We start from the raw sequence: 144,179 nt of genomic DNA, 5'->3' as shown, positions 1-144,179 counted from the left end.
TCGTAAATCTGTTATTTGATCTGCCTTTTTTTTTCTTCAAAGATTTTATTTATTTATTTGACAGACAGAGATCACAAGTAGGCAGAGAGGCAGGCACAGAAAGAGGGAGGAAGCAGGCTCTCCGCTGAGCAGAGAGCCCAATGCGGGGCTTGATCCCAGGACCCCGGGATCATGACCTGAGCCGAAGGCAGAGGCTTAACCCACTGAGCCACTCAGGCGCACCTGATCTGCCTCTTACACAAAGTTTTCTTTCTGTATATTCTCAAGTTCTCAATATTCTTATGAGCTGCTGTGAGGTATAATGTCATAAAAAATCACTTTTATAAACCATTGAGAAGAATAATTACATATATGAAGTTGATTCCCTCTGTCAGAGAATTCACTTAAAATGCTACGTGGGCTTTAAGTCAACCAACACTTAATATAGGATCTGTTTTCTCCTGCCTTCTACCCTGTGCTTGGGATTGTGCTGAACATAAAGAAAATCTAAGAAAATATTCAACAGGTTCTTATTCTTTAAGGCCTTTTAAAATTCATAGAGTAGATGTTATTTCAACCATTAATGAAATACTTCATCCTGGTATATGGCCTTTTCTGATGCAATTATATGTATATATATAATTAAGTAAATAATTATAAATATTTTATATAAGTATAGAATATATAAAATTATTTATGGCTATGTATATGTATAAAACAAGGTTCTTAAGAAATCCCAAGCTTTCTTTACAAATCTGTAAAAACTATTAATTTAAAGGGCATGGAGCTATAGAATTCCAGACTCACTATACAAAATTGCTGTCCCTACAAGAATTTCTGGAACAAACATGGCTTTTATAGCAGGACACTCTATATGGTGCATATTACTTCGAGTTAAAAAATGATAAATTGGTGGATTAGAATCTCTCTCCTCTGATCTGGAATCCACGTACGGGAACCACTTCTCTTGATCACCTTTGGCCTTGACGGTCATTTTGCTTCTATCAAAGTTCAAACTCTCCAAAGGTAAATAAGAGAACAAAAGAACAGCAATAAACAAAACACCCCCAGAGGGAAGGGCAGGGGTGCCTGAGAGCAAAGCAGCAATAGGGCCTACTCATTTGCAAAGGACCTGTTGCCACTGGCATTATCATCAACTGGGATCCCCTTGATGTCAATCTTGTTCCTCTGTTTTATCTCGGGCTCGTAATGAACACTGTCAGGGAAATTCATGTATGATCAAAAGCTTTTTTCTGTGTGCTGTGCATGAGTGCATTAAGACCCCAGTACAAGGATGAGAAAGGGTTGAAAGAGTCAGCAAAGCCTTCATGAGAACATGGAATTTTGAGCTGGACCACAATATAAAGATAAAGAGGTGAAATGTTCTGTGAAATATGTAGCTGGGATGAACAGTATCTCAGCAGGAAACAGTACTTATGAGAAGAGTTTTAAAAAAAAGAAATGAACCTGGAACGGGTGCGGTACCAAACTCATGCAGCCAATGTGGCCATTTATAAATGAAAACTTTACAGAAGATATCTGTAGCCACCGGTAGGTAAGGGCAATTAGATGGAGGCCTTAGGGAGCCTCTGGCCCCTCACTACCACTTTCCAGAAAGGTAACTCTCAACTGAATTTGTCTGCACCTACAGACAAATTATTAGCAAACAGACAAATAAATAGAAACCTGTTATTTTTTAAGATCTTAATTATTTTTTGAGAGACAGAGAGCTTGAGTGGGGGAGGGGAAGCAGAGGGGAAGGGACAAGCAGACTCCCCATTGAGCACAGAGCCCAATACGAGCTTGATCTCAAGACCCTGAGATCTCAACCTGAACCAAAATCAAGAGTGAGCTGCAGCACCTGGGTGGGTCAGTTGGTTAAGCGTCTGCCTTCAGCTAAGGTCATGATCTCAGGGTGCTGGGATCTCTGCTCAATGGGGAGTCCTCTCCCTTTTATTCTCTCTCTGTACTCTCTCTCAAATAAATAAATAAATAAATCTTTTTTTAAAAAAAGAGAGAGAGAGAGAGAGATATGCTTAATTGAAGGGGCCCCAAAACCCGTTTTTTGAGGTCAAGTCCCAGCTGTCTCTTTAGGTGCTCTAAACATAACTGACATGAAAGGGTCAATAGAGAAGAAACTAATAATTTTTCAAATGCGGGATCAACAAAACTTCTGTTCAGCCCAAGACAACCAAACTTTTCTGAATAGGAAGGTGCCCTCAGGCAACATTTGGGAATCAAGTCATAGGCACCAAGCCTTGAGCACCATACCAAAGGGTGGAGACTATTGAGCTTACAGTCTATCCATATAACTGGCCAACCCACACCTCTAGCACACTTTGCTAGCAAAAACTCATTCCAAATATTCATATTGCTAATCAACAAAAATGCCTTGTGTTGATTAGAGCTAAAAATAGTTGAAGAGCCACTAGGAGCTCTCACTTCTGAAAGTGCTCTTTTGATTAAATGCCACCTCACCATCCCTGAAGTGTGTATCCCTCTTTGGGCAACTACGCGCCATCCATGTGGATTAAAGATAATTAAAACTCTTCTACATACCACATGATCTCTAGTGAAGGATTTTGGAAAGTAAATCATCCCTGACACAGCAGGCAGGAGACAGCAATAAATCCTTTAGTGAAACAGGCTGTTTGAGGCAGAGAGAATGTTGGCATATGCAGCAGAGGACAGGGCGAAGCCAGAGGATGGGAAGTGCCCAATGGCAAGGGAAATACATTTCACAGGCTGCAGGGAACCTTTGCACAGGAGACTCAAATAGTCTTCTCCTGCGAAGGTAGTATTGGAGAGCATGGGCTCTAGAGGAGGACTGCGGGTGGGGATGCGGACTCTTGTCACTTATTAGCTGTGCGCACTTGGGGAAAATGTCTCTATGCCTCCATAAAGAGGGGATCATTAAAATATCAAATCCATCATATTGCTGAGTAGAGTTAATTATAATATCTTTATAACATAAAATGCTTATAACATTGTCCGACACCAGTAGGTGAACGGATGTCAGCTATTCCAAGAAGGATGCAAGGGTGCAAAGAGATGGAGGAATGCAAACTAAGACATCACTCAATTGCACCCAAGTGGTAATGTACACAGGGCCTGAGTCCCTGCCATCCAGGCAAGAATGATGGTTTATTATTTGACTCCTTCCCTCCTTTTTCCCCTAATAATCTTGATTAGATGTGAAATTTAATTTGCAGGATTGAATTTGCCCTTGCACCTGGTGGCAACAATGCAGTCCCAGAAGTGGAACCCTCCTCATGGGAGGTGATATGGGACCTGCCGGAACCAGCTGACTACTGTTCTATGGAGTCGACAAAGCACAGAGCATAAAAATCTCCTCTTGGACACAGAAATGTGGGATGACATGTTCAGATTGTGAACATAATGTGTGGTAAGATCGGGGACTGCTGCCACAGCATGGAAGAGTCATGAACCTTGCACGTGACAATACTTTTTCTTCTTAGCCAAAACGAGTGACAATTTATACAGGAAAGTAAAAAGAGATTTGGCTTCACTTATTTTGCTGTTTGAATGCCTTTCCTGAAAATATATACTCAGGTTTTCAAAATAGAATATACATTTAGGGTTTCTTGCGTCAAATTGTTCAATTGTTCATTTAAATAGAATTAAATCAAATTGTTCTTCAGTAACATGGCAGATTATTCATCTACGTGACCATTAAAACATACTGAGTGCCCACTGTATTTACTTAAGCTGCTTCAGTTAATAAAGCAGACGTAAATCCCTACCTGAATGGACCTTCTATTCTAGTGGGAAGAGACAGACATGAACCGTAACTGTGATAAATAACTCACATAACATATTGGCAGATGGTAGGTACAGTGGAAACTAACTAGAGAGCAGTAAAGGGGATTAAGCATGTGCGGGTGGGAGGGATGTGCAGTTTTAAATGGAATGATCCATCTTCCAGAAGACGGCTTGAGGAATGTGCTAAAGAAGGTGATGAAAGCCACCAGAGACATTCAAAATTAAGAAAGAACACCTCAAAAAACAAGACAGAAGAAAGAGAAATTAAGGAGTCAATCCCATTTACAATTGCACCCAAAACTATAAGATACCTAGGAATAAACCTAACCAAAGAGGCTAAGAATCTATACTCAGAAAACTATAAAGTACTCATGAAAGAAAATGAAGAAGACACAAAGAAATGGAAAAATGTTCCATGCTCCTGGATTGGAAGAACAAATATACAGTGGAAAAAAGACAGTCTCTTCAATAAATGGTGCTGGGAAAACTGGACAGCTATATGTAGAAGAATGAAACTCGACCATTCTCTTACACTGTACACAAAGATAAACTCAAAATGGATAAGAGACCTCAATGTGAGACACGAATCCATCAGAATCCTAGAGGAGAACATAGGCAGTAATCTCTTCAATATCAGCCACAGCAACTTCTTTCAAGATATGTCTCCAAAGGCAAAGGAAACAAAAGCGAAAATAAACTTTTGGGACTTCATCAAGATCAAAAGCTTCTGCACAGCAAAGGAAACAGTCAATGAACTCCTCAAACTCAACACACACAAAACAGACAATCAAATCAAAAAATGGACAGAAGATATGGACAGACACTTCTCCAATAAAGACATACAAATGGCTATCAGACACATGAAAAAATGTTCATCATCACTAGCCATCAGGGAGATTCAAATTAAAACTACATTGAGATATCACCTTACACCAGTTAGAATGGCCAAAATTAGCAAGACAGAAAACAACATGTGTTGGAGAGGATGTGGAGAAAGGGGAACCCTCTTCCACTGTTGGTGGGAATGCAAGTTGGTGCAGCCTCTTTGGAGAACAGTGTGGAGATTCCTCAAGAAATTAAAAATAGAACTTCCCTATGACCCTGCCATTGCACTCCTGGGTATTTACCCCAAAGATACAGATGTCGTGAAAAGAAGGGCCATCTGTACCCCAACGTTTATAGCAGCAATGGCCACGGTTGCCAAACTGTGGAAAGAAACAAGATGCCCTTCAACGGACGAATGGATAAGGAAGATGTGGTCCATATACACTATGGAGTATTATGCCTCCATCAGAAAGGATGAATACCCAACTTTTGTAGCAACATGGATGGGACTGGAAGAGATTATGCTGAGTGAAATAAGTCAAGCAGAGAGAGTCAATTATCATATGGTTTCACTTATTTGTGGAGCATAACAAATAGCATGGAAGACATGGGGAGTTAGAGAAGAGAAGGGAGTTGGAGGAAATTGGAAGGGGAGGTGAACCATGAGAGACTATGGACTCTGAAAAACAACCTGAGGGGTCTGAAGTGGCGGGGGGGTGGGAAGTTGGGGGAACCAGGTGGTGGGTATTAGAGAGGGCATGGATTGCATGGAGCATTGGGTGTGGTGCAAAAATAATGAATACTATTATGCTGAAAATAAATAAAAAGCAAAATTTTTTTAAAAAGAACAAATATTGTGAAAATGTCTATGCTACCTAAAGCAGTCTACACATTTAATGCAATTCCTATCAAAATACCATCCATCTTTTTCAAAGAAATGGAACAAATAATCCTAAAATTTATATGGAACCAGAAAAGACCTTGAATAGCCAAAGGAATATTGAAAAAGAAAGCCAAAGTTGGTGGCATCACAATGCCAGACTTCAAGCTTTATTACAAAGCTGTCATCATCAAAACAGCATGGTACTGGCACAAAAACAGACACACAGATCAATGGAACAGAATAGAGCGCCCAGAAATAGACCCTCAACTCTATGGTCAACTAATCTTCGACAAAGCAGGAAAGAATGTCCAAGTTGGACAGCCACATGCAGAAAAATGAAATTGGACCATTTCCTTACACCACACATGAAAATAGACTCAAAATGGATGAAGGACCTCAATGTGAGAAAGGAATCCTTCAAAATCCTTGAGTAGAACACAGGCAGCAACCTCTTCGACCTCAGCCGCAGCAACATCTTCCTAGGAACATCGCCAAAGGCAGGGGAAGCAAGGGCAAAAATGAACTATTGGGATTTTATCAAGATCAAAAGCTTTTGCACAGCAAAGGAAACAGTTAACAAAACCAAAAGACAACTGACAGAATGGGAGAAGATATTTGCAAATGACATATCAGGTAAAGGGCTAGTGTCCAAAATCTATAAAGAACTTAGCAAACTCAACACCCAAAGAACAAATAATCCAATCAAGAAATGGGCAGAAGACATGAGCAGACATTTCTGCAAAGAAGACATCCAGATGGCCAACAGACACATGAAATGCTCCACATCACTCAGCATCAGGGAAATACAAATCCAAACCACAATGAGATATCACCTCATACCAGTCAGAATGGCTGAAATTAACAAGTCAGGAAATGACAGATGCTGGCGAGGTTGCAGAGAAAGGGTAACCCTCCTACACTGTTGATGGGAATGCAAGCTGGTGCAACCACTCTGGAAAACAGCATGGAGGTTCCTCAAAATGTTGAAGATAGAACTACCCTATGATAAAGAAGATGGATAAAGAAGATGAATGGATAAAGAAGATATACACGATGGGGGGGGACAAGATGGCGGGGTACTAGGAAGAGGCGTCTTTTCAGCTGGTACCCCAAAGTGAGCTGATTACCTACCAAAGAACTCTGATCACCCATGAAATCAGCCTGAGATCAGAATCATACACGTCTGGATCTCTACAGGGGCAGAAGGCGCCAGTGAGCAGGTAAAGCGGAATGGGAACAGCGGACTGATATCGGAAGATAAACAAAAGGGGGAGGGAGCCACCAGAGGCGACCGGTGCGAAAGTAATACCCCGATACAAGCGAGAGTGCGCTGCATCTGGGGACCAGCATTAACTTGGAGACTGGTTGAAAGCATTCCAAAAGAGCAAAGGATCGCGGGGGCAAATTGTGGGAATCGGGGCGGCTAGGGACAGGGGCTTAAGTCCCCGGTCCCAGACGGCCTCCCCGGCGCGGAGGCAGAGAGAGTGCGGCGGAGAAACCGGCTCCTGGTCCCTAAGCCGCCAGCGCGCCCCAGAGCGCGGGGTTCCGGCTCCTGTGAGGGGACGGGAGCCGCGCCGGTCTGCAGAACGCGCACTCGCCCTACCACAAAGCTTGAGATGCGCGCGCACGTCGCTCCAGCTCTCCTGGGTTTCTAAGGCCCTGGGGCGCTTCTTGATCCGGGCCATTGTTTCAAAGTCTAAGCCGTACGCGCGCGCGAAACTCTTCCCCGGACAGAGGCGCGCAAAAGCCCAGCCTGCGGTTTCCGGACCAGCGCCCCGTTCTCAGTGCCCCAGACGCGCGCCCGACCCACAGCCGCCTCTGAAAAGAGGTGCGCGCAAGCCGGGCACTCCCAGCCCGGGCCGGCGGCAAAATCTCAGTGTGCAATCGCTGCTTGGAACCTCTCTGGCGGTCAGGAGCTCCCAGACAGCCGCCACTGCCTTGGCTTTGGGGACGAGCAAAAGATCCTGCGCCCCCAGGGTCTTTAACTTGGAACCTGCACTGCCAGCGTCCAAGGGGGAATTTATTCAGCTTCTGCACCCAGACTGAGGCTTCTCTCTGAGACAGATCAGAAAGTGTTCCAGGGTGCACCTTGACTGCACCAGAGTGGATACATCCAGCTACATCTGTTCAGTCTTCTCCCACCAAAATGACTAGGAGGAGGAATGCCCAACAGAAGAAAAATACAGAGGATGGACCTTCCACAATAGAGCTAACGGCTATCAACATAGACAATATGTCGGAAAGAGAATTCAGGCTAACAATTATCCAGGCAATAGCTAGGTTGGAGAAAGCCATGGATGACCAAACAGAATTGATTAGGGCCGAACTGAAAGCGACCAGACAGGATGTTCACAATGTTAGGGCGGAGCTTAAAGCTACCAGGGAGGAGGTCCACAATGCTCTCAATGAGTTCCAATCCAATCTAAACTCTCTCAAAGCTAGGGTAACTGAGATAGAAGATAGAATTAGTGATCTGGAAGACAAACAGATAGAGAGAAAGGATCAGGAGGAAGCCTGGAACAAACAGCTTCGATCCCACGAAAGCAGAATTAGGGAAATAAGTGATGCCATGAAGCGTTCCAACGTCAGAATTATTGGAATTCCTGAAGGGGAGGAGAAAGAAAGAAGTCTAGAAGATGTCGTGGAACAAGTCCTTCATGAAAACTTTCCGAATCTCGCGAATGAAACCAGCGTTCATGTACTAGAGGCTGAACGGTCTCCACCCAAGATTATACACTCCAAAAAAACATCACGACACCTGATAGTCAAATTGAGAAATTATAATTGTAGGTATAATCTCTTGAAAGCTGCCAGGGCAAAGAGGCTCCTTACTTACAGAGGGAAGCCCATCAGAATAACGTCAGACCTGTCCACAGAGACCTGGCAAGCCAGAAGAGGCTGGCAAGATATATTCAGGGCACTAAATGAGAAGAACATGCAACCAAGAATACTTTATCCAGCAAGACTGACATTCAAAATGGATGGAGAGATAAAGAGTTTCCAAGACCGGCAAGACTTAAAAGCCTATGCAACCACCAAGCCGATACTGCAGGAAATATTAAGGGGGGTTCTATAAAAGAGGAAAAATCCCAAGAATAGCATTGAACAGAAATATAGAGACAGTCTACAGAAAGAAAGACTTCAAAGGTAACTCGATGTCAATAAAAACGTATCTATCAATAATCACTCTCAATGTGAATGGCCTAAATGCACCCATAAAACGGCACAGGGTTGCAGATTGGATAAAACGACAGGACCCATCCATATGCTGTCTACAAGAGACCCATTTTGAACCTAAAGATACACGCAGACTGAAAGTGAAGGGGTGGAGAAGCATCTTTCATGCCAATGGGACTCAAAAGAAGGCTGGGGTAGCGATTCTCATATCAGATAAATTAGACTTCAAACTAAAGACTGTAGTCAGAGATACAGAAGGACACTACATAATCCTTAAAGGGACTATCCACCAAGATGATCTAACAATTGTAAATATCTATGCTCCCAATATGGGAGCAGCCAGTTACTTAAGAAAACTGTTAATCAAGATAAAGAGTCATATTGATATGAATACACTAATAGTAGGTGATCTTAACACGCCTCTTTCAGAATTAGACAGATCATCGAAGCAGAAAATCAATAAAGAAACAAGAGCATTGAATGACACATTGGACCAGATGGACCTCATAGATATATACAGAACATTCCACCCTAAAACAGCAGAATACTCATTCTTCTCAAGTGCACACGGAACCTTCTCCAGAATAGACCACATACTGGGACACAAATCAGGACTCAGCCGATACCAAAAGACTGAGATTATTCCCTGCATATTATCAGATCACAATGCTTTGAAACTGGAGCTCAATCACAAGGAAAAGTTCCGAAGGAACTCAAACACCTGGAAGCTAAAGACCACCTTGCTTAAGAATGCTTGGATCAACCAGGAGATCAAAGAAGAACTGAAACAATTCATGGAAACCAATGAGAATGAAGACACTTCGGTCCAAAACCTATGGGATACAGCAAAGGCGGTCCTAAGGGGAAAATATATAGCCATCCAAGCCTTGCTCAAAAAAATTGAAAAATCCAGAACACACCAGCTGTCTCTACACCTTAAAGAACTGGAGGATCAACAACAAATCAAACCAACTCCACACATAAGAAGGGAAATCATCAAGATTAGAGCTGAGATCAATGAGGGAGAAACCAGAGATACAGTAGAACGTATCAATGAAACTAGAAGCTGGTTTTTTGAAAGAATCAATAAGATCGATAAGCCACTGGCTACACTAATCCAAAAGAAAAGAGAGAAATCCCAAATTCATAAAATTATGAATGAAAAGGGAGAGATCACAACTAACACCAAGGAAGTAGAAACAATCATCAGAAGTTATTACGAACAGTTATATGCCAATAAGCTTAGCAACCTAGATGAAATGGATGCATTCCTGGAAAAATATAAACTACCAAAATTGAACCAGGAAGAAATCGACAAACTGAATAGACCGATATCTAATAACGAGATTGAAGCAGTGATCAAAAATCTCCCAAAAAACAAGAGCCCAGGACCTGACGGATTCCCTGGGGAATTCTACCAAACCTTCCAAGAAGAAATAACACCTATTCTCCTGAAGCTGTTTCAAAAAATTGAAGCAGAAGGAAAACTTCCAGACTCTTTCTATGAAGCCAGCATTACCCTGATCCCCAAACCAGGCAAGGACCCTACCAAAAAGGAGAATTTCAGACCAATATCACTGATGAATATGGATGCTAAGATTCTCAACAAGATCCTAGCCAACAGGATCCAACAACACATTAAAAAGATTATCCACCATGATCAGGTGGGATTCATCCCTGGGCTACAAGGATGGTTCAACATTCGTAAATCAATCAATGTGATACAACAAATTAATATGAGAAGAGAGAAGAACCACATGGTCCTCTCAATTGATGCAGAAAAAGCATTTGACAAAATCCAACATCCGTTCCTGATTAAAACGCTTCAAAGTATAGGGATAGAGGGAACATTCCTGAACCTCATCAAATCTATCTATGAAAGACCCACAGCAAATATCATCCTCAATGGGAAAAAGCTTGCAGCCTTCCCGTTGAGATCAGGAACAAGACAAGGATGCCCACTTTCACCACTCTTGTTCAACATAGTATTAGAAGTCCTAGCAACAGCAATCAGACAACAGAGAGAAATAAAAGGTATCCAAATTGGTAATGAAGAAGTCAAACTCTCTCTCTTCGCAGATGACATGATTCTTTATATGGAAAACCCAAAAGACTCCACCCCCAAACTACTAGAACTCATACAGCAATTCAGCAGCGTGGCAGGATACAAAGTCAATGTGCAGAAATCAGTAGCTTTCTTATACACTAACAATGAAAATACAGAAAGGGAAATTAGAGAATCGATTCCATTTACTATAGCACCAAGAACCATAAGATACCTGGGAATAAACCTAACTAAAGAGGTAAAGGATCTATACTTGAGGAACTATAGAACACTCATGAAAGAAATTGAAGAAGACACAAAAAGATGGAAGACCATTCCATGCTCTTGGATCGGAAGAATAAACATTGTTAAAATGTCTATACTGCCTAGAGCAATCTATACTTTTAATGCCATTCCGATCAAAATTCCACCGGCATTCTTCAAAGAGCTGGAGCAAATAATCCTAAAATTTGTATGGAATCAGAAGAGACCCCGAATCGCTAAGGAAATGTTGAAAAACAAAAATAAAGCTGGCGGCATCACCTTACCTGATTTCAAGCTTTATTACAAAGCTGTGATCACCAAGACAGCATGGTACTGGCATAAAAACAGACACATAGACCAGTGGAACAGAGTAGAGAGCCCTGATATGGACCCTCAACTCTATGGTCAATTAATCTTCGACAAAACAGGAAAAAATATACAGTGGAAAAAAGACAGTCTCTTCAATAAATGGTGCTGGGAAAACTGGACAGCCATATGTAGAAGAATGAAACTCGACCATTCTCTTACACCGTACACAAAGATCAACTCAAAATGGATAAAAGACCTCAACGTGAGACAGGAATCTATCAGAATCTTAGAGGAAAACATAGGCAGTAATCTCTTCGATATCAGCCACAGCAACTTCTTTCAAGATACGTCTCCAAAGGCAAAGGAAACAAAAGCGAAAATAAACTTCTGGGACTTCATCAAAATCAAAAGCTTCTGCACAGCAAAGGAAACAGTCAAAAAAACAAAGAGGCAACCCACGGAATGGGAGAAGATATTTGCAAATGACAGTACAGACAAAAGGTTGATATCCAGGATCTATAATGAACTCCTCAAACTCAACCCACACGAAACAGACAAACACATCAAAAAATGGGCAGAAGATATGAACAGACACTTCTCCAATCAAGAAATACAAATGGCTATCAGGCACATGAAAAAATGCTCATCATCATTAGCCCTCAGGGAGATTCAAATTAAAACCACATTGAGATATCACCTTACACCAGTTAGAATGGCCAAAATTAACAAAACAGGAAACAACATGTGTTGGAGAGGATGTGGAGAAAGGGGAACCCTCTTCCACTGTTGGTGGGAATGCAAGTTGGTGCAGCCTCTTTGGAGAACAGTGTGGAGATTCCTCAAGAAATTAAAAATAGAGCTTCCCTACGACCCTGCAATTGCACTCCTGGGTATTTACCCCAAAGATACAGATGTCGTGAAAAGAAGGGCCATCTGTACCCCAATGTTTATAGCAGCAATGGCCACAGTCGCCAAACTATGGAAAGAACCAAGATGCCCTTCAACGGATGAATGGATAAGGAAGATGTGGTCCATATACACTATGGAGTATTATGCCTCCATCAGAAAGGACGAATATCCAACTTTTGTAGCAACATGGACGGGACTGGAAGAGATTATGCTGAGTGAAATCAGTCAAGCAGAGAGAGCCAATTATCATATGGTTTCACTCATTTGTGGAGCATAACCAATAGCATGGAGGACAAGGGGCGTTAGAGAGGAGTAGGGAATTTGGGTAAATTGGAAGGGGAGGTGAACCATGAGAGACTATGGACTCTGAAAAACAGTCTGAGGGGTTTGAAGTGGCGGGGGGGTGGGAGGTTGGGGTACCAGGTGGTGGGTATTATAGAGGGCACAGCTTGCATGGAGCACTGGGTGTGGTGAAAAAATAATGAATACTGTTTTTCTGAAAATAAATAAATTGGAAAAAAAAAAAAAAAAAAAAAAAAAAGAAGATATACACGATGGAATACTATGCAGCCATCAAAAGAAATGAAATCTTGCCATTTGCGACGACGTGGATGGAACTAGAGGGTATCATGCTTAGCGAAATAAGTTAATCGGAGAAAGACAACTATCATATGATCTCCCTGATATGAGGAGGTGGAGAAGCAACATGGGGGGTTAAGGGGGTAGGAGAAGATAAAATGAAACAAGATGGGATTGGGAGGGAGACAAAGCATAAGAGACTCTTAATCTCACAAAACAAACTGAGGGTTGCTGGGAGGGGGTGGCTTGGGAGAGGGGGGTAGGGTTATGGACATTGGGGAGGGTATGTGCTATGGTGAGTGCTGTGAAGTGTGTGAACCTGGTGATTCACAGACCTGTATCCCTTGGGATAAAAATATATTATATGTTTATAAAAAATTAAAAATTATAAAAAAAGAAAGAACACCTCAGGAATACTAAAATAAATTATGGAAGACATCATAATGTATAAGATTCTGACCTACAAACTAATTTCAGAATTATCTATTGCAATAAAAAGATGTAATGATGCCAAAGACTGCATTATGGCTGGAAAAAATAGAATCCAACATATAGCAGTGTGAAAAATGAACCACTTCTTTTTTTTATCTTATTTTATTTAAATTCAATTAACATATAGTATATTATTAGTTTCAGATGTAGAGTTCAGTTGTTCATCAATTGCATATAACACTCAGTGCTCATTATATCACCTGTCCTTCTTAATGCCCATCACCCAGTTATTCCATCCCCCCATCTCTTTCCCTCCAGCAATCCTCAGTTTGTTTCCTATGGTTAAGAATCTCTTGTATCCCTCTCTGATTTCATCTTATTTTATTTTTCCCTCCCTTCCCCTATGATTCTCTGTTTTGTTTCTTAAATGAGTGAAACCATATGGTAATTGTCTTTCTCTGATTGTCTTATTTCACTTAGCATGATACCCTCCAGTTCCATCCATGTCATTGCCTATGGTAAGATCTCATCCTTTTTGATGGTGAGTAATAGAAAAATCAGTCACTTCTTAATGGCTCAAAGAATGGCTTCAGTCAGAACTTCAAACTTCAGGCCAAAATTAACATCTTTATCCAAAATTAAAGAAGAGGGCTCTTCTTCTTTTCATTAAGTTTCTTTCTTTAAATTCCTTTGAAACACCACAGTATTTGGTCTACTTACATCATTTCTAATCAATCAAAGACTATTTATTGAGCTCTACAATGTTCTCGGGCTTGTTTGTAAAGATACTCTATGAAAAACAATCCACATTGTCTGAGTTAACTACCTATTGGGATGGGAATACAAGCTTTAGAGTAAGTCATATAAAATCTAGGACCATGGAAAAACTTCATGCTATGAGGCTTTGGATTTGTTCATTTTAAAATGATCTCAAGAACTAAAAAGTTATTGCTGAATTCCTTGGGTGGTAAACTAACTACAAAAATAATTTCAAATTGCATCCATTGTATTTTCAATGGTTATAATTTTGATATGATAGATCAAAGACTCCAATCTCAAATTGTTTAAATAAGACAGATTATTATTATCCACCAAACTATAGTCTAGCTATTCTAGACTGACAAGATCTCTCTTCTCACATGAGCATTCTAAGATCCATGTGTCTGCCCCCCATGCTTGATCATTCACAAAGACATTGTCCTTCAAAGTCATAGGTCTCTGACACATCTGTGTTCCATTTCCTACTCTGGGGGAAAAGATCCATTGTCTGGGAAAAGTAACTAGTCCTTAAGTTGGAGAAGAGATGTAAGTTGAAATTGTCACATTCTTCCCAGATATCCTTGGTCCAATGTTAGTCACATGGTCATACTTCTCTGCAAGAAAGACTGAGAAATGTGACTTCTATATAAATTACCACATATCCAGGAAGAAAGAGACAACTTGCATTCTGCTGTGGTCTGCCCTTCTGTCCACCCAAATATCCTACACACCATTCTACCCACACAAGCCACACACTACACTTTCTCTGAAATACTCAAAGTCCCATCCAGTTACTGTGGCCAGATCAACAAAACTTTAGGATCCCTAAGTGATGAGCAACTTTTCCATCTGGTCCAAAGTGGCTTGTCATGGTCCAGAAGGTATACACAAGAAAGCAGCCTATGACAGATGAATGAATAAAGAAGATATGGTCCATATATACAATGGAATATTATGCCTCCATCAGAAAGGATGAATACCCAACTTTTGTATCAACATGGACAGGACTGGAGGAGATTAGGCTGAGTGAAGTAAGTCAAGAAAAGAAAATCAATTATAAAGTTTCACTTACTTGTGGCACATAAGGAATAACATGGAAGAGAGTAGGTGAAGGAGAGGAGAAGTGAGTTGGAGGAAATCGGAGGGGGAGATGAACCATGAGAGACTGTGGACTCTGAGAAACAAACTGAGGGTTTTGGAGGGGAGAGAGGTGGGAGGTTAGCGAAGAGCCTGGTGGTGGATATTAAGGAGGGCATATATTGCATGGAACACTGGGTGTGGTGCATAAAAAATGGATCTTGGAACACTGAAAAAATTTAATTTAAAAAAAAGAAAACAGCTTATATATGTTATATATGTTATCTATTGGAAGCTTCCCAATATACACTCAATCTACAATGGGGACCAAATTCTTGCCTGAGCGTATCCCTTTCTTATAATGCTTTGTTGACAGCATCAGAGGATCATAGGAATGCATGTCTTCAAATTATGCAGATCTCTGGCACTTGAGATCGTTGATATTGGCTTCCTGAAAAGTTGGGTCTGAGGGAGTGGTTAATGGCTTCTTGGAGCGGGATTCCTGTGATTTTTACCTGCCTACTGGTAAGCTCTCCAGCAGTGCTGGGTTAGATAGCAATGACAACTTTCCAGCTCTTTACTTCCCTACTCCTCCCAATGGTAGGGGAAGCCTCTACTTCTCTATACTTAAATATTTCATTCTTGGATTACTAATTGACTTTTGTTTTCCTGATCAGACCCAAACTGTTGCACCATATTTCATCAAATCTATGTCATTGTCAAATGTAAGATCCACCATTAATATATTCAAAACAAAAAAAGAAAGACTATATAAGCTAACTAAACTATGATATGGCATTGATTGTGAAAACATCCTGGTTTCAGAGAAAGAGATATTTGAATGTTTAAAATGTGTCTCTTAGACTCAAGAAAATATGGGATAGTAATCCCCCTTGGAATTGTTTTTTAAGTGTGGGATGAAGTAGGATCTAGTTTCATGTTTTTCCACATGGATACTAGATTGTCTCAGCATTGTGGATGATAAACTATGTGCTTTCATCCCTGATCTGTAATGCTGCTTCTGTCAAATACCAAATACCCTTATGTGTGTAGATATGATTCTGGGCTTTCTTGTCCATTCCACTGATTTGTCTATCTCCATACCAATACCATGCTGCCTAGGTTGCTATGTTGTCAATACCATGCTGCCTAGGTTGCTATGTTGTCAAAAAAAAAAAAAAAAGAAGAAGAAGAAGAAGTTTTGATGGCTGTAAACAAATCTTACAAACTTGTTCTTTTTTACAGCAATCTTGGCCTTTTGTGTATTATATAAATTTTAGATTTAGCTTGTCAGGTTACACACAAAGCCTTCTGCCATTGGTCATTCAGATGGCAATGACCCTCTAAATTAATCGACCTGTCCATATAGTACTGCTTCTTCCAGTTTATGAGCATAGTACATAACTCTCCATTTTTATATTATTCTTTTAATAAACTCTTTTAAGTTTATTTGTAGAAGATTGGGACAGAGTTAGTTGGATTTATTCCGAAGTGCTCCATACTTTTGATGTTTTCGTGTATGGCATCTATACTGTTCAATTCATATCTGTTGGCTTTGCAAACTCTCACCAGACTCTGAATAATGCCAGTTTTGTTTCTTCCTTCTAATCCTTGTACCTTTTATTTCTTTTCTAGTTTTACTGAACTCTCTGGAATCTCGAGAGGAGTGTCAGATGTATAGGGTGAGAGCAGACATGTTTGTCTTCTTGATCACAAAGGGAAAGAATTCAACATTTCATCATCAAGTGTGATGTTAGTTAGTTATTTTGGAGAATAAGAATGCTACATTCTCTTTTTTTCCTAGCTTTTTACTAGATATTATTTAAAATAGATAGTTTTATCACATATTTCATTATGTGGTAAAAAATGGCCAGCAGTATTCCAGATTACAATACCTATTTCTTCGTCCCCTGTCCCTCATCTACTAAAATGCAACATATCATCAATTTTGTGTTATGACAGTACACCATTCCCAAGTACCTATCTCTAAATTTGTTAAGGTAAAGTCTAAACTAGTCCAACAAAGTTAACTCATTCCCACAGCAGTTCAAATGACATGTCTTCTTGCGTACGTAGCAGCCTGATCATCTACTCTCACAGGGATCCTCTCTTCAAAGTTGTCATGAACTTGAGATTCTTTTGAGTACAGTAAAGCCTTACTCCCTAAAGAAAAGAAATCAGTATTGAACTGGGTTGAGGAATTTCAATACAAAAATCATTGATGCTGCTTAAAATGGTCATGCTAGCCATATTCCTCCAAAGTCTGTTCTTCCCACGTCCTTGGCTGCCCAGCCAAAGATTGCAATTCTAAGTCTCCCTTGCAGCCAGGTGTTGCCATGTGACAGCTGAGCCAATGAAAGGAAAGGGAGCTTTCAAGGAGATGTCAGCTCCTTTTTCTAGAGAAGCTGCCTTTCCAAGACTCTGGCTCTTTTTCTTTTCCTGCAAACCTGAGAGCAGAGATGCCAGCAATCCATTTTGAATAAGCAGATAAAGATAAGGGCTAAGGGAGGAGCAGAGTAACTGGCAGAAACTTTACCTTTTCTTAAATTGCCACCTCCACTCCATTAGCATAAACATCTTTTGGAAAAGATGGAAAAGGCATTTTATCATCAGTCAATAAGATCTGATTTTAAAAAATTAATTGCAAAGTTTCTTATTTCATTATCTCCATGAGAAGACAATAAAGTGTTCAATTATCTAGGAAAAGATGGATGGAAATAGATTTTTTAAAACCAAGTTAACTGCTCATGCACTTTTTTATTTGACATTCTCAATCACTAACTTCAAGCCTAAGAAATATCTATTGACTATCTAAACTTTGTTCTAGTGTAGTCGGAGGTACTGGGAAACAATAATCAATAAGACAACCACTGACTGCATGGCAGTAACAAATAAAAAGACACTGACATACGTTTTTCCCTTTATGTCTGTCTTCACTTTCCCCTTTGCCTCTGAAATTTGCCTAAAGGATGCAGGTACTCATGAAAGAGTGCATTTTACACTATTTGGTGGATATGGGACAGAACTCAACATCAAACTAAATCAAACCTTTGAGCTGTTTTCAAACAGATCTCACAGAATCGTTGCTGCAATACAAAGGAAAATTATCACTGTGGTGGGTTGCCCTGGTTCTATTATTCTGAAGAAATTCGAAAATGAGAGAAGAACAGCCTACACTGTAAGAAGTCGATTTTGCTGATCATTATTTTAAGGAGTTGCTAAAACTAAATCTTATTTGATGCTTACAGTCTAAAGAATAATATGACCTAATATTAGTTAGTACCTTATGTATTAAGTGATTCTATCCTCACACAAAAACTCCCTGAGGAAGCTATTACTAATGTCCTCATTTTACCGATAAGAAAAACAGGGCTGGCAGCCATTGAGTAACTTGCTCACCTGACACTGTATTCAAAGGCACAAGGCTTGGATCATTATTATATTCTCTTTGTTTGAAGTCACTATCCTGGTCTCATTCAGTTTCCCTCTGGCCTTTTCTCCCTTGGCCTCACTTTCTCATCTATTTAGCATGTATTTCATAGGGTGCATTGTATGAATCAATGACTGTCTTAAACTTCTTAAGAATTAAGAAGGATGTAGAAAAATAATCACTCAAGTTCTATACCTCTTTCTGTAATTTAAAGTTTTATTTTTAATTTTTGGGTGATGTTTCATTTATGCATAATTTACCCTAGTTATTTTATTTAAATGGCTTTAGTTACAATAAAAATATAGTAATAATTCTTAACTTGCTAGAGGACACTGACCAAGTCAAAAAAGAAGTTCTCAGACACTTCTCCAAAGAAGACATACAAACGGGTACCAGACACATGAAAAAATGTTCATCATCATTAGCCATCAGGGAGATTCAAATCAAAACCACATTGAGATACCACCTTACACCAGTTAGAATGGCCAAAATCAACAAGACAGTAAGCAACATGTGTGAAGAAAGGGGAACTTTCTTACATTGTTGGTGGAAATGCAAGTTGGTGCAGCCACTTTGGAAAACAGTGTGGAGATTCCTTAAGAAATTAAAAATAGAGCTTCCCTATGACCCTGCAATTGCACTACTGGGTATTTACCCCAAAGATACAGATTAGTGAAAAGAAGGGCCATCTGTATCCCAGTGTTCATAGCAGCAATGGCCACAGTCACCAAACTGTGGAAAGAACCAAGATGCCCTTCAACGGATGAATGGATAAAGAAGATGTGGTCCATATACACTATGGAGTATTATGCCTCCATCAGAAAGGATGAATACCCAACATTTGTATCAACATGGATGGGTCTGGAGGAGATTATCCTGAGGGAAATAAGTCAAGCAGAGAGGGTCAATTATCATATGGTTTCACTTACTTGTGGGGCATAAAGAATAACATGGAAGACACTGGGAGATGGAGAGGATCTCCCAAGTGAATTGGGAGAAATCAGAGGGGGATACAAACCATGAGAGAGTGTGGCCTCTGAGAAACAAACTGAGGGTTTTGGAGGGGAGGAGGGTGGGAGGTGGGGTGAGGCTGGTGGTGGGTGTTACGGAGGGCACGTATTGAACAGAGCATGGGGTGTGATGCATAAACAATGAATTCTGGAACACTGAAAAGAAATTAAAAAATTAAAATTAAAAAAGAGAAGTTCTCCCTTGTCAGTTATATATTCTATAATCCAGTGTATGCAAATATCAATGAGTTACAAATGTTCTTCCATATATTAAGAATGAGGCAAAATGGGATTTGTCATCATTTTTGGGTTTTAAGGGTACAATCCTGTAGCAATCTGCAAACCACAAATGCCATTGTGTGTAAGGTCACATATTTTATGCATCCCAAGGATCAGTCATAAAATCAATAATCAACCAGACTAAAAATAAGATTGAATTATCTTTCTCATATCTCTATAATATTATATTACTTTGTTGTTATATAAATAGGCAATCAAAGATTACACTGCCAGAAACAGGGAGATGTCCTACAGATATGTATCAGGTAGTTCATTAATAAAACTGCAGTTATCTTTCTAGCTTTGGAGATGATTACAGTATTTATCATTTTTTTAAGTTTTAATTTGTTGTGACTTTTTTCCTCATTCCAAATAAATGTTTTCTTACATAATTTGGTTCCTTTTCTTACTGAGTACCCCCAAATTATATAAGCTTTAGTCTCCATCAGAACAGTTAGATGCAGTTTTCCTCCTCTGCCTCCATACTTCTTGCACATATTACATGATTGTCATGAGGATAAAAATGAAATAATGCATTTTAAAGATCTTGGAAAAACAAAAAGTACTATTTTATAAAAACTGTTAGTATTATATTGCTTTGGCTATGACTCATTTTCACCTAAATCTTTCACACATGGTATAGAGACGTCCATAAATGGGTTTTCCTTTCTAGCTCAAAACAGAATGTGGTTTCCTATGTATAATATTCAGGTGTGAGGCATAACTGTTAAATTATGGGGTATCTCAGAAATCTAAGATATATTCTCTGCATTGAAGAGGTTTATAAATTCCTGAGGAATCTCTTCATTTGTTTGTTGATGCATACCATAAGTCGGACAATATATTATACAGTAAGATGAGTCAGAAACAGACCCTCCTTTGAAGACAGTCTCAGAGATGGTGTTATCCATTGAGAATGGGTGTGGTTTTTGAAAAAATCCAAAAGTCATTTGGAGGTAATGGGTTGGATGAGTTGAACAAACTTGAATAATCATGTTTGAGTCTATGAATAAGAAATGAGTGAAATAAAGAGGCTACTTTTTCTTATATGGTCCATACACTGGATTTGAATACAACTTGTGAATTTATTTTTTTATAGAGGCACCTAGGTGGCTCAATTGGTTGGGTGTTCAACTCTTGATTTCAGCTCAGGTCATGATGTTAGGGTCCTGAGATCAAGCCCTTTGTCGGGACTCCACACTGAGTGGAGAGTCTGCTTGAGGATTCTCTCTCCCTCTCCATTGTGCCACTCTCTTCCCTCATATGGACACATGCTCTCTCTCAAATAAACAAATAAATCTTTACAAAATAAAATGAAATAGTTGTTTTTAATAATCATTCATGACTTTATTGCCACATTTTGCACACACTGTGACTTGGAGGCCTGCTTGTACACATGCCTTCAGTAAAGAGAAACCAGTGCATCTATATGTTTATAAGTTAAACTTCTTCAAGTGTGATATATTCACTAAAGCAAATTGTACTTAAAAAAAAACATAAAATTGTGAATATATGTATGCACACACATAGGCCTTCAAAAGCACTACTTTCCCTGAGACAAAGCATCTATTTGTATTGACATAATTATTAATTGCTATGAAATAAGGTTTCATTCATGTCTATGAAAAATAGCTATTGTCTTGAAATTTCAGATCAACCATCAGGATTTCTTCTGCTTTTTGAAGAAACAAATTTAACTTATAAAGGCATATAAAAGAAACACATGTTAACCAAATGTCAAATCAATGAATTTTTTTTAATCTGCCTACTGGAGTCCAATAACATCACTAAATTTATATGCAAACCTGAACCTCCTTAAGTACCTATTCCTTTTGCATAGAATGAATTTAATTTTACTTATTATGGAAATCAGGCAAGCTTAATTCCTGCATTGCTCATCTGTAATGGATTTGTGAATTTCTAGCCCACTCATAGCTGTAAGAAGCACAATGCTCAGGGTGACATACTCAGAACCTTGGCCAGCAAAAACACGGAAGCAGTATCATACACCATGCTGATAGAATAATCCTTACAGTTTACCCAACTTTGTTACCTATACGGCAGGCCTCCCTTTGCTTCTAAAGACTTCTGAAGACACATTCTGAACACTAAGAGTCTATTCCTCAGCTGGGAGAATCTAAAACCAATCATCTTCCTTTATAATTGCTCCCTTTCACAGAGCTCCATATTTAATAGAGAAGTTGTGCATATTCATCCTCTATTTTAAGAAGTTACCTTTAAAAAATTATGTATACCCTGCCTCATTCCACGAAAGTTGAGAAAACTTACTAAAATCAATGTATTACAACTGGACAAGATAAACATAAAACTAAAACATCAAGGCTGGGAGGGAAAGGCAATCATGAGGGTACTAATAATGGACCTTGCAAAACGTGTTAGCAAAGACTCTGCTAAGCTCACTGGGAAAGACCAGGACTTTTAGTCTGTTCACAAGTACCCTTTGACACCAATTTTTTAGCCAGGGATTTGGGTCACTTTTCAATTAAATAAATATATCTTTCTTGAGCCCTTTCTGGGTGTTAGGGAATGGGCTCAGCAATGAAAGATGGAAAATTTTATGATTCCCGCTTTCAATTTAGTGAAGACAGACATGTTGACAGCTGGTTCCACATCAAGGATGAAAGGGAAGTATTAGGATAGGTGTGCACACAATGAATTGAGGAGGGATAGCAATTCCCAGCTTGGAACCAGGAAGGACTTTTGCAGAAGTAATAACTGAGGTGAGCTTTAAAAGACAGAATTTTGACAAGAAGTTAAGTGCCACTTCCAGTCGGTGAACAGGGGAAGAATGAGACACAAACAAGTCAGCTGCAAGAGAAAGGGAGAAGGGGACAACAGTCGAAAAGAAGCTGCAAGTGGCGCCCAAACAGGGACCAGAAACAAAACAGGAGAAGCCCCAACGTGAGTTTTTGCACGGCTGTGCCTTTTTCCTGCCGGTGTTTTGTGGGTACTTATCGCAGGGTATGGGTCATCTAGAGAGCACAAAGGATTATCGCCCTTACATTTGCTTACTGAGACAGCTCCTAAAGGCAGGAGGAGCAAAAGTCAGCAAGCACCAACTTATGGAGCTTTTAAAGATAATTAAAGGAGGTGAACCATGAGAGATTATGGACTCTGAAAAACAGTCTGAGGGGTTTGAAGTGGCGGGGGGGGGGGTGGGAGGTTGGGGTACCAGGTGGTGGGTATTATAGAGGGCACGGCTTGCATGGAGCACTGGGTGTGGTGAAAAAATAATGAATACTGTTTTTCTGAAAATAAATAAATTGGGAAAAAAATTTAAAAAAAATAAATAAAGATAATTAAAGAACATTGCTCCTGGTTCCCTATATTCGGGACTTGAGATTTACAAACATGGGAAAAAGTAGGTCATGAGTTAAAAGTTTTGCATACTAAAGGAAAACCAATTCCAATTACTATGTGGCCTACTTGGACCCTCATTCGCTCTGTTTTGGAGCCTTTACAAACCCCTGATTCAGAGAGCAATAATGAATGTTCAGGAGAAACTAAAAAAAAGGAACCTGAACACGCCATGCAGGAGGAGAAAGAAATTACTAAGGCCATCATAAAGGAATATATAAAGGAGGAATCTCCTCCTCCTTCTCCAATAACAGAACAAAAGGTGCAAATGACACTGCCGCCCTCGGCTTCATCATTCTGTAAAAAGGCACCATTTAATGAAAAAGATGAAAAATACATGATACCAGCCATTCAAAAAGGCCTCCTTGAAACACAACGAGCAGGAGACCTAGATGTCTTACATTTTAATTTCCCAGTTATTATTAAAGAACATGTCTCTCTGGGACATGATCCTAACAACCTTAATGGTATCTATGAGGCCAAGCATGAGCCATTTCCCTTCAAATTATTGAAGGAACTAAAATAAGCAGTACAAAACTATGGAGCTAATTCTCCATTTACAACAGAAATCATTCAAGGCATCACAGAAGTCAATCGACTTATTCCGATTGATTGGTCATTGTTAGCAAAAACAGTTCTAGCTTCAAGTGAGTTCTTACAATTTAAAACATGGTGGCAAGATCACGCAGAAACAGCAGCTGCCCATAATAGAGCTAGTAATGTCCCTATTTCCATGGAACAGTTCATGGGTATTGGGCCGTGGGCTTGAGTGCAAAACCAGGTACTAATGAATGATCAAGCTATTGAGCAGCTCTGGAGTTACTGTTTGAGAGCCTGGGAGAGAATAGAATCCCAAGGAGAGAAGTGCTCTTCTTTTCAAAAGGTGATACAAGAAAAGGAATTTTCAGGTTTAATTGACACTGGAGCTGATGTCTCTATCATAAGATCATTACATTGGCCAAAAAAATGGCCATATAATTCCTCTTCTGTTACTATTACAGGATTAGGACTGGCTGGTAATGTGTGTCAAAGCTCCAATATTCTTTTCTATGAAGGACCTGAGGGTCAAAAGGGTTATCTACAGCCATAGACTTACCCATTAACCTTTGGGGGCGAGATTTACTAAGTCAATGGGAAGCCTCTTTGGTTATACCTTTTCCTAAGGAGGATTCCCAGATTTTTCACTGAAGGCCACTGCTCTTGAACCCATTAAATTGAATTTGAAAAATAAAACCTATTTGGGTGGAGCAGTGGCCCTTAACACAAAAGAAATTACTTACTTTACAAGCCCTAGTAGAGAAACTGATTTTTTTTAAAAAGGACATATTGAAGAATCTCACAGTCCTTGGAATTCACCAGTTCTTGTTACCAAGAAAAAATCAGGAAAATGGAGACTTTTAACAGACCTGAGTGCGGTTAATTCTGCTATCCAACCCATGGGGTCTCTCCAACCTGGATTGCCTTCGCCTAATCTAGTCCCACGCGAATGGCCAATAATTATCATAGATTTACAGGATTGCTTTTATACTATACCACTTGCTAAGGAAGACTGTCCCCATTTTGCTTTCACTATTCCCAGTGTAAATTTGAAAGAACCAACCAAACGATATCAATGGAAAGTTCTTCCACAAGGAATGTTGAATAACCCCACTATCTGTCAGGAGAATGTGGCAAAAGTTATACAGCCAGAAATCAATTTCCACAAGTTTATCTTATCCATTATATGGATGACATGTTATGTGCAGCCTCAGATAACATGCAATTGCAAGATGCATTCAGAATGTTTCAATTACAATTTGAAAAATACAAACTAATTATAGCTCCAGAAAAAATACAAGTCACCACACCTTTCTCATATTTGGGGTTCATTATGGACAGGACCTCAGTTAAACCCCAAAAAGTTCAAATCCGTAGAGATAAAATTACAACCTTGAATGATTTGCAAAAATTACTGGGAGACATTAATTGGATAAGACCTAAAGTTGAAATTCCCACTTATGCTTTACAGCATCTATTTGCCTCTTTAAAGGGAGATCCTAATTTAAACAGCCCTCGGACCCTATCAAAAGAGGCCTTAAAAGAATTACAATTTGTTGAAAGCCAGATTCATTCAATGCAAACGGATAGAGTCCAACCTGAGATACCATTAGATCTTCTTATTTTTCATACCCCACATACACCCACTGGGTTAATTATTCAGGAAAAATTAACTATAGAATGGATTTTTCTCCCAAATAATACTGTTAAAGCACTCACTACCTATATAGACCATATTTGCAGTATTATTCAATTAAGAAGAAAAAGAATTGGCCAAATACAAGGGTATGAGCCACAGGTTATTGTTCTGCCTTTAAATAAGACACAAATTGAAATGACATTCCAAAATAACTTAAACTGGCAAATTGCTCTTAGTGGCTTTACTGGAAACACTTCTTCTCTAACCTAACTCAACCCTAACCCTGTTGTTTCCTTTTTAAAACATACTGCTTTTGTCCTTCCTAAAATTACTTCTAAAAATCCAATAACAGATGCTCCTACTTATTTTTCTGATGGCTCTGTCAAAGATAAATCTTGTTATTATGGTCCTACTTCAAAGATCATATCTACTACCAGTCTCTCAACACAAAAATCAGAATTAATGGCGGTTATAGCATTGTTTCAAGACGTTTCTTGTGCATTTAATCTGTTATCTGATTCTTTATATACAGTATACGTTTTACAGCATATCAAAACTACTACTATTTCTACATCTGATGTAATATGATGGCTCTCATCATGGTAGCCGTAAGTCTTTTTGGATGTTATGCAAAAATAAATAACTTTGCTTACTGGGCTTATATACCCAATCCTCCCCTGCTCCATCCAGGAGAATGGGTAGAAGATATAATACCAATTTATTTAAATGCCTCAAAATGGGTACCTGGAATTTTAGATCCTAGATTGCCACTATTGCCCTTAGAGGAGGGCACAAATATTAATCTCACTTTAGGATATCAAAATAGACCAATATGTATTGGCAATCATTCCAGTTGTCTTATGCCTGATGATCAAAAATGGTTGGTGGACTTTCCTACTGATAATTATCTGAGTAAAGTTCAGTTACATTTACTCTCTACTAAAGGATTCTTAGCCAATGAATATCGGGGTCCTAGCCATAACACAGCAGCACCCCCTACTCCCAAATGCAAACTAACACAAATGTGGTCTGATGAGGGAATTCACCCTTTATGGGAGGATTGTCGAGCTTCTCACCCGGGTATTGTTATTAATGATTCCTATGGAATTGTATGGGACTGGTCCCCTAAGGGGATGGCAGTCACCAATTGCACTGGGAGACCCTGCTTCTCTCATCAAAATTTAAAATGGCAAGTTTTTTAATATCTCATTTCACTACAAACCTTAACCTCAGGAGATGCACCTCTGGTCTGGCTTGGGCAAGGACTTTCTATGCCATCCCCTTTTGTTAATTATCATAAAAGACAAAAGAATTTATGGAAGGTCACCACCACTTTAAATCACATAAGAGTTTGGAAGGGCTCTCACACTCATCAGTCTAATGACTATGCATTCTCTTTTTTCCTAATGGATGAAGAATGGGTGAAAGCTGGTGTTAGAGATCCCTATGTTTTTGTTGTTGGAAAAATGACTTTTGATCATAACAATAGAGAAATAAACTCAGATGTAAAATGTTCACCTGTGTAGATAAGAATGTTTATAGGGATAATTCTATCATTCTCATAGCTAGAAGAAAAATAGACATTTGGTTTCCAGTGAAAAACCACCATGTTTGGGAAAGCTCTCCAGATATACATGTACTTTTAACAATTTTAAAGAACTGGGTCCATGCCATAGAAAAAAAGATTTCTTGGGTTACTTATAACAACTATTTTAGAAATTATAGCCATTACTGCTACAGCTACCACTACAGGAATAGCCTTGCATCAAACAGTACAAACCACACAATTTGTACAAAAGTGGCACGAGAATACTAGCAAAGCTTGGAATCAACAAATGATCATAGATCAAAAATTAAATAAAAGTATCTCTGATTTAGAAGCAGCCATGATGTATATAGGAGATGATCTTCAAAATATAAAGTTTAAACTTCATATTTTATGTGACTAGAATGTTTCTTCTTTCTGTGTTACTCCCCATGCCTATAATGAATCAGAAATATCTTGGAGCAAAATTCGCCGGCATATTACTAATCATTATGGTGATAATCTAACTTTAGATATTAGACAACTTCAAGATACTATTCAAAGTATTACTCACTGATCATTACGATCAGTTCCAGGAGTGAGTTTTCCTCAAAGAATTAGCGATATTCTGTCTAATCTAAACCCTTTTACTTGGATCAAACAAACTGGTCTTGGCATTATAGGTGGAATGATTATTCTTTTTATTGCTATAATCTTTTTATGCTTATTCCTCAGATGCACGTGAAAATCCCTCCAAGGACTAGAGAATCAAGAAGCGGCAAAATCGACTTTTCTACTTCTTCACAAACGAAAAGGGGAAATGCAACTGCCCCTCAGAACAATGTATTACTTAAAATAGAACCCATAGGAAATTTTACTAGTTACCCAGCACATTTAGGTATAGCCTTAAGAAAAACAGATACTGCAACAGGCCTCTGGGGGAGAGGCCTTGAAGCTGAGCAGCTGGGAACAGGCCGGCCTGCTCAAGGCTGAACGCCGCCAGCATCATTTTTCCGTCAACTCCCCTTTCTCCTCCCAAAAGCGCCTGTGGCTAGTTAGATAAGTCCTTTGAATGTGCTTGGTAACTAGTAAAATTTCCCATGGGTTATATTTTAAGTAATACATTGTTCTGAGGGGCAGTTGCAGTTAAGGAAGGCCAAGAGCACTCCGGGCTCTGAAAGTAGCCTGACCCTCTTCTTGCCCACGGTGCTGTGTAATAACAACCCCTGCCCCACAAACTACAAACGTGTCCTGATGAGCCTTCCTTCTCCCCACATTCATCCCCAAAACCAAGGCTGGAACCTTGCACTGTACCCGCCTCACCTTGCATCTTCCAACTCTTCCAGCTCTTCTTTTAATCTACACAACCTCCAGGTCATTATGCCTGTTATCGTTTTGTTTTATTAGCTAAAAACAGAGGCCTGGGCTGAGTTTTAACAATGGCTTCACTGGGCCCCAGAGCCTCCCTCTCATGGAGGGCGGGGATCTTGTCTACCATTTTGACAAGCCTCAGCCACAATGACTTAACATGTGCTTTCTAGTAAAAAGCTATTTAATTAATAAATGTTAGCAATTTTTGTACTTATAAAAATATGAATTGTTATCTACTAAAAACCTACAGCATTGATATATATGTATTTATAATTTTAAATGTTTATTTACTTACATATTTGTTTACTTTAGCAACTATGAACTAATTGTTAACTTAGATAAGTTAACATTAAATAAGATAATAAATAAAAGTTACCTAATAAAACAATCTGAGGGGTTTGAAGTGGCGGAGGGGGTGGGAGGTTGGGGTACCAGGTGGTGGGTATTATAGAGGGCACGGCTTGCATGGAGCACTGGGTGTGATGAAAAAATAATAATGTTTTTCTGAAAATAAATAAATTGAAAAAAAAAAAGTTACCTAATAATATCTTTTCAAATTGTTCTCCAGACTATAGTAAGGAATAATTTGGTGATGTTGCAACCCAAACAGAGCCCTCTTTTGTGTCCCCCCCTTCCCGACCCTTGGGTGATACCCCAAATTTAGCCTGGTTCAGAAAGTTCTTCCTCATCTCCCTGTGCTCAGCAGTCACGCCCTGGAACCAGTCGTCTTACAGTCATGCTCTACAAAGCAGCTCTCAAGTGCCACAAACCACATCTTTAACTTCCAGGTCTCTTGTGCTTTTAGAGACTGTTCACATCGTCTGAAATCTCCTACCAAATGACCTTCCAGGTTAAAGCCCCTTACAATCCTCTTACTGAAAAAATACAGAAAAAGAGGTGGTAAGAGGTTCATTTTTAAGATAATTATTAGAAGGCAACCCTCTCTAGGAAGAGGAGGCAACCGAACATAATTTTGATGACAATCATTTGATGCTCAGGTCTGCATTCCTCCCAGGGCATCTGCTTAGAGGGATCCACAGAGAAAGCAACCTTAAAGAGACACCTGAAAGACAAGCCCAAAGCAGGAGTATACTGTTTTCTGCCACACTGGAATAAAGCAAGGTTGGGATTGCCAGAGTTAGAAAGCCCTGAGAAGTTCAAAGGCCATGCCTTGGTGAGCAGGAGTTTGATGAGCTGAGTCTCTGAGGGGCAGAGCGAGGTTTGCAATTATAGTTGAGCAGTGACCTAAACAGCAATGATGCTCAGCCCTGCAGCCCAGGAAAAGATTCCTTATACTGCCCTGTCCCTGATTCCATGCACCCTACAACTTCCTTTACTTGGCTACCCTGCCACTCTTTCTTCATATTTCAGCTTACCCCCCACTCTCCAGTATCTAGAGGCCACCCAGTAGCAAGTTCACAACATTTTCTGTGTTCCTCACCAAGGTGTTAAATCTTGTATCACCAAGGAATGCCCCCAAACCAATATACCCTCCACCTGAGTCAAGCATCTCAGAACCCAGGCTCATTCATACACTCCTGACTCCTGCCAATGTGTGTTGTGTCGCATCACATTTGAGGTATTCTCTTTCCTCCTTTATCAGGCCCAGAACATCCTGCTGGGTGGTGTTGAGACTTAATTCTGGGTGCAGGCCCTGTGGCCAGGAGGAGAGACAAGATCCCAAGGGGACCTCTGCATCACCTTCAACAAAGGGTGAATGTTGCTATTAATAGGGGAGAGCATGGTTCAGGCTCAGAGAGTTCAGAGGAATCTGGGAACTCAAGATTTGGGCATCAGGCAAATGGGGTTTATTCCCAGGATGCATGGGTAGCTCAATATTCACAAATCAATCAGTGTGATATATCACACCAATAAGAAAAAGGATAAAAACCATAATTTCATTTCAATAGATGCAGAAAAATCATTTGACAAAGTACAACACCCATTCATGACCAAAACCTCAGCAAAGTAGGTTTGGATAAAATATACTTTCAACAAAACAAAGGCCATACATGAAAAACCTACAGCTAACGTCATACTCAATAATGAAAAACTGAGAGCTTTTACCCTAAAGTTAGGAACAACACAAAAGTGTTCACTCTCACCACTTTTATTCAAATAGTAGTAGAAGTCCTAGCCACAGCAGTCAGATAAGAAAAAGGAATAAAAGTCATGCAGTTTGGTAAGGAAGAAATAAATTTCAGTATTTACAGATGACATGACAATAGTATATATAGAAGACCCGACCATAAAACTACTAAAACTGATAAATGAATTCGGTAAAGTTGCAGGATAAAAAACCAATGTAGAGAAATCCATAATATTTCTGTACATTAATAATGAAGATGCATAAAGGGAAATTGTACCCTTTGACCACCTTTCTCCAGTTTCTAGAAGTTTATTTTTCTTTGCTTGTTTTGAGATTCCAAATGTAAGCAAGCACATACAGTATTTGTCTTTCTCTGACTTATGTCACATAGCACAATGCCTTCAAGGTCCAACATTTTGTTGCAAATGGTAGGATTTCCTTACTTTTTAAGGCTGAATAATATTTCATTGTGTATACATGTCATAACTTATTTATTCCTTTATCCCTTGGTACATACCTACGTTGTTTTTGGTGTCTTGACTATTGCAGATAGTGCTGCTATGAACATAGAGATGGGGGCATCTTTTTGGGTTAGTGGGATTTTTTTACCCCCTTTGGATATATACCCAAAAGTAGAATTGCTGGATCATATGGTAGTTCTGGGGTTTTTTAAAAGATTTTATTTGTTGTTTTGTTTATTTATTTGAGGGAAAGAGAGTGTGAGAGAGAGCATGAGAGGGGAGAAGTTCAGAAGGAGAAGCAGATTCCCCGGGGAGCTGGGAACACAATGCAGGACTGGATCCCGGGAGTCTGGGTTCACAACCCAAGCCAAAGGCAGTCACCCAACCAACTAAGCCACCCAGACAACCATTAGTTCTATTTTTAATTTTTTGAGCCTCCGCGGTACTGTTTTCTTTAGTAATTATACCAATTTACAGTTCTACCCACAGTGCTCAAGTGTTCTCTTTCCTCCAGATCTGTATCAGGCAAATGGAAAAGCAGGTATAGGTCAGACAATGACGATGGCGTTTAGACCAGAGTTGGCCATGGAAGCTTTGGGGCAAGACTGATAAAATCAGAGCTGAGAGTTGAGAAGATGATTACAGCGCTGTTCATCACTTCAACATTCATCCAACTAATAGTTATTAAGAAACACCAATGTGTTGTTCCAGATATTATCTATACTTGGGTCCTTGTCCCAAGGAAATAGGCAATAAACAGGTACAGGTGCTGACAATATGTAGTTATAAACTTTGCCTGTGGGAGGAAGTCATCAATACAGAGCTCAGGCTGAAGGCTACTGTAATGGTTCAGGCAACACACACACACACACACACACACACACACACCAAAAAAAAAAACTTACATAAGACTCTAAGGAAGATCAATGGCAGGTAAACAGGATAGAAATAAAGGACGAGGGGTGCCTGGGAGGCTCAGTGGGTTAAAGCCTCTGCCTTCGGCTCAGGTCATGGGATTGAGTTCTCTGCTCAGCCAGGAAGGAGCCTGCTTCCCTCTCTTTCTCTCTCTGTCTCTGCCTGCCTCTCTGCCTTTTTGTGATCTCTGTCTGTCAAATAAATAAATAAAATATTTTAAAAAATAAATAAATAAAGGATGACACATCTGGAAGCCAAAGAGGAAGACTGCGTGACTGATGGGAATAAGATAGTATTTTAGGAAATAAGAGACACGGTTAGTTGGATTACAGATACATCAAACTTTAGATGTCCATGGGATATCTAGAGGGACAGTATGAAGAGAAAGAAAAATCTAAATAAAAATAAAGCATGTGGTAACACTCTTATATTTGGGAAGGAAGAGAAGAGCCTAATCAGGTCACTTCATCTCACTGTAGCTCTACTTCCCTGCTAACATCACAGGGTTTGAAGGAGGATTAAAAAAAATAGTATGTGTGAGGGGTGCCTAGGTGGTTCAGTCAGTTGAGCATCTGCCTTCAACTCAGGTCATGATCTCAGGGTCCTGGGATCAAACCCCTCATCATCAGGCTCCACTTGAGCCTGCTTCTCCCTCTGCCCCTGCACTCACTTGCTCTCTCTCTCTCTTTCTGTCTTGTAGGTGCTCTCTCTCTCTCTAATAAATAAAATCTTAAAAAATATAATATATGTTAAGACACTTTGTAAATCACATTAGAAGAAAGCTTTCTAAGAAACGGCCTTGAGGTGCCTGGGTGGCTCAGTCAGTAAAGCCTCAGACTCTTGATTTTGGCTGCGGTTGTATTCTCAGGGTCTGGATCAAGCCCCTCCACAGGCTCCACGCTCAGGACGGGGTCTGCCCTCTGCTCCTCTGCCCACTTGCATGCTTTCCCCCTCTCTCCCCCTCATTAAAATTAATTAATATTTAAAAGAAAAAATAAAAAAAGAAATGGCTTCAAATACTACAGGAAATTCAAAGCAAGTGAGGATCTGGCAAAGGCCTCTCCGAATGATGCCATTTGGTGGTCAAAAACCAGGTGCAGTACAAAGAGTAAAAGTGACCTCTCCTTTAGAGGCCCAAAGATAAAGTGAGAAGACAATGATGTGCCCCATCGATGTCTCTGAAAAACAAACATTTTAAACATCAGATTGAAAGAAATCTTTAAAATGCTTTATTGCCAAACATTAATCTTTTTTCTTTAAACTCAAGTTCACAAACCCTGTTTTTTTCCCTTTTGTATCCCCAGCACACAGCACAGTGCCTCAAAGAGGCAGTCAGGTAAGTTTCAACTGATGAAATGCACAAGGAATGGTGATGCCTCTGTCCCTCCCTCCTGGCAGCTCTTTCCAGCTCTTGGAAAGCAAACAAATTACAGCAGGTAGTCATTTATGCTTTTAGATTATGTGGGCCCTCCAAGCACTGGGAGTACAATGAACATTACACATGTGGTCAGCGGAGATTGACTTAAGAGAACACACATTCTTTCAGTCTTTTTTATTTAAAAAAAAAAAAAATATATATATATATACACACACACACACACACACACACACACACATACACACATACATAAGAGTATAATTACTCTTATACATAAGAGTATAATTACCCTTCATCCAAGGAATATAGACTAGGAATCAAGCAAGCGCATTTGCAACTTTCTCCTTCCAAAACGCTCTTGGAATCCTCACCAAGCCAGAGGGCGGACGCCGCCCGGTTGCGGGCTCTGTCCTCATACACTGGAGGATGTTGCCCCCTGCAGGAGACGTTAGGTAAAGAAAACTGTTCTCGAAAGATCACATCCGGAAAGGGTCATAACTTTTGCTGGGGAGGAATCACCGGCCTGACAAGGGCTTCTGAGAAAAGGCAACTCGGAAACAGGGGCCTCTGAAGTGCAGTATTTGGGGGAATTTTCGGCAAATCTAGGTAAAGGGGAAAGGCTCGTTGTTTTCTCCTTGCCCCGCGCCTCCAACAAAAAGCAACGTGAAGCAGGCAATGTCCCCTCTCTGCGTCGGCATGAGCACAGGCCTGGTTCTCTGTTACAGAGCAGGAGTATCTAAGGAGGTGGCTGAGAAGGGAGGGGAGCTGGGTCCGTTCCTGCGGTGCTCCGACCTCCTGAGGCTCGTTTTATGCCTGGGACCCTTCGGCCCTCTCGCAGTGTACATGCGTTCAACTTGAACATTTTATTCCTTCATCCATCGGGGGTTTTTGTTTTGATGGTTCAGGCAAGGTAAGTTTACAACGGTATTTCTTTTCCAAATTCCTGAGTATTTCTCCTAGACGTGTTTGACTTTTCAGCTTCACTGAACTACACAGCCTTCACTCTCGCCGCTCGCGTGAGCACCCAGGCTTTGGAACTGCAGACTCGGGGAGTGATGAAGGTCGCCGGCGACAAGGCTGGATGGACGGCGGGCCAGTCCGGAAGACGGGAGGCACGGACTCCCCACCCCTTCGGTGCAGGGGACAGAAGCCATTCGAGATAACTCCGCGGGAAGGGGTTTCACACGGGAAACCGAGTGCTTACACGATTTGCTAGACAGAGGTCGAAGTCAGGAGCCACCTCCCGACCGTTGGGATTTCCGAATCACTCCCCTGAGCCGCCCTCAGCCACGGGGCAGGTGCGGGTGCTGCTCTGAGCACAGCCACCGCCTCACCCCTGCAAAGCGGATGGAGAGAGCGGCCTCTGCCGCTAGAAACACCCACCTCTCCCCCAGTGTTTCGAACGGTAGGAGGACAGCCTCCACGTCACTCCCACACCCCAAAGCTCCTGTGGGTACAGCTCCGTAGCAGAATCAAGTCCGGAACTTTGCAGGAGAGCCTGGAAAATGCAGTTTCGACCTTCCACCCCTTAGGACACCGGCGAGAATACAGCAGCACCCAAAAGAAGCTAATTGCCAGGCCACCGTACCCAGCAGGCCACCTCATCTCACCAGAGAGAAAAGCTTCCTCTGGGTTCTTCCCTCTTCCCCAAATGGTACCTCCAGTCATTTCCAGGTGTCTTCTGGGTACGCCTTCCGCAACCCCCCACCCCCAACCCTGTCACATATAGATAGCCCTGCTGTTGTCATCTCTCACCTGGGTTCCTGGAATGGCTTCCTAACCCAGCTCTCCTCCTCAAGACCTTAACCAATCTCCAGTCTGTCCTTCTGGAATGCGAATGATCATTCTTTTCTTTGGTACCTGGTTTCTCAGGTGCCACAGGATAAAGCAGGAGCGCCTCAACATGGCGTACAAGGCCTTTCGTGCCCTGACACCCACCTTCCTCTCCAGGCTTACAGCTGGGCTCCCTCCTCATTCTCATCCCTCTGCCCACCCTGCGATGTGTGCTCCCAAGGACTCCAGACTGCTTCCCTCAGCATGCTATGGTGCCTTGCAATGCCATCTTTCATGTATCATTTTTCTAACTGGAAACTCCCCTTCTCTGCTTAGAGAATGATTTTTCCTAATTCACACGCCGTATTTTCCTGATGTGGTGCCTAAGATTTCAGTGGTTCTATTGAGGTATTCAAAAGGCCTGGGAGTAGATACTCAAGTGGGATTGGCCTAAGAGACCCTAGGCAGCCAATTCAAGGGTCAAAGATCCTTCAGTGGATGACAATTTGCTTTGCTTTTCTCTCTCCAGGGTTCTCTGAAGGTTGCCTTTTAAGAATTACCTATTGTTGGAGAACATTCTACAGAGCCCTTTTGTAATGAGTACATAATTGCCTAATCAGAGCTGAGGTATTTCACCTTAACATTCGTGCTATATAGAATTTTGTGCAATCCTGATGATCACCTTATTTATTGAGGACTGGATATTGGTGTGGAGACTAATGGTTCTCAGTCATATCTCTGTTATCAAACAATCTAGAAGCTTCCACCCAGAGAGAGTTTTACATATCAGCTCCAAAAGAAGACAAAGTTTGCTCATCTGACACTAATTACAACAGGAATAAGTAGGCATAAAATATATATCTGCTGAATGAGTGAATATAAGGAGTCTACATGTTGAATACACGAGATCATCAACGATGAACTCTTTTAAATTAGGGGTGAGAGAGGATACCATTTCTACTTGATAGAAACAGCAGTGCTACTGTTCCTGTCTTTCTGAGAGTGGCTTCTGTTGCTGATTTTGGGATGTCTGTATCATGGTATTAAAGGTCACTGTGTTTAAATGTGGAGAGACAGTTGGGTTATATAAACACCTTTTTAAACTTTATGTTGGCCTGAATTAACTTATGACATATTAAACAAAAGAACCCTCCTGTCCCCGGAAACTTTGCTTTTCCAAGGCTGCTTGTACATACCAGAATTTTATTTTATTGTATTCTTTTTTTTTTTTTTTTTTTTTTTTAGTATTTTCACTGTTGGGATGGGCTTCCTTGTTGGCTCACCCTTTGAACCTCTACTCTTTTTTTTTTCTTATTTGGTTTTCCAGACCCCAACATACCTCTGCTCTCTACAAAGTGTTGAATCAAGAGCTCAAAAAATAACTGTCCTGGAACTCATTTCCATACTTATTTTTTACTTACAGCTATTTTGCAAATTGTGTAGTGTTCTCTCGTTATGCTGAAGGTGTGGATCATAGGTGGTCTTATTTGCTTTTGTTATTGTTCTGCATAGTTTCTAGAAAATGGGTAAAGAGATTTGGATTTTGGTGACTTCCATTATCCTTAGAGTACTAGGTTCCCATTTTTTTCCCCTTGGCCAACCAATTTTAGAAACAGAGAGTAAGGATCGGCAGCATAGCAAGAATACTTCAGACTGTCATACACCATTTCTGCTAGACAGTAGTGCTACTGAACATGTTCAGCTTTATGAACTTGGTGATCAAGTAACAACCCAGTTCAAAATAGTCTCTAACAGCAGTTTCTCAGAAAGGCAAATTATTTGTTTCAGAGAACCCGGCTTTGTTCCCTGAGGAGTCTTCTTCAGTATGTTCTTCCTACCAGAGATTATAAACGTGATATATTTCATAGTGACATATTTGAAGTACACTGGACCCATTGAGTCAAAAGTAGTGAAGTACACAGCTGCTTGCATTGTTGCATCGCATTGCATTTACCATCTATTTTACCGTGGATCCCTACTCAAAACCCAACTTCTGGTCAATCAGTCATCAATGATCAGTGTAGCTTTTCCTACTGTCCTTGTGTTCAGACCATGGTTCCTTAGGGATCTTTTGTTTCTGAAAACATATGTATTTTTACTTAAAAAAGAGAGTTGATAGATTAGACAGAGACATAGATAGGTAAGATAGATAGTCACACTGTGTCTGGAGTAAAGGGAACTTTTAAAGTGTAATCTTACCTGCTTTCTCATAATCACTTAATTTTTTGTATAGTCTTCCATTGGCTGGTATGCAAATATAAGCACAAATGTCTTCTTCCTTATTCCAAAATACAGCATACTGCACACATACTTCTGAACCTTGCTCTTTTTCACTTAACATTATCTCTTTCTATATTAGGAATAAAGAGTGTCTCTTTTTTTATTTCTTAATATGCACCAATAAATGTATCATTTTAATCGGTCCCTTGATGATAGGTATTGAATGGGCTATAAAAAAATGTTTCAATTGGGACGCCTGGGTGGCGCAGTTGGTTAAACGACTGCCTCCGGCTCAGGGCGTGATCCTGGAGTCCCGGGATCGAGTCCCACATCAGGCTCCCAGCTCCATGGGGAGTCTGCTTCTCCCTCTGACCTTCTCCTCGCTCATGCTCTCTCTCACTGTCTCTCTCTCTCAAATAAATAAAATAAAATCTTAAAAAAAAAAAAAATTAAAAAAAAAAAAAAGTTTCAATTAATCACCAAAATATTAGGATTGCAGGTCAAATGATTGAAGTATTTGTAATTTTTGACAACTGCTGCCAAATTGTTCTTTATATGAATTATACCAATTTATAATCTCAGCAGTAAAATGAGAATACTTCTTTAAAATCTTACCAAAACTTTATCAAACCTTTGAATTTCTCAGATTTCTTTGAAAATCTGAACTTTCTTTGCACTTCTGAGATAAAGCATCTTTTTACACATTTAAGGGCCATTTGTTATCTGCCTATTTTATCCATTTTTCTCGAGTGGATGGTACTTCTTTAAAAGAGTTTTGAGGGAGAGAGCGCAAGTGAAGAGAGAGGGACAAGCAGACCCTGGGCGTGCAGCCCAACATGGGGGCTAGACCCCACAACCTTGAGCTCATGACCTGAGCAGAAATCAAGTCAGATGCTTAACCAACTGAGCCGCCTAGGCACCCATTGAGTGGATGGTCTTTTATTGGTATTTTAAAATTTTAGAATTTAGCCTTTTGGAAAAATAACTTGCGATTCTTATTCATCTTTGTCCTTTGACATATGTACTTTCTTGCCGTGCATGTTCTTTTTAAATTGCTCAACAACCTTTTCTATAATGGCTACAAGATGTTAAGTCATAGAGAACTCTTTCCCTCAGTAACACTATAAAAGATTTAAACTAGAGAAATATGGTTAAGCTTTCTTCATAGTCTTCTGATTTGTTTAGAAGGGATTTTCTGCAAAATAGATCATCGCTCCATAATAGGACTATTCCACATCTCAGCCATGGTCCCTTGCACAAAGTTGCACAGAGAATCTGATAAAGGACTGTCTTAAGAATTGTTTCCCTGACCCATGAGCTGTATCAAATAGCTAAGAGGCTTTCATCCATAATAGTTTGTGATGAACTAACTAGGGAAGCCCTTATTTGAATCAAAGGCTTTATACAGTCTATAAGAATTAAAGCAACAAGTAATTAGCATCTATGTTCACAAACCAAATGAAATTTCATGTGCAGCATGAACAAAATTAATTGCTCATCTATAATATATAAATGGACAGTGTTTGACATGAATGTACTGATGTTCCAGATTTCTGCCTGAAGGGAGAGATGAAAGACTTGTACAAATAGTATATGACTTATATAATTATATTCAAATAATATCAACTACCATTTGAGTGCCTTCTACTTGACAGGTGTTTTTAACATTAGAAGGTGTGTATCACCATTTTACAAATGTTAAAGTATGGCCCAGACAGATCAAAAAACCTGTCTCCAAGTTCAAAGAACTGGAATTGGAAGGGGAGGTGAACCATGAGAGACTATGGACTCTGAAAAACAATCTGAGGGTTTTAAAGGCGCGGGGGGGTGGGAGGGTGGGGGAACCAGGTGGTAGGTATTAGAGAGCGCACGGATTGCATGGAGCACTGGGTGTGGTGCAAAAACAATGAATACTGTTATGCTGAAAAAAATAAATAATTTTTTAAAAAAAAGAACTGTTACCTGGCAGAAGTGGTAATCTAATATGATAACCAATGCTTACATATTTTCCATCATATTAGTGTGGATCTCCAAATACACTGTGTGGCTGGTAAGCTCTCTCAATGTGGGTTTGTTTGTTTGTTTAATGAAAATGCTTGGGAACTTGTAAATGTGATTATTTGGGCCATTACAAACACTCCTATGAAAAACTATATTAATATGTTTTCTTTTGGTTTGGAAACAGAGTCACCTCCATATCCCCAGGTTATTAGCACAGTAGCTGACTAAATAAACACTCTATGTGTTTGCCAAAAGAGTGATATGAACCTGTAAGTCATGGTATTTAAACTGCAAAAGCTATACAATCTATGTCAGGAAAAAAAATTAATTTTGGTTTAGTATAATATCTATGCTCATTTAAATTAGAAAATCTAAGGCTGTAACCTGGAAAATTAAATACTGCATATGGTTATATGGAATGAGCATTCCATAGAGGGTGAAAAAAAATGAGACTACAGTTGACCCTTAAACAACAAACATGGGGCTCAGGGGCACCAACTGCCCCATCTCAATCCCCATGTAGGCAAAAATCCACATTTAACCTTAGACTCCCCCAAAACTTAACTACTCAGAGTCTGTTGATCTGAAACCTTACCAGTGACATAAACATTCTATTAACACATATTTTGTATGTTATATGTATTATATACTGTATTCTTACACTAAAGCTAGGGAAAAGAACACATTATTAAGAAAATCATAAGGAAATATATTACAGTACTGTACGGTATAAAAAAATCCTTGTATAAGTGAATCCACCCAGTTGTTCAAGGGTCAACTGTAATTTACTCTCCATTTAACTTCTGCTAGAAACTTAAGCTAGAAGAAATATTTGCAACCATTTCATATTCTATGTATGGAAATCCCATGTTCTATGCTCCTACATAATGAGTTAATCAACAAAGTTAATGTCTGGTATCTAAGGCTGGAAAAATTTTTGTCCCTGATTATTATGTAAACCATCATTAGAAAACTCATTATAAATGCACATTACCAAACCATTAAACAGCCAAAATGAAAAGATTCACTAAGTATTCATAAGTAAAAGAAGAAAACTTCACCGGGTTCACCAATAAATTATTTCTATTGGCTCCTGAAAAGGATTTTGGTTACTATGTTTCACAAAACAAATGCTTTTTTTGGTCTGCAATATCCTTTGCTTTGGTCCCATAAAGTCACTTAGCCCATGAAAAGGTCAAGATGATTGTGAGAGCTAACTTTTTTGTGTATACTAATAAACAAAAATAAAACACATACATATTAGAAGCATCACATATTTAATGTCAAAGAATTTGAATTCACGTACAAAAATTAAACAACACATGATTTCAACATTAAAAAACCATAACACTTATTAGTCAAACAACTATACAGTGAATATCAAAAACACAAAAGAAGTATAACTATAAAAACCTGAAATACATTAACAGCAAAATTAAAATTTATTTCTATAACAGGTAATTAACTAAAATATTTATAGTTATTTTCAAGGACCACATTGGTAGACTGCTTTTCCTTTAGTACTGCAAAAGATTTGTATCTTAATTTTTGCCCTTCATTTCTTTCTACATAATAGTTAGCTGCTTCTGGTTATATAACTGTTACAATCTCTAATACAGATAGTGATCCTTGGTAATCAAATGTAGTGTTACCATTGTCTGCAAGTGCTTAAATATTTGTGAAATGCTACTTGGCAAAGCTATTATGCAAAAATTTAACATAAACTATTGGGTTCTACTGCCCACTCAGGAATTAGAAGTATTTAAAATCCCAAAAGTTTAAAAAGAAGAGTAGTTTGCTATACCTTTATCAAGAGAAACCACTGAATAACTTTTTAAACTTAGCATTTTTACAAGTTCTGCAATTGTAGGTTATTCCAAATTATGGTTGATGTTTACTATGTTGAAATAAATATATATTTATCATTTTAAAACCAAATGTGCAAACCCGATTCTAAAATAAAACAGTATTTTAATTTGCATGCTTTACAAAGAAACTTTCGTACTCATGTTTACAGTATCTTCTTCAGAAGAATGAGGCCTGATTGGAGATATACAGTCGCTGTCCAACATGGCTGCCATTAGCAAGTGATATTGTTGGTGACAAGGGATAGCTTGGATAAGAATAAGGCCTTGAAGTATAAGGAAGCACGCTGGGAGTCCCAGAAGAGAAAGTAGCACTAACAGGGGAAAGACTATTTATTGAGCTGCGACGAAAATTGTAGTCTGTAAATAAATACATGAACAATTATGCTGCACATCTTTATGGATGCAAATTTAATTCAAAGAGACAAAGCATTAAAACTATAATCACAGTTTGACATAATGTTGTAACATTCAAAATCCTGCTAATACTATTTTGCTGGTAAAGACTGTTTCAACATTCAGAGCATTGCAAATTCTAATGGTTTTTTACTAGAAGTTTCTTTCACTGACACAAGTTTCTTTCACTGGCACAAAACTTCAGAGATCTTACTAGAATGCATTCTTGGATATCTTTTACTTGTATATCTATTCATTGTTTTGTGGGTTTGATCAGAGAAAAAAGAGAACCTCTGATTTCCCTTGTTCTACAATGCAGCTCCTTTTAAATTTGGTTCTGATGCTAAAGGGTAGTCCATGAAGAAAAGATTAAAAACCAGCGAATTCATATTTGCTTATTTTTTTTGAAACTGTATTTGGCATCAAGCCAGCAGAAACATTCTCCCCTGGGCTGCAAAAACATTTGGTGTAAGCTAACTGTCCAATATTTCATTATTTAAATACTAATATAAACTTCTGTATAACTCAATATACCAATTTAACATTAGCGTTCCTACTTGTACCATAAAACAGTAAAATGAATCATGTTTATAAAATAAACTTCAAGAAACCATTATCAACTTATAGTATAGAAAAATCCAAAAATTAAAACCAAATTATTTTTTAAAAACCAGTTATATTTGAAGTATTACTATTCCACAATAAACATTCATCTTATGCGCCAATAATTTCCTGCTTCATTGTTATGTTTTTGTGTGTGTATGAATATTAAAGACCAAATTTGTAAATCCTGTACTTTCCAAAAACTCAACTATGTTCTTTAGGGTAGAATAAGCCAAGGGCCTAACAATGACTATAAAATGATTATTTATAAAAGTTATGGTGTTTCTAGGAATGAAAAAAAAGGAATAAGGTAATCTAATGCACAAGTCAAGTTTTTTCTGTATTTTCCTGGTCTTATAGATGAGGCCTAAAACATATAAGCATTAACTTAATGTTGTCATGGGACTTAATATTAGCCAACAGGAATGTGATCAACTGCAGGAGAATAAGGTCAAGCAACATCAGTAAGGACCTAGTTAAGAAAAAAAAAATGGAAAAAATAAAAATCAGTTAAATATGTTTAATTTCTAACACTATAAAACTCTAACTTGATTAATTTTATAATATTTTTCTTTTTATTAGTGGTACCATAAAAGCAATAAAAGCAGTCTGTCTGTTCCAAGAAGACAAATACATTTAAAATATCCAGTTCAAAATATTTTCAGTATTTTGAAGTTGGATAAGGAATTACTTTGATACCATTTGCTTTCCTAATATCCAAAGTAGGGTAAATAGGTATCACAGAATTGTTTTTCTTAAAGGAGGCACTGTGCCTAAATGGTATGGTATTTAGTATTAACAAAAATCTTAGTGCTTCCATAATTCAAATTAATTGTTTAAAAGAATTTCTGATTCTCTCCCCCTAAAAAATATTACACAAATATAGACAATTACTTATTAGACAGGCATCTATGATACAACTATCTCTTTTAATTTTTAACTATGTGGCCATAGACAATTTGATTTAGAAGAGCAGATCTTTAACTAGTTATACTTCTTAGGTGGGGAAAATGTAGTTTTCAGAGAAATCACTTTCACTTTGGGTTTACACCCATGCAACAGTTAATGCAGGCTGTTCATTGAAATGTAGATAAAAGAGACATCTTCAGAGAATGATTTCACAAAGAAAATAGCCAGGCAACTGGCTACTGGCTTAGTACTTAGGTCTGAAAATGGGCATTTTATATAGTCTCCTACTGTAAACCTTTAATTTAAAAATACACTAATTAACTGTTGTCTTCTCACATTTCTAAAGAAACTAAATTGAAATACAAAATTTGACCTCATTCATACAGGATAAATCAAGAGAAAAAAATTTCCCCCGAATACTATGAAAATTAGGAAATGAAAAGCTTCAATGTTCATAAGATTTTATAAGCATTTCAAAAGTAAATTTTATTACAAGAATCTAAATATATTCAGAAAAAATCTGGGTAATCAGAAAATACAATACATATCAAACTTAATATAGTAACTACTGACATAAACCTAGATGAATCATGTTTTCCTTAGATCTAACATATAATATATATCACAGAAAATAAAAATCAGGAAGCATCACTGATTTTTATGAAATAAATTAAGTCAGTCAGAATTCCTAGCATATACTTACTTGCCCACCCCTAGTTTTTCTTCCCAATGAGTATTCTTAGTTCCTCAATCCCACTGTTTCTGTCTCAAGACTTGGATCTGTCCAAGCCTTTTCCCTTCTTAAGGGAATGATAGAGCCAATTTCAGAATTTAAGTTTTACACTAAGAATTATTTAATTATTATTATTAAATTGAGGTACAATTTATATACAGTGAAATGCATATATCCTATGTGCCCATTTCAGTGAGTTCTGATAACTATAAACCTATGCAACAAGATATAAAACATATCCATCAATCCAGAAGTTCCTTGTGTTCCTTTCCAGTTAATAGACCTTCTGCAGGAGGCAACCACTTTCTGATTTCTCACTATAGATTAGATTTGTCTGTTCTTAGACTTCATACAAAATGTATTTTTTAAAAAATCTTAAGCCTAGCTTCTTTCTCTCAATTTAATTTCTAAGATTCACTATGCTGTGTATGTCACTTTACTCCTTTTTATTATTCAGCAGTATTCTATTGTATGTATACACTATAACATTTTTATCCATTTATCTGCTGATAAATATTTGTTTCTAAATTTCAACTATTATGAATAAAGCTGTTATGAATATTCTCATATGAGTCTTTTTGTGGATATATGTTTTCATTTCTTTTGGGTAAATAACTAGGAGTGGAACTGCTGGGTCATTGGACAGACAGATACTGCTCAGCAGTTCTCCAATGACCATTTTACATTCATACCAGTAAAATACAAGAGCTCTGTTCTATATCCTCACCAACATTTAGTATTGCCATTGTTTTGAATCATAACTATCCCAGTATGTGAAATGGAATCTCATTTTGGTTTTAATTTGGATTTCCCTCATGACTAATCCCTCATAACTAATTATGTGTTTAGCTGCCCATCTGAACATGTTCTTTAGTAAAGGATGTATTCAAGCCTTTTGATCTATTGTTATTGGTTTGACTTTTTATTGTTTATAATAAAAATTTTTAACTAATCAAATTCTCTAATTCAAAATCATAAACCAGGAATAGGTTGGTCCTCAGAAGTCTCTGAAATTCTAACCACCTTTCACTGAAGAGTGACACAGACCAAAGATGGTTGATTAAGTGACTGTTGGCTGCTCCCACAGTTAAATGAAGAAAAACGAGTTAAAAATTAGGTCTCCTAATTCCTAGGAAAGTATTATTTCTACTTGACCAGCTTTTTCACTCTGTATATCTTCTCAAAACTGGGCTGGGGAAAGTGGTTGTTAGAGGTTGTCTGATAAGAGGTTGGTAGAGGGTAGAAATACAGTAAATAGTGCTCTCAGTTATCTGGCTGCTGCTTCCACCCACTCACCCCCACATTTCCCATTCAAACCACGCAGCTCTGCACTCCCGTTTTATATGCTAAATGTTATCTAAGAATCTCATTTGAAGAAAAGGCCCTTTGCAAAAATAAATAAATAAACAGACTTTGCTCTAATGTAATGATTAGAGATAGCATTTTGAGCAAATTGCCTACAATTTCATATTTATATCTGGAAAGAATACACTTCCATAGAGTAACTTTGATCTATACTGCAAACAGGCTTAACCTTAAGTGCCTATTCTAATCAAGCAGTAATGGCTACAAGGACCCCCAGTTCCCAACCATTTGGAAGCTGTGGCTAGACTGAGCAAGAAAGTGAATAGGCAGTAACTGCTGTGCCACTGACCTGGGAGCAAGTGCAGAGACTGGCAGCACTTTCACCACCTTTCTGCCAGTCCCACTTTTGTGTTAATTCAGTCTACTACCTTTCTCTGACCAACACAAGAGATAAACCACCACCAAGATGCTTCTCAGTGAAAATTTAAGCAATGGATGTACATGCTGCTTTACTCCATTTGTCTCATTTGTTTGTTTCTAATTCTCTTACACATCTTGACCAAACACCATGGATTCTCAAACTGCTTCTCTGCTTCATATAAAAGAGGGAGGAAACCCTTAATGGAGACCTTACACTGAGTTTGCTCCAAGTGTCTTCCTACACTTTAGCTATCTGTTTCTTCTGATTTGTTTCTGGCCATACTCTTTAACTTTCCATTAGTAAGTACATTCCTCATAATTCTTCTCCTTGTTAACTATTTTTCTTCTTCTCCTTAACTATTTAAGTTCTACCTTCAAATCCACTCCCTTTTTGATGTACCTTTTTTAAGTATAATTCAGTTGGTTTTTAATATATTCACAAAGTTGTGTAACTAGAAACACGACACAGAATATTTTCATCACCCTAAACAGAAACTCTGAACCTTTTAGCAGTCACTCCTTTCTTTCCTCTCCCCCAGCTCCAGCAACCACTAATTTTTCTGTTTCTATTGATTTGCCTGTTCTACATTTTTAATAAAAATGGGTGGCTCAGTGGGTTAAAGTCTCTGCTTTCGGCTCAGGTCATGATCTCAGGGTCCTGGGATCAAGCCCCGCATTGGGCTCTCTGCTCAGCGGGGAGCCTGCTTCCCCCTCTCTCTGCCTGCCTCTCTGCCTACTTGTGATTCATTCTCTCTCTCTCTCTCTCTCTCTGTCAAATAAATAAATAAAATCTTTAAAAAACAAATGGAATCATACAATTTATGTTGTCTTTTTAAACTAGCTCCTTAGCATTTCTTTCCAAGGTTCACCCATGTTGTAGTATATATCAGAACTTCATTCCTCGTTGGATTCCTTGCATGAATATACCACATTTTGTTTATCTACTCATCAGTCAATGGATATTTAGGTTGTTTCTCTCTGTTGGCTATTAAGAATAATGCTGCTAAGGAATAATGTGTACAAAATTTCATGTGGACATATGCTTTCGATTCTCTGAAGTAAATAACTAGAAATCAACTTGCTGGATCATAAGGTAATTTTATGTTTAACTTTAGAGGCAACTATACTGTTTTCTAAGACAGCTATACTGTTTTACCCTCCTAAAAGCAGTGCATGAGAATGAAGCACCTGATATTTTGATCTATGAAACACATTTCCCATACCCTTAATACATATCCCATAACTTTAATACATACTTTGAGTACTTCTTTAGATTTCTATAGGAAATTTACTAAATTTTTTGAAAAAATTTTTATTTCACCATTTTATTATTTCAATTTCTAAAATTCAAAAAGGCCATAACTGAAACAACTCAGTAACTTTCTTTCACTAAACTTCACCTGCCTATTAACAAGTTAACATGTTAACACAGCACTGTATATATGCAGAACACAAAACATGGCTGGATTCAAAGAGAGATTTAAAAAAATCTCTATTACAGTGTAAATGACATTTATCATTTATTTTGTCCTTTCCATCCTAGGAAAGAATTATCAAGAACTAACTGTAAAACAGAAGAGGAAATTTTCAAAATTACTACTTATTAAATAACTTATAACTTATGACATATTTAAAAATTATTAACAAGAATTTTTAAGTAATATTTTTGGTTAGAACACTTTAGTTATTATCAAATTTACTGGCATTTTTACTAGTTTACTTTCCCTATTACAATTAAATATTGACCAAAACAAGGTATTTTTACCCTTTACTTAATTTTTGCTATAGGCAATTGACAGAAAAGAGCAAGAAGTAGACATGACCAATGTTTTTTTCTAAGACTAAGCTCATATAATAGCTTAGGTAAGTTTTTCTGTTTTAGATGATTTTTAGGAGGCTTTCAGTATGATAATCCTAGTAATGGTGGCTGTATAAGAATGAAAGTTATTATCTCTAACTTCTTTATCTTATAAAGTTCTAGTTGGTTAGTTCTCTGTTTTTCAAATTCAGTTTTGGGGAAAAAATCATCTGCTTTTGTTTTTAATTGTTTTTTAAATTTATTTCTTATATAATTTTGAGTGATTTGTTTCAAATTCTTGCTGTGAAACTTTGACAGTATATATCAATTTTTATAAACATAATTGTCAGATACCTGAACTTGTATTTTTAAGAAATTACTACTATTTCATCCTAAATTACCTAAAGATTGTTATGTAAGCTTTCAAAAAACAAAGGTTTGAAATTCTAGGAAAAGCAAACTAATCTATAGTAACAGCAATCAGATCAGTGGTTGCCTGGAAAAGAAGACAAAGGAACAGGTTACTGTAGGAGTGGCAAAATGTTTTCCTGACTGTGATATCATTTCACAGATATATATATATCGTTTCACAGATATATACATAAATCAAAACTGACCAAAGTGTACTACCCTTTAAATGTGCACTTTATTGTATTTCAGTTATACTTTGATAAGGTTATAAACAAAACCCAAGTGTTTCTTTGAGTTAGTTTCAGTGTTTCCCAACGTATATCCCTGTACAATTGAAGTACTCAAAACAAGAATCCCTAAGCCAAATAAAATACTGAAAAAATTTTAGTAAAACTGGATTTAACATTTACACAGTTTGCTACTGCAGTGATTTTTAATACACTAATAAGCATTATGATTTTTCCTAAGGCAGTATGTAGTACACAGCATTCCCCAAACTTGTTTGACCTTAGAAACAGTTATTTAACTGAACAAATGTTGCAGACCCTTTGGGAAGAAATTTTAATAGAGCTAGTATGTAATGGCAAACATTAAAAACAAAACAGAAATATTCTTGAACTATGTTAAATACAGTGATTACAAATTCAAATACCCTCATAGGCTCAGCTGTAACAAAAAAAATGAAAAAAGAACTCAAAGAAGACAAAATGTAAAACAGGTGTCGAGCTATTTGTACTGAAATTAAATCAAATTGCTTTCCTTTCAAAAAACCAAAGAGACCAAACAAGCCACACCTAGAGTTTCCAGTCTGCTACCTTTGTTTAATAGATTATGTCAAATTCCTTTTCAAGATAGTTTCTAAACCATTTGGAAGAGATTAATAGAAAAGCAACCTATGTGAGAAAATTATTATCTGAGTGCTACAGTTATCTAGGTTTCAGTATGGCTCAAAAATTACAGCTCACTAGAAAAACTATCTGGGCAAAAGTTAAGAGAGAATAAAAGCCTTAGGAAAGATGGCAACTCTTGGCAAGTCTCATTTCTATCAGTAAAATTAGTCCTCATAATTCAAAATTTGAACTACAGAATCTTGTAAAAGGTATTTCTGCGAATAGCATCCATATTTGAATTTTTATGTTAAGATTAAGATATACAAAAATAAAGTCATATGCCTCAAGCATAATAAATACATTTCCTTGTATCTAATGCATGAGTTCTATTAATGAGTTAATTATTGAGTACTTAATAAGTGCCAAAGCTACCTATACACAACATCAGCACTACTTAAACCTTATAAAAGCCTCGCAAAACAAATACTATTATTTTCCTCTTCAACAAGGAAATTGAGGCACAGAAAGATGAAAGTTAACTTACTTAAGAACACAGAACTAGTACATGGATTCTACCCAGGGAACCACAACATTCTTTTTGCCTCAACATGTGAAAAGGAAGCTGAATGAAAGTAATCTTTATTTAAACTATAAACTATCTTTAACATCCTACTAAAACCTATCCTTTCAGCACCATGTTGGAAAAACTAAAGCGTGAATCCTAGTAAATAACTTTTATTCTAAATTGCATCAACAATAACTGTAGTTTTATTAGTTAAAAAAATAGATAAAAATTTTTCAGATAAACTTGAGAAATACTGGAAATCTACATATAATACACTCACTCCAACAACATCTACATTAAAATACTGTTTACCACATGTAGTGGTTCAAAACATACACTAGGTATGTTATAAGCTTTGAGAAGAACCTGAAATATGGAAACCAGTTAACTTTTTAAAACTTTTCTTAACAAATCTATAATTAATAAAACTATTATAACCAAATATTTCACAAGCTTCTTTAGACAATTTAAATTCTCTTCTTATAACCATAAGAATAATTTATAACGGGCTTTCTGAAAATTAATATATATCACTTAATATTCCTAAAAGACTTTTTCTTACCTGTTTATTTTCTCCAAATTCTTCTACATAGGTCCAGGCTGAAGAGATTGTGTTCCCTGTCTGTAATCAGTGAAGACAGAAAAGAATTGAGTCTTTAGATTGATGTTATCCCTAATCTTGGAAGTGCATGGAATCCTTGATAACTTGTTAAAAACTCAATCAGTAAATAGGAAAATAAACTTAAAGAACAAACAAACAAGGGACAAATAATTATCATTTCTGAATATCTGCAAAGATGAAAAAAGAAAACAGTATTCTGATATATAAATGAAAAGTATGAGTTAATACATAATCCAAAAGAGTCTCTCTATATAAATTAAGTCTTTATTAGTTGGTTTTTCCAAGAAGTACTAATAAAATAAAGGACTTTAAAAACAAATAAGATTGCCCAATTTCTGATAAGAAGATAGCCCAAAGAATCTTAAAGGAATTTGAAAAATATCAGTATCTTTTCTTTCTGTTATAAAAAGAGATAGATGGCCAAAATAATACTAAGCTTAAAAAAAGTTTTTCTTATTAACAGCTAAACTTTATATACTTGAAACCTAATATAACCATATACAGTACAACTTTGGATATCCATACATTTTAGTGGTTATCTCTTTATATCCCTTAAAGCATTCTGGTCAGGATGTACATCCAACAATATGCTAAGATATTGTGCAAAAAAAAAAAATATGAACACAAATGAAAATGTTTGATGATCCACATAGAACTACAGATTTTTAAATAGCCATCTTAAAGATTATAACTCAGTAGAAAAAAAAAGTCAAAATATTTTATTATTTACATGATGAAATTAGGTAACTTCCATCAACCCTTCTAGTAAGAGTTTAAAAAATGCAGGTAATTATTAAAAAGCAAAAGGATTTATCAAAAAGCACTGAGAAGGACCAAGGAAGACAGTGAAGAATTATGGGACCGTGATCTTGGATAAGAAGGAAACCCAACATAGTTTGCACACCTTTTGGAGATGTGTTTTCCCCTAGAAGGACTGGTCATCTCTGAAGAGGGATCTGATAGCCAATGGAAGATAACAAGAGACAAACAAATTTCTGAGGATAAAAGGACAAAATTAGAGCTGTGGAGCTAGTGATAGCTGGGAGCCTGAATAAAACTGAACTTTTTAAGAGAAGACCAACTTTAAGAGAGAGTAAACTCAACTTCAACTTTTCCTGATCCCTGCCTGGATTAATAAGGCAATCTGGGATTGCCAGTCCCTTGGTCATCTTTCTGAAGCAATATATATCTTCCCTAAATAAACATAAGCGCATGCTAGCTTTCAAACTATCCCTATACTTTTCATAGACAATATATGACGTTCAATCAAAAATAGTCAGTCACAGAAAGATAAAACAATGTGACCTAAAACCAACAGAACGTAACAGAACCAACAGAACGTAACTTATCTACAGGGAATTTAGATAAAGTTTTCAGAACTGGATATTAAAATAACTATGCCTAATATGCTCAAGGAAATAAAAGACTAAAAATTTTGAAGGAAAAATGTAAATCATAAGTCAAATGAAATCCTAGAACTGAGAAATAAATCCAAATAAATGGTTTTATCAGCATGTTACACACATATTTTTAAAAAAATTAATGAACCAAACAAAAGGTCCGAGGCAAATACACAGACAAAACATACAAAAAAGTGCAAAACACAGAAAGAACATAATAGATAAATGGGATACAGTAAAGAGGTCTAACATAGGTGTAACTGGAGTACCATATAAAAATGAAGGAAAAAAAACGAGACCAAACCAGTATTTGAAACTAACTTAGAACTTTCTGCAACAAGTGAATAACATTGATCCGCAGATTTTAGACATGGTGAAAAGTCTCAATTAAGATAAAAGCCAAGAAAACAGTATGTAAGCACATCACAGTGACACTTTCAGAAATCACAGATATTGAGAAAATATTAAAACTCCCCGCAGGGGTGAGGTGATTGTTCAAAGGAACAGTAAGTAAATTACAGCTGACTTCTCAACAGAAACAGTGGAAACCAGAAAACAGAGAATGGAATTATAACTTCAAAGGGCTAGAGGAAAATAACAACTGATCTTATATATAAGATCAGCAGTTATTTTATTTATATATATGTATATGTATATAAATATGTGTATATATATACACATATATATATCCTTTCAAATGTGGGTGAATCAAAAACATAGTCAGGTAAACAAAACTGAAGTAAAGGAAATACAAATGAATGTTCTTTGGGCAGAATATAAAGGAACAACTATAGAGGAAACTTGGAGATATAAAATAGGAAATGAAGAATAAAGAAAAAGCTAAAAATGTAAATGTAAATGAATACAAATGTATATTTAGAAAGAATTATTATAATTAGGTATGTGGGGGCTAAAATATACAAGTTTAAAACATTTGGAAATACTAGGGTGCCTCTGACTCTTGATCTCTGCTCAGGTCTCAGTCGTAGGGTGATGAGTTCGAGCCTCGCATTGGGCTCTATGCTGGGTGTGGAGACTACTTATTAAAAAAAAAAAAAAGATAAAACATATGGTAATACCATGGCACTGTAGAAATTGGAAGAAGAAATAAGTTGAAGTGTATAAAGGTTCTTGCACTGTCTGGAATGTGATAAAAGCATTAATATTAGACTTTAATAGGTTAATAATCCAAGTTGGAATCAACAGGGTAATCACTACAAGAACAGTAAAGACTCTACAGCCAATACAGCTGAAAAAAGAGAAAAGGGCAAAGTAATTATCTATCTAAAGAAGGTAAGAAAAAGAGAATAGGGCAATAGAACAAAGAATAAAAAGCAAATGGCAAGATGAAAGATTCTTAGCAAATCAATGAGAAAATTAAATGCAAGTTAACCAAACTCTCAAAGAACAGACTTTCAACAAAAACAACAACAGAACCTAACTATATACTGCTCTCATCTTATGGCTAAGATACAGTAAAAGTAGAAATTACACAATGGAAAAATATATAATATGCAAACTATCCAAAAGACAGCTTATAAGTAAGTTTAAGTTAACATCAGAAAAGTACAGTACAGCTTAAGGCAGGAAAGCATGATAGAGCTGGAATGACAGTATAATGATAAAAGGTACACTTACCAGAGAAATATAACAAATTCTGGATTTCTATACACCTAATATATAACCTCAAAATATAAAACGCAAAACCTGAACCAAAGGAGGAATAAAAATAGACCCATAATCACAGTGGGTGGTTTTTATAACCCTCTCTCAATAAAAGAATGAGCAGACCAAAAAAAAAAGAAACATAAATTTAAATATGATTAACAAACTTGCCCTAACTGACTTGTAGGCCTCAAAAAGATATGCTGAAGTCCAACTACTCATGCCTCTGAATGTGACCTTATTCAGAAATAGAGCCATTGCAAATATAATTAGTTAAGCTGAGGTCACAGCATAGTATGATAGAGCCTTAATCTAATATGATTGGCTTCCAGGAGTAGAGAAAACAGAAGATTGCCTTGTGAAGACACAGACACACAGGGAGAAGACAATTATTACAATAGAGGCAGTGACTAGAATTATCCATCTATAACCCAACAACTCGAGGACTGCTGACTACAGAAGTTAACACAATAAAAATAAATCAATACATAATAAAAATAAAAATAAAATACAACAAAATGTGTCGCAGTTATCACCATACCTTAGGAGGGGAAATTTGTAGCCTGAATATGTATATATTACAGTAAAAAAAAAAAAAGGCTGAAAACTCTAAACTAGTATGGCTTCCTAGATGATATTTCACATATTCAAAAAATATATCATACCAATTATATACAAACTCTTCCACAGAACAAAGAGAAAAAACTTCCTGCTTTTAGGAAGAAAGACATGGGCCAATCTCACTAATGAACACAGGTCTAAAAATCCAAAAGAAAATATCAAAAGTCTCTTCAATAAACAGTGCTGGGAAAATTGGACAGCTATGTATAGAAAAATGAAACTCAATCATTCTCTTACACCATACATAAAGATAAACTCAAAATGGATAAAAGACATCAATGTGAGGCAGGAATCCATCAGAATCCTAGAAGAGAACATAGGCAGTAACTAGAAAGCAACTTCTTTCAAGACATGTATCCAAAGGCAAAGGAAACAAAAGGGAAAATGAACTTTTGGGACTTCATCAAGATAAAAAAACTTCTGCACAGCAAAGGAAACAGTCAACAGAACAAAGAGGCAACCCACAGAATGGGAGAAGATACTCACAAATGACACTACAGATAAAGGGCTGACATTCAAGACCTATAAAGAACTCCTCAAACTCAACATCCAAAAAACAGATAATCATATCCAAAAATGGGCAGAAGACATGAACAGACACTTCTCCAAAGAAGATATACAAATGGCTAACAGACACAAGAAAAAATGGCTAAAAGACACAAGAAAAAGAAAAAATGGCTAAGAAAATCATTAGCCATCAGGGAAATTAAAATCAAACCCACATTGAGATACCAACCTAACACCAGTTAGAATGGCCAAAATTAACAAGACAGTAAACAACAAGTGTTAGAGAGGATGTGGAGAAAGGGGAACCCTCTTACAATATTGGTGGGAATGCAAGTTGATGCAGCCACTTTGGAAAATAGTGTGGAGATTCCTTAAGAAATTAAAAATAGAGCTACCCTATGATCCTGCAATTGCACTACTATTCACCCCAAAGATATAGATGTAGTGAAAAGATGGGCCATATGTACCCCAATGTTCATAGCAGCAATGGCTACAATTGCCGAACTGTGGAAAAAGCCAAGATGCCCTTCAACAGACGAATGGATAAGGAAGATGTGTTTCATATATACAATGGAATATTATGCCTTCATCAGAAAGGAGAATACCCAACTTTTGTATCAACATGGATGGGTCTGGAATAGATTATGCTGAATGAAATAAGTCCAGCAGAAAGAGTCAATTATCATATGGTTTCACTTACTTGTGGAGCATAAGGAGTAACACAAAAGGCACTGGAAGATGGAGAGGAGAAGTAAGTTGGGGAAAATCAGGAGGGGGAGATGAACCATGAGAGACTGTGGACTCTGAGAAACAAACTGAGGGTTTTGGAGGGGAGGGAGGTGGGAGGATAGGTGAGCCTGATGGTAGGTATTAAGGAGGGCACATATTGCAAGGAGCAATGGGTGTGGTCCATAAACAATGAATCTTGGAACATTGGAAAAATTAAATCAAATTTTAAAAAAAATAAGGAAAACCAAATTTAGCAATACACAAAAAAGATAATGCACAATGACCAAATTGTATCTATTACAGAAATACAGGACTGATGTCACACTGAAACACCAATGCAAATCACCACATTAAAAGAATAAAAAACAAAAATGATATAATTATCTAACTATATACAAAAAAGCATTTGATAAAATTCATCACCCAAGTCATTCTTGATAAAAACTCTTAGCAAACTAGGAATAGAAGAAAATGCCCCTTAATGTGACAAAGTGCTTCTATAATAAAAGCTATGACAAACATCATACCTTAATGGAGAAATAGTGAAAGTTTAAAAGGATGCCTTCTATCATCATTTGTATTCAATGCCGGACAAGCGGTTCTAGCCAGTGCAACAAGGCAAGAGAAAAAAGAAAAGTATAAGGATAGAAAAGAAGGAAAAAGCTCATTATTTGCAGCGGACATGACTGTGTAGGTAGAAAATTTAAAATAATGGAGGATCAAACCATTAGAATCAGATTTTATTCAAAACATAAAAAATAAATTGTAATTATATAAGCAATCAGAAATCAAAATTAAAAGTCACCTTTTACATTAGCACTGAGCAACATTAAATACCTACAAATAAATCTAATAAAAGATGTAGGAGAAATTTATATAGCAGACTACTGAATATTTAGAAAAATTAAAGAAAGCCTAAATAAATGGAGAGATCTATAATATACATGGATCAGAAGTTCCAATAGTATAAAATGTCATTCCTTTGCAAATCAATCTGCATATACAATTCAATTTTAATCAAAGTCCCAGTAAAACTTCTTTTTGGTATAAATTAACAATCTTATTGTAAAATTCATATGGAAATATAAGGGCTGAGAAGAGCCAAGATAATCAAGAAAAAAAATGTAAAGATGTTCTCTATCAAATTAAGACTTTTCAAAGTTATGTAATTAAGAAAATGTGGTAAATTAAATTAGATCAATGGAATAATGAACCCAGAATAAGGCAGGTATGTGCACACAGGTATGCATGTGTGTACATACACATACATACTTGATCTATGCTGAAGGTGGCACTTCAGAGTCATGAGAAAAGGGTAGTCTTTTCAATAAATAGTGCTATGTAAATGATTATACATACTGAAGGTAAAATAAAATGAACATGTACTTCAAACCCTCACTAAAAGTAAAAGAAAAAAATAATTCTCAATTTCTAGGAGAATTATTTCATGACTTTGAGATAAGCAAATATTTCTTAAGCAGGATACAACCAGGACTAACTTTAAAAAAAACTGATAAATTAAACCATACCAAAATCAAGAACTTCTCTGTTTTTCGAAGTGTACCTTGAATAAAAGTAGAAAGGTAAGCCACACAGAAAAAGGTATTTATAGAAAATATATATCCAACAAGGGGCTTGTATCTTAAGTAAAAAAAAAAAAAAAAAACAAGCAACCCACTACAATAAAGAGACAAGAAACTTAGAGCAAGACATTTCATCAATCTTAATGCCCCATAATCCTTTTAAAAGATGTTTGATATCATTAGTAAACAGTGATATAAAAGTTACAATCTCAAGGAGACAGCAATATATACTAACCAGAATGTTCCAAATTTTCAAAGATTAATAATACCCATGTGTTGGCAGGAATTTGGAATAACCAAAACCCACATGCTGCTTATGAAGTGTAAATTTATATAATCATTTTGAAAAACTGGCATTATTTACTCAAGTTTTAAAAATATGACCCACTTTTACTCCCATGTATTCAACGGGAATGCATGCAAGAATCTTCACAGCATCATTATTCGAACAGCACAAACTGAAAGCACCTCAAATTTCTATCAACAACAGAAACAGCAAATAAATTCTAACATTCTGATGGAATATTACTATCAATGAGAGTGAATGAACCGTACTGCCACATGCAACAACATGGACCAATCTTTATTCATAAACATAATGTTAAAAGAAGCCAGACAAAAGTATATAAAATGCTGTATAAAAACCAAAAACACAGAAGTCAGAAGGATGGTTTGGGAAGAGAGAAGATAATATGTGCATCGGGGTACAAACAAAGGAACTTTCTGAGGTGTTCATATTTTGTTTTCACTGGTAGCTAAACAGATATGGTCCTCCGTAGTAATTCTCAAAGCTTATAGTTATGATTTGTGGACTTTTCTGTCTGTATGTAATGTAATAACTAAGTTAAAAAAAGAATTACAACAGCTACCGTATTGATATCCATAAATGAGAAACCCATCATTATGATTAAAAAATAAAACTATATTCACAATACAGTTAGCAAAATAAAGTAAAAATGATTCAGAGCAATTCAGAAACTATAATGGTCATTTTCAGTAAAGAATCTAATTGAAACTACTATTAAATACGGAACCAGTTGTCCCTCCATAAGGCCTTCACATACTGCCTGGAGTTTTACAATTAATTATTTGTTAATCTTTAGTAAAGTTTAAGAGGGAAAATGCTGGGATTTAAATTATCAGTCTAAGACAATTACATTTCTGTTAATGTACAGAAGAGATGATGATAATCCTCAAAGGAAAAGTAAAAACCATCAGCAGAATCTCAAGTAAATGTCAAACACAAGGTTACTACTGGTGCTTTGTCATTTGTTAGTTTTGTCATTCGTTATTCCTTTTAAAAAGTATTGACTATTAATAAATTTATTCAGTGAAACTATTTCAAAAGAATTTTTTTTTTTTTAGTTTCAGGTATACAACGTAATGATTATTCAGTAAGGGATTATTCAATAATCCAGACACAAGGGAAAAGAAAAGGCATGCCAAAAAGTCAAGAATAGGGGCGCCTGGGTGGCTCAGTGGGTTAAGCCGCTGCCTTCGGCTCAGGTCATGATCTCAGGGTCTTGGGATCGAGCCCCGCATCGGGCTCTCTGCTCAGCAGGGAGCCTGCTTCCCTCTCTCTCTCTGCTTGCCTCTATGCCTACTTGTGATCTTTCTATGTCAAATAAATAAATAAAATCTTAAAAAAAAAAGTCAAGAATAATAATAGGATACATCAAATTTCAAGATCAGAAACAGGATCTCATTTTCTATAAAACTGAAATCATTAGATATATTATTTTTAGTCTTCTGTTATGTTGAAAAGCCAAAAAAAGATAAACTAGGTAAAATTCCTACTAATTAAGGTATTTATTTTCATTATATCCACTAAGACCTATCATTGTAGATATTAACTGTTCTATAAACATGTGATGAAATGTTTTAAAAATCACTTAAAACTAACTGTACAAACATACTGTGTATTTTTTTTTCAATTTATTTATTTTCAGAAAAACAGTATTCATTATTTTTTCACCACACCCAGCATACTGTGTATTTTTGAAGATTTCACTGGTTTTCAGTTTGAAGAAGAATTCCATACAAATTTTTAAATAATTAGTATAAAAAATGAAGAACTGTGTTTCAGACTTTCAGGTATGGCATACTGCTCTTTCTTCTTTTCAAAACAGAAAATAACTGAATGCACAGGATTCCAGTATATTCCAAATGAAAATTCTGTATTAGCAACCTGAATTTTCAGGGTTTTTCCTGTCTTTAGAAAACTAAACTGAAAGAACTCCATCTTCTTATTCTACATCTGTTTAGAAGAATGAAGAAATGCAAGCCCGTATAATAAGTTTAGAAAGAACATACAGCAAATAAGCTATTGCCAATTATTTTCCATTTGTAATGTCTTAACAAATGTTATAGATGGCACTATATGTAACTATGGCTTATGTTATGAACTTAAGCTATAATGGTCAATAAATATTAAAAAATTAAATAATATTAAATTATTTTTAAATAAAATTACAAAACATTTGGTCAATAAATGGTCAAAAAAATTATAAAATTGTACATATGATCCAATATATTCTATACTACTACAACCAAAATCTCCTATTCTTCCACTATCCAAATTTCATTTATATATATACACACATATATAATATATAATCTTTAATATAAAATAATCCATGACCCAAGTCTATATTTTAAGGATTTCATTATTTTTAAATACTCATTTCATCAGCATTTTAAAAACTATACACTAATCATTTCTACTTTATTGAAATAAAATTATATAACGTCCTGTTAACCACCATTCATAATGTAATTGTTCTGTATCTGTGCCAACTCCATATCTCAGATATTTCTTTTCCAATCCTTTTCCAGTTCCTGCTCAAAGTACAGTCTTTATCTTTCAAAAAAATTTTAGCTTTAATCTTAGAGCGTGAAGATAATTTTCAATTATTTGAAAAGCACTACATGCTAAGTATTAAAGGAGGAGACAGTACTAGATTATAGAAATGCAGTAAATAATAACAATTTTTTTAAAAGTATGAAGTCCCTAGGCTTTACAATCCTGAGGGGTCAAAAATTTTACAATAAAAAATAAAGAGTAATATAAAAATTACTAAACTGTTGAGTAATATAAAGAACAAGTCATCCTCAGCAGTTATTATGTCTAAGAAAAGCTTGATATAAGAGGTTAAGTAAATGACAGCAAGTAGAAGAATATTCCAAGCAGAGGGAACACCACTTGGAAAAGCCTGGAAGAGCCCATGAGCATGACAATTTCAGATTATCAAAACTAAGAGGTATTTGTCTATGGTTAGGTAAGATAGGGAAAACCAGGAGAGCATTCTGAACAAGAGAATGTGGAGTTCAGAGAAATTTATCATACCACAATAGCAAGCCACTCTTGGTTCCTGAACAAGAAAATAACAATGAAAAAACAGATATAATCAGACTGAAAAATCATATGGCTGAATTATGTGTTTGAGATGTTTTGAGTATAATCAGAGAGCAAAATGAAAGTACCAAACAAGGGACCATGAAATAAAAAAACTCTACCTGTTTGAGATTCTGTCTAGCATCCGATAGAGGAAAAGAAAACATCATCTGCCACCTTGACACATACAGTACTGGTTGTCAGTGTCCATCTTAAATTTTAAAATCCCAAATTTACCTTGTAAATAAAATATGTTCACCTATCTCTGTAATTTAGAATCAAATGATTCATTTAGGTCTGAGATAGATCTCCTAAGTCCACACTACACTGAAGTGGTCTGATACATGAGCTTGTAGGACTGGTAAAGATAAAACTATCTCTGAAAAGGATGTAAAAGCATGGAACAAAGACCCATCTCCTTCCATTTTAATTTTTAGAAGAATAACTGGCCAACAATATCCTGCAAGCTCACAGTCTGTTATCAAATATTTAACAGTAGACTCAGGTCAGTTATCATTTCAATCACGTGATGTTACAAAGAACAGCAGCTAAAAGCATACAGCCTCTTAGCTAACTGGGGGATCCTGGGAAAACTATTTAATTTCCTAGAGCCTCAGTTTCTTCATTTGTTACCAAAAAAAAGCCCGTATAGGCATTAAAGTAATATTTACCTAAGAAAGTTTCAGAATAATGTATTATATGTCAAGGCATTTAGCATAGTACCTATATAAATATCAAAAGTATCTTAACTATTACTAATATTTATAATTATAAATGACTGGAAACTGTTGTCTTAGATTTGTTTTCTGAATGTTATTTTTCAATATTTGTATGACACACTTAAATACACAAATGGCATTACTGTGTGCTGTTTAACATTTTAACTCATTTATTACAAACAATTACCCTATGGGATAAATACTGTTAATATTCCCATTTTTAAGAAACTAAAGAACAGGGGCGCCTGGGTGGCTCAGTGGGTTGAGCCGCTGCCTTCGGCTCAGGTCATGATCTCAGGGTCCTGGGATCACGTCCCGCATCGGGCTCTCTTCTCAGCGGGGAGCCTGCTTCCTCCTCTCTCTCTGCCTGCCTCTCTGCCTACTTGTGACCTCTCTCTGTCAAATAAATAAAATCTTACAAAAAAAAAAAAAAAAAGAAACTAAAGAACAAAGAGGTAAAAATAACTTTTCCAAATAAGTGATGAAGCTGGGATTTGAATTCAGGAAATCTGGCTCCAAATGCCATGCTCTTTTAGTCTATGGAGCCTAAATGTTATACTAAATATAAAGTGCTGAATTTCATTTTGCTGAAATTCTCTTCAAGTGCAATGTACAACCCTAACCCTCTCACCTCAGGTTAGGTCAGGTCATCCAGTTATGTATCCTCATATACCCTGCACCTCTTCAGTGTTTATCAGAACTGTAACTTAGCACCTTCTTCATAGAAGGTAAACCCTATGAAGGCAACAACTGGGTCTGATTCACTACAGATTCTCAGAACTTTATAAACAAAGTACAGTGTTCAGTAAGTATTTATTGAATCAACGCATGTATTAACAAGGATTAACAGTCAGCCAGCTGTCCATTAATAAACCAAAAAGGAGAACAGAAAGCCTAAAAGAGTGAATAATAAAAAACAAAAAGGTTGTTCATATGAGAATAAGAATGCCAAAGCCAAACCTGCTTACACTGAAGTTTTGAAAAGCACATTTTTCAGAGGGATTCAAAACAGCAAGGCTCTAAGTGATGTTAAGGAAAATAATTCAGAGTTCTAATAGTCTAGTAAAGAATCTTTCCTTTCCCCATACGTTTGTTTAATAAACAGATTTAAAACAAAGATTTTTTTTTCTTTTTTAACTGGGTGAAACAGAGCTTTTAGTACTTTAAACACTTACTTGGTTCTGGGTTATATTAAATCATAATCTGCCCCCCTGAAACTTTCCTCTATTAGACTTAATTCTAACCCCTGGACTTCATATTACAGTCTTTTTACCATGTGCCAGCTCTTCCAACACTTGAAGACAGCAATCATATTTCCCCTTTAAATACAGAATATACAAACTAAAAAGCCCCAGTTCTTCAATTGTTCACTGTCCTACTTTGCATTAGATTTTCCAAGTCCTCCCTGGTTGTCAAGGATTAATTAAACCACAGGTCCCAAAAGAAAACAAAACATTTCCCATAGAGTCTGAGCAGAATAAAAATATTTGGTCTGGAAACAACACAACTTTCCTATATCCCTGAATTACATGAATTTGAGAATCTCTAGAATACAACTGACTCATTCTAATTTTGATAAAATAATTCAAGCTCAACGCTTGGTGGTTGGGAAACTTTCATTCTTTGCCAGCTTATTTACTTAACTGTAAAAGTTATGTTATATAAAAAGAATATATAAAATATAAATGTACAGTTACATTATTTATAGAATAAAAACAAGTACTCACCCCCCCAGCTTAGAAACAGAAAATTATCAATAACTTAGAAGTCTCTCTCGCATCCTTTCCAGTTTCTCTTTCTGACCCTTAAAGTAATCATGATCCTAATTTTTAAGTGTTATTCATTTCTTTGCATTTCTCAATGATTTTGCCACATATTCATATAACCCTAAACAATAAATTGTTTGGTTTTGCTTGGCTTTATTTTCCTACTCATAATTCCCCACTGCTTCAATTCTTTCAATTTAAAATTTGAATCCTGGGGTGCCTGGGTGGTTCAGTCGGTTTAGCGTCTGACTCTTGATTTCGCCTCAGGTCAAGATCTCAGATTCTCAGATTCTCAGGATCTTAGGATCTCAGGATCTCAGGGTAATGGAATCAAGCCCCAGGTCAAACTCCTTGCTCAGCAGAGAGCCCACTTGAGCTATCTGCCTTCCGCCCAGCTCGTGTGTGGTCTCTCTTCAACAAGAAAGTCTTTAATCCACTTCACAGTTTTCATAGATAATTAATTAAGGATTAAAGTGAACAACCCCATCCATTACCAGAAAAAAGGAGGAAAAAATAGAGGGAAGATGAATATTCTACTTAAGTCCATGCACTCCACCAATATGAGATAATGCCATCCTCCCCACTAGAAAACTGAGCAGAGGAGAAGTTTCCAAATTTTCCTAAGTTGGGTTTTATAACAGGGCTTTAGAATGTGTGTAAATTTCCTGAATTGATGAACCATACACGTAAACAAATCCTGGGATAAACAAATTTAATTAAATAAATAAGCCAATTATACATGGATTATTTAGTTTTGGTTTATTCATATCTCATATCTAAGTATAAATATTTGGGAGTTGACTACAGAATTTTTCTTGTCATAGAAAAATTCTCAATACAGCACATCAAACTGAAGGAAATGAAAATAGAAATTACCTGAAAATTCATTTAGTAAGGCAATGGAATCATTCCCTTAGTTACCAATTCAAATGAAAGAGTGCCTGACATCACCAATCTACTTTCTCAAGCCTTAGAGGACTGATGAAAAAGTTTGTTTATCTCCCTCCCCAAGTCATATACACTAGTGTAGCAACTCCTTGTTTCATATGAACTACAATAAATAAGAATAAATAAATAAGTAAAAATAAAGTACAGAAGTTTTTAAAAACCAAAAGTGAAGTTTGTTTTTTTTTAAGATTTTTTTTATTTATTTATTTGACACAGAGAGAGATCACAAGTAGGCAGAGAGTCAGGCAGAGAGAGAGGAAGGGAAGCAGGCTCCCCGCTGAGCAGAGAGCCTGATGTGGGACTCAATCCCAGGACCCTGAGATCATGACCTGAGCCGAAGGCAGCGGCTTAACCCACTGAGCCACCCAGGCGCCCCAAAAGTGAAGTTTTTAATAAACATTGGTACCTAAATCAAAGTAGATGACTGCAAAAAGAACAGAAAATTCACACATATCCTAGATGCACTGTAATAAAAGAAGTTAAAGAATCTTAAGTCTACTGCTAAGTAAACCATAGGAAAAAAAATTTAAGAAATGAAAAAGGAAAAACAATTACGAGTATTTCATCATGTGTGTAAATCCCCCTCAGAAGCTAGGAGAGTGCTTTCATGGGACAAATAATCCTATTTTTGCTTAGTATCTCCTTTCCCCCTCTAGTTCTTAAGAGAAAAGGAATAGCTTTCCAATGCTCTAGTATCATCACTATTTCCATACTTGATAAAACAAATTTCAGACTGAGGAATCCCTAAGGGATTCTTGATCACTTAAGGAAACTTAATTTGTGAAATCTCAAGGAAACATGGAGACATAATACACACAGGTAAGAATCATTTAAATTAATAAACATGTCCTTGCTTGGATTATTTTTTTTACTTTTGGTAAAAAGTATTAAATTTATAGTGCAGAATGTAACTTTAAACATTTTTTCCAAAGATTCATAATGGCTCATTTGGAATCTTATACATTCTGTGCCCAAAATAATCTTTAATCTTCATAGATTCATAAATACTGATTTGGTCATTCTTGAACCAAAAATTAACACAGCAGTGGTAGGGGGAAAAAAAAAAGCCATATACATATATGGCACATAAGCTGCAAACTGATTTGTTTATCCCATAACCTGGCCAGTAAACAAGCAGACTGGAACGTGTATTGCTGAAACAAAGGCAACAAGAAAAAATATTAATGGGCTTGCCCTGCAGTCATACAAAAATCCACATACAAAACAGAATTATGAAAAAAAAGTTGAAAAAATAAAGTATTTCTAGTAATAATATCCTTTTTAGAAAACATAATGAAAGAAAATCAAAAGGTACAAGAGAAAAAGTGAAGGTCAACATAGTGTATAAGGAAGCTGGAATTGTATATCCTAGTTTACATTTTTTTATCTATTTAAGTTTCTCAAATGTAAATCCCTTGAGCTAATCTGCTTATAAAAAACAAGCTATGTTGTTTAAACACAAAATAAAGAGACATTTCTGAGTACACTCACCAAATTACCAGGCAATACAATTACAACAGATTGTTTTCTAATGACTGCATTTCTATATGCCTTTTAACCTAAAGTTACAGATACAATTATAGCAGAATTATCAGTGTGGTATACAGATGATATTTACTGAATCAAAACAATGCACGAAGGTATATAAACAAATCACTTTCTTAAAATTTGAACTACATTATGTATATAAAAACCCACAAACAGGTCATTTTTGTAGTCCAAATGTCATTTACTAGGAGATAAATAATGGCTCACACATAACTAGCGTATCTTTAGGCAAATACTACAAATTTAAGGAACAAAGAACTCTGAGCACTTATTAATATTCTCATGACTTAAAACTTCTATTTAGAATCCCCAGAAGTAAGAGCATCATTTTTGGAGGTAGTGCCTACCATGTCTTACATAGAGTATGTTTACTCTAGAACAGAGAATCAATTGCTCTAGAGTAGATGATATATCTGAAATTAACTAATAAAAGTAGATACTTTATTTAATCTAACCAAAAGACCTGGAAGCAACTGTCACTGAATAATTTTAAACTAGTTTATAGCACAGATGATTACTTGAATAAAATCATCATAGTAAAACCATTTTTCAAAAACATTCTGTCTCCATTCACTACTATCACTAGATTATATTGCCAAAGCATAAGTAACTATTGTCTACCAAACATTCAATAGGAAACAGAAATAAGGGCATAGCAGGCAGAAGACTAATGCAGCTTTTCACACTGATTTTGCTGAATCTACCTCCCCCCAAAAATAAGCCAGAAAGAAGAGAAATCTCAGTATAACACTGAAATTCCTTTCAAAGCCATGCCAAAAAATATATTTAGGGGACATCATGTGGCAAAATAATAAACTGCTGCTGACATCTAAGAATGGAATATACATGCAAAATTTATTGTGGAATTTGATACAAGGGAGGAAAATTTACAAACCATTATTTTTTAAACATTAAATGACAAAATCAGATATTAAATTTAAAAATAAAGCAGTAGCTACTGTTAAAATGTATATTAGAGCAAGTATTTCAGGAAGGTATTACCAAAGAAACAAAAGAAAAAGTGATCAAACATGATTAAATAAATATATAAAACAAATGAAATCACAGATCACATTAGTCAGTTAATAACATAACTATGGAAATGCTGGTCACATGATATGTTTTAATACACATCATTATTTTCCTAGATTCTCTGTTACAAAAGAAGGCAAATTTCCAAACTTTTAAGTAATTAGGTTGTTTTATAAAATCTCAGTTTTGATTATATTTAACTGAAAAAATTCAGGGATAGAAATAACCAAAAAGAAATTACTTGTCATAATGCAAATAAAATAGGTGGCACGTTACTTTTTTTTTTAACCCATTTTTCTGCTGTGAAGGAGAGAGATAAAGCTTTCAATTATATAAAGGAAGGGATATTAAACTGATAGTTAATTCCTAGAAAAGCAGCCCTTGGTTTTAAACTATTTAAATTCAAATATATATATATGTGTGTGTGTGTTTATATAAAAATTCAAGTTATTATTTCTGGTCCTTCATAGGATTTTTTACTATGTTTTAAACAAAACCATAAATTGGGGGGATAAAGGAATCCTTAAAGCTCATCAAGTAAAAACCCTAACATTTTAGAGGTGAAGGCACTGAGGTACACAAAGAGTGAATGATTCATTTGCCATGAAAGGTCTCGGTTTGTTGGTGATTGAGGCTACAGGTTCTTAAATTTTTATTCAATACTTTGTGTTAAATAAGCTGCTTCTCTTACATTATTAACTCCATGATAATTATGGCTCATTAATATAAAAGTATTAATAAGATAAGAATTATGAGTAATACCAGATGATGATATTGCAGGAGAAAATAGTATGTTTCAAGAGGAACAAAAATACATTTTCATGAGCACTGGGCCCTCTAGAGGGTCAAAGACACATAGTTGAGTTAATGGAATTTTCATCTCACCATTTGGTCATACAAAAACAAATTATTGTACAAATGTTGTTATCCCTCCTTCTTTTTAACTAGATGAATTTTAAAGCAAATTTAGATTATTTTTCTTTAAGATTATCAATTTGGAATAGTATCATCAAAGTTAGGACTGTAATTAAAACTGGAAAAAATAACTTTCTAAAGGCATTATTTTTCTTTTATTTATAATAAATTTCATTTAAATACGATACAAACATTACATATATTGAGCTTGTCTCCCAAAATTATTTCCTAAATTAAAAAAAAAGTTTCTCTGTTTCAAAGCAATTTGTTAGCAAATTTTTTTAATTAAAATTTTATTTTTGCATTTCTGCCCATCAATCTGGAAATAATGATAGCTCATAAGAAAAAAAAGCACCAATTATTTTTCAGACTAAAACTTCTCAGAAGTTTTACTTTCATTGTACTGTGTCTTCTATTTTATAACTTTCAACCAAATTATAAGTGGTAGCAAAAATCAAAACCTAATTTTAATGACATTAAAGGTTTAGCAAAAATAACAGCTATCATGCTTGGAATATATATCTAAATATTTTACCACTCTATGACAATAAAATATTAAAAATTCTAAAGAGTATGTCATTACAAAGTCAATTATGAGAAATAATATGCAAATCAGCCACAAAATGAATACTGAAAATAGAAAATATAGGAGATATTAAAAAGATGACCGTAAGAGGACACATAAAATAGTCCACACAACTTAGGATGGATTCATCCAGAAAAAAATTACTTGCTCAAAAGAAAAGCAACTTAAGTCAACAGAGTCATACTAATAAAAAATTTAAAAAAAAAAAAACCTTGCACAGTTTTATAAAAATCAAGACTGATGAAATTTCAATTAACTAATGTCCACAACTTTTCAATTTCTAATCCTTAAAATCTGACTGAAATCACCAAAGCAAATACCAGACACAATTGTTTGCCATTAGCCACCCCAAACCATACTGTTTTTCTAGCAGGTATTTGCTCATGTTGTGCCCCTCTACCCATAAACTCTCTCAAGATTTACAACTCAAATCAGGTGGGAACACCCTTCCTTTGTAGTCTCAAAACTTCTGCAGTTTGTCTCTGCCTTCTTTAGTAGATCATGACTCCCTAAGACCAAAAACAAAGTTTTATTTATATTTAACTCCTGACTGCTACAAAAGTACACTTAGTACATGAGAAGCATTCAAGAAAAGTTGTTCTTTAATAAACTTCATTAGTCACAGCCAAAAGATGATGAAATTACATCAAAGGCACAAGCTGATTTGTGACAGAGGTTCTTTATTGCTGTTTGAAAGTAAAAAACTTGCCACTTGTGTCAGTATTATACAAACACAGAAATAAGAAAAAAAAAAATGCCTTGCCTTCAATTAGTTACTAATAAATTATATAACAAGGTGAACTGCCATGACACACTTGAGGCTACTCCCTCCTTCCAGTAAGTATTCTCCAGGACTTTCTTTAAAACTGTAACTTTCCAGGACCTCCCTTTATTTCCTTGATTTTGCTTATCCTACTCCTAACATGGTTAAGAATCCTCCAGGGGAAAGCAGTGGCAACTATGGAAGGCCAATATTCAAAATAGAGGCAAAGACTATCACACTCATAGTCTGGATCCATTATTAAACAGATACAAAATTATTAACTAGAAAATGATTATTTAAAAAGATATGATACTCAGGGCGCCTGGGTGGCTCACTGGGTTAAAGCCTCTGCCTTCAGCTCAGGTCATGATCCCAGGGTCCTGGGACCTGAGCCCCGCAACAGTTCTCTGCTCAGCAGGGTACCTACCTCCTCCTCTCTCTCTTTGCCTGCCTCTCTGCCTATTTGTGATCTCTACCTGTCAAATAAATAAATAAAATCTTAAAAAAAGAGATATGACACTCAATGACCCATGATATCTCCATACGTCAAATAATTAGCATAGAAAACTATTTCTGAGCCCACAGGTATCTAGTCTATGTATTAAATCCACTGAGTATCTCACATATTACAGGTTCCTAAATATAAACAGGTGACAATTTCTCATCCCATTGGTTGTGTAATCAGTTTCCAGTGAGGTTAGGGAGATCATTCTCTGACATTATGAAGAGGAAGATAGTCTCCAACTTCAAAGTTTAAAAAAAAAAAAAAAAAAGAGGGTTCAATTTTGGCATTAAATCCCAGCTTTTAGCTTCTTCTATTAGGGGTATTTTACTTAAAATGAAATTCACTTTAAATGGGACCAAATAACCCAAATTTTTTTTTAATTGACTTTAAAGAACTACCCACCAAGAACTTTTAAGGTTCCACTAAAAGCATTAAATGGTCACTAGAAGTAAACTCTCAGACCTCTAGTACTACTCATTTAGGTACCTATTATCCCTTTAAGAAAACTATTTTCCTCATAACACCAATGATAATCATTAAACTAAAGTCTAATTTTTTGTTTTATTTTTCAAACCTGAAAAATGGGCATGATAACACCAAAACAATGTGGGTATTAAAAGTACATTCTTAAAGGACTCTGAAATAAAAAGGTAAATGACTATATCACATATAATAATCAAAGACCATCAAGGTAAGACTAGGTAATAATGCTCAGAATAACATCAAACTGAAAGGGTTAACAGAAGGGTATGAAAACAAACTTAAAAAAAGAAAAAAAAAAATTACCACACCCAAAGAAAACATTTTAAAATAGAAGTCAAATTCATCTGTACCATCTGGAGAGGTACATTCAAATTCTTTAAGAAAACAGAGTCAAAAGATGATTTAATATTTAATTAACTCTATTTGGGAGACTCTAGGAACCAATAACAACCTCTCAAGGTCCCAGAAAAATCCAATACTTGAAACATGTATATATTTAGTAGGATAGGAAGAACATACCACCCTTTACCCTCTAAGAACACACTACTACCAACTGATCTCAACCCTTAAACACCCAATGAAACCTTGCAAACTTTAGATCTGTACCTAAAAAGGCATCAACTCTTTAAAGCCCAATATTAACAGAGTCCAATATTAATAGAAGTAAAAAGCAAACCAGAATACTGCCACAACAATATTCAGTCTATATATATACCTTAATCTCCCATTTAGCAACATGTAACCTCCTGGCTGTCTTTAATTCCTGCCCTACTTTAATAACCTCCAAAGGTCAGGCACTTGTTTTCTGATCAAAGATTTCTAGACCCCTGATTTCGGTTTCTTACACTTCCCTAAATTCTATCCCTTCTTCTCAGCTGCCTCAACCTTCACTCACATATCTGGTCAACTGCAATAAGGATTTTTGCGTCACTTTGTAGATAAGGCCTCAAAAGCCTTGTGTAGTGCATCCAAACAAGTCCTAGTGTTTAATTAAAATTTTTGGCTTATATTTAGATCTTGGGTCTTCTCTCTGATGGTAATTGTCGATTTTTAAATTTTAAGTAGCTTTTATATAAGGCTGATAAAATCTGAAATAGAGGACTAAAGCAAACTGTGTCCTCTAAGTATTTCATTTAATGAAGCTAACTTCATCCATAAAAAAACAAATCAAGTTGGGAAAACTATACCTGAACAGGGATTCTCTTTAGGAACTGTAAGGTCAATAAAACTAACTATGGTCCTAGAACTCAAGTCAAAATCATCTCAATAATGGAGTTAAAAGCTGATGAAAAACCTCTGGTTCAATTAGCATCTGATCTTTATGGAATAAGTAGATGGGCAAATCATGTCGAACTGGAAAATCTGCTATGAACTAAGACTATTTTAAGAATCTTGGAAATTTAAGCTAAGTTAAATTTGTAAGGGAATGAGTAGGGATAGAAGTATGTTTTAGCAGTACCATGTTAGATCAGATATAAGTATCCTGAGAAAATCTTGCTCAGCAACTAATTACCTATATTCCACTCCAAAAAAATAATTTGATCCATTTTTTCTAAGAACCCTAATTTGAATTATTTGCTGTCCATGTAATTTTAATCTTTAACTTAAACTGTCTTTATTAAAAGAAAAAATGGAAGGCTTCTATTTTGTGCATTAATGAAAATCATACTTAAGAATTTATTAATTTCAATGACTGTAAAATTCCCTAATGTTTCCAATAATTGAGGACATGACCAAAAAGTTTCTTTTGAAAGAAACCCTACCTTCAGCCCTGAAATTCTGATGATCAGATTCTCCTAAAAACATGCATACTATGGTGGTTATGCATGAATAAGCACTATATAAAATTCCCTCCCCACTTCGCAATGGTTTTCCTTTTAGACTGCCTTCTCTTTAATAAACTTGAGAGTATCAATTTTAAATTGACAAAAGCTTCAGTAGTATGGTTCTGCAACCATATAACAAATCAATTTTAAGTTAAGAGTTTGACAATTATAATCCCTCTTGGGGACTCATTACTGTTATCTTCAAGAAACCACTATTCTTCTAATAAATATTATTTGAGGCACAAAATAATCACCAAACACAATCTATAACTCTGTCAAAAAACTGAGAAAAAGTGGTGTTGGGGGGGAGTCTAACAATAAAAAAAAAAAAAAAAAAAAAAAACAGAAGAAAATACCAGAGTGATATTGCATCTCTTCCTTCACAATGCAAAATGTTTTGTTACCAAAGCCTTTTTAACTATCCCTCAAAGGTATTAAGTAAACTTAATCTTTTAAAAGCATGAAATTAAGAAAAGAATGGTCATAAACACCTCTTGGTGATGCTTTTCGTCTTTCATGAGTACTAATGACAAATTTCCAGATTGGTGAGCATAAGGCTGTGTCTACACATAACCCATCTGAAATACCTCTGATTTTACCAACTCTCTGCTACTGCCCCCGAAAATGATTACTATGTAGACTTCACCAAAGACGCAGGGACACTCTTACAAGTTGGTTTAAGTAACATCCTGTAAGTTATATAGAAATTATCAAATGAAGATCAGTCATTACAAAAACAATAAATTAATGAAATAAGGTCATGATCTCTGTAAATCAAAACCAAATTTTCCCCTAAGTAATGTTTAAAAAGCTAAAAGCTAAATATAGGAAGATTATACAAGAGAAAAGTCTCAACAAAATTTAATGAATTCATAAAACTGAGGTAAAATTTATATAAAATACTATCAATTCAAAATAATTTTTAATAATAGTATTTCCTGGTTTCATATTCTACAATAATTATGTAAAGTATTTTTAAACTTACCCAAATGAAGTAATGTAAACTGGGCTGCCAGTTCCTTTGCATCTTCTAACGTAGTACAGAGTTTGTCTGGCATAAAGTAACTCTGGGATCCATTTGCAATAGCAGGAATAACAATTTTATATACCAAGAGTACCTTCCCATCTTGACTTGTTGTTGAATATAAATAATATTCTGGTGGTGCCCAATTATTTTTGTTGCAGTAATAATCCAAATGCATTACTGCAGAATTGAAATGATTAGATTTTAAAGAATACATACTAATTGGAGTAAGCTTTGTTCCCGGAAAAAATGGATAAGTGCATCTTTCAATTTCAGGGGGGCTTGGGCTATGTTGACCATTGAGACGAGCTGGAAGAGTTGGTGGTTTGCCTAGAGTTTTTGGATGGCTCTCTTCCTTGTTAGCAAACACAATCAGATTTTCAGAATTAGGGCTAATCTGACCATTAAGATGCTGTCTCCAAGTGTTTTCTTTATTTACTGGTTTTGCCAATGTTACCTCAATACTTGCTCCATCAATGCATTTTCCATTCATAACTGACATAGCAGCCACTGCATCTTCTCGGTTGAAAAAGTGAACAAAAGCATAATCTCTAAGTTTCTTTACTCGTTCAACTGCACCAGGTTTGAATTTGTTGAATTCTGCTTTAATAGTTTCCTCTGTAGTTGAGATCATTAAATTTCTTACATAGAGAACTTTAACTCTCTGCATGGTTTCCTCATCAACCTCTTTCTCTGGGTCAGCCCAATCTACCTGAATGGTATGGCCCCATAGTTGGAATGTACCTGTAAAAAAATAAATTAACCTGAAGACAATTAAAACAACTAAAAGTCAAAAACTATTAAATAAAACTTTCTCGAAGGAAGCAGGAACTCCAATATCAGTATATTTGGTTAAACACAGTTTCTCACATGATACCTTCCATGAAAGTTTTTACTAAGGCAAACCCAGCCAGAACTTACAGTGGAATCCAAGAGTCAACAGTACAAATACATTTCAAAAATAGACCTTTATTGGGGCAGCTGGGTGGCTCAGTCAGTTAAGCATCTGCCTTTGGCTCAGATCATGATTTCAGGGCTCTGGGATGGAGCCCTATATTGGTGGGAAGCCTGTTTCTCTTTCTCCCTCTGCCCTTCCCCATCCCTCTCCCCCTGCACATGCTGTCTTTGTCTCTGAAATGGGTTAGATCTTAAAAAAATTTTTAAAAGACCTTTAACAAAAGAATTAGGTACCGTCCTTTGGATTTTTACCAAACAACAATTAACACCACAATAAAAGTGTATATGTGTATATATTCAGTAAATTCATATATTATTACAGATAATGACTCATTTTAAGGGACAACTTCTTCTTGTCTTTTTAGAACCATTTATTTTACTTCCTTACTCAAAAAATCTCTTTATCTCTTTAAGGGCATTACATATTATCAAAATATCAATCCATAAGGTGCTGTCATTTTTCTGTATTTACAATTAGGTTAATATGAAAAAATAAACTTTAAAAGGCAAGTTTACCTGGGATTAGTTTTCTCCTAGCCATGGCAGCAGCTCTGTGAGATTCATATTCAACAAATGCAAAACCACGATTTTTGGTCTTATCTGTTGCACTTGGATAAACAATGACATCTACAACTCCTTCTGTAACTTTCTTCATTTCATCCAAAATTTCTTCTTTCTTCTTTTCCTTAGGAATAGCTCCAATAAATAATCTGCAATTATCCAAGCTTACACACACACCAATAAACTTTCCCGGTCGAATTTCATAATTATTAAGAATTCTGATGGCTAATTGGGCCTCTTCTTTTGTAGTGTACATCACAAAAGCATACCCTCGATTTTCACCACTAAATTCCATCATAAGTCGAAATTCATATATCTTCCCAGCTCTTTCAAATACAGGAACTAACTCATCTTCATACATATCACGAGGTATTTTTCCTACAAAAACTTCACAGCCTCTAGGTGGAGGGGGACCTTCCCAACCTGAAAGACAAAAATAAACAAATTCTAATAAGATATTTATATGCACTATTCAATGATTCACTCATTCCACAAATTTACTGTGCCTGCTATGTGCTGTGCACTATTCTAGATATTAATGGTACAACAGTGAAAAAATAGAAGACCCTTCCTCATAAGGCTTATATTCAACAGAGAAAAGAGATAATGACAAGTGCTATGAAGAAAAATAAAGCCACCGAAGAGCTGATATTCTCAGTAGTCAGGTAAACGTTCTCTGAGCATATGAGGTTTAAGAGGAGATGAGAAAAAAATGAGGGAACGAACCTTCCAGATATATTAGGAAAGAGCAAGTGTTTTGTATGTTAGAACACCATAGAGCACACAGGCCTATACAGCTAACACATACTGAGGTAGTACTAAAGTTGTAGTGCTGCCATCCAGGTGCCTAGAGGCAAGATTTTATCTTAAGTCTAATAAAAAGCTAACTGGAGGTTTCTGAGCAAATAAAGTACACTGGCTACTAGTAGAAAGGCAAAACATCGTATTTATGTAGCTGTCTCCATCTGGTTTGCCTCTAGTATAAAAACCACTCCTCTATTCACTGCTCTTTCAAAATCCTCCCCAAAATAACCTCTCCTTTAACAGTACTCTTTTTCCCAGTGACCCAATCCTGACTCTTTATAAATCCAAGTAGTAAGCCCAATAGACTTCACCAAAAATTGTTAGAATACACAAATTCTGCAAAGTTGCAAGATATAAAATAATGTACAGAAATATGTTGCATTTCTATACACCGATACTGAAAAAGAAAAAAAAAATCAAGGAATTGACTCCATTTACAACTGCACCAAAAACCGTAAGATAACTAGGACGAAACCTAATCAAAGAGGTAGAAGATCTATACATTGAAAACTACAGAATGCTCATGAAAGAAAATGAAGAGGATACAAAGAAATGGAAAAAAATCCCATGCTCATGGACTGGAAGAACAGATAATGTTAAAATGTCTATACTACCTGAAGCAGTCTACTCCTTTATTGCAACCCATATCAAAATACCACCAACATTTTCCTTCTTTTTTTTTTTTTAAGATTTTATTTATTTATTTGAGAGAGCAAGCAAGCATGAGATGGAGAAGGGTCAGAGAGAGAAGCAGACTCCCCATTGAGCAGGAAGCCTGATGTGGGGCTCAATCCTGGTACTCCAGGATCACAACCTGAGCTGAAGGAAGATATTTAACTGAGTCACTAAGGCACCCCATCCACTAGCATTTTTCAATGAACAAACAATCCTCAAATTTTTATGGAGCCACACAAGACCCCAAATAGCTAAAGCAATCTTGAAAAAGAAAAATAAAGTTGGAGGCATCATAATTCTAAACTTTAAGCTATATTACAAAGCTGTAATCATGAAGACAGTATGGTATGGGCACAAAAATAGACACATATAATAGATCACAATAGACACAAAATAGACACAAATAGACACAAAAATAGATCAATGGAACAGAACAGAAAACCTAGCAATGGACCCACAACTATATGGTCAATAAACCTTTGACAAAGCAGGAAAGCATATCCAGTGGAAAAAAAGATAAGTTTCTTCAACAAATTGTGCTGGGAAAACTGGACAACAACATTCAGAAGAATGAAACTGGATCACTTTCTTATACTACACGCAAAAATAAATTCAAAGTGTATGAAAGACCTAACTGTGAGAAAGGAAAAAAACATCAAAATTCTAGAAGTGAACAAGGGCAGCAACCTCTTTGACCCCAACTATAGCAATTTTTTTTTAAGATTTTATTTATTTATTTAAAGGGAGAGGGAGAACCTCAAGCAGACTCCACACTGAGCACAGAGTCCAATGTGGGTCTCAATCTCACAACCCTGAGATCATGACCTGAGCTGAAATCAAGAGTCAGATGACTGACCAACTGAGCCACCCAAAAACCCCAGCCATAGCAACTTCTTACCAGATACATCTCCAGAGGCAAAGAAAACAAGAGCAAAAATTATTAGGACTTCACCAAGATAAAAAGCTTCTGCACAGCAAAGGAAACAATCAACAAAACTAAGTCAGCCTACAGAATGGGAGAAGATATTTAAATGACTTATCTAATAAAGGGTTAGTATCCAAAATCTATAAAGAACTTATTAAACTCAACACCCCCCCCAAAAAAACAAATAATCCAGTTAAGAAATAGGCAGAGGACATGAATAGACCTTTTTCCAAAGAAGACATCCAGATGGCCAACAGACATGAAAAGATGCTCAATATCACTAATCATCAGGAAATCTGGGTGGCTCAGTGGGTTAGGCCTCTGCCTTCGGCTCAGGTCATGATCTCGGGGTCCTGGGATCGAGTCCCGCATCGGGCTCTCTGCTCTGCAGGGAGCCTGCTTCCTCCTCTCTCTCTGCCTGCCTCTCTGCCTACTTGTGACCTCTCTCTGTCGAATGGATAAATAAAATCTTAAAAAAAAAAAAAATCAAAACTATAATGAGATATCACCTCACACCTGTAAGAAGGGCTGAAATTAATAAAACAAGCAACAACAAATGTTGGTGAGGATTCCAAGAAAGTAAATAAATTTCCTCTATACCATTGGTGGGAATGCAAACTGGTGCACTCTGGAAAACAATTAGGAGGTTTCTCAAAAAGTTAAAAACAGGGCTACCATATGACTGAGCAATTGCACTAATAGGTGTTTACCTAAAGGATACAAAAATACTGATTTGAAGGGGCATATACACCCCAATGTTTATAGAAGCATTATCAACAATAGCCAAATTATGGAAAGAGCCCAAATGCCCATCAACTGATGAATGGTTAAAGAAGTATACTTTGGAATATTACTCAGCCATCAAAAAGAATGAAATCCTGCCATTTGCAACAACATGCATAAAGTACTATGCTAAGCAAAATAAGTCAGTCAGAAAATGACAAATACCATATAATTTTACTCATATGTGGAATTTAAGGAACAAAACAGATGAACATAGGGAAGGGGAAAATAAAGAGTAGGAAGCCAACCATAAGAGACTATTAACTATAGAGAATAAATGGGAGGCTCCTGGAGGGAAGGTTGGCCAGGGGAGAGCTAAAGAAGGGATAGGTATTAAGCAGGGCACTTGCTGCATTGAGCACTGGGTATTATATGTAAGCAATGAATCACTAAATTCTACTCCTGAAACCATTATTAACTATATGTTAACTAACTAGAATTTAATAAAAAATTGGAAAAAAGAAAACCCAACCAACCCAACTTTCTTCTCAAATATTTCCTAAGCCAAGAGCAGAGTTGAAAAAAAAATGTAAGAGTCAAACATGCATAACATACATAATCTACCAATTTTCCCTCACAATGGTAAAAATAACTGCTAAGGTATTTCAGCAGTTATAAGGAAAGAACTATTATTTGGAATATTTGTGGATATATATGCCTAATATATATTGAAGACTCAATATTTTTGAACATAAATAAATCCACACCTGGAGGAGGACCACCAAATTTCCTTTGCCCATTTTCCTGTACCATGTTGTAACCAGTCTTTTCCATCAAAGCAAGTAATGCCGCTTCATTCTGAGTACCAGTTCTGACTTTACTGCATCCATTTGTTCCATCTATGTTTTCTTCATTCATGGTTGCAATTCCTAAAACAAAATTCAAAATCAGTGTTTATGACATGAAGCATCAGCGACCTATGAAGGATTTCTTTGGGGTTCAAGAAACCAAAAACAGTTGTGGCTGCTACAACTGGAGACCACTGTGGTCCTGCCCACAAAGTTATGTTACATAATGGAAGCTGGAAACTTCACTTAGTGTGACTGATCAATTAACCAGTACATTTAAAAAGCATTAAGCTATAAAAAAAAAAAGGCAAAAGTAAAAAAGAGAAAAGAACAACAACAAAAATAGAAAACACAAATACATGAAGAGGAGTTAGAGAAGAAAAAAGCAGAAATAACAAAATAAATATACTGCCATCAATGAATATACGATCACTGCTGATCTACGGAGCCCAAAGTTTAAATTATTTTATCATATAGGCCAACTGGATTTTATAATTTTTTTTAAAGATTTCATTTGTTTATTCAACAGAGAGAGAGATTACAAGTAGACAGAGAGGCAGAGAGAGAGGGAGAAGCAGGCTCCCCGCTGAGCAAAGAGCCCAATGCAGGGCTCGATCCCAGGACCCCAAGATCATGACCTAAGCCAAAGGCAGTGGGCCACTGCCTGAGCCACCCAGGTGCCCCTGGATTTTATTATGCCTTATACTTTTCAGATAATTGTAGCCTAATGCCAATATGGTTCATGTTGTCAGCAGTCTTTAAGGACCCCACCAGTTATCAGAAATTGAACAGATCCTTGGAGTAAGTAAACAAAACTTCAAACCACCCTGTTCCAAGAAGAAGCTACTAGAGAAAGTAGGGATCAAAACCACTTCCTGTGAGCAGAAACAGGAACTACTGTGATTTTCAACTAGCAGCAGATTAAGAAAATTACATTAGGGGCTCATCAGTGGCACAGTCAGTTAAGCATCCAACTTAGTTTTGGCTCCAGTCATGATCTCAGGGTTCTGAGACTGAGCCCCATGTCCAGCTCCCTGCTAGTGCAAAGTCTGCTTAAGGTTCTCTCTCCCTCTTCTTCTGCCCCTCCTGCTCATGCTCTCTCTCTCTCAAATAAATAAAACTTTAAAAAAAAAAAAAAAGAAAAAGAAAAAGAAAATTACATCAACGGGTAAGCAGGACCTAGAGAGAACCTGAGATCTATGTTGAGCACTATATATAAAGATGTGTTTTTAATTTTTTTAAATGAACTTAATTACCATATCCTTAGGTTGCCAGAAAAATCACTTTGATCCAAAAGATTAATACTCTGATTTACTCTATTTCTTAATTTTATGTCTCTCTTATTTGGTGTTATCATTAACAAATACAAAAATTAAAATCCACAGAGGTGCCTGGGTGGCTCAGTTAATTAAGTATTGCCTTCAGCTCAGGTCATGATCCCAGGGTCCTGGGGTAAAGCACTGCATCAGGCTCCCTGCTCAGCAGCAAGTCTGGTTCTCCCTCTCCCTGTGCCTGCTGCTTGCCTAGCTTGTGCTCTCACTCTCTCTCTGTCAAATAAATAAATAATTCTTAAAAAGTTAAAATCAAAATTAAAACACCTAGGCGACTCAGGTTGTTAATCATCTGCCTTCAGCTCAGGTCATGATCCCAGGGTCCTGAGATGGGAGTCCTGCATCAGGCTCCTTGCTCAGCTGGGAACCTGCTTCTCCTTCTGCCTGCCGCTCCCCCTGCTTATACCCTCTCTCTCTCTTTCCCTCTCTGACAAATAAAAAAAATCTTAAAAATAAAAAAAAAAGGTTCTCTTAAAAAAAACTAAAATCTTGCACTGAGCAAGCCATTTTTTACTTTCAACAGAACTTTTCCTATTATAAATGGAAACCAAACCACAGCACAGCATTTAAAAAAGTACAAAATTTTTAGCCAGAGCACCTCAATTTGACTTAGCTCTGCCACTTTATAGCTGTGCAAATTGGCCAGCTTATTTTCTCTCTACTCACTATAAAATGAAAATACCAATACAAGTTATTGCAAAGCTGCTGTTAGGATTAAATGGGGCAATGAAGTAAAAGTCTTGTTAGAATCACCTGAGGCTTAATTAAACGTTAGTTTTGATAAATATAGAGGGCAGCTCATCTTATTTTTTCACATACCCACAGTGCTTTTGTTTTTGCTGTTTTCAGAAACATCTTGCATTTTCTCAAAGATTGGGGCAGAGGAGTTGTGCTGTGGCAGACACAAACCTAGGGAAGAGCATTAGCATCTCTACAGTGGACAGAGGGTGGGAATGGAGAAGACATTACCAAAGAATTACTGCTCTAGAGTAAGTGAAAACTGTCACTGCAGTTTTACTCGCTAATACTTAGTAGACTGTGGCTCTGAAGCCAGACTGCCTAGATTCAAATCCTTTTGCACTCAACTAGCTATAATTTTAACTTACTTAGCCCTTCTGTAACCTAATTTTCTCACCTTTAAAGTGCAGAAAATACACTGCCTATCTCATAGCTTTCATGGACATTAAGTTAGCTAACTGTTGTTAAAAACCTCTAAACTCATTTTTTGGACATAAACATGAATACTAATTTTTATGCATATATTGGAACCTTTAGAACCATTAAACATCTGCAAATAACTCTAGCTTAGAATCCAGATACTTATCTTTACAGTAACTGATTTCAGAACAAAAGTATGACACTGGATAGAAACAGGTTGAAAACAAAAATCAGAAGAGGTTCCGTTTATTTAGTAGTCTATTATAAACACAACAAACATGTATACATTATCTCTAGCTTCTAAAACTACTAAAAGGGAGTCTCAACCTTGCTAAAAGAAAATTATTTCCACAGATGAAAAAACTAAGGCTAAGAAAGATAAATTATCCAAGATCACGGGGCCAGAAAGTGGCACAGAAAGAATTCAGTACCAGGTCTTCCTGATCTCAATATCCCCTCCTGCCAAGAAAATGCCCTTTTGCCACAATTTTACCTTAAAAGCCCCTCAAAAAACAAAGTATCCAAACTGACTTTTATGCAAGTGGAATATTCAGAAATTATGAATTCATATACCTAAGTCAGGTGGCTTCTAGAATCCCTCCTAATTGTAAAATAGCTGAAGTTTTCTGCGTGATGAATATAGCTACAAACACATTAATATCACACACATAACAGACATACAAACTTTTCACAGTCTTTAAAGCTCTTTGCGAGCTGTTATATTTTATTCACCGAAGTAATTCTGAAGAAAACAAGGCAGGAAAGTAGCTCATAGACCCATATATTTTCTACCTGCCATCTACCTTATTCCTTAAACTTAGTGGCCCAGTTTTCTTTAGGAAGCTAAGATTCATTTACCAAACTACCTAATGAACATATTGAAAATGAGATACTCAGGCTCCATTGGCTAAGGGTCTGACTCTTGATTTCGCCTCATGGTCATGATCTCAGGGTCCTAAGATAGAGCCCCTCATCAGGTTCCATGCTCAGCAAGGAGTCTGCTTGGGATTCTCTCTCTCCCTCTGACCCTCCCCCACCCCGACTAGTGTTCTCTCTCTAAAAAAAGGGAAAGAAAATTAGGTATTCAGTAGGCATCCTGAATTCAACATATCCAAAAGTGAGTATCACTTTATCTTCCAAACCTGTTTATATTCCTTCCTGTTTTATATCTCCCATCAATTCATCCATTCAACCAATAAACAGCATCACAACAAACATACTCCCTCTCCTCCAAACTTAAAACCAGCAACTTGTAAGCTAATGCAGTCTTCCTTTGATTCACAGCTAATCAGTCACAAAGACCTGCATATTTTACCTATGAATATATCTTGAAATCAATCTCTTCCTGTCCATCCCCACAGTCCGTTCTCAATTATTTCTTACTGGAGTTAGTACTAGGTTCCTAACTGTTGTTCCAGGTTTTAGTCTTATGCCCTTCAAACAAAATCTCCATAATGCCATCAAGGTGATATAAAATGTGTATCTGATCATCTTAAGCTTTGACTACAAATCAAAACTAAGGGGAATCTTAGAAACAAAAAGGACCTTCAAAAAAATAAACAAGCCTCAAAGGAAAATATTACTCTATTATTTTTACTACATAAATATTAAACTATTTAGGAGGGCAAAAAGCAAAATCAAGACAGAAAATTTTAAACAGGGAAAAATTATCTGCAACACATACATTTAAGGTTTATTTAAAATAAAGATGAGCAGAATGGTGTGATAATTAAGAACAAATTCAAGTACCTAAATAATTGCTTAAATGTAAATCCTGGCTTTTCCCTTACTAGCTCTGACTTTGGTCTTCAGTTTACTTGTCCTTAAAAAATGGATAATAGGGGCACTGGGTGGCTCAGTGGGTTAAAGCCTCTGCTTTCGGCTCAGGTCATGATCCCAGAGTCTTGGGATCGAGCCCCACATAGGGCTCTCTGCTCAGCAGGGAGCCTGCTTCCCCCTCTCTCTCTGCCTGCCTCTCTGCCTACTTGTGCTCTCTCTCTGTCAAATAAATAAATAAAATCTTTTTTTAAAAATGGATAATAATAGGGCACCTGGGTGGCTCAGTGGTTTAAAGCCTCAGCCTTCTGCTCAGGTCATGATCCCAGGGTCCTGGGATCGAGACCTGTATCGGGCTCTCTGCTTAGCAGGGAGCCTGCTTCCTCCTCTCTCTCTCTCTCTCTCTGTCTGCCTCTCTGCCTACTTGTGATCTGTCTGTCAAATAAATAAATATTTTTTTTAAAAAGTGGATAATAATAGTTTCTACCTCACAGCGTTCTTACCAGGATTAAGTATTAAGGGCTAAAAAATATTTTCATATAAACACTATAAATGTATTTACTATCTAATTAATATGCAACAATAAATAAAACTAACTTCTAATAAAGTATTATTGTCTAATAAATTGACTAATAAAATAATAAGAAAAGCACGAACTGCAGACCAGGGATTGCAAACTCAGGATTCATTCACTTGTCCAACAAATGTTTGTTGAGCACCAGTTGTATGTGGATACTATTCCTTATGTCTGGGATACATCAGTAAAAAAAGACCAAAATTCTGATAATGAAAGTAATAAGGAAGGAATATATGTGAAAGGTAGTAGTGTTGCAGGGGACAGACAGGGATAGGACTCATGGAAGGAACTGACAGAAGAGAGGGTATAATTTTAAATAGGATAACTACTACTGACCTCAATGAGAATATTTGAGCAAAAAGTTAAGAAACCTATCCAAGCAGGTATTTGGGAAAAGCACTGCACACAAATAGAAAAACAAAGGTACAAGGTACAAGTGTGCATGGCACACAAAAGGTACGGCAAGGGAACTGGTATGGTAAGACAGTGGGAGGTGTGATAAGAATAGTAGGGGAGGAGGTCAAAGAGATAACAAGCTGCCACGTGACACACAGACCTTGTAAGTCTGGTCACAAAGGACTTTAGCTTTTATTCTGAATTAAATGAGGAGCCACCATAGGTTCTTGAACACAGGAGTAATAGGATCTTTCCTTTCAAAAGGGTCTTTTGGCTATCATTTTGGAAAGTAAAAAGAGGTGGTATGCCTGGTTGGCTCAGTTGGTAGAGCATGCAACTCTTGATCTCAGGTTCTGAGTTCAAGCCCCACACTAGGGCTTAGAGCCCTAAGAGTTTACTTAAAAATCAAACCTTTAACAACAACAAAAATGGAAAGCAAAAGTGGAAACAGGGAAACTAATGAGAAGACTACAACTAAAATTCAGGTGACAGAAAATGGCAGAATGGACCAGAGAGGCTGGTGAAGGGAAAAAGAAGAAAAGAAGGAGTCTCTGATATGAGATATATTTTTAAAACATATCCAACAGAATTCACTTACAGACTGGATATGGGTTGTGAGATAAACAGAGAAGTCAAGGATAACACCCAAGTATTAGCCTGGGCCATGAGAAGCAGAAAGATGAGGAAGACGAACATACTTTAGGGGTAGAAACAGAGTTCAGTTTTGCACATGTTAAGGTTTTGTATCCACTAAATGACCAACTCAAATGCCTACAAGTCCCTGGGAAGAAATGTTAGATAAGCAGAAAGGCCAAGGATAAGACTCTAAGAAGTGTTAAGCACCATCTGAAAAGGGCATTGAATACAAAATTCTAGCAAATTATTATCATGATCAAATCCAGTCTCCCAGTTATGCCAAATTTTCCAGTTTTTCAGGAGGGGAGCCAGAAATCTGCAGATTTTTATGTGACTCAAAATTTTTTTAATTTGAGAACCAAAGAGCTACTTTTACCTACTAAACTGCAGAACTGTTGGGAATGCCATTTGGTACAGCCACCATGGGAAACACTATGGAGGTTCCTCAAAAAATTAAAAATAGAATTACCATATTATCCAGTAATTCCACTACTGGGTATTTACCCAAAGAATAAGAGAACACTAATTTAAAAAGATGTATGTGCCCCTATGTTCACTGCAGCATTATTTATAAAGACCAAGAAATGGAAGCAACCTAAGTGTCCACTGATAAACGAATGGATAAAGAAGAAGTGGCATATTCCATATAGTGCAATATATTCAGCCATAAAAAAAGAATGAAATTTGTGACAACATGGATGAACCTAGAGGGTATTGCGCTAAGCCAAGTCAGTCAGAGAAATACAAATAACCATAAGATTTCACTCATATGTGGAATTTAAGAAATAAAACCAAATGGACAGACAACAAAAGAGACAAAACAGAGACCCCCAAAAATCCTCAAAACAAACTCTTACAGAGAAACCTAGTGGCTGCCAGAAGGGATATGGGTGGGTGGTAGGTGAAACAGATGAGGAAGATTAAGAGTACACTGAGATAAGCACTGAAAATGCACAGAACTGTGTAGTCACTATACTGTACACCTGAAACTAACATAATACTATATGTTATACTTCAATAAAAAATAAAGTAAAATATTGCTAAGCTACATAAACGTCACTGCATTTACATGTGCGATACTCAACAGACATAAAAATGGCATGACTAAAAAGTAATCTGGTAGAAAATCATGTTCAAACAGTCCTGGCTATATATTAGTTCTAAATTCCAGTTCAAAACTTAATGAGTCAAATTCTCAAAATTCAGTTCAATTCTCTATACCGTTATTAAATGTTTTCTATGTCCAAGTTACTTTACTGGACTTTCAGTCATAATGATGATGACCCTAAGGGGCAGAATTACAATCATGAATGTCTGGTGCTGGGGACAGAGAGTAATATAACTTTCTACTTAGCAGACAGAACTGTGCTAAGTTAGAAAGGACTGCCACAGAAGGTAACTTCCTGCCAAGTGGAAGTATTCAAACATGGTTCCTTGAAAACAGAGTATTGCATACTCAAAAAAAAACAAAATAAACCAAACAAAAAACTGAAAATTATATCAAATATATAAACAGTAACAAACACTGTACAGACCAAACACCACCTATGGACTTCCTATGGTTTTAACTCTGGGCTGCGTCTAAGGGCAGAGACTCCATATGCCTTGAACAATTAGCCTGCTATCCACTAAAGTGTTTGGTACACAGTAGGTGCTCAAGAATTATTTGTTGGATGAAGAAGCTACAGAAAATTCAAAAAAATCCTCATAGGACTTCATATACTGTTAAGAGGCATGTATTTAATAGGAATTATCTTTTTAGATGGAAATTTGCTAATATTTATCAAAATCTAAAGTGTTTATTGGGGCGCCTGGGTGGCTCAGTGGGTTAAGCCGCTGCCTTCAGCTCAGGTCATGATCTCAGGGTCCTGGGATCGAGTCCCGCATCGGGCTCTCTGCTCAGCAGGGAGCCTGCTTCCTCCTCCTTCTCTCTCTACCTGCCTCTCCATCTACTTGTGATCTCTCTCTGTCAAATAAATAAATAAAATCTTTTAAAAAAAAATCTAAAGTGTTTATTAACTTAGTAATCACTAAAAATTAACCTACAGATATAGTTTCACAAGTACACAAAAATGTGGGCTGAAACAAGGTATGTAAAAGCAAAAATCTGGAGAGGCCCCTGAGTGACTCAGTTGGTTAAGCATCTCTCTCTCTCAATAAATAAAATCTTTAAAAAAAAAAAAGACCAAAAATCTAAAAAAATAGCTAGTTGTCTACGAATAAAATATTTAAAAATTATGGTATAACTACATAATGGAATATTATGTAACTGTTAGAGAATGTCAGATTTGTATGTACTGATATGGAAAAATACTAAGAAATATGGGGGGGGCGCCTGGGTGGCTCAGTGGGTTAAAGCCTCTGCCTTCGGCTCAGGTCATGATCCCAGGGTTCTGGGATGGAGCCCTGTATTGGGTTCTCTGCTCAGCTGGGAGCCTGCTTCCCTTCCTCTCTCTGCCTGCCTTCTCTGCCTACTTGTGATCTCTGTCTGACAAATAAATAAATAAAAATCTTTAAAAAATTACATTGGAAAACAAGATGTTTACTGGTTTACCAACTGAAATGTTTTGTATAAAGATATTCACATATACATTCACACGTTTGTAGAAGCATAAAAAAATTTTAGAAATATTTACAAGACATTTAAACAGTAATTATCATTGGTAAGTAGGAATGAGGAGTCAGAGTACTCTAATTTTCACTTTTCTGTGATTGCCAAAAACATGTACTACTTGTATTAAAAGCAAGAAGCCTTTTTGAGGGTTTCCACTCTTCCTTAACTATAAAATCTAAACTCTTTAAAAAGCCATAGTGTTGCCTAGGTGTCACAGTCAATTAAGCATTCAACTTTGGTTTCAGCTCAGGTCTGATCTCAGAGTCCTGAGATCAAGCACAGCATCTGGGGGCTCTGCGCTCAGGGAAGAGTCTTGCTTGAATCTCTCCCTTTTCCTCTCCTCCTTCCCCTCACTGCAATAAATAAATAAATCTTTAAAAAAGAAAGAAAGAAAAAGAAAAGGTCACTTTTAAAAGTCCTTTCATAATCTGGCCCAGTCTACTTCTCCAATTTCATTTCTTAATATATGTGAACAACAATACTTACCTTTTCGCAATTTGTCAAATGTGCCAAGTTCTCACATACCAGCCTTTGTATAGCCTGTTCCCACAGTCCTTTCTCACTCTCTCTGCCTTTCCCATTCCTAATATCCTTCAGGAAAACCACCCCGTGACCCTCCCGTCTCAATTCTAAGTAAGTATTCCTCAATTTGTACTATCATCACAGAACCCATCTGAGAGTGCTGGTCTGTCAATCCCTTCTACCCCCCTCTCCCCTAAATTTTGCCAAATAGCCAGAGTCTAGTCTTTCATTTCCAAATCTCTACCACCAGGTACACTCCCTGGTATGTGATTACCATTCAGTGAATAAGACAGAAAGGATGGGATACTGCAATTTAATTAGAAATAATAGACTTGGGTGAGAGAAGACCTGAATTCTGTGCTTGGTCAGGAGATCTTTCACGGGTTACTTTACAACATTTACCTTTACATTCCTAATCTAGGAAATTCCATTTTATGTTTATTTCTGCATTCATTTATTTAGCACCTTATATACCCTGCATGACAGACACTTTATAAACATCATTTCATTACTCTGTGAGGTATTATTCTATTTTATTTCAAAAATAAACTGAGACTAAGATAAAGTTATAGTACCCGCAAATTGGTAGGGAAGATACTCAAACCAGAGACCTGTCTGCCTAAATGTTGGGCTCCAAGCCCTACTTTAGACTACCTCCATTTTAGATATTTAATAATCTGAGATCTCTGAAAAGTGATGTGATTCGCCTGAAATCATATAAATTGCAAAACCAGTATCTAAATCCAAATTTTTTTCACATCAATCTTTTTTTTTAAAATACAACTGTAACAACTATTCAGTTACTCATGCCTCTTGAAAAACTATACCATTAAAAAAAAAAAACCGTATTAACTTAGAGGGGGGAAAAGTCAACAAAAAAAACCTTTTGGAAAAACTCTAATAAATAATGTCAGATTTTTTAGAGATCCTAAAAATCATCTCATTCTATCACCCACCTGATGTTTGCATCTCTTTACAAAGTTAGGGCAAAGCAGTCACCTATTTTATTCTTGAATTCTTATAGAAAACTCACTGTTCTTTAAAACAATTTAACTTTGGTTAACTCTTGAAGAAAATTTCCTCCTTATAATAGATCAGAATTTCTTCCTTGTAACTTTCACATATAGATCTTCACATATAGATCTTCATATTACCCTTCTGGCCAAATTGAACATGCCTCTTTCATGGAACTGCATTTGAAAAATGATTTTCCTTTTCTTCAAGCTAAATATTATCAGTTTCCAAGGGGGAAGGCTCCATAGCTCAGGGGTTAGAGCACTGGTCTTGTAAATATTATCAGTTCCTTAAACCCAACATTTCCTAAAATGGTATCCCTTAGAATACTATTCCAGGAGCAATTAACAGGCCTCAAAAATGTGTTCCATACCTAAATACATCTGAGAATCACTATACCACTCTTTTAAGAGTATCACAATGAAAATCAGCGTATTTAAGGCCATGAAAACTTTCAGTTAAAACAAATCTTTCAGCTATAACTCCTATTTCAATACAATACCCTACTTCCTTCCACCCTACACGACCTTACTACTTCTATTAACTTTCTATAAAATTATTTAGAAAATGCTGCCTTAACTACTCTTTATACAAACAGTTTCATGTTCCCACACTATCCTGACTCTTTTTTCTTTAAAAGCATAGTGGCCAAAATTACAGAGAAAGATGTGTTAGTGTTCTATATAGCTGCATGGCATTGATTTTCAAATCAAGCATACTGTCAACAAAATACCCAAATCTTTCTTGGCCTATGTCAAAGTAATTGGATTTTAAAGCCATACTGAATTCCATCATATTAGATTCAACCCACAATTTCTTCTTAACTTCCCCTCTGACCTTTTACCCACTTGTGTCCCATCTACGATATGGCCTAACTTAACCTCCTTTTCCAAGACATAACTTTTTTATAAAGAGAGAGTGAGAGGCAGGAGAGAAGAGAGGGAGAAGGAGACAGAGAATCCTAAGCAGGTGCCACAACCAGCATGGCCCCAAAATCATGACCTGAAATCCAGAGTCAGACACTTAACCGACTAAGCCATCCAGGCACCCCCAAGACTAACTTTCTTATTTTCATGCTTAATTAAAAACAATCTTTCCAAATATAATCAGAAAATATTTAAAAACTGTACTGGTTGGGCCAGTGAAAAATGATTCTACACTTTTTTTTTATGTTATTTATTTACTTGACACAGAGAGAGAGAAAGAGATCACAAGTAGGCAGAGAGGCAGGCAAAGGGGTGGGGGGGAGGGGGACTGACTCCCTGCTGAGCAGAGCGCTGATGCGGGCCTCTATCCCAGAACCCTGAGATCATGACCTGAGCCAAAGGCAGAGGCTTAACACACTGAGCCACTCAGGCACCTTCTACACTGTCTTTTTAAATAGTCGACATTCTGTCATCCTTGTAATGAGACTGATTATTCAAGTAACAGTTCAAATCAAGCCTTTAGCTTGATCCATTTTAAAAATGTGTTTACATTTGAAGAACAAGTATATGTAATATTCTGAAGAAACATTTTTTAAAAAATAATAAAGCTACCTTTCTCCATTTAAGATTGTTTTTACCAGGTTTTGACATTATACCATCCTTGAAGATTTTCTACTAAGAGAATATTAGACTTGCTTAAGGTCACAAAACTAGTAACGGAAAAGACCTGTGGCTCAAACCTTCAGAAATTTATAAACTTAAGATGGCCCACCCCGGGGCACCTGGGTGGCTCAGTGGGTTAAAGCCTCTGCCTTCAGCTCAGGTCATGATCCCAGTGTCCTGGGATCGAGCCCCGCATCGGGCTCTCTGCTCCACGGGGAGCCTGCTTCCTCCTCTCTCTGCCTGCCTCTCTGCCTACTTGTGATCTTTGTCTAACAAATAAACAAAGTCTTTAAAAAAAAAAAAAAAAAAAGATGGCCCACCCCGTGGGACACTACGCTGGTCCATTACACTAAAGACATTACACTGATACAATGTGGAGAAGAGGCAAATATGAGATTTATATATTTTTAAAAATGCCACTAGTTTAATATGCTACCTTACATATCTATTTACTGCTATAAAAACAACTGGTAAATATACCTTCTGCTTCCATTCTACCCAAGATGGAGAATTTAATTAATACACAGTTTTGTTTTGTTTTTCTGTAACTCATAGCTTACTCTAAATGGCTGATGTGTGCAATAAAACCCACCCCAGCAATTACTTACAGATATATATTTTGGGTCAATTCATGTCTCTAAAGTTGTATTTTTAAAGATATCTAGGGTGTCATGTTGAAATTGCTCAGTCTACACATTAAAGACTCTTTTAAATAGATAACAACTAGAAAACTATGCTGGACTTCATACATTTAAAGAAATCTCAACCAAAATATCTTAAAAACTTAAAATTACATAAGTATAAGACATACAGGAAAGTCACTAATCTCACCTTTTTTTTTTTTTTTTTGGTCTCACCCTCTCTTTAGAAAGGGGCACCTGGGTGGCTCAGTTAATGTCTGCCTTTGGCTCAGGTCATGATCCCTGGGTTCTGGGACTGAGTTTTGAGCTCGGTGGGGTGTCTGCTTCTCCTTCTCCTCCCCTCAACTTTGGTGTGTGTGCACTCTCTCTCTCTCTCTCACTCTGCTCTCCCTCTCTCCCAAATAATTTTTTTTAAAAAAGAAAGGAATATATGCTTTATCCTAAAGCCTCCACAACACAAGTAATATATACACATAGCTAAAGCAAAAATCTAAAAATATCTAACTTTAATACCATACTTAATTTAACAAAATACATTTCTAAAAAAAGCCAGAATTTAAGAACAAGAGAATTAAAAATCAAATCTAAAACAGGCATACCATGTCTTTATATTTATTGTAAAATATTCCAGAATCAATCTGAGAATTACCAAAATTCCAAGAAAGCATAGCAGTCCTATATATCATAACCAAACTGACATACCAATTGAAGCTTCTAGGCTCAATTAGTCTTGCTGAACCAAGGAATCTGAGTAAAGGAAGGAGGTTCTTGACATAAACAGCAAAAAAAAAAAAAAAAAAAAAGTGGGGACAGCAGATTAAAAGTTGTTATAAAAGTTATTATATCACATATAAACTCTAGTTTTCATGGATAAATTTTTTTCCTGAATTTTGAACTTTTAAAGATTCCTCCCCAGCTCAGTTTCAAAAGTAAAATTAGAAGAAAAGTTAAAGAAAAAAATCCTCTGAGCTATAAAGTAGACAGCCAAATGGCATAACCAATCACAGGATAGGTATTCAACTAACGGTTCAAATCAAGCCTTTAGCTTTAACTGCTAACTTTATCCTCATTAATTTTAAGCATCCTTAATAAGTTGACAAAAATATAAATTTTCAAATTCATACTGCCTTTCAAAATAGATATTAACCAAAAAAAAAAAAACCTAGCACTATTTTAGCAAAATATACATGAAAATTAATCATTTATCTAAAGAAATCTGTGTCAGCCGCATTTAAACTACTTAAGTTGAAACTTCATTTTATGAATTACGGTAAAAATTTATCAAGTGAAAGTGAACATTTTATAAATTTTACTATGATTTTTAAAATGTGAATACAATAGTGAAGAAAACATTAATTTTTAAGGTATCAAAATGCTTTTATAGAAATCACATTAGATCTTTATGGCATTCCTTAAATTACGTGGTATTAAATTCCTGATTTGTTAGTTCAATTGAGTATGGTATGCTTAGACCACGGAGGCCAAGTCAATGAAAGTTTTTTACTGGCATCTCATTTTATTAACAGACTGCACTATTTTCCACATGGTTGGAAACTGAGAAGGATTACTCAAAAGTGTATGGATTTAGAAGTCTAACAGTATTTCAGAGTAAAAAGGTATAGATGGATCAATTCAATTCCATTTTAAGTTATTTTTATTAAAATATGAGGACACATTTTTATTTCTAGAAGTTAAATATATAATGTATAAAAAGCGTTGGCACTGGGTGTTTCACAACTTTTAGTAATACTGTGGAGGGCAGTACAGTTTTTAATTTATAATTAACAATAAATTTTTTAAATACTGTGTTGAACACAAAATTCTCGGAATTTAGGATAAAGATATCCACAATACAACCAAAATCCTTGTATGCCACTACCTAATACACTGCTATTCCTTACATAAGTTTTTCTAAAAGCTTTCATCCAAAATGTGACAGTTTGAACATAGAGATCACATTTTCTTTCTTTTTTTTTTTTTTTTTTGCTTTACCAATGATAAGATAGTAAAATAAAATAAGACACAACGCAGCATTAATATACAAATCCGGACAGATTTTACAATTATTTCATTTATAGTTACAAACCCTCCTTAAAACATGTCTGTTTCCTAAAAACAAAAATGACAGCATTAAAAATATGAGGCTTAATTTCAGTCCATAAATTCAGCATATTCTTATAATTGTTAACTCATAATACATCCAATATTACACATGTATATTCCAGACGTTGATATGGATTATAATCTTTGGTAATAATGCTCAAGTCCAATACTCCACCCTCTAAAGTGAAAATTAGCAAATAAGCAGCGCCTTAAACAGAAATTAAGGCGCTGCTAATTGCAGCACTAACAGATCTTTATGTCTATTATGGCATATAGGTGCAAAAAAAAAAAAAAATTTTTAAGAAGAAACCTTTAGATATGTACCCTGGAAAGAAGTCAATCATTACAGCTGAAGAGCTTTAATTCTGAAAACCTCTGAACTGAAGTTTGTCCAAATGCGCAACTATACATTGTAGTGATTCTTGAAATGAAAATATCTTCCTATTATTCATGTAAGGAAAATCCTACCAACAGTGGGTATGTTACTTATATATTAGTGTATTATACACTCAACATATCCTGCTTCCTGACTCTGACGCCATTCTCAAGCACAAAGTGGAACAGATCTGTAAAGAGAAGCCGAGTCTTGAAAAGCTCCTCCCGATATTCCATCAGCAATATCGGCCTGTATTACAATCATCGTATATTATAAAGGCTATAAATTACTTGTCAAGAATAGAAAAGGAGAGCTTAAAAAAAAACTTCAACATTAACAAAATTCACAGAGGAGGAAACTGGTGCCCCAATTCACTGGTCCTGGCTTCCCAAGGATCTCAGAATTCGCATCAACGCCACGATTAAACCCCGGATCTCTGGCCTCCAGGTTTCGTGGTCCTTCCAGGACTCCAAAGAAAAGACGCTAAAAAGTTTGTAATTGAAACTACTTGACGTTAGGAAACACAGATGATACTATTGGGAGTATTACCGTCCGTGGCGGCCTGCGGCGCGAGTCGGGGGGCAGGGGGGGTAGTAGGGGGTCAGTTATCTTGCCCACACACCCGCAACCTTTCGCTGTTCAAACCCCTACACACAAGAGAGCACTTGGAGAATAAAGAGAAAGAGTCAAAGGCAGAGTAAAGTTCGAGGCTCATCCCCAGAACTCCGTGAAAACGACCGGATTGCCAAATCTCACCCAGCAGTCGGGACGCCCCGGACGTCGTCCCAAAGCCTCTAGAGGGGAACGCGCGAGCGCGACAACGGCCGGACACCCTTGACGTGTGGCGGTCGAGGGACGCGGGGTTAGTAGAACATGGAGGGCAGCAGGTGGGAAGCAGCCGGAAGGCGGCGGGGGAGAGCGGAAATAAGGCAGAAAGGGAAGGGCACCGGGGGGGCGGAGGGAGCCGCCGAGGGGCCCCCCGACGGCCCGGGGAACTGGAAGCCAGACGCCTCGTACCACGCGGCGCAAAGGGTGACAGCGGGAGTTATCCAGTCAAAGATGCCCCCTAGGGCCAGGAAGCCAAGCCTCTGACACTAGCTCTCCCGAGGCTCGACGGGGCAGGGGAATGAGAAGGGCGAATCCGGCAGACACCGCCTCCAGCGGGGCGTGGGTCCCCACTGCGCATCTGGCTGACAGTGTGTCGGGCGGGGCCTTTTGCGGCTGGGAGGCAGGGTCTCCAGCCGTTACCAGCGGTTTGGCAGTGACCCCGCTGTCCCCATCCCCTCCTCACCCCTTCTGGCCTTCAAATGTTGGTCCTAAATCCCTGGGACCAACGACCACAAACCGCCGCCACCGTTTCGGGGACCAGTCGGTCAGAGCGGAGGTCGCCGCAGGGGGAGGGGAGCCCACGCGGAGGAGCTCGCGCGGTCCTCGCGCCTAGGTTTGTCTCCCAGCAGGCACTGCGCGCAGTGGTCTAGACCTCCCCACGAGGAGTGGAACCTCAACCAATCAGTGACCAGCCCCGGGGAGGAGTCAGGGAGGGGAGAGTGGGAGGGACCACGGTTTTCATCTGAATGAGGCTCTCTGAGGGGACTAAAAGCGCTTGGAGCGACAAGCACTTTAACCAATTGGAATTAGGAGAGCAAGTTTTAGGGGGTGGTCGTCCCTGTAATGATGTCGAAAGAATTTTTTGTTAAGGTGTTAAGAATTCTGTTAAGGTGTTAAAATTCTGTTAAGGTGTTTGTTAAGGTGTTCAAAACGAAGGCTACGATTTTGACATACTTCTTTTACTTCGGGGAAAATATGGATACACTGTCATGATTCTTCTCTTTTGACGGAGTTTTCAAGTCTTAAACTCCTAGTTTACACCATTTTTTAATAACGGCAGATGGAGGATGGGGAGCTATGAGGCTGAACAGGCGGATTTGCAAATACGACTAGACACATGAAAGTTAAATGGTTTAAATGCCTAGGAGAATGGACTAAATCGGGAGACTTAGTAATAGGCCTGATTCCACCCCTAATCAGTTTGGGGGAGAAATGACAGTGTTGGAGCTGAAGAACCAGGTATTATGCTTATGTAAAACCAACTTTCACAGGTACGGTTGTGCGTTATTCTACATACACGCCTTGAATTTTGCTTCCTTTGAAGATATTGCATGAGTTTAAATGGCAAAGAAAATAAAAACGGCTTTAGGAACTTAGTCTGTTGACTAATAGAATAATAGGACTGGAAAGAACCTCCATCTCGTAGCTTCTGCTTTCACAAATGAGGGACTTGATAGCCAGAATAATCCACTGGGTTACACAAAGACCTAGATGCCCAAATACCCAATGTCAAGGTGCTTTCTTCCACATTAACTAGTGATTTTAGTTTGTCTCCCTATGTTCAAGACACTAACAAATGTCTTAAATTTTGTTAACAAGACATGCTTGTGTGCTTTTTATCCCTCTTCTCGTAGTAGGAATTAGCAAGGACTTGGGAGTCTACCGGATCTGGACTCAAATCCATGTTACCATTTTCTGGTCGTGACATAATGGGGATTGGGAGGATTTTTTTTTTTTTTAAAGATTTATATTTGTGTATTTGTCAGAGAGAGAGAGAGAGAGAGCACAAGCAGGGGTAGCAGCAGCAGTCAGAAAGAAAAGGACGCTCCCCGTCCAGCAAGAACCCTAATACAGGGCTCCATCCCAGGACCCTGAGCTGAGCAGAAAGCAGCGGCTTAACCGACTGAGCCACCCAGGTGTCCCAGGGATTGGAAGCATTAATGATAAATAATGTTAACAAATATTGAACACTTGTTATGTTCCAGAAACAACTATAAGGTATTTGCACATATTAGTTCATGTAATTCTCATAATAACGTTGACAAAGGTACTTGCCCCATGTACCTGCATGTGTCAGATGGAGATACCCAGACAGATAGTTTAAGTTAGTTTGTTCAAGTTCATACAGCAAGTAAGTGTATTTTCACTGTAAACCCTGCAGACATAATCACTATGCTATATGGTCTCAAAATGTGTCCAGAAACAAGTGGTATAATGCCCAGAGCATGTTAAGTAGAAGCTTAACAAATACCTTCCTAAACTGTCTGTCCTTCAGTTCATGAACACCACCAATCTCATGTATATAGACTATATGCCTATATAAAAAATAATAATAATAGTAATAACCAACCAGAAAATCCAGACACAGAATATAACTACTTGGCTGGGTTTTTTGTTTGTTTGTTTGTTTGTTTTTTAACATGTCAATTCTCTACCTCAAGAACTGCAAATATGGCAAGCTCTAGCATGTTGATTACTATTAATGACTGCTCTTTCATTTCTCCTGAGATTACCCACATTATTTATTTTTATGTCAAAGTCATCTCAATTCTCAGTAATTAATTCTAACTACATGTGTTTAAGGTCAAACTAGCTGAAATTGTGTTAAAACATATTAGTCTGAAAAGTTCAAACTAAAATATTTCTAGGAGTTGCTGTAAGATCCTTAAAGCCTCACTAGGTGGAGATGTCATCTTGTGAGGTGCAAAAGATAGTTCCTGGAAAAGCTTCAACAGTTATTTTACATTTCTAGCTTCCTTTTTTCCTTTGCCAGACACCCTCTCCCAGCCCCATATAAAGAAAAACAAATAAACAAAGGCTTCTCAACAGGCATTAGATCATTAGAACCTTGCTTTGATGAAGACAATGCTATTTGAAGACCCTTGTGTTATTTACATTGTGTGTCGTTTTGGTCAGATTTCTTCTAAAATTTTTTACTATCCAAAATCTATTAATAGTTGTATTTTTCAAATGCTATAAAACTATTTTCTCTGTATATAAAAGTAAAGGAATGACCTTTATTTCTCAAGTCTCTTTGAAAAGAGAATCTTACCTTTACCAACTAGAATTCTTTTTCAGGAATAAACTCCAAATTAGGGCTTTCAAGTTCATGAGGAAAGGAGATCCAAATTAATAGGAAGAATGAAGAGTGAAGATAAGTGATATGGAGGTATATTTTACTGAAAAGAAGCCTAAAGTTGAATAAGTAAGGGAAAAAATAGAAAGGGAGCTCTCTGCATGACTTTGGGACCTGGGAAGAAAAAGTTATCAATAAAATCAAATCAAAATCAATTCAATCAAAAAATTGAAAGGGAGATAGAAAATATAGTTGGTTCAAGTAGTCTAGATATCACGTATGTGTGGTTTTTCTCATATGAAATGCAATTTTTTTTTAAAGATTTTATTTATTTATTTGACAGAGAGAGATTACAAGTGGGCAGAGAGGCAGGCAGAGACAGAGAGGAGGAAGCAGGCTCCCTGCCGAGCAGAGAGCCCGATGCGGGACTCGATCCCAGGACCCTGAGATCATGACCTGAGCCGAAGGCAGTGGCTTAACCCACTGAGCCACCCAGGCGCCCCCTGAAATGCAATTTTTAAGAATAAATATCTTCATATAACTTCTGTAAAATACGAACCCCCCAAAAAGGAAAAGCAATAAGAAGTCTGTATTAATGTTTAAAATCCAACTTAGTCCTAATCAAAGAAATGAAGGGTGAATACTTTCATACAAAAAAAAGAGCACTGTATAGTGTTAGAGCTTCCTCCCTCCAGATCAGGCAGTGATAGCGCAGATCCCCCCAAAACATGCCAACTGTTTGCTTTTTTACAGAATTAATGATCTTTCTACAGGACACAGCTTGGGAGCTAAGGACCATCCTTTAATCAGGTGACTTTCCAATCTAAATGATATCTCAAAACGCTTTCAGAAGTGTGGGGGCTTTAAAAAAAAAAATCTCAAGAGTAAATATGTTTATTTCAACTCACTGATCCTCATTTGAGACTTTCTGCTTAACAGATTAATTTGAACTTTTGATGTCTCTGGGATGTAAATGTCAGCACCAAGATGATTATAAGGTGGAAAAGTGCTTTGACCGGTTAAGATGATAGGCTATCCCGAGCCATCTTTTCATTCAGTCAGTGTACTTCCCATGATTAGCAAACTATCCTCCCAAGACAACAAATTAGAAATGGAGATCTTTGTACATAATTTAATGGTCTATACAGGGACCAAACTTGTGACTAAGGCTTCAGTTAACATAGGTGCTAACTAAAGAAAGCAATACTAAAACCAACTTTTGCTAATTGCTATTAGTTGTTAGTTAACAACAGGATTCAGTCATCCAGTTGTTGTTTTTTTTTAATCAATTACAATATTAGAAATAGTGCTTGACGATCCCATAAAAATCATCTTTTCCCCCCTTTGAGAAACATACTTACCTCATACGAAATAACCAATAACATATGTTAAAAATAACTTCCTCTCTCTTTCTTTTTTTTTTTTTTAAGTAGGCTCCACACCCAATGCAGAGTCCAGTGTGGAGCCCAACCCAGGGCTTGAACTCATGACTCTGGGCTTGAACTCATGACCTTGGGATCAAGACCTGAGCTGAGATCCAGAGTCAGATACTTAACTGACTGAGCTACCCAGGCATCCCTAAAAAATAACTTTCTGATTAAAAACTTAAAATACTCGGTTGGGGAGAGAGTATGATGAACTCTTTCCAGTCTTACCTCACTGGAGAATCTTCCTTAAGTCATAAATTACAGTGGAACTAGAGCCAACAGACACCATAGCAGTTGTTCAGCTGGAAGAGCCAGAATGACTTGTCCCAAATCACAGAGCCAGTTAGTAGCAATACTGGATCTCCAGCTTCTGTCTCCTGACTTTCAGTCCTAAAACCTGGCTCTCAGAGAAACTTTTAAATTTTGCTTTAAATTTAAAAGTGGTTTAAAAAACCCTATCACAGGTATATTCAACGAAGAATATTATTTTGGCCGAGGACAACCAGGTCAGCTTTGGCTCAGGGATATTAGTACTCCTGGCCATAAAGGATGTGTGAAGTAAAGTGGTTTCTTGGGGATTGACATTTCTTTCTTCAGAATCCATGGGTGGTGCCCTCCCAAAGTGACCGCAGCTATGTCTATCTAACTCAATTATTGTCTTAGCAAAAGAAGCAGAGGGAGACTGCCCCTCTTTGCCTGCGAGAGTGTTTTGCATTTTCTCAAATGCAGGGACTAGAGAGTCCATGGAACTCAAAGGGGAAAGTAGAAAACCATTACAATCCACAATCCAGTCAGTCAATGTTTTACGTTAAAACATCAGATCCTTCTAATAAGTTATAATGTTTGTTTTAATTTGCATTGATCTGCTTATACATACAATTTCTAGGGCATCATTGAAATCACTGACCTTTTATGTTTTGCCGATTTTTAACTATTCCATTCCAATCCTCGTTCTTAATAAATGGGATATTTTTCCTTTTCATCTCAACCCACATCTTAGCCACCACTGAATTGCCAAGCCCTTGCAAGTTAAAAAACAAAAACAATCCACATTTTGTTCTGTCAAAATATATTTAAATAAACAACTACAAAGTATAATTCTGATTTTCATTAGGACTGCCCTGTGTATATGGGGCAGGCTAACCAGACTGGATTAGAACTGTTTCTTTGGTTCCGTACAGTATCCCTGTGTAACCCAGAAATAGGGCTTTAGTACTACAATAACTTAGAGAAGAAGTCTGTAGTATGTGTTTAGAAGGCTGGGAAGTGGGTGAGTAGTATTTACATCAATTAGATGTGTAGAAGTAAAGACGAAATAGGTGTAGAATAACCATAAGGTCTAAATTGATAATGACTGCTTTAAGAACAAATATTAATAGCATTACATCATATTAAAATTTTACACAGATTTGTTTTTCTTACTACTTATTCACTACATGCGTGGTTAAATATCTTTCTTAGTTTATCTTTGTAGCAAAGCCTGTTTTTATATACATCTTATATCTAGGATGGTATTAAAAAAAGGAAAAAAGCACTGGAATCAGAGCCAAAAAATCTATATGCCAATTTCAGCTCTTTTTTTTCCAGTTGTATATGGCCTTGGTCAACTCACTTAATGTCTCTGAGCTTCAGTTTTCACAGTTGTCAAATGGACAAAACAGCAATTGTCTCAGAGGTGGGTCGTTTAACAGGAGAGAGCAAATGAAAATACGAAGCCTTATAGGGCCCATTTCTTTTGTGGGATGTGAGATTTTAAGTGTCTTTTTTTTATTTGTTTGCTGTGTGTTATTGTAATTTTAGAAATTTAAAAATAGACATTTAACAAGTTAGATGCAATGTACTTTCTCACAACTCAGAATTGATTGCTGTTAACAACCAGTCATGTTTGCTTTAATTCTTTTTTTGAAAAAAAGTGTATGCACATGCATACATACGATAAAAATTGAATCTCCTTTGGCCTCCCATTTATTCCCTTTGCCCATTGATAGGTTCATTTATTCAGTATACGTTTATGGAGTGCCTACTACGTATCAGGCATAATGCTAATGCTAGGGTGGGGATTCATGGTGAACGAGGCAGACAAAAATCCTTGCCTTCACTTTAGTATAGTCACACTGACTTCCTGATTGTTCTTGACTATAGGATACCAACTTCTGCCTCAGGGCCATTACTCTTGCTATTCCATAATCCTGGAATTGCTTCCTACACATGGTCAAGTGATGGGCTATTTCTTCTTCTTTGAGGCTTTATTGAAATTCCCTTCTCAGTAAGACCCTCCAAGGCCATACTATGTAAATTACATCTTTTTCCCCAACACTCATGAACAAGCTGTATCTATCTCTCTCTGCTTAGTTTTTCTCCATAGTGCTTCTCACCATCTACCTATCCATATTTTATCTTGCCATTATCTGTCCTCCTAAAATATAAGATCCAAGAAAGCAGAGATTTTTGCCTATTTTATGTCTTGCCCACCTCCAGTGCTTAGCATAGTGCCCCTAACAATTATTTGTCAAGTGACACAAAGGAATGAATAGAAGTTGAAAAATTAGGGGCAGCTAATTTCTTCTCAAATTTGAATGCTATAATTGAAATGCTATAATTTGAAACTATAATTCCTATATGATTTACCAAATTACTAAAATGTTGATGGATATTATCTCCATCTCCCTGCTTTGATAGAAAAACTAAAGTACTTACTTGCAAAATATGAGTGAAACAATTTTCATAATGTCAGGGTTTAGAAAAGTTATATCTAAAGTATTTTGAGACTGATAAAAATGGGACTCTGAGGGGTGCCTTGGTGGCTCAGTTGGTTAAACAACTGCCTTGGGCTCAGTTCATTATCAGGGTCCTGGGATCAAGCCCCATGTCAGGCTCCCTGCTCAGCGAGAAGACTGCTTCTCCCTCTCCCTCTCCCCTTGCTTGTATTCCCTCTCTTACTGTTTCTCTCTGTCAAATAAATAGATAAATAAAATCTTAAAAAAAAAAAGTGGGACTCAAAAATTCGTTTTTGCACAATTTAAGCTGCTCTGTTTTGGTTTGGCTTTTTTTAATCCCTGGATTTGAAATTACCGTAAAGCTGAAATTCCTGTAAACCCCAAAGGAAATTTTACTGTCAGCCTTCTTGTTGGCCTCTAGAAGTAGACTTAGCCAGCCCAATAAAGGACTCCCAACTGCATGGTATCACTTCAAGAGTAGTTCAAGGACATGAGCAACACTGTTCAATAAATATTTTTCTACAACCTACTACTCTCTAAGTACTTAGGAAGTCTAATGAGTTCCACTTCAAAAAAAAATTTTTTTTGTTAGTCACCGTAATAAAGCGGAAATACAATGGGCTTTGGAATGAGATAGTTCAAATGCTGGCAGTGTAAGTTTGGACATAAATTATTTAGCCTCCCAAAGTCTCCATTTTCATATCAATTACACATACAACAATACTGGCTGTCTTGGACATTTGTAGTCTAGATTAAATAAGATTCTCTATCAGTCAGGATGAACTGAGTTATGCTGCAATAAAAAATAACCCCACAAATCTCAGCGGAAAGTAACAGAGGCTTATTTCTCTCTTGAGAGAAATGCAATTGCCCATGTGAGATGGTCCTTTCCCTTTACTTTACTCAGGAACCCAGACAGATGGAGAACGGCTGGCTATTACACTGCAGGTCACCATGGCAGAGGAAAAGGACCCTGCCACGTGGGCATTCGCATGCCAGACTTCAAACTGACACATATCCTTCCAATCACATCACATTAATAGCAGTTGGTCACATGGAATCACCCACAAAGGGGCCTGAGAAGTCTAATTCGAGGGACCTAGAACATTAACACCTGCTTTGGTTGAGCAGCAAAATCAATGACATGGTAAATGTAAACTGTTTAGTGTAACATCCATCTTGGGTCTGTCCGTTTCCTCTCTCTAGGTGGCTTCCTGTATGCCTTCCTGTTTATTAAGTAGATACCCATGTTTCAAAAGCAGTGTCTTTGAATTCACAAACTGTGTTCAGTACAACGCTTGAATTAGAAAATGCTCCATGAAAAAAGTTATGTGACCAAATTAATTTGATAAACACCACCTACTACATCCCTTCTTAAAAATTCTCATTGTGTAGTAGCTTATTAGAAGTTTAGAGATATCCTCTGGTAAAGATAACTCTTTACTTCTGTTTAACCCAAGGTTTAACAAACTAATTTTTTTTTAAGTTTTTTTTTGTTTATTTATCCAACAGACAGAGATCACAAGCAGGCAGAGAGATAGGCAGAGAGAGAAGAGGAAGCAGGCTCTCTGCTGAGCAGAGAGCCCTATTCAGGGCCAATTCCAGAACCCTGGGATCACGACACGAGCCAAAGGCGGAGGCTTTAACCCACTGAGCCACCCAGGTGCCACAACAAACTTATTTAATTACCAAACAGCTTCAGAGTTGGAAAATGCTACTCCAATGACTGTAAATTTAACCTCACTAAATTTCCACATGACAATGAAAAGGTCTTTGCATTTAAAAACAAAATGTCTTATTCTGAAACTTAATATAGATTTCCTAGTGTATTAGTTGTTTAAAGTAGTTCTCTATCAGTATATCAGTAAAAGGATGTTAATTACTTTGTTCAACAACTATTTATTGAGAATTTAATTCTACCTCCAGTACTACCAAGACTAACACTACTATTCACATTTATTGAACATCTCCTACATGCCAAATTGATATTCGACCCTCGAGATACAAAACTGAAAAAGGCAGAGAAGATCTTTGCCTTGATGGTGGTCATGGTCTAGAAGAGGAATATCAGTCAGCATGCTTCTGAACACTTTGCATGTGTTAATACCTTAAATTCTCCTGACAACCCTTAAAGTTGGCATTATTATTGATTTCATTGTACAGATGAGAAAAAGAGAAGTTGCACAGCTAGCAAAGTGTCCAAAATTCAAAGACTGATTAAATAAATTGTAAAACTTCCATATGGTGAAGTATTTGATAGTCACTAAAACTTCTGTTGTGGAAGAATATTCAGGAGGGGAAAAATACTGCTTATGATTCTAAAAGGAGAGTCCATTTTTACTAAAAGTAAAATATTCTTACGAAATATTAACAGGAGGATTAAAATAAAGTACATTTTTTCACTTCATTCTGCTATCTTGAACAATGTAATAGAATTCTTTCTTAAAAAGAAAAAAGATAATGTGATTTTTAAGGGAAAAAAAAATCAGATAACTTACTTGTCTTCTTGCTCTGTGGTGCCAGCTGTGAATATGTCTGGGAAGAGGCTCTTTAGAAGAGGCTGGCCTCCAGCATCAGCTGTTATGGCAAGAAGAGGCTCTGATTGGACTCCAGTAAGACCAGTGAAATAGTCAGTACCAAATCCGGTTGGCAGATCTGGAAGCTAACCATGTGCAAGCCTGTGACCGCCCATTCCTGGGCTTGATGCCAGAAAAGGACAGCCATCTGTCTGGGTATAGGTAAGCCAAAGGGTACTGGTGGTGCTCGAATGTCCGAGAAAGTTATCTGGATGAGGAGAGGGTGAACTCTCCACCAGCTGCTCAGAAGTCACTGCAAAATTAAGATTGGCAGTCACCTGTATCACAGCCTATACTTAGTGGTGAAGGGGAGCATGTCCAAGAATAGCTGGATTCTCATGCAACACCTCACTAGCTGAGGGTTGAAGAAGTCCACCAGGAGCTCCCAGCTGACCAGGCTGGGACCCCCAGGGCCAGGGCGAGGAAGCGCCCAGTGCCCCAAAGAGTTGCTTCAGGCCAGAAGGAGCTCATCGAAGCTATCTGTCCAGGTAGAGACCAAGAAATAAACCTTCCCCTCTTTTGTGTGTACGCTGTGACCATGGCAATTACCTAGATCAGTACTCAGTAAAATCAGCCTTCATCTGCCACAGGAAAAAAAAGAGATAATTTAGTAACCCGCCAAAGAAATAAGTGTTGCATTTAGTTTTAAAATGGAATCTGTTACTTGATTGTGCACCATTTATCTTGTCTGAAAACACCCTCCTGATAAATAGAAAGAAAAAAAAAATCTGGATACTGTTTACTCTGAGAACTAGAATCACCATGGAAGTCGGTTTCTTATTACAGAGTCTATGCTGTCAAATAAGGTTAACACAAGGTCAGCTAGAGTGTTACGTTGCACCTAGTAAAGATTTAATGCTAGATTTCTCTTTACAATAGAAATGTAACTCATTAATTCAGATCAGAAGAGGCGAAAGAGCTTTTATCTTAATTTAAGAAAAATTCAAATGTTTTGCTTCTCCAGACTGACAATAAGCATTTATTATTTTAATAACAGAAACGTGAGCATGAAATACTTACTGAAAGAATTCTTTTGAGGACAGATTAATGAATACATAAGAATGACTTATTTACCTTAGCGTATTTGCAAGTTAATGGGTATGCGTAAATGACTGCTTTAGAAGTATTTGGGATCTTTAAAATGATTGTCTCAAGTAATTTAAATATCCTCTCTTGTAATCTTGAATACACTACTAGTGTTCTTAAATTCATGCAGAATTAAGCCTTAACCCATCCTGTCAGTAGTGTCAAGGAATACAAAGTGTAGCTCTGAATTAATGAGGTTTTAGGTCTATTGGTACATAATTTAGCCTCATTTTATCTGCCTTTTGCAGCAACAAGGGAAAAAGCAAATTGAGTGTGTGACCAGTTATTAACTCCTAATGAGGTTGGCAACTTGTGCCTGGTGAAATTAAGAATAAAGGAAGTAGGCATTTAACATGATGGAGAAGAAAAGGATGTGTCTCTTTTATTTTTTTCCCTTTCCCAACTTCTACTCTATATTATTTTTTTGTTTGTAAGAATATTATATACTCAATATGTCTAACTTAACTAAGACCCATAGTCATCAAAATTTTTATTTTTCTTATGATCAAGGCAAGGACTCTAGATCTCTGTCAGCTCCCTCTTTTCTTTACCTGCTTCCCAGCTAAACCACACACACATGCTTTGTGGCTGCTACCTGGTTTTCACTTTGGATTATCAAACGTGTGCACACATGCACACATACACACATTTCTTTTCTTATAAATTATTTAATAAGTTATTTATTCACATTATTCCCCTATATCTTATGGTGACTGTTTAGATTAATTTCTTTTTTTTTTCCTTTGAGTGATTTCCTCCAATAGTCTTTTCAAAGTTGGCCTTTAAATACAATCTTTCTGAGCCTTGAATGCCTGACATCATTGTTCTTGCTTCATCATATTTAAATAATAGTCTTCCTGGAAATAAAATTTTACTTTCTCAGCTTTCTTATTTCAACACCTTGAAATAGTACTTTGTTTCCAGTGTTATTGTGGAGATGTCTGACATCAGTTAATCTTCTTCTTTTTGAAGGTGTTCTGTTCTTTCTGGAAGCGTTTATAATTTCTTTCTTTGGCCTTAAATTTTATCATAATGCATCTACATATAGTTTTTTTAAAACATATGGTTTAAAAAAAAAAAAAAAAACTGAGGGAGAGAGAGAGCACAAGCCAGGGAAGTGGCAGACAGGGAGAAGCAGGCTCTTTGCTGAGCAGGGAGCCTGATGCAGGGAGCTGAGCAGGGAACTCAATCCCAGGATCCTGAGCTGAAGGCAAATGCTTAACCAAGTGAGCCACCCAGATGCCCCTTTATGTATAATTTTTTTTCTCATCCATTTTGTTTAGCTCTCTATGAACTCCATCACTCAGATACAGTTCATCTTTCCTTCATTCTGGAATACTCACAGGCTTTTCTTCAAACATTTTCTTTTTTCCACCTAACTGTTTTTTCTCTTCAAGTATTCTTATTAATTGAATATGCTTCTCTCCTATACTTAAAATTTTTTTGTATGTCTTACCCCTTAATAATCATCATCATAATTTATACTTATGTAGCATCTTCTGTCCATTTTGCATAAGTTAATTCAATCTTCACTATAAATCCTATAGGGTAGGTCCTATTACTCTATCCATTTTACACATGAGAAAATGGTTATAATTAAGTAACTTGCTCAGGATCATTCAGCCAGTAAGTGGCAGAGGTGATATTTGAACCTGTGCATCTGGATGGAGAGTTCACATTTTTAAAATCACGATGCTGTAAGGCTTGTCTTTATTTATCCATAATGTTGTGGGTAGAGTTTTTGACCTGTTTTACCCAGCTTCTTATTAATTTATTGGTTATATACATTGTGCTACTTATCTCTCCTGTTGCGTTTTTATTTTAGATCATGTTTTTCATACTTAACTATTTTTCTAATTTTTTGTTTGTAAGTACTAGTTCTTGCTTCATGTTACAATTAGCCTCCTTTATTTCTTAGGGACTATGTATCATGCTTATTTTAAATTTGCATTCTAGTTCATCAATGTAACTTCATCCACTATGGCTTGTCCAGTTCTTTGGTTGCTGTTGTGATCTTTGGTTATCTAATGTTCCTTGTGAGCTCAAGGCCATACTGAGGCTCTTCATCAGTAATATGAACTGAGGCCCAGTCCTTTGCTGGGCAGCTTAGGGAGTTGGCAGCTGGCCAGAGACCAGAGAATCTTCTTAGATTTTGGTTATATACTCCCAGAGTAAAGGAGGAAGCAGGGAGAATTCCAGGACCTACTCTTTACCCCAGCGAGTACTACCCTGATAGGCCCCTCCCACTAGGTGCTGCCATCTTTCTGCATCCCAGTGACACAGTAGAGTTTCTATTCTTTCCAGTAGAATTTGAATGAATGAAATGATGTAACACTAACTCTTCCCAAAATTATTCCCATGTTCTCCCAGGAAGATAGGTAATCTTAGGTCACCGTTCTGTTATTAATTTTGGAAATGTTAGAAGCAGGATCTGGAAAATATCTTTTTCAAGGAAGATAATTTTGGTTTTCCCTTATTAAAAACTTCAGAGAAGAGGTTTAAGAGAATGTATTTAATAAAGTTTCACAGATGTTTTACACACCATGAAGCTGAAACATTTACTAGAATGAGAATTTACCAATTACAGCTAATGCTTACTGAGCACTTACTCTGTTTTGGCACGGTGCTCGGAACTTTAAATGTGTTATCTTACTTATTCTTTACTAGTTTGATGTAAAAGTACTATTTTTATCTCTGTTTTATCAGGGAAGAAAACCCAAGCTTGGGAAGTTTAGTTGTTCTTTTTTTTTATTTTTAAGTTTTATTTTTTTAAGTAATCTCTACACCCATGGGACACCTGGGTGGCTCAGTTGGTTAAGCCGCTGCCTTCAGCTCAGGTCATGATCCCAGCATCCTGGGATCGAGTCCCACATAGGGTTCTTTGCTCAGCAGGGAGCCTGCTTCTCCCTCTACATCTGCCTGCAACTCTGCTTGTGCTCACTCTCTCTCTCTCTCTCTCTCTCAGACAAATAAATAAATAAAATCTTAAAAAGAAAGAAAGAAAGAAAGAAATCTCTACATTCAAAATAGGGCTCAAACTCATTACCCTGAGATCAAGTCACACACTCCTCCCACTGAGCCAACGAGGGACACCCCCTCCCTTTTATTTATTTATTTATTTTTTAACTTCAGTGTTCCTGCTTTGTATAGGTAAGAATTTAGCAACCACTTTATCTTCAAGCATTGCCCTATGATAACAATTATGAAATCTCTGACACTCAGTAGCATATTCCAGTACTCACAGTGAAGAAAGAAAAGATAATTACTTGGATAAGTTGACAGATTCAGTGTCCTAGGGAATATGGAAATTCAAGCAAAGAGCTGGATTTTTTACACCCTTTTAGAAACATTGGATAATCAATGTCTTTTTTTTTTAATGGGGTTTCTTTTTAAAGATTTTATTTATTTATTTGACAGAGCGAGATCACAAGCAGGAAGAGAGAGAGGAGGAAGCAGGCTCCCTGCTGAGCAGAGAGCCCAATGGGGGGCCGATCCCAGGACCCTGAGATCATGACCTGAGCCGAAGGCAGCGGCTTAACCCACTGAGCCACCTCGCTTCGGCAGCACATATACTAAAATTGGATAATCAATGTCTTAAAGCAGGAGGTGGGTTATTTCCAAAAATCTTGGTGAGAATCCCGTAGATCATTAACATGCCTCATCCCTGATTCCCTGGCACCACAGTTCTAAATGAAAGACCTCTAACTTTTCATCCAGATAACTGGCATTTTTTTTTTAAAGATTTTATTTATTTGACAGAGAGAGAGCGAGAGCACAACAGTGGGAGCAGGAAAAGGAGAAGCAGCCTCCCCACTGAGCAGGGAGCCAGATGTAGGACTCAATCCCAGGACCCTAGGATCATGACCTGAGACAAAGGCAGATGCTTAATGACTGAGCCACTCAGATGTCCCAATAACTGGCATTTTTCATGAGGGTGATTATCACAGTTATTAGATAATATTGGAGGCCATTTAATGCCCAGGAACTTGGAAGTTTACTTTGTTCATAAAATGACATGTGTGTCCATATAAAGATATAGAGCATTAAAGCACTACAGTAAGCATTTAACTGCTTTGTGTTTAAAACTGGATTTACTCCCCACGGGGCTAGCATCACTGAGTGACTAAGTAGGATCACTGAGCTCTTGCTGTCCCCCAGTAGCAAGTTCTGGATGGGACTCCACACTGATAAACTTGTCACAGCAAAGCTCCTGCTCACTGTGTTGCTGTGAGGTAGTATAGTTAGGACTTTCAAAGCAGTAGAAAATGATTTACCTTCCAAGCGTTTTTAAAGGCTGTCCTTAGTAAAGAAACATTTTCTCTGGTAGCTAAAGGAAGAAAATTAAGGGGTGAAACAGAAAACAATATTCATTCTGTAGGCTTTGATGGACCATCTCCAGTATTTGTCAGAGTACTAAGCCCTGAACGATAAGAGCAATTCCTATGAATAACACCATTCCTATGTCTGGTTGGTTCAAGAGATAATTGTGAAACTACTTATGGACCTTGAATAGCATGGCAGTGACTCCTAAATTCAACTGTGTTTAAGAATTGTCTTGAGGGGTAGTCATTAAAAACGAAGATATCTAAGATCCCTGTCAAGATTTTGAATCAGTAAATTTAGCAATTGCAATTAGGTCAGCTGCATAGAACAGAACATTCTAAAATAATTCCAACTGCCTGAATACATTAACAGCTTATTTGCTCTGAAGGAACACAGAACAAATCTGATATAGTATCATCACAGGGACCCAAGGTTCTTTCTTCTTGCTTCAACATTTTAAATTGCTGGCTCCCATCCAGAGAGTTACCTCATGAGCCAGAACAGCTGATGGCACTTGAACCCTTATGTCCACTTCCAGGCTGTCAGTGAGAGAAATGGCAAAAGAGAAGGCACACTCCCTCCCCTTCAAGGTGCCTACCTGGAATTCCTCTACAACATGTCTGTCTTCATTAGATTGGTCAGAACACTGTCCATGGAAAAGACAGTCGGGAAATTTGGTTTGTCGATAGGTGTTTTGCTAGCCCCAACTAAATAAGGATCATATTACTAGAGAGGAGATAAACAGTGCTGATGTGATAGCCGACTAGGAATCCCAGCTCCGCTGTATGTGGAACGTTGTCCAGGAACCTGCAATTTTAACATATTTCCTGGGTGATTCTGATTCAAGTGGCCCGTGGAGTATGCATTGAAGAACAGTACTGTAGACAATCAGAAAAAGGGAAAAAGTAGAATGGGATGATATTAAGGTTTTGTTTTGGGGGGATTTTTTGGGATGATACTAAAGTTTTTGTTTGTTTGTTTGTTTGTTTTTAAAAGCACTCCATTTAACAGAGGTACACAGGCCTAATGAAATGTATACCTTGAAAAGAAAACTGACCTTTATTAAGAATGCTAGAAATGGGGTGTGAGTGTTAAATAAAATAATTTAGTTGGCTAAGTGTCATATTATTATGTATGCATTATTATTGCCAAGTATTTTGGAGAAACCCTGAATACACACACACGCACAACCCACTCCACCTCACTCACCCACCGCTCGGCCTCCTGCTGCCCCCATCCAGAAACTGAGCATAATCAAATCTTTCTCTCAGGTGGAATCTTGAATGCTGTAAAATCCAGTTTTCAATATGATTGCTGAGGACATCTGAATGGTTCTTTTAGCTTTCCTAGGTTCCGATTTTAGCATAAGAGGTGCCCATCGATGTCCCAAGCTGAAATTCACATTTCACAGCCTCTGTTTTCAGGCCACGCTTTCCTTTTCCCTCCTTCCTCCTTTCCCTGGCTCTTCCAAACTTTTTCTATTACCCAGATTCGACAGAAAAAGCTTTTCACTGACAGTAGCCCTTTCTCTTCATAAAAGAGCCAGTACCTCTTGTTGCTGGAAGCCTGGCCTCTGCTGGGATTTCCAAGAGGTCAGCAGCTGGGTCACATCATTGGAATGGGCAGACCAACTAAACAACCATCTGGGGACCTTGGGACCTAACCGCCCCACTGGCATAAGCCTCATGCAGTGCCCCAGAACCCCACCGGCCAGGCTCTGCTCCACAAAAGCACCTCAGCAGGAGACACAAACAGCTGCTTTGCTTTTTAGAGCTAAGTCTGAAGAGGAGAAGCTGAGCCCAGAAGAATCCCTTTGGTAAACATTAACAGAAAGAATTGGTGTGTAGTTTCCAGAAGGAACTGTAAGCCTAGAAGTAACTGCTTAGAGCATGGAAGAGGCAATACTGACTATAGCATCTTGGTTACCATGTATTTTTTTTTTTAAGATTTTATTTATTTATTTGACAGAGAGAAATCACAAGTAGATGGAGAGGCAGGCAGAGAGAGAGAAGGAAGCAGGTTCCCTGCTGAGCAGAGAGCCCGATGCGGGACTTGATCCCAGGACCCTGAGATCATGACCTGAGCCGAAGGCAGCGGCTTAACCCACTGAGCCACCCAGGCGCCCCTTGGTTACCATGTATTAAGCAGATTTATGGACCAAGCCCACAGCAAAGTTTGACATACTGTAACCTTCACCATAATCTTGGAAATAAGTAATGTCGTCTGTCCCCCATTTATGCTGGAGAACATTAAAAGCAGGATAGCTTGCCAAAGAACTCTCAGCTGGTCAGGAGCAAGACCCAAAGCCCAACCTTTCCATTGTACCACAGAGACTCCCTGACAAAGACTGAACACGATTGTTGAGGGGTAAAGGGAAATCACGGTGGGGAATCACAAAGAAATGTGAAAACATTTATGAAACAATAGAAAAAGGATTAAATGACACTAACATTTCCAGGATGAATCAATGCTCTTCCTATAAAATCTAGAAATGCAATTATTTTGACAATCTCCCATAGATTAGATGGTGGACAAACAGGAAGACTTGCAAGATGGAACAGGGTGTTTGGCAGAGAATCAGAGTCGTTGAGGGAGTGCGTCATGGAGGCAAGTCTGCAAGCCCGTGCCTAGTGCTGACAGGCGTGCCTGCTGGGGCTGTGAGGTGGGCAATGCGCCCACACCCTGGGAAGCGGCAGTGTTGTCAGAGCCAGGGGAGGAACACCTGAAACTGGTGCATGGCCAAAACTCTTTCTTGTACGTTAGCTATCGGGGCAACAGAAGAAATTGAGCAAAGTGACGAAAAGAAAGGCCATCTGCTCCTTAAACCCAGAAAAAGGGCTAAGAATGAAGATGTGAAACTATGACATGAGAGGAGCAAAGGACTAAAGAAATTTACAACACTCATGACATACTACATGTTGGCTAATTGAATTTAAGTTAAAAAAATAAAATTTAAAATGAAGGAAAAGAAATTGACAACAGTCAGGGATAAGTGCCACGTTCATTCCTGTAAAACCCAGCCTGAATAATATCACCATTAACACTGCCAGGCATGAGACTGGGGGAGGCTACACAGGGCCCTTGGCCTTCTGGTGGGAAGGAAGCCCTGGGGCCTCACTGTCCACATCCATAGCCCATAAAGCACCTTGCATGCAAGTACTCAATGTCTACTTGCTGAAAGGAAGAAAGTAAAGAGAGAAAACAGTCAAAGGGTGAGTGGCTAGTTAGATGTCTAAGTGAAAGTCTGCTATGGATCTAAAAGTGAGAGAATGTTCTTACTTTGGCTGAATGTCTATAGAAAAAAAAAAAGTGGGAGATACTGAAATTGTAGTCATTTTTAAGAATTTATTGAACACTATATCATACCCTCAGAAACACTTTAAGAGAACGTATAATTTAATGCAGGAGCCTAGGAAACCAGCTACCAACAAGGCAAATACATTGATTTCAAACCTGCGGCATCTGGTTATTTTGGGTCATCTCAGACCCTTGAACTTGGCCCCAAACCCCATTGGAGAATCACAAATAAAGGCAGCTGTTGGGCCCCGCAGCCACCAGTTCACTCCTGCACTCCAGGTGTAGTCTTTCTGTTTTTAACCCCTCACCCTGCTGCAAACTTTGGGTCTGGGTTTTAACAGGTACCTAGTGGGGGCACATGAGGCAGAGGCCTGTACTTATGAGACCAGGCCAATCTTGTGGCTTTCCAACAGGGGCCATCCCACATCGGGCTCCTTGCTTAGTGGAAGTGTGCTTCTCCCTCTGCCTGGTGCTCCCCCTGCTTGTGGGCTCACTCACTCGCTCTATCTCTCTCTCTGACAAACAAAATCTTAAAAATAAACAACAACAACAACAACAACAACAAACACGAAAAAAGCACCTGGGAGCTCTGGTCCCGGGACGTTCTTGCTTCCCACCTCACCTTACCTTCACTCTGTACACCCTAAGGATTTGGTTCACCTCGTTACCAATCTAAACAATCGGCTTTTAAAGAAAACAAAAACAAAGACCTGCATCTCCACCTACCTGTCACTCACTTTGCCTTCTGACACAATGTCCATCTCCTAAGCTCAAGGGCCTCACCCTTCCACCCATTGCCTCTGTCCTCTGCTTACCCGGTGGTGCTGTCAGCAAGGATTCTAGGGCCTGATCCATAAGAATAGAGACTAGAGGGAAAATGTTTTCAACTGTAGGAGGATATTTAATCCAGTCTGTTCTCAGAAAATTGCCGAGAGATTTCTGCTGAATCAACAATATTAGATATATTGTATGCGTAAATAACGTCCTTCAGTTTGTAACCTAGGTCTATCATTATTTGTGATTCTACCACTCACAATAAACTTTTGAGAAGGCTTTTCACCATGTCCCATAGGTGGAGAGCCAGGAAGGTTCATTTGCCACCCCCGTTTTTCAGCTTTTCAATATTCACCCGTTGAGTTGGGCTCTAATTTGGAATATGAAACACCTGGCCCAAATAATAAGTCCCAGATGAGTTCTGTGGTTTAGGGAACTGTGTGTGCCCCTGTGTGTTTACCAACAAACAGACAGACACACCTGTTGTTCTTACACAGGCCTTGGTTTTATCTCTGCATCTGTCTTGGCATTGCTTCACAGAAGGAAGCTGCCTTGTAAATAACTCACCATGGAATTTAGAGTGTTCACCACAGTGCCAGCTTAGAAACTCTGTATTGTCCACATCTGAAGGCTGCTGAGCAGGAGCAGTACCTGCAGTAATTGGAGCCACTTAGCATATCTAACAGAACTAAAACCAGGCATCAGCTGTGTTAGCCAAACTTTCCAATTCCAGGGACAGGGACCAACTGGCCTTTACATATCACTTTCTTGTGAGGACTTTCTTTCTTTCTTTTTTTTTTTAAAGATTTATTTGACAGAGAGGAACAGCAAGAGAGTGAACACAAGCAGGGGGACTGGGAGAGGGCAAAGCAGGCACCAAGCAGGGAGCCTGATGCGGGATTGGATCCCAAGACCATGACCCAAGTCAAAGGCAGACGCCCAATGACTGAGCCACCCAGGCACCCCTCTTGTGAGGATTTAAGATCTTCAGAGTGGTTACATCTTTTTGAACTTTAAGATTACAACCAAAAAGCCCAGGTAAGGACTAGGCAAGTAAAGGTGCCCCCTTCTTATGCCAAGCCCACTGGCTAGACACAGCAGTATGATCTCAGAAAGAAATTGATGTCCTCATTTACCTGGTTGCCCACAATGAGGGTGATGGGATATGATACAGAATTTAGGGTAAAAATACCAAGGCTTGAGTCCTGATACTACATCGCTGACTTCAGGGTCATGAACGTTGAATCCACTTAGCCTCAGTTTCCCAGACTGTAAAACAAGAATAACAATTTGGTGGTTAAAAAGGAAGTCATTTATTATTTGTAGGCCCAGTTTCTTCTTTATAGGGTAATTGTTATCAAATAAGCAAATGTGTGCGACAGCACTTTACAAAATAATTAATGAGAAAATGTCAGATATTTTCTAAAGCCACTTTCAACCAAAGATTGTTCTAAAACTGTGGTCACAACATGCCTTCTCACTAGAGACTCTTTTTTTTTTTTTTTAAGATTTTATTTATTTATTTGACAGAGATCACAAGTAGGCAGACAGGCAGGCAGAGAGAGAAAGGAGGAAGCAGGCTCTCCACTGAGCAGAGAGCCCGATGCGGGGCTCAATCCCAGGACCCCAGGATCATGACCTGAGCCGAAGGCAGAGGCTTTAACCCACTGAGCCACCCAGGCGCCCCTCTGCCTTCTCACTAGAGAGTGAAAACTTTCATCTCCCACCCCTCTAGTCCCTTTACCAAGGTCGGTGACCCCTATATAGTGGACACTCAATATAGGTGAGCTGAATGGGAGGAATGCAGCAGAATCTGAATTCTCCCCCATGGGAATGAGTTAGCTGCACTGCCAAAAAGTAGTTGGTATCCTAAGCCTGTAAGGACAAATGTGGAGTTGTTGATCAGGAAGCCCCCCAGATTCTGGGTACCTAGGAGAGACCTCCCTCACCCCGCCAAGTCTCCCTCCTACCAGGAAACAAATGTGTACTTGGGAGCACATCCTAACACGATGACTTCGGAGTCCATGTCCTGAGGTTCAGAGTTAGTCACTATCACCGCAAGACAACTGCCACATGGAGGCAATCTGAGGGCAAATCAGTTTGCTACAGATGTCATGACATCCCTTCATTCCAACATACTTCTTAAATAAATCTTGGAAACTTTCACGTTCTAGGCTCTCGAGGAGAGTCCGTTCCACGTGTCACCATCAGGTCACCTTGCGTTGCAAAGTCTGCATGAGCAGGTGAAGCCACCAAGAGCTGCAGCACCTGAGTCTGGACGTGATGTAAAGATGAACACCTGGTTGCCTTTTACATAGCAAAAAATAAAGGTGAAGTTCCAAGAAAGAGAATGGACTCATACGTCCCTAAGTAAAAAAATTAATAATAAATAATAAAATAATAATAACAGATAAAAAGGAGACTAGCAAATTTACAAATTATATTTAATCATACTTAATGACACTGCAAGGGGGTAAACTCAAATGCTTACTCGGAGGCAACCAAGATGACGACTCCTTCAGTTCATGCCCGTTCAAGCCACATAGGCCTCTCACACAGTGACTTAAATTCCTGCTTCCTTATAAGAAGTCAAAGACTACAGCTCATCAATCCCACCCATTCTCATTTTTGTGCAAACCAATGGTGGACTTACGTTGGGGGGTGGGGGATCAGTTTGAGGCCTGGAAGGAAAACCAAGGAAACGGCCATTTTGGGAGAATCACGGCTCTGATCAAGTCTTCTTGTTGGTGTCTTCACCTATTGCTGAGGTGTGTAGAAAATAAATGCAAAAAGTGTCTTTTCTCCTTTGAGAAAAGATATCCATAGCACTTGGTCTCTGGGTGGTCAGGGGAATGAACACCAGCAAAACAGAGAAATCTGAGCTATGGAAGGAGGGGTGCCAGTCCCCACAGCAGCCACAAAGAGAAATGCGGATGCAGTAGCCCCTTACCTCCTGAGGAGCTAGTCCCTCAGACTGCTGTGTTGCTCTAAAGCCGTTTCCTTCATTCTCTTTTATTTTCAGATGTTATTGTCACTTAAAGTCCATTTCCAGGAAAAATTAGATGTAGGGAGAAAAGGAGAGAACTGACCACTGTTGACAGTCGCCGACTGTCCTTTGTCTGTGACTTGCCAGAGATGAGGTGGAGGGAGATGTGTGTGCAGGAGTGGAGTGTGGAGCTGAGTTGGGGAATCTCAAAGAGGAAATAAATGTTGGTGTAGCTTCAGCATGTAGCAATTGCTACATTCTGGGTTTCCACTCAGCAGTGAGGCACCTGGTCAGACCAGGTGTCTGGACCAACATGGTTCTTCGGGGTGGGGGGGAGGGCACCTGGGGCTCACTCTGTTAAATGGCTGCCTTTGGCTCAGGTCATGGTCCTGGGGTCCTGGGATCAAGTCCCATGTTATAGGGCTCCCTGCTCAGTGGTGAATCACTTCTTCCTCTGCCCCTCAGCCTCCCTTGTTCTCTCTCTCTCTGTAGGGGAAAAAAAAAAAAAAAAAGCTCTGGTTCTTCTGCTTGAGCAGATCCTTAGGGGGCAGCTGCAGGCTAAGCCAGGCTTAGCAGACAAGAGCTGTTTATCTGATAAATTTTGGAGTTTCAGCTCATTGATTTACTCAGGATAAACAAGAAGATTTACTTAGGAACACTAACACATTCTTCTTCAAAGAATAAGCGATTCAGCCGAATAGCAGATAAAATGATCTCAAAATTCTACATGCATTGAGATCAATATAGAACTAATGGATAAGAAACCATTATTTTGGATAATATCCATTGAACAGGTTAGCGGTTTGGATTGGTTTAATCTTGTGTTATGATTTTTATGATTTTTTAAAAAGATTTTATTGATTTATTTGATAGACAGAGAGAGACAGCAAGAGAGGGAACACAGCAGGGGCAGTGAAGAGGGAGAATCAGGCTTCCTACTGAGCCAGGAGCCCAATGCTGGGCTTGATTCGGGGCTTGATCCCAGGACTCTGGGCTCCTGACCTGAGCTGAAGGCAGATGCTTAACAACCGAGCTACCCAGATGCCCATGACCATTTTAATCTGTAGAGAATCTGAAGTATAACTTATGAGGTTATCATGCCCCCCCCAGTTCCAATAGCATTTGAATCTGAGTCTTGCACTGTGTCTTGATCTCTCCATCGTTCTGCGAAAAAGAAGAAATGGTAATGGACTCCCCTCAACAGGGTGTTTGAACAAGAGCTCAAGACTCTAGAGATCTGGCAGTATGGTTTTTGTTTCTACTCCTTCCCATTCCCCCTACCCCCTCACCAGAATTTACATCTGAATATGTGTTCTTTTCAAGGAAGACAATAGAAATGGGAATGTTCATTGATTTTACTTAACTCTCTGATAGTCATGGCTGCTCTGAAAGAAAAGTGCAATTCTGATAATATCCCCAAAAGTTATTTCCCTCAGAAAATAACTATGAAAATTAACTTGAGTTATGCTTCTTAAATGAGGCATAAAGCAGTTCACAGTATGTTCCCAGTATGTTCCCTTCCAAAGAATGCTGAAGAGGAAACAGAGATGTCGGATATTATGCGGGTTTTCTGTCTTTGGGCTTTGTTTACTTCCTTTTCCCACCAAACTATGACAAAAGGAAGCTTACACTCACTTTCCGTTTACATTTCAACCCATAATCTGCCTTCTCCCTTAAACTCCCTAACATCCCCATACCTAACATTGTGGATTCATTAAGGCCACTCAATCTCCTCATTTGTCAAATCCACTGTGAACAGCCACCAGACCCCAGCTCTCTTCTGTATCTCCATGCTATTCAGATTCTTAGCTTCTAAAACTTACTCCCTCCTGGCCTTCTCACAGTCTCTCCTTGTTCTACTCTAACCTTTGTGCCATTATTCCTCAGTCTTCTAGAACTGTTACTGCTCTTTCTTCTTCCCTCTTATTTTTTTGTGACCTTACTCTTACCTCCTTCCACTTTTTAAAATTCTGCATAGACTCCCCTGGAGGGTCCAATTCATATCCTTGGCTTCACCCACCACCATTATGACTCCTAAATATATCCCCATTCCTGAGCTCTGTCTTGAGCATGAGACTCCAATTTCCAGTTGTCTACAGTGCATTTCCACCCATGAGACCAAAGCCTTCTCAAACTTATATATCCCAGACCAGACTCATTCTATTTCTCCCTACTTCTGCCCAAATTAGCCGGTATGTCACATACAACAGGTACGGTTATCTTGGTGCCGAATCATAGCCTGTCATGCCTCAGACGCATTTCTTGTCATTCTTGGCAGGCTCTTCTGTAACCTGGTTTTTGGCTTAGTTGGCCAATGTGAAGCCCTCAAGGGAGACTGGAGGGTGAGATAGAGGGGAAACCAGGGAATTACACACATCTACATGCTCATTCCACCTGACAATACTTAGAATGGTTTCTGTTTTCTTCATTGGGCCCAAATGAAACCTCCTCCTTCTCACCCCTCAAATCGATCATTCTCTCTCCTCCCTCCTCATTCCATCCTACTGAGTTACTATTGGTCTTCATCATTTCTCTCCTACATTTTGGTGATAGAATTTATGTCCCTTAAGTTACATCTCCTCACCTAATCCATTCTCTACACACTTGCAGAGTGAGTTGTGACGATAATGAGATGTTACTCTCTTCTTGAAAACTAAAACTGATTGCTATCTTCAAAGGAAAATCGATCATAAGTAGCCTTTTTAGAATAGATTGCCATACCTTGGAGCATGTCATTGTGCAACTTGGCAACAACTGGCCCAAGGATGTCACGTGAAGGGAACAGACCTAACAGATATGGAAAGAACAACTGGCCATGAGGTAGCCTCGAAGAGCGCTTTGCTCATGACCACCAATATTGCATAATGACTGGTCAGCTTAATTAGATCCTTTGGAAATTTTAAATGAGAGACAGAGGCCCAGAGAGTGGAGAGGTAGAAGAAACCCAAAATCAAGGAGTAGAAATCTGTGAGGCAGCAGAAACGATGATACTCCGAGGGTCAGGAACAGTAGGTGGGTAGCAATAAGAGTAGCAGTTACAAGCTCAGTGGAATGTGGAATGAAGTATCTGGGACAGAATCTAGACTCAAGAGGAGGATGGCGCCAGGGTTGTTGTTGGATCATGGGAGCAGGTGTGAGCGGATTGGGGAGATGTGACCATTCATCCTTTGATTCATATAGCTCCCATTTCTCCTTAAATAAATTAAATAAATTTCGGTCCATAAACTTTACATTTCTTTTCCTAACAACCATATCCCATCCATATCCCTCCCATTTCTCCTTAAATAAATTTCCGCCCATAAACTTTACATTTCTTTTCCTAATAACCACATCTCCATCCGATCATGTGTTTGACAAAACAGGAAGCTCATAAGGCTCACCTGAGGCATTTGGAAAGTTTAGGAAATGCTTTCTTTCCACTTCAGACTTCCACAGTGTCAAGTTCTCCATGATCTTGCCTCTTTTTCTTTTCTTTTTTTTTTTTTTTTTAAAGATTTTATTTATTTATTTGTCAGAGAGAGTGAGCGAGAACGAGCACAGGCAGACAGAGTGGAAGGCAGAGTCAGAGGGAGAAGCAGGCTCCCTGCAGAGCAAGGAGCCCGATTCAGGACTCGATCCCAGGACGCTGGGATCATGACCTGAGCCGAAGGCAGCTGCTTAACCAACTGAGCCACCCAGGCGTCCCGCCTCTTTTTCTTTAACAGCACCTGAGTCTAGAGTTGTCCTCCTCAAAGGAATGGTCGAAGAGTATGGATACATTGCTCTCCGACAACAATATAAACACAGGTAATTGTTCTTTGGGACTAGCAATAATCCAACTGTGCTTTGTTTTCTCATGACTCCGTGCCTTTCCATGTACTTCTCCAGGTGCCTGTAATGGCCTGGAGAAAGGAGATCTCTCTCTTTCACTTAGAATGCTTGTACTCTTTACAACTCAATGAAGATATTGAAAACTTGTTTCACCATCTCTCTCCTTTACTTGCCCCCAGCAGACAGGTATAAGTTTTGCCTCTGCCCTTCTGATACTTGCACAAACTTATTGTTTTGAAATCTGTTTCCTTGCCAATCTTTCTCTTGAGACTGAGCAACTATAGGACTAAGATTCCAACTAGTTCATTCTTTTGTGGCCCTGCTTGGAGTAGACAAAAGGTCTGCAAGAAATTAATACATTCATTGGATGAAAGCTTGTCTAATTTATAGGAGACCTCAGGAATCCAAGGTCATATAGAGGAAAGAAAGCTGGAGTCAAATTATGGATCTGCCTCTGGTTATTTGTGTAATCGCAAAGTATTTCAACTTCTGTGCCTGATTTTCCATGTCTGAAATGTGGTTAGATGTTTAAGGGTTTGGCTCAGCAACCACTGTGGTTCTTTACAATACGGTAAATGTATCTCAAGACCGATCCTGGGATTTCGTCTTACTCACACTCCTGCTCCACTCAGCCAGAGAAAAATGGCAGCCACACTGGCAGGGTTAAATATCTGGTGACTGAGTTCATGTGCGTGGCTCTTTGTTCTGTTGCTGCTTGGCTTTGTGGAATGGAGAGAATTGTTATTTAATATACACAGAAACTTTTTCTACATAATCAAGGTCGGTTTCCCAATGTGGATAACATAAATCATATCAATCTGGAAGCAGATCCCCATAGTTATAATTTCAAATATGTAAAGCCAATTATGTTCAGTAAAGGAAGCCTTGAAAGACAAAATTCTCAGGCTACCATGCTCAGAAAAACATTTATGTGTATCAAATTCAAAGACAAGAGAGAACAGCATATAAAATTGATTTTATTTCATACACATATAAACCAAATATAAAACTAGTTGAGCTAACAGATCTAGGTTAGATAAAATTCTCTAAACAGATTAGATAAAACACAATATTGGCAATTATCATTTCTTATATGCTTCTCATCTATCACAAAACTTTGCCATTGGCATAATTGTGTTATCACTGGAAAACTCCTTTATTTTATATTTGACAGCCGTAGTATGAAATAGAAATGGAAAAATAAGAAATATATCTCTATTCTGAAAAAAAAATTAAACAACAAATCTGCACTTCTTTGCTTGTCCTTGCAAAGACACAGAACTAGCAGAATAAAGTTCTGAAATATCCAAAATACATACAGTTACCACATGAAGTTCTATTTCAGGAACAGATTTTTTAGCAGGAAGGGATGGATGACTCCTCCCTGACACTCCACAAACAGTTACTCATGAGTCAAATAGAAGGATTTGGCTCCTCTGCTGACAGTTTCTTGACATGTTTGCTCCCCACCCTCACAATTACAGGCCCTGATTTGAGAGATTAGGGACCATAACTAGTCTCCTAAGAGAGCCCTTTGTCCTGTCTTGCCCCATGCTCCCTCCTTCCTCTATACTTTTGGGAGTTACCTTGCTGAACTCAAACCTCCACTGCCTGTTCATAAAATCCAAACTTCTTGGTCTGCACAAAACTTGTACCCACCTAATCTTTGATCTGTTTTTCCAACACCTCTCCTCATCAGCCTTGCTCTACGCTAGCCTGTGAACCACGTGCCTATGCCTGACTGCCCCATGCAATTCTATGCTTCAGTCAATGACCAGTTGAGTGCCTCCCACTTGGGTGCTAGGCAAGGAATGGGTAGTTTTCCTGCATTCGCTCATACTGTTCCTGATACGTAGAATGTCCTACCCAAATCTCTTCCCTTGGAAAACATCCCATTCCCAAGTCCCAGTACACATCCCTATAATTTTGGCCCTATTGGTTAAAACTAACCAGGTCATTTTCTGTGCTTTAAACCAGCTCTATTGCAGTCTTACTGCTTCTGTGTCAATGAGGCCCTAAACTTTGAGGTCCACGTCTGCTTCTTTTCATTCCTATTACCTGCCAAGTACTGGAGACATTATTTCATCTTAGCCCCAGCTAGTTCTTTGGCCTTCATCTACACATGGCAACAAAACAAGCACCAAAAAGCTGCCTTAGACACTATTTACCATTTCACAAGTTAGAAGGGAAATTTATAACTGTAAGGGATTTGCAGAATCCTAAGGATGAATCTTAAGTAATGAAGCCCAGAGACATTCATCAGAGACACAGGAATGGCTCAGTTTCTTCCACAACCACAAATCAGGGATCTGTGCTGCTTCTACCTTGTTAAGCAACTCATCAAACTGAGCACAACAAAACTTTCCTCTGTCCTAAATTCAACAGATTCTAGTGTTGTGGAGTACTGGATTAACGCTTCTTTCCAGTTTCCTCTTCCTGTAAATAGCAGAACACATCAGTGTGATAAAATCACCTCATACTACTTCTCAGCCTAATGCTAGCATTGCCTACTTCTGATTTCTCTGAACTTTGGGGAGATTTAAATGCTTCTTCCCCTGTATTCCCAGAGCACTGTATATACTCTGATACGGGTAGTTCAAAAGTAATATTAATTCTAGACCCTGAAATTACAACAGGTCAGTGCCTGGCACTCAAATGAATGAGGAACTGGATCTTACTTTAAGCATATGAAGTAAGACTAATTATGTTAATTCTAACCTTAATACTTCCCTTAGCATTTAATAAGGGATTATTATCTGTGAACACAGATTTAACATCAGGCAGTGGGTTTTGCTACCTGACATACTGAAGTCTGCAAAAAAGCAGGACACCATATGTTTAAAAAATTTTAACATTTAACATTATTTAGCAGGACACTGTATGTTTAAAAAAACAATTTATTTAAACAGTTGCTACAAAGGTAATATACAGTCAGGGAAAAACCACTAATACAAGGGAGTTCTCATAGTGGTTGCTTTCATGTACACATACTTAAGATAAATTTAAGTGGTTGGAATAGGCCCAGATAACCTTTATTCTGTGGTGTTGCCATTTCGTGTTTTGACTATTTAAAACATTTTAAGTGATTAAACACAAAGTTTAATTATTATTTTTTTTAATTATTTATTTGACAGAGAGAGAGATCACAAGTAGGCAGAGAGGCAGGCAGAGAGAGAGGGGGAAGCAGGCTCCCCGCCGAGCAGAGAGCCTGAGGCGGGACTCAATCCCAGGACCCTGAGATCATGACCTGAGCCGGAGGCAGAGGCTTAACCCACTGAGCCACCCAGGTGCCCCAAAGTTTAATTATTATTAAACTCCAACTGAATTTGTTGCAAATTAGTGGTAGTAAAACAACAGTTACACTAAAATCTGCTCTTAAATTTGTTCTGATTAGATCACTGAGTAACTGACTCAACTTCCCCATATCACTCATAATGTGACTCATTATCTTGTGATTCTTGATAGCTTATAAAGCAATTTTAATACTTGAAATGCAAGTCTAGCTTGTGGCCTAGTTTTTATAATTTGGTAATTCTACAAAGTATTTGAATGCTGGCTTTAACAGTGCTACATCTCAACCGTGATATTAAGACAGCCTCAGTGTAATCGATTTACACACCTGGTGGCACTAAGACACTCAGAAATTACTTCTAACAGTAATTTCCTTGGGGCATCCTTCTTTAAAGGATGGAAACTACACTTTGCAATGAAATGAATAAATCTGTTAGAAGACAAATCTGAGGACTTTTAAAAATTATACAGTACATTAGTAAGTGCTTTAAAAGGTAAACCATCCAATGACATATATGAAAGTTATACTGTGGATGCAAGGTCATAAGAAAACAGACTAAACTTGTTTTTACATCACTTCTACAAATGCTCTCTGGTAACCACACTGTATTATTAAGCAATCAAGAATGTTTGTCTCTCATCAGTCTGGGTATATGTGTACATTTGCATATTTAATTGGCACATACACTCTCTAAGTATCCAAATTACTTCAATCCTATATCTTTTTACCTCTCAGAGTGCTTTAATATCACCACAGTGACACATAAAAGGAAAAAAAAATAACAAATGCCAAGTTTCTGGGTAAGTAAATCCAAATCAAATTGTTCAACTGATGCTATACTAGCTTATTTCTGCAGGAAAACATAGGTTTCTATAGTTCTAGTAAGTTACTTTATCATTAAACTCCAACTTTACCAACATGGTTTCAAGTAATAAAAATACTTTTGACTTACTGGGAATTATATATAATGCATGAAAAAAAAAGATTATGTTTTTTTATTTTTTGTTTTTTGTTTTTTTACCATCACCAAACATGTTTTCATCTGAACAAGGGAAATTCTTTTAGTTTAATGTAAGGTTTTCGATGAAACAGAATAAATTTACAATGAAGTTAGTGGGCTCATTCAGTAAGTCTTCTAATCTTCAAATTCAGGCCTAATGGAGAACCATGATTACAGGAGAAAAAATAATCTCCTGTGGCCATCATCTTACTGGCTGGTTCCCTTGGAAGGATGACTTCTATCACAAGTTGCCATGTTTCCAAGATCTGCACAGGGCTTTAAAATGGAACTGCCTGAAGATTGAGAAAGCCTTTGTTCTTGGGCTTACACAGTAAGCACTTTGCATGATTCTTAGTCACATTTTTATCCAGAACACAGTGTTACAGGTCACATTTTTCTAGACGATGCATATACTGACTTGTGCTCTATAAATATAAACATATTTACACACAGAATACACACACTGACACGGGGATATGAAGTTAGCCAGCCATCCATAAGAAGAATGGGATAAAAATTGCAGGAAGGGTAGTATACGACGCCAAGCCCAGACAGAATATAGATGCCAATCCCAAGACCGCCGAAGCGAGAACACTTCTCTGATCACGGATAATTATCTTCACATTCTCACAGAACTAGAAAATAAAATTTAAGAATATTAGAAAAGTGGCTGAACCTAAGAAGAATCACCTATACCAAATAGTAAAGCATAATTTTTTCACCTATTTTTCTGTCTAACAGAAAAACTAGAATTTCTCTTAATGACTTTGGAAAGAATTTAAGATGTGAGTAGTTCAGTTTCTTGATTCCACATCCCATAAGTGACTGAAATGATGCTTCAGGCAACGAGGTTCATAATGACAATTTCTAAATACAGAATTTTTATAGAAAACTACAGTAACCATATAAAAGTTATTTGGGATTAAAGATTAAAATTTTAAATTGCCTTTCAATAACAATAACATATTCTAAAATTACATAAGCATAGGAATCTCTAATCTTGAGTGATAAAATTTAGCTTATTATTATTGGTGAATTCAATTCTTACAACTCACATTTGAAAATTTGATGATACCAGTGAAAATGTTCGTCATAAATCTCAAAATCTAAAGGCATAGAAAATCTAATTTTTTTGGTCATATCCCATTCCCTGAGTAAATTAAATTCAATCAATTATGTGACATAAAATTGGCTGCTGGAGATAAATAAATGCCTCTGAGGAAACCATTCTTCTAATATGTGAAATTGTTTTTCTTTAAAAATTTGATGCACTCAGAAGAGATGGCTTATGTTTGAGTCCTGGCTCAACTCTTGTTAGCTCCAGTAAATCTCATGTAAATCATTTAACTTGTCCAGACTACCCTCTTCTCCTCCATGGGAATAAGGAGGTTGTTGTGAGGATCAAATGAGATCTTTAATGCAAAAGTACTCTGTATTCTTCTACATGCTGCATAAATGTAAGGCATTATGGTGATTATTATTACTGCTACATCTGTTGACAATTATCTCTACCTAATCACTGTCTGGGCAAAATTTATCAATGAACTGCTTTTATGTGTGACTTTCACTACTCATACTAGTTTTAAGCTCCTTTTCTAGACATGACATTGTATATGCTTTGAGGGTGTCCTATACAGTCCTGGACAGCTAGGTTTCTAAGTTCTTAATGGACAGAGTATACAAGCCCAATATATTTTAATGTGCTACCTTGATTGTAAGGTTGCCTCTATCCATACTTTTTATACAAATACAAATACGAAACTTCCTGTTAGTTATCCAGATGCTGTTTTTCTTACATGTCAAACAGATGGTTTGTCTCTTTCTGCTGAACAAAAACACTGACCCCAAATATACAATCTTAAAGTGGTGAGGATCAAACTAAATGAAGTTTTCAGGACAATGGGAAAAGTGCTTGGCAAATAATGGGAAGATATGCATTTAGGTAAATGAGTAAGCTGTCTCCATACAGTTATGTCCTTTTGTCTTTTTCCCCAGTAATTGTTAATTAAGGAAAACAGGGAATCATTGTGGACTCCTTTCCCCAAAAGCAGATTTTTCTCAAGGAGTGCCTTATTTCTATGTCCTGTTTCTTGATCACTTGGCCATTAGCTCAGAATGCCTCTCTAGTCTAGTGGTGCTCAACAGGAGGAAATGTCCTGCATTGCTAGAAGGTGTGAAGAAGCCTGTAGGGGCATTTTCTGAGCACTGAAACCCCCAAAATTAAAAGGGGTATTTGCATTAATTTTTTAACAATGAAAAGCATTACCAGCAATTAAAAAGAAAAAGAAGAAGAAGAAGAGTTGAAAAAGCATAAAGCATAGCAATAGTAACTAAAGGGCTTAATAGTTTCCAAAACACTGAAATTGTTAATAGTAATATAAAACTCCCTTAATTTTATGATTTCTACACTTGTTTAAAGAGCTTCACGCTACAAAAAAGCAAAATGTTTTTTTCCAATTTATTTCCCAATTAGTTGCAGTGCTTTCATGAGGGAAAGTGCTCTTCAGAGTGTTTATAAACTCACATTTAACTAAGAGACAACTTGCAACTCTCAGTGTTATGCTTACAGTTGTCTACATAGACGGAGAACCCAGCAATCAGACCCTGCATCAAGTAATCCCTTACATCTCTGAAAAGAAGAAACCAGTCCTCCTTCAGTATTAATGACCTACTTCTCTCAAGGCATGTTCAAAAAAACAGTTCTTAGAATTGGAAAATTTGGGATGGGATTTTTTTTTTTTCCCCAGGAAATCTACTCTGGCCAAATTGTTTGTTACACCATTCAAAGTGGAGACAAAAACTCAGTTTCACAAGAGGTGCTATGCAGCAACAGCAATTAAAACACTTCTTTACTTCTGTAAAACCTTACAAAGTTTCCAAAGATGAAAAACTACTCCAGCTAGTTATTTATGCAGACTAAATATTTTACTACCTCAAAAAAAGCATTTTTTTTTTTTTTTGGTCAAAATATAGAATACAGTGCTATATGTGTTCCATGAAAGGGTAACTCCTAATTACTGGATAGAAATACTGTTTTTCCTTAGAGAAATAATTTGCTTGGTTCCTAAGTAAATCTGGCGTATTTCCTCTTGTACACTTTTGGAGCCAGTGTTTGCAAATGTAGAGAAGTTCATTTCTAATCAGGCCTGGACTGGGGCTGTGATTCTTAAATCATTGCACACTGCTCTAACTATATTTTTATTTTACTTAGTGAAGAATTCCTAGCTTGAGTCTGGTGTAGCTCCATAAATAATCTATCAGGAGTTTTACAGACCAAAGTATAAAAAGCATAGAATTTGTATGTTCTGCCACAGATGAAAGAAAGATTTTTCCATATGGTCAAAAAATTCATCAAGATGTGGAGCAATACAAAATCAGTTGCATGGACTCATTCTTTTGGTCCACAAAGTATCTAAACATGAAGGCTAAAATGTGAAGCTCATTAGGTGATGGCCCAGGTTTCACTTAAGAGTGAACTTTAACAATAACCTCTTTAACAACTACAGCAAAGACTGAGAAAGCATCTAATTGCAAAAGCAGTTGCAGGCTTAGAAAGTCTACTATCTTTAAGTTAAGAGGTTTCAAAAGGAAATAAAAAATCCATCTCCTCCACCCCTTTGGATTTGTGAGTAATTTAATCATCGTCAATGCTAATACTGGTTTTATTTTTAAGTGCCCATAAAAATTACAACATTGAATGGACCTTCTTGAAAACCAATTGTTTTGATCTTTGAGGAATCCATAAACAATCCCACCTTTGGAGCTCAGGGTTGAAGGATGCCTAACAATGAGGAAGTCTAGATGAGGATTAAAGCCTTCAAGGAAAAGAATTCAGAATACCAAGGAAATAAATTCTCTGAAGCCAGACACAAGAATAAGGGATCTACCAGGGAGGTCTTCCTACTGGGAATTATGATAGTTTATATTAAGCAAAGGGAATTCACTGTGCAGCTTACAGACGGAGAAACCTGCATGTTTCCTTAATTTTAAAGGCACAACAATTTGTACACAGGGTTATAGATAAAATACAAACAATGAACGCCTTTCTTCGATTGCAATTCTTGGGAAAATTTGCAAGCACACAACAACAGATTTTCTCTCAACCCCCCCATTTCCACCTGCCCTTTTGTCATTTCGACCACGCTGGGTGGACACCCTGAGGACCTCTGCAACAATAACTGCGTAGATTTGGAATCGCTGGCAGCGGGACCGTATTTCCACACTTTTTAACAGCTCATTTTGAGGTTACCTTGCAAGGGACAACGCTATTTATTTACTTGGCCTCCTTCAGGAACACCAGAGACCGTTACTCATTCTAGAACTCAATCCCTGATCCCAGAGCCAAGAAAAAAAAGTTAGAGATGGAAAAGGGGTCCCTACCGAACCCACGGGCGAGTCACACGTGTACCTTGTCCGCCTGGGGGCTGATCGGGGTGCCGAATCTGCAGTAGGTTACGAAGTGCTCACAGTTGTTCCAAAGTAGGCTGTAGGGAGTCATGCCCAGCAGCTTCTCGGCCCTCTGCGCCACCTCTTCGTTGAGCAGCGCCTTCTTCTTGAGGGACTTGTCCAGGTGATTGACTAGGATGTCGGCTCCGTAGGCGAAGTCCTCCACTGTGTCCACGCGGATGCTGGCTACTCTGCCAATGACGCCCAGGATGAGACGCTTATTGGAGACCACCTTCTGCGTGCGCCCCTTGTCGCTGGTCAGGGCCAAAAGGATGTCGGGCATCATGTGGGCAACACGGTTGTCGCCCAGGTAGATGCCGTAGTGGGTCAGGTGGGTCCGGGGCACTTCCAGCACGTCGCCGCGGAGGAAAGAGCTGATCTCATAGAAATTATTCCTCGCCTTGTCTTCGGCCGGGGTGCCCGAACTGAAGAGCTTAAAGTTGGAGATGAGGAGCAGCTTCTCCAGCAATTGGGACAGCGCCTCCAGCATCGGGTTCTTCATCCTGCAGGGGAAAGGCAGCGTTGGGGCGGGGGGGACCGCAGCCGGTCGCGCACGGGCCGGGGTAGGTGAGCTCACCTGCAGGCCAGCGGCCCAGTGCGCGGAGGACTGCAGCTGCCTTGAAGGGGGAGCGAAAAGGAAAGGAGAGAATCCTGGAGACTGGCTTGGCCGCCCCGCCCTGGGGACTGAGAAGAATGAGGACCTGATCGCGGCAGACCGCGGGGACAGTGGGACCGGCGCTGAGAGCAACAATCCACGAAACCCACCTGGGGGCCGTGCCGGGGCGCAGGGCCGCGCGCGGAGCTCTGGGCTGAAGCCTTCTCTGAGGCCTTTTATCCCAGTCAAGGGGGCGGGGCCGAAGGCCGTCACAGACCCTACGACAGCGCTGATTGGGCCCAGGCTACCAGCGCAGCTCGCCGCGAGGGGCGCGCGGGTTCTTTGGAAGGGGGCTGGCGGGCCCCCTGGGTGCGGTGTTCTTCCTGGAGACCCGATTCCAGATGCAGGTTCCCCCTTAGCACTCGCGACCCAACCTCTTGCATTCTCTAATTGGTCGTTTAGAGCAGTGGCGGAGGCACTGCAGGGCAAAAGTTTCTGCACCTGTCTGAACTGGGCGCATGCTGGGCACTTCGAGAAAGTTTTCGGTGGAAAAGTCCCCTCTGGCGAGATTTCTGAGCCGAACCACCTCCCTCTAAAGGGTTGGATACCCAGAGACCTCGGCTTACTAAAGTGTTTGCATTTCCTCTGCGAAGGGTGCGCCTCTCCAAAGCATGCGGATTCCTTCCTAAATTCCCCCGGAGACCTAGTCCCATGCGCCGCGGGTCTTCGTCCTCCCTTTTACATGCCCGAATCCTTTTTGCTCTCAGCTGGCGCGCGGGTCGCCTAGAGACCCGCGAGTCCAGGTCCCGCGCTCTGGCGATTGGAACCCAAGGCGCCTCTGTGCTCGGACGCACCAGTGACCGTTGAGCGTGCGGCTCTCAACGGTCAGCAGAAAAACGGCGAAGCCCCCAACGACCGCCTGGAAAGCCAGATTCATATCAAGTTTATTCCTCCGACTTCAGGGTCAAATGGACCCTGTGTGGTTTCACCCAACAAGACCTTGCCGCTTTCAAAGCGCAGCCGCCCGGAGTGGGCAAAGTACGGATGTGGCACTGCTTTCCTTGCCAGAGCGCCTGCAGCGTGACCCAGGCGCAACGGCGAGGGTGGTCCGCTGGAGCAGCCGGATGAGGGAGCTGTAGACGCGAAGTCCGCGCCAGGCTCCGCACGCGGAGTCCCAACCCTGCTCGGAGTTCGGTGCTAGTGCATTATGTAAATGCTTAAATTCCGCAGACAAAGGCCACATTAGAGAGCCTCGGTTGGCTCCACAAAGCTGCCCAATTCGGGGCTAATAGGTTTTTTCTGAAAGCAGATTCTCCGCTCGCCTGGGGGAGGAGGCTGGCTGTGGATGATGGATGACGGGCCATTCATCTTACCTGGAAGATGAAGGGGACCATGGAGACCAGGCGGGGAGGAGGCGGTCTCCCAATTATCCTCGGAGATCCGGCCTTTTCTCCCACCCTGGGTCTCCCATCAGCGTTCTGCCCCAGTCGTCCCGTTTGCCGGTGACTTTTTTGTTCATTTTACAAATGATCCCGAATCACATTAGAGTTCTAGCAAAGAGAAAAAAACTCCATTTCCCACAACCGAATCGAAAGCAGACGATGGAGAAGGGGAGACAGGCAGTGCAATGAAAGTTTAAATCGTTTATTTCCCCAGTCTGCCCCCCAAAATTTAAAGCGCAGAAGTACGCAGCTGCCAAAATTAATCAAACACCCGCGCGCGTGGGCGTTTGTTAGCTTCCAGCCGCACACCAGCTCAGCGGCTGGATTTTAAAATCTGGGGAGTCTGTGGAAATTCTTAAAAATCTGATCCAGATCTCGGCGCACACGTTAAACTGCAGATCGCACGTCTGAACACTCTAGTCTGGTACAGTTCTAAGAAAGCGTAGATGCCGGAACCTCCAGTGTCAGGAGCCAAACGGCTGGGGGAGATCAAAGGGGACTTAGTAATTAGCGATTTCCGTCTCTGGTGGTCACTAATGCGGCTTATTAACGCCTACGACTGACTCCACCTGGGAAATTTGCGCAGACAAAAGTACGGAGAACTACAGAGAACTCTTTCAGAGCAAAAAATATTAGGGAGAAATCACCTCGAGACCTTCAACAGCCTCATCCCCAAGGGGTTTTGTTAAAGATACTCAGTGCCAAGCTGATTTGCGTTTCCCCTGCCCCGCCTGAGGAAATTCGGCCCTGGGTAACCCAAAGGAGGCTGCAGAACATTTCCATTTGCCGTGTTTTTGAAGTCTTCTGAGACCTCAGGGGAGTGGTTAGGGAAGATTAGGCAGCTTCTCAACTGAAAAAATGCAGCGTCCTCCAATGAGCTCTTGAGGGCTCAACTGATTTGCCCTCCCCATGGTAACCCTACTTTACAAAACACAACTCTCAACGTTCTTAGACTTGTATATATTTTTTGTGGCTGAGCAGTCAGTTTCTGATTGCTCCCTTAGAGGCACACTTCACAAATTTGTTTATATGCTAATAGTCACACTCCCACTAATAGACTGCATCAATATTAGCTAAACTGGGAAGGGAAAATGCTGTTAGAAGGAAAGGCCCACGAAAAATCTGATGTTCAAAATTTCTCCTTGGGGGTGCCTGAGTGGCACAGTCTGTTAGGCCTGGGACTCTTGGTTTCTGCTGAGGTTGTAACCTCTGGGTCCTGAGATCCAACCCCAGTGTGGGATCTGCTTAAGGCTCTTTCTCTGCCCCTCCCCAGCCCTGCACTGTCTCTATCTTTCTAAAATAAATAAATAAATCCTTTTAAAAAAATTTCTCCTTCCTTAAACTAGAAATCATTCACTTAGAACAAGGAGCATCCCCATGGGTTGCTAGAAAGATCTCTTGTTTTCTGGATTGTATGAAAGTCAGCTACTTTCAACAAGTCTCCATGTGCAAATGCCTTGAATGCATTCGAATGGGTCACCAGGTCTGGCCTGGGAATTCTAAAAGAGCTGAGGCTTCCCAGGTCAACACACAGACTTCACTGAAAGGTTCACGAACTCTGGCCTCAGTTACCACTTCCCTATCCTCCCAGTAGAGAGTGAGAACAACCCCACCTGTAGTTCTCAAGTCTGGGTCCGTTTCTCCCAGCGGTACAGGCCAAGACTGTGCTGGGTTTCTGTGCAAAGGGGGTTGAAATCGGGCCTCATAAAGCCCACCTACTTGTGGGCTTCATCTTGGTACCCTTGGGTCCCTGGGAGCCCATCATGGGTCTCAGGAGAAAGAGGTCTCACTCTCAGAGACAAGGTGCAGAGTCCAGTGGAAATGTGGAAGGCTAACAGATTTCCTGCCTGCAAACTTCTTGTTCCTCAGAGGAGTCTTTAGAGTAGAGAATATGATCACAAAATTCTGTGCTTCCTATGTGCTGGGCCCTGAAGTGAGCTTTTTCTCACTTCATCCTCATTACTCTGTGAATTATCATCTGCATTTTACACAGGAAGAAAGGCTTATAATTTTGCTTCCATCGCTGTGTTGGTGTGCATCAGGACTCATCTACAGGTTTCTTTGCCCCCAGGTCCATCACCACTGGGGAAGGACTGACCTTCCATCAGTTTGTCCACCTGTCATCCATTCATTTATTAAGTACCTGCTATGTGGCTGGTGCTTATGCTTGCCTTGGAAATTCAATGAAATACCTAACCCTAAACTTAGATCCCATGCCTTTTCTTTTTAATTTGGACTTCATTTCCCTGCTTCTCTAGTGCCATGGGGGTTTAATTTTTAGCATCAGTTGTTTTCCTGTAGTGGTGAGGAAGATTCTGGTTAATAGTCTTCCCTCACCAGGAAGGCCCTAGCACTTGAGTGGCCATGTTGTTCCACCTCCTTAGACATAGGTGTTCAGGGTTTTGTTCAGGGGCATGGGCTCAGAAGCAGAACCTAGTTTATCCCAGACTTCTCACCTCTTACACCTTCTTTCCCCTGGTCCCTAAGCCTGATGAATTCGGTTTTCTAAACTTCATGCATCAAGATTATTGCCCTTCTTTAGCATGATTTTGTTGTTGTTCTTAGATTTTTAAGATTATTAAATTTGGGGACACATAAATAATGATAGTCCTACCATTTGTTTTTCTTCTAAGCTATCCTTCTGCCTTGATTTTACTTACAAATGCTCAGGTCTGGCCCCATGAACACGGAAGCCCTAACTGGTTTAATTCTAAGGGAGTGGGGAGAATAAAGGCTTTGTGCATTTTCCTCTGGAAGCAGAGGAAAAAGAACAGATTCCTTTTCATGGAGATTCCACACTCAGTGCTACCTAACTAGAGTGTTAGTAATCAATTAACCTCCTGGGAGGAAGACTTCCTTCCCCCAGCTTCCTTCCTGGTTGGCCAGCACCTTAGTATGAGGGCCTCAGACCTGCCTATTGTCTTTAGAAAGATTAAAGGCTGCAGTTCCAGCCAGACAGGATTTAGGGGTTTTGTTGTTGTTGTTGTTGTTTACTTGTTTTTTTGTTTTGTTAACCATAAAATAAGATTGATCAAAAAACCAAGAATGTGTATTTAATATCAAGAATCAGGACTCAAGAGTAATCTTCATATAAATGAATACCAGGTTGAGGCAGCTGTGACATGGAGGAAGGAGGCAAAAATCCCAAGTTTAGGCCTTATAGTGCCATTTAAAGCTAAATGAATTCAGACAAGTCACTTGTCATCTCTGAGCCTCAATGTCATCTTTCTAAAATAATATTTCAAAGGGATGCTTGGAGGATTAAACACTGTATCACTAGACCAACATTCATAACATGTTGTCTATCATATGATTTGCATTATTCTTCAGAGAATCAAAGTAAGGCAGGGGTGCTTTTCCTCTTTGCTGTAACAGCACAGCTATCCAAGAACGCAGTGTCGACAAAAGATATGCTTTTGCTCAGAGACCCCTCCTGGGTGAGCAGAAAGTAGGCACATAACTGTTCTGGAGTTGAGTGCAACCAGAGGGACAGTCAGTAGACATTGGGCCTAGGGAAAATCACACTGGCGAGATTCGGAAGCTTCCACAGAGCTCTGCTCCTCCAGCTGCTCACCACCAATAAAGCCGTTTATAATTTATAAGAACAGAGATAAAGGCCAGTCTTTTCTTTGAAGATGACTCTCGAAACATACAAAACCCCAGAGGTCCATATTTGAAATGATCAAATGACATAATACCAAGGAATGACTAAAAATTCCAAGATGCCCCAAGACATGTAAAACACATTTCATTTCAAAATACGATAACTGGCAAACTATGTGACTTCTTAGTAACTTCCACTTGCTTCCTTTCAATTTTAACTTGTCATGGTAAGGCAATAGTAAATATGTAAATATGTAATATGTAATGTAATGTAAACATATATATGTAAATAGTAAATATGAACATTTGGTGACCCAGATTTGTTAACAAAAGCAAATGTAGCAATAGTCTTTGGTTGCATATTTGAAAGGCAAATAAATATACCACCACTGTATTCATATATAAAATATACAGAGGAATGAGATATTGCTGTCACCCAAAGAGAACAGTATTGGCGATCACCAGTAATGCTAAGTACTGGGAACAGTGATAAATGCCATGTTATTCACTATATTTCAAAAATCCTTTGTAAATGCATAGACATTCTAAGGATATAATGGACAAGTTACTGAAGGCCAAACTTCCTTAATATCAGGATTAGCTTTAGATGCTCCAGTCTGATAGTGTGTGAGATCTGAGACTCCTGGGGCCTAGAAGGCCTCATGTGTAAAGAGTCTTGAGCCAGGTTTGAATGAGATGCTCTCTAAACCCTCCAAGTGTGAATGGTCCTGGGGCTTAGGAAAATCCGATGACCCAGGCCCTTCAGAGAGTCTTCATCATTGTTCTTGGTGAATTTTCACAGGGAGTAATTGCCAGACAAAGAAGATAAATCACTGTCCAGTACTTAGAAAATCTAAGAAGGATTCACAATAACTGCTTTAAACAATGCAATGCCTCATTGAATTAAAAAAAAAAAAAAGTGAGAGAAATCACTCCAGTGAAGTAGTCATTCCATAAAAAGGGCAGGAGAGGGGTGCCTGGGTGGCTCGGTTGGGCAACTGCCTTGAGCTCAGGTCATGATCCCAGGGTCCTAGGATCGAACCCCATGTCAGGCTCCTTGCTTGGCGAGGTGCCTGCTTCTCCCTCTCCCTCTGCCTGCTGCTCTGCCTGCTTGTGCTCTCTCTCACTCTCTGTCAAATAAATAAATAAAATTAAAAAAAAAAAAAGGGCAGGAGAGACAGGGCAAAAGTTTGGTAGCAGTTGGTGCTGATAATCATGGGTTCCTTTGATTATGTATGTTTCATTGTATAGAAACTATACACCACTTCACCAATATTTTGTAGCCATATATATTATTGGTATGTTCTTGAAAAGAATGATACCTCTTTGATTTCTAAACTGCATTTGGAAGGAAGGAAGTATATCCTTCTGGTATTTTTGTAATTGGACTTTTAGCTCACACTAAAATAAAATTCAGTGTGGTTCAGCAAAAGCTGACTCATACCTAAATAGCTCAAACAACTATTAAAAAAAGGGAAACTTGATTTTGAAATTGTCACAAACTTCTTAACTGGAAGACGTCCAAGTGGACAGCTCTCTCTTTAAGAACCAGGCAATTGTGTTCTCTGTAGGCAGAGACCTTCATGTTTGAATTAAGTTCACTGATTTTTATCCTGGTTGCCCTCTACAGTGACTTCCCATTAAGTTGGATTACTTGCATTTTATTTATACCCATTCTTTACCTGGAAAGCACATGAGTGGAGGGTGCCTGGCTGGCTCAGTCAGTAGAGCGTGTGACTCTTGATCTCTGGGTTCTGAGTTTAAGCCCCATGTTGGATGCAGAGATCACTTTAAAAAAAGAAAAAAAGCAGATGAGTGGAATTGAACTTGGATCACACAGAATTAACACAGAAAATAAATTCAGTAGCTCTTTCTTTAAAGATGAATTAAAAACCTGTGTAATTGTTTTCATCCAATAGAAGTTTAAATCAGAAATCACTGTAATTTTAATGTTCAATTAGTTTTACTTTCAAAAAGAATAAACCAGGATATTTTCCATTTGGTCATAACTATTTCATGTTCTAACACTTACATTTTTACACTTTCTCTTTTCCTGTTTTTCTTTTAATCTCTATTATTTAATTCTGGAAAGTGCTAATCTTGAAGGGAGGGTTCCTGATATTTTTCACTGGTATCCTTGAAGGGCATCATCCCCATTGGCTCTGACCTTTATGGATCAGATGGCATCCAGAAAATCAGAATCTTAAATGCGTCTGGAACCTGGGAATGGAGGCCTGCAGTTGGCATGGGAGTGGCCTGTGAGATGATTTGGTGAGTAACCAAACCAGCCATACTGTGAACCTCAGGATGCCATGCCAGTCAGCAGGCTATACCAATAGGGCACTCATTATAGAATGATGTTGATGCCAAGCTCAAAGATTTAGCCAAACTTTGACATCCTTGACATCATTAGTAAATTTCCTAAATTCAGTCCAATATCACCCAAAACATTGTCACAACCTACCTTGTGATTCTAAGTAAATTGGTTCAACTCATGTCCTGTCAACTCATGTACAAAAGTGGTGACAGCATCCAGTACCTTCCCTGCTGATGATTCTCATTGACTCTTCGTGTTCTGAACTTTCTAGAATTCAATCTAGCAATAGTTAGAAATAGTCATCCTGCATGCCTCACTGCCAAGTCAAATATAAGATGACAATCTAAACTCTGTTTCCTCAAAAGATGGCTCTTTCAGCCCTTGTTTTTACTTTTGATGAGAGGACCCAGATTTTCTCATACAGCGCCCACCCTGCATCTGAGTTTTGCTTCATTTGGTTTCAGTTATTCACTGTTAATCACAGTCTGGAAGCAGATGATCCTCCTCCTGACATATGCTCGCTCAGAAGGTTATTAGTAGACTAACACTACGTCACGATGTCTATGTCTTCTACCTCACTGCGTCTCCTCAGGTAGGCTTTTTATTCTCGCACATCATCATAAGAGGAGGAAGAAGAAGGGTGGATACAATATTGTACAGTACAATATTTTGAGAGAAAACACATTCACATAACTTTTGTTACAGTTTATTGTCATAATTGTTTTATCATTAGTCATTGTTAATCTCATACTGCACTTAATTTTATAAATTAAACTTTATCATAGTTATGTATGTATAGGAAAAAAATGTAATATATACAGGGTTTGGCAGTATCTGTGGTTTCAGGCATCCACTGGGCATCTTGAAACTATCTCCAGGAGATAAGGGGGACTACTGTATGTCTTTTATGGCTGTACCATTTGTTTTTCAAATTACAATTTCTGGGTTTTGTCTTTCAAAAGAAAAAATGACAATTATAATTTAACCAGATGTTTGGGATGTCTGGTTGGCTCTAACTCTTGACCTCAGCTCAGGTCTTGATCTCAAGGTTGTGAGTTGGAGTCTACTTCAAAAATAATAATAATAATAATTATTATTATTATTATTATTACTTAGCCAGTATTTTACTTTATAGATTAAATAGAAGAAATCTTCAAGATTTTTCTCTACTTATTTAATCTTTCAATGTAGAATAGCTATCAATTTTTTTCTTTTCTCAGGATGCCAAACTCAGGAAGAATAAATAAGAAAGAGTAATTACTGATATTGTAAAAGAAAAGTGTATTTCCAAGATTATTGACCAAAAACGTGACTTCAAACAACCTCAATTTAACAATATTATCTAGAAATGCATCATTCTTGATATAAACTAAGTATTCATCAGTGTTCTAAGTTCACAGTGGGCATTAAATAGAACCCCCACTTAAATTTTATCTAAAACTTACAATTTTATTATGAAGTTACATTTATTTGAATTAGCTGAGAAACCTTAAATATTATTGGTTAATATTTCAAGATTATTCCTGTTTTTAAAATTGTATTACGTTGGATATAGAGTCATCTTTCTGAGTGAACTTCAAAGTCCTTTTGACCCTAAAATTCCATCTATATTTTTTTGAGAAAGATGAAAGTAATACATTTTGGTATTTTTTCATTAGCCAAATGTCAAATTTATAAAATTTTCAAATGTCATAAAATAATGAAATTTTGACATAATTTATGTTATATTTAACTAATTTTAAATTCCAGATTATATATCCAAAAATTGTACATATCAATAAAATGTTTCCATGCTTTTATAGCAAAATGGATTAGATGAAGTGTACATACTTACAATATTTGCCTATTTCTGAAAAAGTATATTTGTTTCTCCCAAATAACTAAGAACCCAGGGGGGCCTGGAGCAGACTAATGGGTCAAAAGAAAGGGCTAGGCAAATTTGTTGACTCTCCATAGTTCTCATGTAATGAGAATGAAAATGGGATGAATGTTCCAGCATATCTACTCTGTAGCCAGACTGCCTGGGTTTAAATCCTGGCTCTTTTATTCATAGCTATGTGACCTTGGGCAAGTGGTTTAACTCCTCTGGTCTGAGTTATCTCCACTTTCAAATGAGAATGCTAATAAAAATGATGGATACTTCATAAGGTTGTTGTAAGGAATAAAAAATTAATATGTATATGTTCCTTTAAGACCTAGTAAGAACTCAAGAAATGAGTTTTCTTTCTGGAACACATTCAACAATCGAGTGCCCGTAGCATGCAGGAAAATTTGCAAGAGGCAGCAAAGATCCATAGGGTAGTAGAAAATTCTAGAAATGGGGATGGGAGAATTCTAATCTCTAATGCACTTCAACAAATGATGTTGTTCTTCAGGTGAGTCTCAAGTTCTGTGTGGGCACCCAGAAGTACCACAATAAATGAGATTTAGTTCCCTTCCTAATGAAACACAGAGCCATTAGATAGGGAACAGATAGACCTGAATAAAACTTCCATAGTTCAGTGTGGCGCACTGAACAGTCACAGGCATTAACGGTGCTGGGACATTTCTGAGTGAGCGATCATTTTTAATTGGGGCAAGAACAGTGAGAGAAGGAGAAGCACCTAAGTTGTAACACAAGGAGTCAGGGTTTGCCAGGTACACAGGTGGACCTAGTTGGTGCCAAGAGGCCAGGCAAAGGCATAGCATGAATAAAGGCAAGATTTTTTAAAAAGCCTTTGGTGTTCTACTAGAATATAAGGTGTACACTTCTCTCAGAGAGGTTAGAACTCCCACTGGCAGTTTGTGGGGTCCAGGTTGCAAAGGCCTCCCATGCCTTGCTGGGACTTCAGGCTTCACTGCAGAGGCAGCAGAGAACCAGTGCAGGCTTACAAGAACAGGAGTGATTTGCTCGAAGGTAATTCTGAAGGCAGGATGGAGAATGGATTGAAGGGAGAAGGGAGAGAAACTGGAGGCAGAGACCAGTTGGATGGCCATGTCGTGGTCCAGGGAAGAGAGCTAGAGTAAGATGTGGGGAGGGGGATGAGATGGAGGGGCATGTTAAAAAGATGAAAGATATTTCTGGAGACAAACTGCCAAGACTGGTAACCTGGTTGTATGGGAGTGGTAGGAGTGGTAAGAGGAGTACAGTGGGTCCAGGTTCAAGCTCCTTACTGGAGCAGCTGGACCAACAGTAAGAGGAGGAGGAAGGGGAGAATAAGAACAGGTTTATGGAAGGAAGAAAATGAGTTTAATTTCATATATATTTTCCTTCTGCTTTTCCTCATCCCATAGGTTACTGGCTTAGACTAAAGCACAGCTGAAGAGGTGAGTTGTTTTTAGCAACTTTCCACTTCTTTCCTTTAACCGGTAATGGAAGCTTAAGAATGGCTTGGGGTGTTAGAGAGGAGAAGGGGGTTGGGTAAATTGGAAGGGGAGGTGAACCATGAGAGACTATGGACTCTGAGAAACAATCTGAGGGGTTTGAAGTGGCGGGGGGGGGGTGGGAGGTTGGGGTACCAGGTGGTGGGTATTATAGAGGGCACAGATTGCATGGAGCACTGGGTGTGGTGAAAAAAAATGAATCCTGTTATGCTGAAAATAAATAAAATTAAAAAAAAAAAGAATGAGCCTCAGATAATTCAAGTGATGGACTGAAAAAGAGCAGAGCTACAGAGAAGCTGCATTTAGGATAATTTATATACTTTTGGCCTCCTAAAATTTAGATCAAATAAAATCATTTCAATGGTTTCTCATGTTTGAGATACTGAGTATTCGATGTGGTAAGAAATATGAAAGATGTAAAAGAGTATAAAGTACACTTACTGTTACAAATTTCCTTTCAGGCAAGTTTTACTGAGAATGTTTTTCCCATGTGAGATACCTCAGCATCACTTCCTTGGAGCCTCCTTTCAAGAGCCTCCAACTGAACAGGTTTGAGGTGGCCGGAGGCTTCATTCTAACGAGCAGCCCAGGTGATTTTCAGGTAAGTGGCCCTCACACCTTGAGAACCACCTTGTTTGAAGCTGTTCTTTGCAATTCTGCCAAACCCCAGGTCATTGACAAAAGTGAATGGGGCTCAGTGAGGTTGACACTGGAGTTCTCCTGGTAAGATGACTCGTACATATATACGTGAGAACTTACAAGAAACTCCCACTACACGGATTTTGTAACAACACTTTTATTAAAAATTACATAGCTACCACTAGTTATCAGTGATCATTAAGAAGATCTAAACATAGCAGTGTTTCAAAGTAAGAAGCAAATTTTAAGACTAAGTGATACACTGGGCTGAACTAGTTACTGATTTGACTTCCTTCTTAGGATGACGCTGGCATACTTCAACCCAGTTCCATAGTACATGGATGGCTTCAGTTGGTTCTAGACAACAATAATATATACAAATTTTATTTGCCTCAAATAATGGCTTTCCTTAGTCTACAGAATACCAACTACTCTTTACTTCAAGATGAAATCATATATGAACTGTTTTCTTAAATTTTGAGATGCAAGTTTTCTAAGCAATATTCGTAATGAAGATAACTGTTTTGCATCAAGTTCTCCAAAGAGCCTTCCCTCCTATGTTTTTCCTCATTCTGAATTGGAAATTCTGTAGTATTAGTGCATATGTTATATTTCGTAGAATGTTGTTGATATGGGCTAATGTCAACAACACATGGAAATGACACAACAGGGGGATCATTCAGGGTTTAGGAGCTCACCTGTGGATTGCTCCTCAGTGAGGTGGTGCTTCCACCACCAAGAGAATTGTTCAACACAAAGTTCAATACATATATTTCTAACAATCCATATCTATAGAATTAAGAAAAGATGAACTATAAAAAATTTTGCCACAAAAGGGCTGCTAAAGGAAGTGGTTTCCTCCCAAGAAAACCTCATGCCAGCTTTATTATAGACATAAAAAATTAATAAAGGAGATTTAGATGTAAATACACATATAAATAGATCTTTTACTCAAGAATGCCCTGAGTGAGAGGTGCCTGGATGGCTCAGTTGGTGTTGCTGACTCCTGATTAAGGCTCAGGTCATGATCTCAGGGTTGTGAGATCAAGGCCTGTGTCAAGCTCTGTGTGGAACTTGCTTAATATTCTCTCTGTCCCTCCCTCCTCATGCTCCCTCTCTCTTTAAAAAAAAAAAAAAAAAATGTAGTGAGTGAAACACCAAGGCTGAATTCACCCTCATGCAAGATAACCTTTACTCAAAAAAGAAAAGCATTTTTTTTTTTTAAAGATTTTATCTATTTATTTGGCAGAGAGAAATCACAAGTAGGCAGAGAGGCAGGCAGAGAGAGAGAGAGGGAAGCAAGCTCCCCGCCGAGCAGAGAGCCCGATGCGGGACTCGATCCCAGGACTCTGAGATCATGACCTGAGCCGAAGGCAGCGGCTTAACCCACTGAGCCACCCAGGCGCCCTAAGAAAAGCATTTGTAAAAGGGAAGAGAATGGTATATTTTCTTTCAACCTCTGATATAATTACAAATAGTTGCAAAAATTATGTAAAGAATTCTCATGTATTCTCCACCCAGATTTTCCAAATTTTGCTTTATCCTTTCTCTCTCTGTACACACACACACACACACATATATATGTTTTTCCAGAACTATTTGAGAGTAAGTTGTAGATGTGATGCCCCTTTATCCCTAAATTCTTCAACGTCCTTCCTAAAAGTAGACATTCTCTTAAATATCATGGTATTATTTTCAAAATCAGAAAATTAACATCACTACAGTGATCTAAACTACAAATTTATTTAGGATTTGCCAATTACCCTAGTAATGTCTGCTATTGTGAAAGAAAATTTCAATTCATTGATTGCAGTACTTTGTTAGAGTTGGCTCACCTTTAATCTAGGACAATTCTTCAATCTCTTCTCTCACAACATTGACATTTTTGAGGAACGCAGACCCACTCTTTTATAGCATATCGACCCATATGTGTCTGATACTTCTCTTGATTAGGGTATGCATTTTTGGCAGAAATGCCACAAGAATACTGTTGTTTTCCTTTTCAAATCAGGAGGCGCATGATGTTGATTTAGTCAATTCTGGTTAATGGGTTACTATCAGGAAAGAGAAAAGCAGTCCCTGACACCTGGCATCTGAGAATGCCACCGGCCAGGCCTTGGGGTTGCTAGGAGAGACACTGGCACCCGGAGCTCGGCCTTGGCGTTCTTGTGTTGAACATAAACTGTTTCACAGAACATCAATATTCGTCAAGGCTACTCTGGGACCTTGTGACAAGACCCCTCCCTTATCGTGTCTGAATGCAGACAAAACAATGAACACTGTCATCATTGCACAAATGGCCAATCCTCCCTTTCTCCTGGCTAAAATATGTATGCCTGTGGCTGCTTTGCCAATTGCAGCTCTCTCTTCAGCCCATCCTTTCTTCCTTCAGCATAAGATTTCTGGAGATAGCCAGTGATAGCGTTGTCCACAATTCCTGATAGCTTCTGATCCAGAGCTGCTCTCTTTACCCCTCTCCAGAGTTACCTAACACCCTCTCACTGGACTGCCTCATGGTTTCCCATGGGGTGCATTCTTCCTTACCACCACCATTCATAATCCCAGCTTGTTCAATACAGGTGTGTTCCCGGTGGTCTCAGCCTGCAAGGCACTGATGCTAGTGATGCTAACTTTGTTCACTTGGGACTGTTTCTATGTCTTGGTGATGTCTAACTTTCTAACACAGTTTTAGCATCCATTGCTTGAATCAGTTCTTACCAAGCCTGTTGCCAGGGATGTTGTGATTGATAATAAGAATTATATTTGGTCTTCCTTCCATTTCTGACACAAAGCTCCTAAACCTTTGGAATTTCTTAAGTGATGAGAGCAATAAAGGTGTCTTTTGTTATGTTAATGAGGTGACTTTTGTAATGCCTCTAGATCACCTAAGGATGGGGGTTGCCATCAGAGGAACAAGCCATGTAATTATAAGGTTCGAAGTTTCAGCCCCATTCCCCTGACCTCCAATGAGAGGGGAAGGGCTAGAGGTTAAATCAGTCACCAATGGCCAGTGATTTAATCAACCATGCTTATGTAATGAAGCCCCCATTAAAAACTCCAAGGGACAGGGTTCCAAGAACTTCCAAGTTGGTGAGCACCTTGAGATGCAGGGAGACTGCCACTCCTGGAAGGAGCCCAGAAGTTCCAGTGTCTTCCCATACACCTTGCTCTATGCATCTCTTCAATTAATTGTTGAGTTGTATCCTTTTACAACAGATAGGTAGTCTAGTGAATAAATGGGTTTCCTGAGTTCTGTGAGCTGCTCTAGCAAATCAGTCAAACCCAAGGAAGGAATTATGGGAAATTCTCACTTATAACCAATCAATCAGAAGTACAGGTAATTAACTAAGCTTTAGACTAGCATCTGATGTAGGGGTGGAAGGGAATAGTCCCATAGAACTGAGCCCATAACCTGTATCTATCTCTAGGTTTTTGTGTCCTGGTTTGCTATCTCCAGGTAGATGGTGTCAGAATTGAGTTGAATTGTAGGATACCCATTTGAACTTGGTGTTCAGAGAATTGTTGGTGTTGAATGAAAACTGTACTCCAATCTTGCCCCATTGAAACTTCGTCTAGGAATCCAAAATACTACCAAATGTTAATTTTCCTATTTTCATCATCCTTTCTACAGTAAGAAATTAGATTTCTATCATAAGGAAAAGCTTTCTATTCTCCCCTACTTATTAATATTATTTTGGACCTCATCGTATTCTTATCCAGTGGATTATAACCCATTAATATGTTACTTATTTTGATGGTCAAATTATTACAATAATTGTAATACACTTGCAGGAGACAAGTGTATTGTCTTGCGGGAGACAAGTGTATTCTTTGGATTTTTCTCTCATTCTTTGAACATTTCTCCACTTTTTGCCACCACAAGGTGTTCCGAGCTTATCTTTTCTTTCCTACCCCAATCCTTAATTAACCATTTATCCACACAGCCCTTTTTACTCCTAGTGTAGAATGATATTTAGAAATAAAAATCTGGATACTTGGGAAATTCATTACAACTGCTCCTAGTCCCTTTCAGCTGACAGAAAAAAAAAAGGGGTATGCACATACGCATGTATATTCATGCCCACATACATTGTAATCTATATTTATTTCCATGTCTGTCTTTACATACCAATAGCCATAAGTTTATCCTGATACCACTAATCTAGCCCCATAGGGGTCCTTGTAAAACTGAAAGGCATTTTAAATACACATCATGGATGAAAGGTTAAAAGCATATCCTTTACAACGGTCCTTATGGGCAAGCATGTCTAGTGCTGTATATTAGCAATCCCTCTTCAAAAAGCTCTACTTAGAGTCTAGCCAAAATTTCTTCCAGCCACCATCCTTACAGTGACTGGTCTGTCTTCCCAAGTGTCAGCAGTGGTAATGATGCTCTACATATAAGCAACGGGCTTCCGCCAATCCTAAGTTGATTTTCCCCACTGTTTCATTGACAGCTGAAGAAGACTTACGCCATGGTGAAACTTGGCATTTTAACGTACAAAATCATCCTTCCAGTTTCTTTGCTATAGCATCAGCCCCAGCACTGGCATACTGCCATCAGCCTTAAAATTCAAAACTGTTTGCCCAGGGTGCAAAATTGGTGTAGAAAGCAAGAGGTCTATACACAGCACATATTATGTTAATCGTGAGGGCTGGTATCAAGATGTTATTTTTTTCCCTAAGATTTTTTGCCTTCAAGCTTTAGTCTTTGAGCATGGACAAAGCTGCATACCACAAAGTATATGCTGAAGTCAGACAATCTCAATAGATAGTTCATGGGAGTATTCACCGGGAAGATTCCCTAATGACCAGGGAAGATTCACAGGGAAGATTCACTAATGACCACAAGCATGTGC

The 144,179-nt window shown here is 38.0% G+C and overlaps 1 protein-coding gene across 10 annotated transcripts; it reads right to left on the bottom strand.

The window, feature by feature from the left end:
• Positions 1 to 40,490: 40,490 nt before the first annotated feature.
• Positions 40,491 to 128,599, bottom strand: LOC122889482 (probable RNA-binding protein 46). 10 transcript variants are annotated; one of them, XM_044224655.1, is made up of 7 exons: positions 127,324 to 128,187; positions 112,964 to 113,096; positions 76,910 to 77,071; positions 72,971 to 73,438; positions 71,459 to 72,241; positions 49,424 to 49,483; positions 40,491 to 42,362 (listed from the first exon to the last, which is right to left on the bottom strand). In XM_044224655.1, the coding sequence occupies exons 1-6, from the start codon at positions 127,861 to 127,863 to the stop codon at positions 49,428 to 49,430; spliced, it is 2,142 nt and encodes a 713-aa protein (XP_044080590.1). In that variant the 5' UTR covers positions 127,864 to 128,187; the 3' UTR covers positions 40,491 to 42,362; positions 49,424 to 49,427. The 10 variants fall into 10 exon arrangements, with proteins under 10 accessions (XP_044080590.1, XP_044080591.1, XP_044080596.1 ...); XM_044224656.1 differs by having other exon boundaries at positions 40,491 to 41,251; XM_044224654.1 differs by lacking the exons at positions 40,491 to 42,362; positions 49,424 to 49,483 and adding exons at positions 50,225 to 50,478; positions 128,583 to 128,599 and having other exon boundaries at positions 127,324 to 127,864.
• Positions 128,600 to 144,179: the final 15,580 nt, after the last annotated feature.

This window comes from Neovison vison, chromosome 11, assembly GCF_020171115.1.
Source record: "Neovison vison isolate M4711 chromosome 11, ASM_NN_V1, whole genome shotgun sequence".
NCBI classification, from domain to species: Eukaryota; Metazoa; Chordata; class Mammalia; order Carnivora; family Mustelidae; genus Neogale; species Neogale vison.
This window is presented reverse-complemented; position numbering and strand designations above follow the sequence as displayed.

What these genes read in the sequence shown, in the direction of transcription:
- LOC122889482 (XM_044224654.1), bottom strand. Translation starts at nt 127,863, where the DNA reads ATGAAGAACCCGATGCTGGAGGCGCTGTCCCAATTGCTGGAGAAGCTG. An exon ending in TCAGCCCCCAGGCGGACAAG is followed by an intron (nt 113,097 to 127,323) that starts GTACACGTGTGA and finishes CTTGTTTTACAG; the next exon opens with TCTGGGAAACTGAGGCTAAG. An exon ending in GTTTACATTACTTCATTTGG is followed by an intron (nt 50,479 to 71,458) that starts GTAAGTTTAAAA and finishes TTTTATCCTCAG; the next exon opens with AAATTTGTTTGTCTCTTGTT.